The sequence below is a fragment of the Drosophila eugracilis genome, unplaced genomic scaffold (genome assembly GCF_018153835.1).
Source record: "Drosophila eugracilis isolate 14026-0451.02 unplaced genomic scaffold, ASM1815383v1 contig_1765, whole genome shotgun sequence".
Classification (NCBI taxonomy): domain Eukaryota; kingdom Metazoa; phylum Arthropoda; class Insecta; order Diptera; family Drosophilidae; genus Drosophila; species Drosophila eugracilis.
Window position 1 is genome coordinate 305,977 of NW_024572605.1, and position 121,896 is coordinate 427,872.

Sequence of the window (121,896 nt, forward strand, 5' to 3'; positions counted from 1 at the left end):
GCGGACCAGGGGTCAGCCTGCTCAAGGTGGATGAAACGAAGGTGGCTGGCCGAAACACGTGTAAGCTGCATCTTGCTGCCCTCTGAACCTGAAACTAGGAAATGGTACCAGTTAATCGCCGTTACTATCTCCTTTTAATTGCAACCAAAAGATGATTTGTGTTCTTCAGTTTAATGCTGTTTGGGTAATATATTCTGAATATTGCATTTTCCTTCTTTCGGTTAACACTTTGCCCTGACTGCAATAAGGGACTCTCCCCTCCTGTCTGCTTAATTAGTTTTTATTAACTGTCCATAAACAGGAAACTATTGCTAAATTAAGTTATGAAAATATGCATTTACTTTTTCAGATTAATAAGTTACATGTTATTACATCCTGCTACCCCTAATATAAAGATTTCCACTGTACTAATAACCTGTTAAGAATTGCAAGAAAGAATTTTCGACCATCTAAGCCTTTTAATGGGTATCGAGAAATAAAGTCTCAAAAGAACGCCATTTCTTAAGCAATATCGATCAAACTCCGCCTCTCGACTGACTCATCCGTCGTACTATCCAATACACACAAATACAGGCAGACGCATGTGTGTGTGTCATACGTGTGGCAGGGAGAGACGATGTCGACATAAAAATAATGCCCGCACCGAATGCTAAATAAAGAGTTAAACGGGAAACAGCGAATGGCAATGAAAGAGTCGTTCACGTGCGAGTGTGTGTGCGAGAACTCGCCTCCCTAATGTACTGGCGCACGAACCGAGAAATCGATAAAATAAGCAGCTACCCCAAATGTTCTCTTTCACCCTTTTAATGTACCGAATCCTTTCGCTTTCACTTGGGAGTACATAGGCAGCGGCGAGGAGAGAGTGGAAAAAACTCACTCAATCCATCCACACACACATGCGAGCACATGAGCTCAGCCGCGAGCGAAGGGGTAGATAGAACGGCGTTGATATCGCTGCTTCCCCTTTTCGCTGAGCGAAGAGGTGTTGCGGCGAAGAGCGCGGCCTGCGATGACGAGTAAAGAGCGAATCGATATGTTCGCGGCAATGGGGAAGGGGGCTGAAGAGCTGGATGGGGCCAGCCCCGCCGTTAAGGAGAGCGCAAGTCAATGGCCGACAGACGCTGAGCAGACGGAGACGGCATTAAAAGGGTTAAATCGGGCGGCACGTGCGGGCGAAAGAGAGCGAAAGTGTTAAATTGGAGCACATGCGTGTTGTTTTCCGTCTCTGTTTTGGCGGCCATTTTTGTTTGTTATGGGTTGGCGCACAGCAGTGAAGCACGTGAAGTTCTTCCCCCCTTGGCCCACAAGTACAGGCACTTCGGGCGCGCAGACTTAGCAGGAGCTTAATTGCTGTCTCTTCTCCTTTAAAAGGTTCGAAGTGTTACTCAAGTTCATACTACTTTCTGTAATTAAAGTTAAGAAGTTAAGGGAAGATGTTTTTCTTTCTATTAAATATTATTTTTCTGTTTTAACAGTTACTATTTACTTGGACACAACTGTACCTGTGTACTCAGTTCTCACGGTGGCCATAGACCATCTGCACTGTCACCTTCGAGGCCTGTAATGTGTTCCAATATTTCAGAGACTTGCGCAAAGGTTTTAAGTCAGTCACAAAGTTCCTCGACTTTGCGGCTTGTAACCCACACACATGCTCACAAAGGAGCCAAAATGAAAGGATATAAAACTACAATAGGAAAGGGTCCTTTGTGCTGGAGATTTCCAGTCTTCGAAAGTGTTACCTTCAAGGTTGACTGGGACTGGGACTGCGACTGCGACTGAGGCAATCGGTAAGCGAAAGGGGGAAAGAACAAAAGGTTGCAGACACTTGCCGCACGGAGGAGAAGAAAGGGTACAGATTCCCAGGGAGTGGCATGGTTAAAAAAGAAATAAATCCTTACGAGAGGAAGGGGGAGTAAGCTACCAAGAAGTGATATAAAAATACAAATTATTTATTTTCGCATTTAAAAAAACATTTTGAGTTAGATCTTAGATATTCAATATCTATAAAATCTGCTTCGGCAATTCGATAGCAGTGTCCGGTTTATTGTCTTCATTCAAATCTAGGACACTAGGACGAGGACACAATGATCGCATATCCTGTGCACACACACTCGTGTGTTTATGTTCTGGCTGCGGTTTTGATTTTCATTGTGAAAGTGAAAACGCAAGCGGATGCACTTCACGGAGCTGCTCTGCTCGGTTTCCTAGACGTGGCAGCATCCTTGTGGTTTCCTCCATTTGAGTTAAGTGGTCTCAAATTCTGCTTCTTGGTGTTTGCTTTTGGTTTCCAGGGCTCATGCAATTTTTGCGCATCTTCTGCGCTTTGTTGAACGTTCTCACAGGTGTTCTCCGGCTCAGGTGTTTGGGACTGTTTGCTGTCCGGCTTCCAGAAGATTATCTTTCACAGGGCAAAAGACGTTTCAGGTTCGCAGTCTGGACTGGCCGATGGGCCTAGTACAGCCTACTTTAATCATGGAAAAGAAAACAAAATATGGCTGATTTATGACTAATTAAGTGAAAATGAATTCAGTTTTTACCACCAATCCGTTGCATTCCTCCGAAGCATGTTGGTTCAGCGTGCCCCTATTTTAGGCACGCACTGAAGGTCGCACAAAGGTGAAAATATGCGGAGCTGAGCATATGCATATGCCGCATCCGAGAAGAGTTCTTTACGCGCCGTGGCTCCTCCCCTTCGCTCAACCAGGAAAATATTATTCGTGCCCCAAGTGGCGAGCACATGGAGACAATTGTTGCAGGAAATGAGACATTTGCTTGGGGTTTCTCCGGGAAATATTTGAACTTTTTAACATTTGAAATGCAGCAGGCGCTGAGCACGCTTGTCGGATACGAATTTGGATTTTACCCGGAGGGGAGAGTCTAGAAAAAATGAATTGCCGACGAAAATAGCACTTTTGTAGTAAAGAGATAGTTGGGGGGAAGGCGTCCTAAAATGGAGATGAAGTTGACATCGAGTGAGCCATAAATTCTGATCACAAAAAACTCACTTAAATTATACTATCCCTTTCTAAACATGCCGCTAAACGCAAACTAAGAGCCAGATGCGGAAAACCCCGACTTACACCTCTAATCCCAAGACAAACTGAGCTTTCATTCCGAGCAAATCTCACTTGCCCATAATGGTGCGTTTAATGTCGCCGCGATGCGTAAAACATTCAACGACACAAAAAATAGTCACAGCACTGGACTCGGCCGGCAGCTAATTTGTGGCACAAGACTCCAATGTGTCAATGCGCCGCCATAAAAACACTAGAGGCCGAGGGGCAGGGGGAAAGCTGCGTGAGGAAAACTCAACTTATTGCTCGTGTAAGCAAAAAAATATCTGAGGACAGCCCCACTCCCCCCAAGTCTGCAAATGATTGTGTTTCAGATTGAACTTCTCCACTCGGGGTATACCTACATCGGCGGTGCACTCTGCCATCTTTTATGGAATGCAAATTGTGCGAGATTTATAGAAGATTGCCATTAACTTCTCTATTGAACGAGCTATTTATAAGGGTATTTATATTTTCTAATATTTCGAGGTCTTTAGAGTACCCCAAAGGCGTCCTAGCAGCAGGCACCAATCTACGGATTGCTTCCTTTGCTTAAGCGGCCATTTTTACGATTCGAGGACACTTAGGGCCTAATATCCTTTTTAGCACTCAACTGGGTTTTATTCCTCGTATTTTATTTCCGCAACTATTCCAGCTCGTGCATAATGTCGTAGTCTGTTTTCCTATTTTCCCATATCTGAGAGACGCATCCCATGGGTGCTGCAACGACACTTGTCAACCGAAAGTCATTGTCAATCCTTTGCAGGTTGCCACAGGATGTGCGAGTTGAAATGTGAGACGAGTTGGAGGAGCGACGAGGGAAAGTGTTCGTTTCCCACACATGTGAAAAGGATACAACGTTGCATGGATGCCTGTCATGGGAATGTGGATGCAACACATTGCCTGGCCTGGAGATCCCTTTACGCACCTACAGATCTGCTCCGCATTACGCTGCATATTAAATAATATCCTTCTAGACGAGGCTCCTTAATTAATCATCGGTTCACGCTCGACCAAGTGAACTAATTTGGATGGACTCGGACACAAAAACTGCGCAGGTCAGGCGTCGATTATACAAGGCCATGTGGGAGCTAAGCGATATCCTGTGGAGTTCCTTCAAATCCCTCGTGAGACGGTCATTATGGCTTTGTTGCTGCAATGCAGCGACTATAAAGGATCGCTTACCGCCTCTTCATCAATAATGTGAAACATGTTGCGAAAATCTCAGAGTCCGTTCCCAAACCTTTTTCACTGGACAATGTAGTCGGCAGACAAAGGCAATGGAAAACAGACGAGGCGAACTCGAAGACGGAGTCCATAGAAAGTCCAAGACCAAAAATATTACAACGAAATTATCTAAGAGCTCAGTTTGTATCCCTTGCCAGCCCATCCCAGGTCATTTTGTTCGAATTAGGAGTAAAGAATGTTCTTATGAATCCTTTCTGACTTTGAAACTGAGTGATAGCCTGCAGAACAGCCAATTTGAAAGGCATATGGCCTTGCCTGCTCATTTCCTATTCATTTTTGGACATTTCTGTGGTGGAAATAAGGATTAGTTTTTCGATTTTACTAATAATAGTTGCGAAGAATAAACTTAAGAGAAAAGAATGTCTTTGCTGATCATAATGTATAGTTTTAGCTCTATCAACTTTTCATCTGAGTTATTATTTTCTGACTTACATTTTAAAATCCTCAACTAGCCTACAAATTTATAAATGGGCCAAAAAGAGTGGGAAAACAACGTCCTTTCTATTTCCTTACATATCTTACTGATTTTTGAGAAACCTTTACAAAGTGAAAGTAAGACCAGGATGAAGTGACTCACAACCGCCAGATAAGATCGGTAGCAGGATCTCGGTCATTTCTCAATTTGCGATTATTTTTGTGGGAACGGCGTGGGGTTATCCGATATGTTGATGGTTCCCTCTGCGAAACAGGTCCCGGGATAATGAATCCGAAATGTTTTCTGATCGAATTACTATATCTTGATTTAATGCACTAAATCATTACTTCCAAGAAATCAAAAGGTCACCTTACAGTTTGTCTGTAAACTCGTAAGCAGTGTGGGATTTTCCCAACTCAGCATTTGTAGAAATCGATTTTTGTTTAAAGTGGGAATCGTACCCATCATGTCTACTAAACACTGCTGATAAGTAAACACTTTAATCGTATTAATATATATTTTATTTCGATTTTGTATACTTCATTTATGTGTTCTTTGTGACTTTCGAAGGCATCTGCTTTATTACCCATGACCTTATCTATGAAATACTTCGGGTTAACCTCCCGAATAAACGAATAAGTAGGCACTCAGCAAATTAGAATACAGTAAACCCTTGGTTAAACACCATTGATTGGGCATGCAAGAGGGGAATTTGTATCCAAAAATTGGTTAACAATGAGCGGAAGTATTAAGTTAGACTCAATTTAGGAGCCATTCTTTCAGGGATGAACGATGACAAAAACGCAGCTACGGATATGCTAGTTTAATTTAAGCAGCCATTGGAAGTCATGCGGGCCTCTCTCTGAGAGGCCACATCGAAGTTCCCTGCCGGAATGCAGACCGAAAGACCGCAAATTACTTTCCAATAAAATGTACTTTCACCTTTTGCAACTCGATAAGCGATCATTACAGGACCGCACAATGCATCGCCGGAAATTTCGATTTTCGATTTCGCTTTCCAGACCACAAATCTGATCGTTTAATCGGCGGTACCCAGAGACCTGCCTACGCGGAAATGAAATTTGAATGTTTTAGGGGCGTGCCCCGCCCGGCTATTGTGCTCGATTTGACGTGGAAATTATAGAAAATCTCCCTGCCCCAGCCTTCGCTGCACAATCGAAAGCGAAAGTTGCCTGGACTACACGCTGATACCGGAAATGGTTTTTACTTTTATCGAGCGCCTCTCTGATTTATTTGTGTTTTATGTCCTAGTTACCCAAGTGTCGGGTTTCTGCTCGAGGGATAAGGACGAGGACCTTCGCTCCACAAACAAGCCCTGAAAAAACTGAATCCAGCGAGGCATATGTGTTTTCCACCGCATCAACTTGTTTTCCTTGTTAAATCTGGAGAAGACGGTCCTCGCATTTTGCATGCTTGCCTCAGTGCGCCCATTCTTCGCCGTCGTCCTCACCAAGGCACCCCGGTCAGGAGGCCGGCCAACGGCAATCCTGCCGATATCCTGCCGTCCCATGTGCTTAAAATTGTTATCCTTTTGCGCAAGATTGAGCATAGTTTGCGTGGGTTCCTGGGCATCTCTGATTAGGGTCAGTTTGTGGGTTATTTTCATCCTTAGGTATCTGGAAGGTTCTTTTGGCGACTTTCACTGCAAAGGATTTGCCGTGGCTAAGGCCTAATGAGCCAGAGAAGCGTCATCCGTCCGATGGAAGCATTCAAAGTTCGGCTGCCGCGCTGGGTCAAGTTCATTAGTCCCCTTCCGACTGGCGCCACACAGCAAATAGTCACTTGACCTAACCAAATGGAAGCGTCCAGTCACTTTCGGAGTGGCTTCCAGTGATAAGCCACGCACTGTCGTTACCCACACAAAGGGCCAAGTTCAGCAACATTTTAATTTGCCTATTCAATAACAATATTTTAAGACCCGTCCCCACCCCGGACATGCCCTCCAGCCGTGGAAATTTCTCCGGCTTATCAGTCGCCTAGTCGGTGACAGCCGATTGAAATTGCAATTGAGTAAACATTGCCGGAAATGCACTCGCTTTCCCCGACAATCACCGCCCAGACTGCCTTTGGGTTATCTCTCTGTTCCACTCGGACCGCTCCATCGAAAGTCTGCCGGGTTATTTACCACCCATTTTTGTAAAAATACTCCACTGATTACCCTCGCCGTAGATTGCCTTCCCAGTTAGTTAAAATACAAGTTTACCATGATAAGCGTCATGTCATGCGAATTCCCTAATCAGTTCAGGTTGTCTCCTTGATGGACAGTGAATCCTGCTGCGTATACGTGCACCTTCAGCTTACGAAAGGATTGCGGCAGAGATCTGAGGAATTCGACTCCCAGCTACTTGTCACCAAAGGAAGGCCAAATGGGAACATTCGTAACAATAAGCGGGGGATCAAAGGAACTGCGTGAAAGGATAATCTGGCCGGGATCCATGTCCGATAATTTGTTATAACATCACGTAAGAATCGGTAATTTATGTAAATGCTGCAAGGTGACATGTCAATTAGTTGGCTGATCAACCGGGGGAACGTGGTCCCACAAAGTGGCTAGGAACTTAACAGACTGACTCGGAGAAGAAAGAGAGCCTTCTCATTTGTAATTCCCCAAAGAGTTTACCAAGAATCTTCGATAGCGATGCTGGTACGGCTGACCCATCACCAGTGGCTAGGCGCCAGTTTGGCCGGGTTCTTGAATTGGGGGGATATCAAGTCATCTTGATAGCTAGCTCAGGAATGTAAGTTAAATAAGATTCTTATCCCCAGCAGTAAGTAATGACTAATGAAAATGCACATCTGCCTCTTGAACTGCATTGTCTAAGACAACACAGAAGCTGATCTGCGCTGCTTTCCCATTGAGAAAAGTTGGCTAACTAAGACGACACCGCATGACTAGAATTTTTAAAAGAGTGCCGCAATGGCAAGTCGAGAAACTTTTCCAGGCATTGAAAATTCCCCAACTGCAGGGGAGAGGTTGGGCCTTTGTTGGGCAACGTCAAATAACCTAAAATAAAAAGTCCATTGAAGTGGGCCAGGCCGGAATTATGATTAATGAACCCGCCAGAACGAAACTTGGCCAACTGACTGAGAGTCCTTGTTAAATTTTTAATGGTCCGTCCAGGTTCCCGATCTAAACAAAGCTAAAGGCCGGTGACAAGAGGGAAAAAACGAACATCGGCACCTTGAGGAATACACAATCCTTCAGGAGCACGGAGGGAAAGGAGCACTTCCTGCGACATCCATAAATCATGCAGTTTGATTTAATGACACCGAGGGACTTACTTCATTTGTTGTAGGTGGCAATCGGATTGATTAATTGACTTCGGCTGGGAGCTAGAGGCTAGAAAGGATTGGCGTTGAAAATGGCATTTGGCGCGCTTGTTGACAGCCATCGCTTCAAATGCTGGCCTAAACTGGAGGCTGCGTGTGTCCCTGAGTGCAACCCCTCGTCATATCAATTGTCGCCCCGCTGTCAACGGGAAATCAATGCAATTTACAGCTTCATTTTGCAAATTTACTCTAAAAAACGGACGAGAGTTGGAGCGGGCATGCTGACAGGCCACCGCTAATAAACAAAGGACTCGTCCAACCCTCGGGCTTTGACTTGCAAAGCTGGAATGCGATACTTTTTGGTTTTTTGTAGTTTTAATGCCCGTCTTGAGTTTTTTGTTGGCCGGCTTTTCTAGGACTTCGCCTCTGTCTAATTGCTAAACAATCGCCGCCTGATTATCCTGTCACGCCTCACTTTTTGCGGTTTCCACTGCGTGGTTTTGGTTAATTGGATTGACTTGCGGACATGTGAGTGACATCATGTCACCATCTTCGTCGCACCTTTCCGTTCTGGCGCCGTTTTGCCGTTTTGCCGCTTTGGAACCGCGCGTTGCCATGACCGGCCGTGACTGGATTTAGCTCTTATCTTCCCAGATTCAGTTCAAACGGAATAATCTTTCGGGTTGCGATGCGTTTTGCTAACCTAGGTTTGGGACTTCTATTAATAAACATTTAATTCGTTGTTTTGCCTAAGAAGTACAGAGAAACAGAGTCATCAGAAAAACAAAGGAAAAGAAAAAGAAAATTGCATTCGATCGGAAAAGACCGATCGAGTGAGGAAAGAGAGAAAAGGGCGTGCAATATGTCTTTGGATATTAGAAAGAGATTTGACACTTATTTAGTACATTTTAAAGAACTTATTTCCGTATGGAGAATAAGTTTCCCTAATCTGACCATTTAACTAACATAAATCTAGCATAAATTGGAATGTAAATGATCTTGATCTGGGTGTCCAAACCGGTCGATCCACCAATACTAATACAACATCAATCAAAGTGTCTAATAGAATAATGTATATATCTGATAGTCGAAGCACTCAACTATAGTGACTCCTATGCTGTGTTTTAATTCTTAACCTTGATTTCATTGCGCACTTTCCAGTAACAGGTAATTAATATTTCGGGTGTTAATCGATGAAATCACTGCCTACGTGACTTTCTCTGGCGCCTGCTGTTGCCGAGTGTTTCGCGTTTTCATACGGTCTTGCACGTTCCCCCACTCTTTCGAAAGGAAAGGAGGTTCTGGGAGAGTTCTTTGAAAAATAAATAGCTTTGGCGCTGATAACGAACTGGTTGACTAAAATGCGCTCCGGGTGCATTGTCCGACCCGCTGATAAGAGTAGCAAAATCCTTGATCTTGACGCTGCGTTTCAACTCGCAAATTATGCTGCCCCAGCAGCCCAAATGTTTTCGCAGATATTTTCGTCTAATAGAATTAAGCTCGGCTTTATAGTGCAAGAATGGAGCGGGAGCCGAGTTGATAAGAGCCGAGTTATGAGCGAAAAGTTGCGTGTCAGGCCCGGCGGGCAACGCTGCCGCAGTGATAAGGAAAGCCGCGCCAGGGACAAAAACATGAAAATCATTTGGCAATTATACTTCTGGGAGCAGATAAAACAGCGAAAGGACTACGGGGAGGGGCACGCAGAACAGGGATTTAAAGAAGCTGTTACTTGAGTTTTCATAAAGTGTGGCGAGTACGTAAGAATCGAAATGTGTTCCCCATGAAAGGAGCTCTCAAACGAGTCACAGAGAGCCTTTGGCTCGTTGGACCAACACAGGAAGTTGAAATTTCGGACAATAGGGACATCAACACGGCAGTGATGAGAATGCCAGGATTCTACTCTCCTTTGTTATTGCAAATAAAGACAAAAATAGTTCAGGAAGCGGATGAAAACCTTCCAACGGAAGTTACACAACAATTTTCGGCCCACCTAAAAAGTATACAAAATGTGATAGAGAGATATCCCAACTTAAAGTAGAAGCTATTAACAATATTCTAACAGTTTCTCACTCAGAAGGCTTAAATAAAATAAAAACATGGAATTTATTTTAAACATTTCTTCTTGAGGTAGTTTAGCTGTTGAGAATGAGATGGTCTTGCAACCAAAAGGGCCTGTTAAAACCCCTTTTAGAAAGTAATCCCATCGATTACTCAAATCCCTTCCTCTTGCATCTTCATTAAACCAGCTCGGAAACGGGCCCACAGAGATCGAAGAGTTTTAATCCGGAGACTAGTCGTGATCTGCGGAACTGCGGTTTTCCTGTTGCGCCACAGAGCCGCAGTTCCTGGCGCTCCTCGTGGATCAAGTCTAAGCGCGCTCCTTAAGTTAACTATAATCCCAGCTTAATCGCTGGATCAGCGGCTAAGCAACATTTTCCGGGATGCAAATGGGCGAGTGAGCGAGTTACCTGCCCAGGTCAAGTGATCGAGCCAACTGCCCTAGTTTAATCCAGGGATTTAACTTTTTCGCCGTGCGCGGTCGTAAAAAGCAGTTTGCTACAATTTATTTTTTCTTTTCCAGAGTTTTACCTCTTTTGGCAGCTGGGCCCTGGATTAGGATAGAAAAAATGTTGCGTCTTGAAGGTAGAAACGGATTAAATTTTTTCGCACAAATAATCCAGTCTTAAGCATGGTGATTAAGCTTGATCCCCTGCAAAGGGGCGTAATATTGACGGATTTTCCTTAAATCCCTCTCTTAATCTCCGGCTTAGAGCGCGGCGCGACTTTTTTCGCGACTCGGCCTGCTTTGTTTTTTCATTTTCTCGGATTCGCAAGAAGGCAGGCCTCCGGCGAATGCGGACCGAGGATCATAATTATGGAATTCCTAAATACACTGAGCAGGGCAGACGGCGGGGCAAGGAGTCGGCCTACCTGTGTGCGTGGGCTCCGTCCGTGTCCCTTGAACCCGGGCTCGCTGCAGCCACAGGTAGGCCGAGTTCCAGCCTTGGACTCGGCGGCAATTAAGAAGTCAAATTTCACTTAAAAACAACAAAAAATAGGCAAGGAAAAACAATGCAAAAAATATGCGAAACTGAACTAAATCCGGCTTAGGAGTGTCGTCTGCCCAAGGATCTGCCTTGCATCATAAACCGGACAACAGACCGCCTTAGGGTCCCGATCATTTGCATGCCACATCGGCACTCGCGTCGTAAACGAATTCGCCGCATCGCTCCACGCACCCTGCACCCATCAGCCGTCCCGCTCTTTCCCACACCTTTTATAGCCGCCGACTTGACTTTTTTACAAATACTTTTTTACAAGCTACTACTGGTGTACTTCCGTTTTTTAATGTGTCTTTTTATTATTAGTCGCCCTACCTGCTTTTATGGCGGTTTAGAGTTTTTTAACTGGCCACCTCCCCGCTTCCGCTGCCAACCTGTTCCTGAATGAAGCCCGTTTTTAGCGGTCTTAGTTTTATGCAACAAATAGTTGCTGCTTACTGTGTGGCAACGACTTTGTTTACGCTTAGAATTAGCGCAGGAACTGCCCATGGCAACAGGAACGTATGGAAGGGCTCACGGCAGTCCTCGGCGTCCGGACTTGCACCTTCCTGGTCATTTGCAGGAAGACGGATTAGCTAATCCTCCGAGCGCGGGGATTATCTTCCTCGCCCTATTTGGCACTCGGGCATTATGTTCGTTGATAATTAGCGAACATTATTTACGAACCGGCTCTTGCTTTCCCATATATTAGATCTTAAGTTTCGAAATCGAAAATTTCCCTAATCTAAATATTTAAATAAGACCGCAAGGGTTTGTAAAACTTATAATCCGGCCTTCCTCGGCGATGTCCTGCTGTAATCCTTACAGGAACTCCGCCGCGAGCAGATTAGCTAATCCTAAGTTCCTGATTATATCACCAGGATTACCCAACGAACGGCTAACTCATTCAAGAGTGTGTCCTAGTCATCTCCTCCTCGCGGTGATCCTGCATCTGGCGTGCGCTTGGCATGCGATGACTACTCTGGCTTCCTCCTCGTTAAATTGATATAAAAATCATCCGATCCCTCCCGTACGCGTGCCGCGTGCTCGCCGAGTCCCTAAAAAACGAAACATTTTCATTAGGGATGCTGCCGAGAGGAGATACCACGACGGAGACAAGGGTGGAACTTATACACTTTTTATTAAGTGGGCAATCTAGAAGAAGATTCATAGAGTGGAAGATAATTTGGGATGGGTTCAGCAGTTCCCTAATCCAAGTTACTGCAATCGTAATCGCTTCTCCGAGAGCCCGAGTGTTTCCCCCAAGATCTGCTAAAAGGGTTTTCCCGTCGCATTCAGTATTAGATTTAAATAGGTTTTGGCCTTAACCACGCCAGTTTAAGATTGCGCAGCTTCCATCCGCGGATTAGGACCGCCGATTAGCGGGTGGCTAGAGATACTTTCCTTCGGGAAGCACTTCAATCCTGGCTCGGCATGAGCACAAAGGATTACCACAATCAAGAAAAAGCACTGATCTAAGATCAGTAGAGCCTAGAGGAGAGTGATTACGGAAGAAGAAGCCTTGAAACTAGAAACTGACTAGCTTAGAGTATTCAGACTTTCGCTGAGTGCATTAATCACAGCAACCACCTCCTGCGATACTATCGTTACTACCCGATTGACTGTAAATCATGAAACCAAACCCTCTAAAAAGTGCATTTCAGAGCCGATCGAGTGTTACAAATTGTTAAAAAATTGTGGGCACACTTATGGGTTGCCAACAATTAAAAACCCCTATCCCGCACCCCTAGGCATGCTGGATGCCTCAAAGTGCAAGCGTTGCGCACGATATTTGCACTCCATTTTCCCTTTTTTCCCCCTTTTTTACCAAACAATTGCCACTTTGTTGACAGCCCTCGTCTTATTTGCCCAGATTTTGTCTCTTTTTCGGGCAACAAAGCATTAACTCTTGTTTTTTAGGGGCTGATAGAGAGAGTATTTACAGTCTGAAAGGGAATTACCACACGATTTGATTTCCCTGTTATACTAAATAAAGAACCTAGTGTTCGTTGACCCAGGTTAGTTCCCCGTCCGGACCTTATCAACCGACTGGACCATACGCACTTTCTACGCACTACTGCCCCACTTACACATGAGCCGCCCAGCACGTGTGAAAGGCGTTGTCGGAAGATGGGAGTCCGCCCCGCGAATCTAAATCTGGACTAGTTTCCTTCACTCGCTTCCATAACACTCAAGTCACTGATTAGCGACAGTCCTAAGAGATAGGCCCGGCCGGATCTTGGGTTAATCAGTTGGGTTTAAGTCGCTCTCTCAATATCAAGCCGTGCATTGCTTATCAAGCAAACAACCAGAATTTGAATTTCTTCTGACTAATCCCCGAAACCTGGGCATAATCTGAAGATGTGTCCGAACCGGTCCGCTCGGACCGAAACCCCAGAAACTCTTATCAATAGGTCAGTTCTGGGTGCTTGAGTATTGTTTAATGCCTTCTGCGAATTTCATTTTTGTGAAAATCTTTCGCTGAAGTCGGCCGAGCGATGCGATGACAAAAACCATTCGAATTTTACGTAACATTATGCAGAGCAAGGATATGCTCTTATGTGTCCCTTTCGGCCATTGTCTGGTTTCACTTTCGAAAAATCCACGGTAGTTCGCATTAACCGCCCGGCGAGTCCTGCGCGTCCTGCGCGTCCTTGGCCTACCTACAAACCCAAAATACCGCTCTAGACCCATTTCCAGCATAAGTTCGGCACAGCATGTCCTTGCCATAAAAATCTACATAAAACCATTTAAAAGTCAATCCGCAAAGGTCACTGGGAACTGGGAACTGGGAACGACGTTGCAAGCAGAACTTGCCTCAGCTCCTCTGACTTCTTTTTATGATGATGCAGGACTTCTCTACCTGAACCGTTTTTTACTAGTTCCTTATTTACGATTTGTTTTTTAGACGTGTGCCAATAATTAGTTACCCATTAAACTCAACTTCCACTTTTCAGCGACTCCGCTCAACAGGCTGCTCCGAGGCGGAAAAACTCACTCAGACAGCGCTGCTGAACTAGCTCGGTCCCTTTTCCCTCCTTGGGGACTCGCCGAGCCGACGCTTTGTTTACTTCCTGTTCCCTCTTACAGCGCACGCTTGGGTTTCAACCCCGTCCGAGGCATCTCTTTCCCTGACTTTTGGCTCTTTCGCTCGCGCTGCTTCCCTTTCGCCCAGACTCTCCTTTGGCGTTCATCCCCCTTCGGCGCTCGCGAGCGAAAAGGGGAAATGGCCAGGCACCTTTGAGTGAGTTTTTCCGGATCCCCGGCTGGTTACTCGCCTCGACATACCGCAATAGCTCGCAACTAGCATCCGATCCTTGTTCCACTTTAAATGTCCTTCTAGTGCACTTTTTATGAAGGCTCTAAAAAAACACGGGCGAGCGGAAGTGGCCATAAGTTTTTTAATGCCCCTTCCTGGACAGCGCATGCATAGTTTTGATTTTTTACGTTTTATGGCTGACAAAAAACGCACAGGTCATAAAAGCCTGTTCTCGGCCAACTAAGGATGTTCCTCATCGGCATCCTTGCTAAAAAACCGCACGAAAAGGGGACTTAAGTCAGCTACGACTACGAGGCTGAAGCGTATCTATGGCTGTCTCTGTCGCTCCAATTTGCATATGGAAAATCAGCACTTCTAGGCGAAATAAAAAAGAAAAAACGAACCGATGAAAATAACTCAGTAACTCAGCTCTACTCGACTCAACCCGCAGCTCGGCTCAACGGAGTGTCCAGTTTCCACGTTACCTGCTCCGAGTCTAGGGATCGTTTTTCGCCTTCGCCGCGATGGTCTCCTCTCTCTCTCCCTGCCGCGACGGACGCGCACTCGCGTGCGTGTGAGCGGGAGAGCGAATTGAGCGGCAGTGTGCGTGCGGACGAGGGTGAGTGAGACTCTTTCGCCGGGGCAGAGCGTACTTATAGTTAGCTCACGCAGCGAATTTGTATCAGTCGTGATTTGGCTCTGTCAGTGAGAGGAACAACTATTTGTTGTGCCACACACACAAAACACACACAAACGCGAACGCCATATAAAACATAAAACAAACCTAATCAAATTACAACTACCTCATTTTGCAACCGGTGAACTTTTATAACAAGGAAAATCAGTGAAAACCTCTACCTCAAAGTACAAAAGTGCGGGAAAACTACTTCATATCCTCGAAAGTGCACAAGTTGCTCAAATGAAAATTTGCTGCCTCGAAAACCAGAACTGAAACTAAGTTAATCGAACTTCGAAAGTGAATTGCATTGGTGAACGAGAAATTTAAAGGATCAAGCACAGGAACACAAATTGATGGCCATATCAATGCTGCAAGACGCCCAGACACGAAGTAAGTATTGCGGGATTATAGTTTCCATTTCCTGAGTTGCCTGGATGTCCCCTTGTTTTTCGCAACCTCAAATCTCCCTTCGTCTCAACACTCGCTGTTAAGCGCGGCTTGTGCCTTAGTTTCCTCAACGGAAAACGACTTTTCCTCCGAAGACTCGACATCTTCAAGTTATCGGAAAATATCACACATATGTGTATTTAGATCAATTAGGCTTTGTTTACAAGTTTGGCCAGGAACCGGCACTGAACTCGTTACCCACCAAAACAAAAGCCAGCGAGCCCCAAACAGAGAGGAGAAAGAAAAGAGCACCGAGAGCGCTGGACTTTCTCTCACACATGTAACATATGTGCCACTTTCTGCTCTTACAAGCTTCTGCTCTTAGCAGAGGGGGCTCTGCGACCCCCAAGTGCTTCCTCTTGGCCAAGATTTTCTTCACCCTTGCAAGCAGTTAACTAACTTTCGTTTTACCTTTTCTTTTAGATTTGGCAGCTGCATTAGCCGGCATCAAGCGAGAGGACATCGCTGTTGACCGCTCCATGTCGCTATCGCCACCCATGTCGGCCAACACATCAGTCAACAGCGCCGCTGCAATGTACCCAGCTATGGGTCTCCAACAGGCGGCCGCTGCCTCAGCCTTCAGCATGCTCTCGCCCACCCAACTCCTGGCGGCGAACCGCCAGGCTGCCGCTTTCATGGCCCAGCTGCCCATGAGCACACTGGCCAACACTCTGTTTCCACACAACCCGGCGGCCTTGTTCGGGGCTTGGGCTGCCCAGCAGTCGCTGCCGCCCCAGGGCACGCACTTGCATTCGCCGCCAGCCAGTCCGCACTCGCCAGTGTCCACGCCTCTGGGCAGTGGCAAGCACCCGTTGAGCTCCCCCAACAGCACGCCCCAGCACCATGAGCCAGCCAAGAAGGCCCGCAAGTTGTCGGTGAAGAAGGAGTTCCAGACCGAGATCAGCATGAGCGTAAACGATCTCTACCACACACCGGGTGGCCCCATTTCTCCGCCATCCAGCGGCAGTTCTCCCAACTCCACACACGAGGGAGCGGCCGGAAATGCTGGCAGCGCTGGCTCCAAGGATCCATCTCGGGACAAGAGCTTCACATGCAAGATCTGCTCCCGCAGCTTTGGCTACAAGCACGTGCTCCAGAACCACGAGCGCACCCACACCGGCGAGAAGCCCTTCGAGTGCCCGGAGTGCCACAAGCGGTTCACCCGTGACCACCATCTGAAGACCCACATGCGTCTGCATACCGGAGAGAAGCCATACCACTGCTCGCACTGCGATCGTCAGTTCGTCCAGGTGGCCAACCTGAGGCGGCACTTGCGAGTCCACACCGGAGAGCGGCCCTACACTTGCGAGATCTGCGACGGCAAATTCAGTGACTCCAACCAGCTGAAGTCCCACATGCTGGTCCACAATGGCGAAAAGCCGTTCGAGTGCGAGCGCTGCCACATGAAGTTCCGTCGGCGCCACCATCTGATGAACCACAAGTGTGGCATCCAGTCGCCGCCCACTCCCGCTCTGTCCCCAGCCATGAGTGGCGATTACCCCATGGCAGTCACCGCCATGGCTCTCGAGTCGTCCTCCAACAAGTTCGCGGCCATGTGTGCCAGCTATGGAGGCTCGGAGGAGTCAGTCGACATGGACAAGGGAGCAATGGAGGACGATGCCCCACTGGACTTGTCTGAGGACGGAGCCAGCTCTGTTGATGGCCACTGCAGCAGCAGCGCACGGCGCAAGGCCCAGGACATTCGCCGAGTGTTCCGCCTGCCGCCTCCTCAAATCCCTCATGTTCCCAGTGATATGCCCGAGCAAACCGAACCCGAGGATTTGAGCATGCACTCGCCCCGCTCAGTCGGCTCCCACGAGCAGTCCGAGGACATCGACTTGGACGACTTGGACGACGCCGCTGCCCTCTACCTGCGCCACCACCAGCACTAGAGCGGCCCAGCAGCAGCCGAATTGTACATAGCCCGGATCGGATTCCATTAGATGGAAGCGACCGGCGATGATCCACACAAAATTGAAAATTTTGCCCCTTCAAAGTGGAACGTAAGAATTGTTGCAACAGGAATTTAATGATAAGTACAAGTAACAACCACAAACTTAGATCAATAATAGCACATAAATCAAAAACAAAAACAAAAACTAAAAACAAAAACAAAAAAATCACAAAATTGTACAAAACTAGCTAAACTCGCCATAAGCTTATCGCCGCCAAACCCCACCAAATCGAACCGAAAATGTCGTGCCATTCTAGCCCTATTTTAAGTTAACCCCTAGGTTCCCGAACTATCTGAATTGTATATATCCAGCTTATGCAGCTGCCAATTGTAAATCAAAGGGAGGGACAGAAATCGAGATCTATCGAAGGTTTATTTAGTACGTTAGCTTATTTTAATATAATTTAAAGAAATTCTGAAAGAAGTCAAAGCAACGCCAACGCCAACGCCAACGCCAACCAATCAAAACTAACTTTAAGTTATAATAATAAACACCTTTTACGCTAATTGTTTTGTTTGACATTACTCTTTGACCTATTATTTAATCGACTAGCCCTTAGTACCGAATTAAGTTTTATTTGGCCCAACACATTGCATTTTAAGTTTATATTAATGTATTTGGTTAACGAGTTGCTGCATGCAAAGAAATAAACTCACCGAAGAACATGAATCCCTTCATTTTCATTTATTATTTTCATTTGGAATGCCAAAGATATTGAATATTAAGCTAACTGGCGCTGTTACCTCATCCTCTTCCAGTCGCAGCTAGCTCTGTTCGTCGTTGTAAACTGTAAGGAACTCCTCAGACCCGCTGAGGGCGTACCCTAATCGTAATATAGCTCAATGTATGTTAACCTACTTACCCGACACTCGTACATACTAGTTCTAATTGTAAGACTTGAACCAAGTAAACAGGAAGAAATGCTATAACCAAATACCTCCAATACCTCTTGTATCGAAATTGTTGTGAGCCGATCAGTATATACATGCAACAACGCGGCAATCGTACAATTCAACTGAATTTATATACAACATTAGGAAGAACCACAATATGCATTGCCATTTTGGTGCATATTCCGAGGAGTTAGAGTAACCATTTTTGAATACTAGCCAAGTAGTAGGGATAAGTGTACAGACTTAGCTTAGGTTGTACATAGAAATAAACTTACACTGCATAATACTTTTAGTGCAATCTTCGGTTCTACCCACCGGCAGGCCAGCAGCCCGCCGGTGCACTCTTAGTTCGTTCGTTCTAAAGTCATAGTAATGCAACAAAATATTATGTAATTTTCTTTGTTCATTCAAGTGTATGGTATACAAGTTCCTCAAGATTAAATGATTACAAAAATAATAAAATCAGATGGCGACCGCTCCCCAGCGGCGACCTCTCGGAGGGCGGCGCGTCGCACGAAGACCTCACATATGTTTCATATTAATTGTGTACATTAATACTCGACACTAAAGGTAGTCCGTTTAAATCGTTAGATGTAACTAATACTTAGCAATACCAAGTCAATTTCATGTACATAAACTTAACCGCAGCTCAAGTTGTGCAATGTAACCGAAAACGTGCGAGTTTTCCTATTTAACCGTTTAAAGACAAACTAAATATAAACTAGACAATTTATAATAATCGGATGGCGGCGTTAGACACGCCTCCTGGCATATACTAAGTCACCTTTCGTCATACCCTCTCTAGTTTAATGTTGTACTTGCGGCACCTAATCGCCCGTTTTACGCATATGTTTAACTAATACGTATACATACCTTAACTTATTTACGATTAAAACTACACATATATTGCGTTATAATAAACAAATTGTATGTCTGCGAAACCAAATATATATTACAGTATTGTGTTATATAAACGAAGGACTTTTCCTATCAAATCGGCCCAGAACCACCCCCTGCTGCAAAATTAGCCAGCGCTTTCTTCGTTTCTTCGAAGTGAAAGGCGAAAGGCGAAAGGCGAAAACGGGCAGCATTACATAAATTTTTAATTTATGCAAACGAAGCCCTTTCGCATTATTTTACATTTGCCACAAGACGCCCCACTAATGCTGTCGCCACCACCCTCCCCAAAACACCCCTGCCAGCCCTGCCAGCCCTGCCTAACCCAGCCCCGCCAGTCATCCAGTCATCCCTTCACCGGAATTTGAATCGCGTCTCAAGGCAGGAGCAGCTGAGGAAAAAAAGAATATAAAAAACGCGCCGCGCCACGCCGCGCAGCCAGAAAATGTCACAGTGTTTTTCCCCATTTAATCTCCAGCGAGAGAGCAAACAACTACAACGCCATGGAGGAAGGAAAGGCGGACCTCGCACCACCCCCCATTCAGGCTTCCAGCGAAACTGACGCCTCCACTTCTTTGTGCCCCTTTCAACAGCCAAAAAAGGCTTCATACTGGCAGCCCCTGTACATAAGCGGCATGTACGAGCATTACATAAAGGGCGTCTTATGTGCTTACATAGAGCGGTCTAGAAGGGGGGCCGGGGGAGGAATGCTCGCGTACTGCGCTGCTTATTAGCATTTTAGCCTTTCTCCGTTTGGAGCTCGGCGAACGTAGTCAGCGTACACGGGAATAAAAAGTTAAGAGCGAGTCCTTCTCTGGGCCACCGAAAAGTATTTCATTCAGCATTTTCCTCTCCGTCTTCGGCTTCCATGGCTACCGTGGCTACATGGCTACTAAAGAATAACTTTTATTAATTAAAAATATTTCTAAGTGTAGGCATTCATGCCTTTTTCTGACCCCCACCCTCCGCCACTTCATCTTATTTTTTAGCTTTCGAGTAAATGATTTGGATTTGGGGGCAGGGCAATTTTTTCTCAAATGAGTTTACGAGTGTTTGGCTGTTGGGGCTTTTTCTGTTTTTTTCTCTTTTTGGCGCTGAAGAAGAAAGAAAACCTAAGAAAATAAAAGGCATTCAAAATAAATTTAAAGGCTTCGCTGGCAACGAACCGCCGACGCAGCCAACTGTCGTTCATTATTCAAATTGAAAAATTATGATTTTCACCCGCGATTCGCGGCGTCCGAAAATGAGAGCCGGCACGGAGACTCGGACCCGCCAACTCTAAGATTGGCGCCCAACCAAGCAAAGGCATTATAATAAGCTCCCTGAAGGGAGATGGCCGCCGGAATGAAATATGGAAGGGGTGTTGGAGAGGGCATCTGAGTCCTTTCTCTATTTGTTATCCTTGGGCCATTTGCCCCATTTCGGTTAAAAAGAGGCCCCCTTAATGAATTACAGTTGAAGTCCCATACCCCGAACTCCCTCTCAAACTCTCTTAAAAGTCAAACTATGTTAATTGGCAGTGCCTGTGAAATCTATACCTTCTTCTATTCCTTTAATTACGAAACTGTTTATACGAACTAAATGCTCTTAAGAAAGATGTTTTATCCTGTTTTTGGATTCATTGAACTCTAAACCCTAGTTTGTCATGCTATCGGACCACCTCAGGGAGACTGGCAAACAAATTAAAACAATAGTTGCAGGGAATCCAGCACAAAGGCCTTTAAGGGAAGCGGAGAAAGCATGCAAGGATCAGGTTCTGGCTTACCCCGCCGAGCCTGGCAGGTCATGCAGAAAAGGCATGCAAATTTTGGCAAACACAATTGGCAGGGATCGAGATGAAGATCGGTCCTCCGAGACGATATTCGCAACGGAGCTCTCGCAGCATGGCAGCCACGGGGAAAGTAAAGGCTGGCTGGCATTTTCACAGCGTGCTGCCAATGGTAGTTGGCGAAAAGAGGACTAAATATGAGGGAAAACAACGCTCATTATAATTTTGCAGTTCGACTTGTACTAATTTGGGCCGGAATTTACGAGATTGGCTCCTTCTCTATCGAGAAAACACGTAGCAGAGGCGGAGAAAGGGCAAAAAAAAAAGAATTACGGCAGGAAAAAAATGAAAAACAACCCTCTCAAAGAGGACGACAGGGACTGCGACGCCGGCTGCGGCGTCGGCAGCAAGGATAACGAAAAACTCATTTGCATACGAAGTGCTTTTGCTTTTGCGTTTGCTTTCGCTTTCGCCCCCGCCCAACACCCCTTCGAGACACGAAGGTGGCGTATTTTGAAGCATGGCGGCAATAGGCCACCTGCGTCAGTCGGAAAGAGAGGGTGGCCAGCGTGGCGTCCCTGTTGCACCTTCGCCTTCGCATCAAAGAGTTTAATGCTGGAACAACGCAGTCACAGTCGGGGGAGGCGGCGTGCTGGAGTGGGGCAAAGCTCCTTAGTCCTTGGTCCTCTTCCTCGGCTGACTCGCTTCCTTTGCTGCTCATTATCAAGCAGCGAGCGTTAAACTCATTGAGACGTTTTGCATCTCTGCCCTTCACTCCTCACTCCGCACCCTGCTCCCCAGGAGCAAAGCTTTTCCAAGCAGCAGCTCTCGGCGGTTTCTCTGACTCATTTTACATTTATATTTTCCATTCTGGTCTCTCTGAAGTTCACGAAAAGCTACGTAGAAGCAGAAAGACATTTTTGTTTAAAGGAAATTTGAAACAACCCCTTTGGAATTAGAAGCAAGGAGCAGGCAAAGGACAAAAACCGATGAAGCCAAGGAAGTGGGTAAGGAAAGACGTCAGCGTGAAAGCTAAGAAATGAGCGTATATTATTCATTGAATTAATGTCGTAAGTAGGAGGGGAGGGGCGAGTACGGGTAGACACCCGATTCAAGCTGGATCTCGGAGCGTTACTTAAAGCGAATTCGGGTGATTAAATGGGAAATGGGAAATGGGAAAAGGCTTTAAGAGCAAGTCGCTCGTCAGAAATCACAACTATTGTTTGGAAAATCAGTGTAGCTTAGTCTAAACGAAAAGATCTATTACATTTGCATCTCACATATGGCCTTGATAAGTTAGCTACCATTCCACCCCAACATATCCTTCCCAACCTGCCAAGTAACCAAATAACCATAATGCCAATTCTCCGATAAAAGTACCGATGATTACATAAACATTAGACAAGTGCGATTACTTCCACCCCTCACATATGTTTTTTATTTGCCACAATTTTCGGCAATTTTGGACAAATTTACATGCATAAACCGCGACGTCTCTGACGGCGGAAATGGCAATTTTTCAACAACAATAACGGCAAACGCCACTACACACGCGATTCGCAGCTCGCCTCCCTTGGGAAGGCCGTGGACCCTTTCTTCCCCTTTTTTTTTTTGCAAAATTTGCTTAGAGAAAATCAAGTGAAAAACGTTTGAAAATTATATGCACGGCGTGGTTGGCTGTGCCAGTTGGGCCAGCAAGTGCCGGCAAGTGCGGGGAGGAGCGGCTTGTTGACATTCTCTGTCCCATGGAAAGTGAGCTATCAACAAGCTATCATTCACTACACACACTCGAATCTGCTTGTGTGCATGTGTGGGCGAGGGCGTGTTGGCAAACTGTTGATACGACTTAAGCGATTTGTTGTGGGTTTTCCTTCGCCCAGAGCTTGTGCTCGGCGGGTGCTTTGTGCAAATTATGAAAACTGTAGCATACATTTCAGCGCGTGTGTGAGGGAGGATGATGGTGGCCTGTATGGCAGAGGTCAGTTCCACATTAGTGGAGCTTCCAATCTAATTATAACCCATATATGGGCCAAAAAGGATTTTCCAACTACCACTTATTTAATATTGTTGCATTAACCTCCGTTTCGAGTGCCCGACTTTCACGTATGCCGTCCTTGGAGGGTCCTAATGGATCTGTAATTCGCTTACGGAATAAAGGACACATCATAGAGCCTGTGCCAGTTGCGAATTTTCCGTCCTCCGTAACCTTTTAACTTATTTACGTCCAAACCCGAAAGTAGTCTTTGAAGCGGCCTAGAGTCAGAACTGGCCGAATAGTCAGGGGCTGAATAACTTTAAGACTATCTGACCACAAAAGTAACCAACCATCAGAAGGTCCACCGCAAAATATGCAAAACGCAATTAAACAACGCAATGAAAAAATTTTAATTACCTTTTATATCCGGCAAAGTGGCCGGGCATGACGCAGGACTCGAAGCTATATCCTTTTAATAAGGGGACTTCTTTGCATAACAACAAGGAAAACATTAATTAAGATGCAGACAAATCCAGGACCAGAGCCAGAACCAGAACCAGGATGTTGGCAACGAATAAGCGAATTAACAACAGCTAGGACTTTGCATAAATGAAAGGATAATCAGCCTATCAACCGGGCCAAGGACCAAAGGCACAAAATGGCGCGCAATTAACATGGAAATGACTTTGTTTGACACTCGAATGAAAGCGAGCATCCCACTGGAAGACAAAAGGCTTTTCAGCCCGGCATCCTGCCGTCCGGAGGGTTAAATTAGCAAGGACCCAAAATGAAGCCAACAAAAGCACAGTGCAGCGCGGGCATAATTTAATATTTCCCATTAAGCGCGACCATTAATGAACGGAGCGAGGGCGAAGCTCGCCACTGCGCAGGCTCTCTCGAGGAGATGGAAGAGCTCTTCTCGGCCCGTCGTCCTGGACATCCCTCCTCGCCCACCTCGTCCGCTTCGGCCAAGGCGAGTAATTAAGTTTATGCGAAGTACAAAATTTAATTTCGTTTGCCACCCCTTTTAAGCCACCCCCCTTTGCGGCCGTGGGGTATCTTGGCTTTCATTTTGTGTCGGTTTTTTTTGTTTTAAATGCCTTTTGAAGTATTTGTCCCCCCTCCCGCCACCCCCCGCCCGCTATAAGCATCTTAACGGCATCATTTGGCGCCGAGTTGCGCAGGTGGCCACGCAGTTTTTCTTAATGTACAAATTTTTATCAAGGTGGTATTACAGCTATGGCGCGTACTTTAAGGGAGAGCCTTTGACTTAAGGACCCCTGCTTATAATTTTTAATTGGAGTTTGAAGTGGGCCTAATGGCGGCGAGAAAGCAGAAGAACGACCTGAAAAACAGATTCCTTCCTTTCGAGTTGCTTGGAGAAAAGTTGCTTAGGGAAAGTATAGCCATACGCATTCGTTATGTTTTTGAAACAACGCTGCTGAGTGAGCCAAGGAAGTTCTCTACTCAGAGTCTAACCTCGCATCGCTCAGACATAAATCAATAATTTGCAATAAAGCCGAAGCGTGGTAGCCCTGCAATGCGATCCTTAACCCGGGGCATATTTTCCAAATTAAAAACCGAGCCAAGATGGAAAACATTCGTGATGTTCGCAGGCTGCATAATCAGCTTCGGCGTGGCATCCACTGCCGCAATCGACGGAGCTGACACGCTTCCAACTCAGCGATGCGCATAAATTAAGTTAACCCCTCTCAGGAGAAAAAAACGACCCCGCGTCTGCCTCATTTTTTGTTCATCTATTTTTTATAGCCCCGGTAATGTATTTTGTGATTAACTTTCGCTTTGCATGCGAGGCAGCGTGGTTTTCTAACCCCTTTGACGCTCTCAAATGGATTTCTGCTCGCCTTGGCAGGAGCTTGATTTCTGTTTCCAGAACTGAACTCCAAGTAACCTCTTTCACAAGCGTTTTATCTCGTTTTCTCTATCAGAAAAGTCTCTAATTAAAGATTTCTCTACCCTATCAGCGAACGAGTAATTCTATTTGAAATAAGAAAAAACTAACAGGAACATCTTTAAAATATAATAATGCCGAAACTCTCTTTATTAATACGAGATTCTTGCTGCTTACTCCCAGAATACCCTTCAGTGGGTCCTGCTTTTTTCTGTGCCCTCACCACATCAACCCAAATTATTCAGCTTGAGCACATGCTGGAGTACCCACGTTTTTTGTGTAATTTACCTATGGCCCGTTTTTTTTTTTTTTTTTTTGAGTTTTAACCCTTGCACAGCTTACTTGAATATTCACTTGTCAAGTTCAGAGCAAAAAACTGTACCAAAAAAATGAGGCATTTGTGTTTTATGGGGCGATCCTGACGCCGACAGTTTCGGGGGTAAGTTAAAAACTTGATTTTCAAATCCCAACAGCAAGGCAAAGCAACAAAATGCAAATTAAAAGTTGTGGAAACCCCTTTTAGAAAGTGCAAAAAAGGGTTGCCCCGTCCCAGCCGCAGGACTTTCAGTGTTGTCTGGGTAACGAACAGAAAAAATCACTATGAGGGGTGCGTTTGTCGTGTGTCCTGCCAGGCACAGTCTCATTTTTTTGAATATTTAATTTTTTTGGTATGCAAATGCCGGCTGCTAGAAAAAACCCTATGGACAGAGATCTGTCTGTAACTCACGATAGGGATTTTGGAATTTGAAAAGGGTTTCGGTTTCGGTTTTGGGATCTGTTTCTGTTTCCTGCTTTTCCTGCAGCCCATAGTTTTCCAGTCTCTCTTTTTTGTGATTAGCATACGCCGAGTAATCCCGATTTAGGGGCTGCATACGCAGATGAAGATCAGGCAGGGATTTTGCGCAAAGAATGCGCCTGGCACACGTCACTTTCTTTCTGAGTTTGTAAGCAGCGGAAATTGCTTTTCCTTACGGATTCCTTTTGGCGTCCATTGGGCGTCTCATTTACGCCTATTAGCAATTTGGACAGCTGCTCGCCAAGGTGAGCGAAAACTCAAAGGCTTGCGGGCTTAAGTCCTGGCCCTGACAGCTGCCCCTTCCATCTCCCATCTCCCATCGCCCTCTCCCATCTCCCGTCTCCGTTGGCATGTCCTGCGGTGCTGCTGGCTCGCTGACCCTTGCCACTTTCAAACACATCCTGGTCCAAATACCTTTTTCAAATAGAACGGTCAATCCGTAGAGAAAGGACACATGTTCAAACAAGCCGCACATTGTACTCACTCACACACCCCACCGCCACCCACTCGCCTTCCCCACAGTTGGTATAAGAAATCAGCTTGCTTCCGTGACATCATTTGAGGTAAATATTGAAAACTGGCAAACACACGTGCACAGCAGGAAGACAAAAGGTCCTGCCCGAAATCCTGCGAAAGAACATGTGCTGGCCAGGACTAGCAGCTAGGCTATAAGCAAGTACTGACCTAAGCTCGAAAGCCAACTTCCTTCCAAAAGGCTCCTTAGGGTTCCGATCGTACAGCCCACCAAACCAATCTGCCTTATCACATCCTTCACATGCTCAATCACAGGCATGCCTTATCAGTGAGCTCTTGAATAAATCGGAAAAGGAGTTACCCGGCTTTACCTTAACTGCTGTGATTCCGATCGCACCTGCCTGGCAATGCTTCTAACGCGAAATCGTAAAAATTTAATTCCTGGACACGCCTCTCTGCTCTCCAGTGCTGGAACATGGGGCCTAACCTCCTTTTCAAGTGTCTACATCTTAATCAGTTTTTCTTTTCGTTTTTTTTTCATTCTTCCTCAACTCATTTGCGGGATAAATTTGCTTAGACAGGACTTCAATCATGCTCGAAGTTTGCTGACTTATGACGAAGTTTTTGCATTTTTTCTTAGGTTTTGCTTTTCTAAATTCTTTTTTCAGGCGCGTGGCGTGCTTGTAATTGACGGTGGCTTTTCATTAGAGAGCCCGGAAAGGAAAGGATGTGCAGTGGCTGATGAAAAACCGTTGAGAGCTACCCTTAAAACTGCTTAAAAAAAGCTGACGGTGCCGGAGTTTTTTGTCTGGAGTCTGTGGGCTGTAGACACATTTTTTATCCAGCTCTGCCTGTTGCCAGCGGCCTCTTGAGAGCAAGTTGAGGAATGGAAAGCGCAGAAAATCGATGTGGTAATTTCTTATTAAGCCAGTGGAAACAAGAAGATGGGATAAGGACATCTCTGGCCTTAAGGGGAGTCCCAGCTAATTGCGATCTAGCCAAGCCAAAAGGCATTGCATGTGATTTTGGACAGAGACTTAACTCCTTTTGTTCCGGATATAGGACATTGGCAAGTTCCCAGCAACTTGAACGATAAATATTGAGTTACTGATAAATCAAACACTGGTACTCAGGTCTAAGTTTCAGGAAAAAAGGGACTTCCATTAGAGAATCAGCTCAGCCCCAGAAATTTTTAGCCGTTCTTCTAAATATAAAATTACACTATCAACATTAAGTTGAATACCCGCAAGTGCGGATGGGTAGTGGGCGAAGTGAGGCCCAGAGAGGGGGCAGGCCGCCGCCTCAGCGACAACTTCTGCGAGTCCTGGCAGCCGTTTTAAGTGCCAGGCCCACGCAGCCGAAAGTGGCTGGCAGGGTTGTCATTCGGTGGGGGGAGAATTGAAAAAAATGTGCCACCCCCGGCAGAGGCTGGCGCATGAAAAACTCTATACCTATTAAAAAATGTAGAAGCGAAAACAACGAAAATCGCGCGTGTAAAGCAAGAGTAGAGAATTTGAATAGAGCCCACGCCGACGCCGCCGTCGACTGCGCAGCCTTCGTCGGGGAAATTGTGGAAAATTGTGTTTTTCTCCTTGTGGGCGCACCTCCCCTGCCTGGTACTCATTTCACCCAAGCAGCTAGCTCATTTGCAAAGGGTGAATAAACTTAACGGGAATGGCAGGCGGCAAACGCGAGATGTATTGGGAAATGAGAGCCAACTTTTCCAGGACAGACGGAACGGGAAGCTATGACCACGTTCCAATGTTCCAGTTTTCCAGTTTTCCCTTTTGTGTGGTTGTCAGTATTAATTATTCGACTAAAGAGGTAATACCCCGACTTGGGGCATGCCACTCCCCGTGTCCTTCTGCTCACCCTGAAGACATCTCGGGACCCTTTCGCCTGCGTCGCATTCGGTAATCCTGCTCCAAGGAAAGGGGTTGGAGTTCGTTGCCACCGCCGCTGATCGATATTTTAATTTTATTTTTCGCAATTTTCCATTTCTTGTTCTTTTCTGCTCAATGCGTTTCCTTAGCTTTGGCTTTTGCTTGGGTTTTCTTTTTATCTCATTTGTTGCTTTGATTTTCTGCCAAGGATGTTGATGACGGAGCTCGGTTGGCAAGAGAGTGTGGCTGTTCCTGAGGAGAGTGTGTGTGCGCAGCCTTTTGTTCATTTGCATTCGACTCGTTTTCATTACGAGCCCTTTGGATTTTCCATATCTACTTCCATCGCTTCCTTTTGAGTCTGTCCCCCGGCACTTTCTCTTTGGGGCCTTGGTATTAGGTTTGCACTTCGGCAGTTCTTCCCTCACTTCGCCTCCTTCAGCTGAACTGCAAACTGAAAACTACTTCGGTTTCTGAAAGCTACTAATTCGGTGTTAACCGAGTAAGCTGGCTGCCGAACTTTAACACATTTTATTAATATAGGTATGCAGTTAGAATTGCAACTTATTGCTAAAAGATAATGGGATGAAAGACAAGCAGTGGAGAAGATACACACTTAGGTGGAAAATGACGTGTTTAAACATTTCGGCGGCCTGCGGACACTGAAAAGCTTTTAGGCCTGGCCCCCAGCGAAACTACCAAAACAATTACGCCAATTATTACGGGTATAAAAACTTAAAAGGTGGCGCATAAAAGCAGCAGCACGGAGATTTGGCAAATAAAACGAGATGTTCTGTGTCAGCAGAAGCCCGGTTTCGAAGTACATAGGTATGTTGACATCTTGGTGGGCCTCAGAGCCACGCAAATAAAAATGTCATAAAATTTGAAAAGCAGCCGGCTGACGAGCTCAGAGGGTGGCGGGGTCAAAGGGCAGATAGGGCAACATATGCCTAGTGAGCAAGGAACTGCAATCTCCCCAACCAGCCTGGGGTGCCTTCGGACGTTTCCTTCTAATGCAATTAGATGAGTGCCGGGAAAGCTCCGCGAAGTCCTCAGCTTAGACGGCATCCCACTCCTCGCAGCCGAATCTCGTTAATGTGTTTCCTCGGTTCAGGGGAGTCGCATATGAATATTTTATAGTTCATAATACGAAACATGTTTTCGCCATACGCAGTGCCAGGAGGAGTTGTTGTGTCAACGTCAAAACCATATTAACAAATTATTTTCAAATCAGCCAAAAATGAAAAACAAATAATATTGCATAGGCATTACCTTTGATGGTATTTGATTTGCGTACTCTGAGGAAAAGACAACCTCTTAGATAATAATTGAAGGAAACTTAAAGATTCCATGCTTAGTTTAGTGAAGTTCATTGACAAGCAGGCAGTGCTCGATATGTGGGCTACTCTTCCTTGGGACTAGGTGTGGGTCCCGTGAATCCTGAACTTGGACCAGTACCCACTTCATTGCTTTTCTGTTTGTCTTTGCTACATGCGCATAAATAAATCCCATTTGAGAGGATGGGACAGACGAGGGGAAAATAGAGCAAAGGGGCGCCAAAGTTTGACCAATGGAAATTTGTTGATTTTGGTGGCGTTGAGGTTCCTTTGCAGACTGAAGATAAATGGCATTGGAATTAATTAAGTTGTTAATTTCCCATTAAGCAGTATAGGCAGTGCGCGGCACGTAAGGAGCAGAAAGAACACAAACATGTGGGAGCTTCGAATGGAGATAGAGATGGAGGTAGAGATGGAGGTAGAGATGGAGGTGGGGTGAGAGAGCCCTTGACAGCACTTGACAAAATTATGTGCCTAGTGGCAACATTTAACCTTTCAGCGCGGTGGAACAGAAACAGGGAAACACAAACAACTGCCCGAGGCCACAACACAGCCCTCCGCCCACCACTACCTTCTTTTCCAACTCCAACTTCCACTCCCAGCACGAACCCCAGCCCCTTTACCAGTCAACAGTCACATACGCGTATGTGTTGGCCGCAGCAGCAGCACGCGTAAACATTTAGTGCTGGCTTACCCGTCCCGCTCCTGTGGCCACACACATGTGTGCTGTATTTGCATAAGAAATCTCACACCAGGCAGAGCATTACAAATCGTTGCCTTTCACCTACTGCCACCACACACACACGCCTCACCCTCGCGACGCCAAAGGATTCGCATGACCTCACACCAGGACATGCGAGTCCTGCAGCTCCCCTCGCGTGGGTTCTCAGCGCTAATAGAGCGTAATAAATGTCATGTTTTTCCAGGATCAGGCTGAGCTACTCCTTTCACTGCTCTGAATGCGATTGTTGTGAGTGCTGAGAAGGGTCATGCCATATGAGGAACCCTTCGGCCTTATCAATTTGCCTCGAGAAGTGAGCTGTTTATTTGACGATACGAGGCACTTTGAAATGATTCGAGATGCCTGGTAGATAATCGAAATTGTGTTATTTATCGATGAAGCGCTTCCTTTCTCGGTTGTAAGGGGTAAAGCATCTCCAGTATCGAATTGGAGCTACAACCAAGAACTACTCCTTTTATAATCGAAGGCAGTGAACTAAAATATGAAATGTGCTGAGACTTGGATGGGTTTTAGCGAAGCAGAAATAGGTCCCCCTGTGATCCTTACTTGAGTAATAAACTTCAAACCCTTTTTGTTATATAAGAACTCTCGGCATTATCCTATATCTCCGACTCTAAGTAAGGCGTTGTACATATTTGCCACCTTTTGAAGCTTTGCGCGTGATTCCCCGCCACTTTGGTCCAAAGCCGCCATTAAAAGCTTACAAATTGTAACTTATATCTGAGGCAGCGGAATATGAGAAGCTGCTTGAGGGTGGAGAGCTCTCTTAAGGGGTGAGTGGCAGCGGGGAAGGCGAAAACCTTTTGTTTTTATCATTTTCCAATGCCCTTACTGCCCTTGCGAGCTCCAGTCCTTCCCCTTTCTCCCCCTTCACTCCACGCAGCCAGTCACCTCCTTCATCATAGCTGCCGCCTCTCGCCGCTGCTCGTTGTTGGCACCGCTTTCTTGGCCTACGTGCTCTTTGCTTAATTTTAAACACCCCCTCATTTGCATAAATGAATTATTTTCAACCCCAAAGAAGCACCAACAAAAATTAAGATTGGAATACGGCGGCAGGAAAGGCAAGGAAATGAGAATGAAAATGAAAATGAAAATGAGGAACAAAGTGAAAGGCGAGACGAGAAATTGCTGTGCATGCGCGAATTTTTCAAGTGCAGAGCGCTGCGATAGAGAAAGGCCCGGCGCGGACGGGGTGGATTGGGGCTGAATGGCACTTAAAAGTAAGCTTAATGGGCAACTGGCCACGTCAAGAGTTCGGAGCATAAAAAGCCCAGGGAAGGGCGAAATTCCTATAAATTTGGTCTGTATTCGTTGTATCCGGCTGATAACCGTTAAACGCAAACAATTAAAAATGACAGTTAGGAGGAAGCAGGCTGCACAAAGGACATAAAACTTCTTCGGGACCAGGTGTATATGTGTCCCCTGGCCCTCGCCCTGGTCCTTGCCCCACTCCCCTAGCTCGCCTCGGCTCCTGGCATGAAATGACACAATTTCAATTTCAGTTTCAATTTTTTACCAAAGCAAGGACAAGGAGGGGGTTCATATTCCTTTTCTGGAAGAGCAGAAAGGAAAGACAACACCGGTGTGCAACTGCAACTGCACACTAGCCCTAGCCCTAGGCCTAGCCCGAGACCTAGCCCTTGATTGACCTGCTCCTCACCCCCGCGCCGAACCGGTACTTGCCAGGTCGCCCGACCTTCCCCTGCAGCTCTCCGTTTTTTGCAGTATTTGTTTGTTTAGCAGCCAAATGTCAAGCGGGCGTTGGTTTTAGTTTTCCCATCCGTTTCATTGTGATCCCTTGATCCGCAGTTGCAATTCCTTTTGGGCCCGCTCAAGAGTTAAGGCCATTGTTAGGCGGAGGGTGCGTTGCAGACAATCCGATGGCTGGTTCGGTAATGCCCTAAATGAGCGTAAAATATTAGGCAAGATTGGGTTTAGGAGCCTATTGGGTCTCTAAAGGCTACCTGACTGGCCGGCCAGCCTCTAATCAATCATTTCGGGATTGTTTCTCCTCAGACAATTGAAATCTATCCATTATTGCTCTGTTCCTCTGCGAAAACTGAAGGGCAGATCTAATGATTTCTTAAAAGGCTTTAAGGACAAGGCCCGTTGGTAAATGAAGAGGTACATACTCGTACATCCTCTGAACTTCGTTAACTACGTTAACTGAGCTTTCAATGAATGAATTTATGGTAATGGTATGGCAGATTCGAAATACCCCTAACAAAACCCAAAGAAAGGCGACTCAAATAGCAGTTTTGCGATTATCGAATAGATGATCACTGCTCGTACTGCATTTTGCATAACCATCTCGAATTGAGATGGCGTGGCCCTCTCCATTTGGCACCAGCCAAGCGTGAGGCTAGGAAAGTGCGCCGACACTCGGGCCAAGCAATTACAGATTAGAGGAGCAGGTGCGGCCCCGCTTCTTTTGGCTTGCAGCCGCTGCAATTCGAGACCCATTTCAGATTACAGTTGCGAAAGGTGGGACGGGACACGCAACCGACGGGGATGCAATTACAGGCCGACCTCGATTGAGTTCTGTGATTAATGCCAGAGCCATGAATAACGCCTGCCCCTGGCGTCGTGATGGCTTACACTATTTAAACCAGCCGAGATCAACATATTACAACTTTTTACTTTCTGCGCTCTCCAAGAAGTCTTTTGAAAAACAAACTCCCATTAAAGAGGCTCACGAAACAACTCAAAAGCCGAGACAAGTGGGCACAGCGGAATGCAAACTTGTAAGTCCTTTTTCGACAGCTGCTTTGGCTACCAGGCAGTATTTATTCGCTTGGAGCCCGGGACTCCAGAAGAAAGTTCATTAAAATTATGCCCTTTTCTAATTTTTGAATTGGTCTGCAGAAAGGAGGAGGGAGGCACTTCTCTGGCCTCCTCGTCCTTTGCTTTTGACAATAATCACTGGACTGTTAATTTGTTTCCAGCTCAAATTTTGGTCGGCGGTTGTTTTCTGTTTTTCTTTCCAGCCGAACAAACTTTGGCGCATGCAAATCAAAGAAATCAAAGTTTGGCCCAAAACCAAACCAAAAAGAATGAAACGCAAACTTTTTTTTTCGAATTCCAGAATGAGCCTGCGCTGCCTCTCGGGTGGGTGTGGCAGCAGTGGCTCTCACCCCTGGTTTCGGAAAAGGGTTAACCGGCTGGCGGACCCTCATTGGTCGCTTGCCCACTGCCCACTGCGGGCAAGGGTTGGATCTGAATAAGTCTAAAACAAAGGCCCTTCCACCTCCATGGCGGAGAAAGCATCCCTGCATAAACGTTTTTTTAGTCGGACCCCGCTCCCTCACGCCATTTGTCTTATGGCTGGCTATAAATGAGCTTCGCTTGCGCTTCAATGTCGGGCTGAGAAGCAACCCTATCCGAGTAACAGGCGTCGCAGGCGAGATATGCAAATTGTTTCATTACGAAGGCTATTCCCTCCCCGAAGGTATACACGAACTCTGATCCGGCTACAATACTAAGAGTAGCAACTTTTAGAAACTCTTTAAAAGTTTCTAGAGGATTGCTGAAGGGAATACACAGGTCGACTAGCATCGGTCGACTCTTCAGTTTTCAGTTCGATGGCACTGCTCCCGTTTTGTTTTCCAACGTGGCAACATAGGGTTGCCAGCTCGATGTTGCAACAAGAAGCCCGCACCCATCGACGACTCATTTCACATCTCGCGTATAGAGCACCCCCATCACTTAGTTCTTAACAAATGCTGTTGTACGCCATCGCTGCGACGTCTCGGTTTGTGAAAGGAAAAGTTAGCGCTGCTTTCCATGGGTTGTCCCGGGCAAATAATTTATGGCACCCGCGTGTACTGCCTCCTGGCCTTAACCGAGCTCCAAGAGGAGTGTTTCCCCTTTTCCTCCGCCACTCCCCTGCCCCCTGCCCCCCGCGTCCTTGCTAATCTGACATGAGCTTAATGAGAAAAATCTGCAATTTGCGTCTTTCGCGTGCGTGTCGCATTCTGTACGCATTTTCGCTTGTGTGCCCTTTGCAATAATTTAAAATTTATAAGGGTTGGGTTGCCGCGTTCTCGGTGGCGAAGTTGTGGGTCCTAATCGCTTTCGCGATTTTTCACAGGACTATGGAACTGCTTAGAGCGCCACCACGAATGTGACAAATTTGAACAGTGCGGCACATCAAACCATCATTTGCTTTTCTGAGGTGTTCCAATATTCAATTGCTCTGAGTAAACATGCCGCACCTACCAGAAGAGGCAGCAACATCGATGGATACACATCGCGCAAAGCAATTAAAATTTTCCATTTCACTCAACCGAAAACCCAAAAAGTTGTATCTTTTAGAGTTTTGTATTTTTGTTTTCTTCGTTGATTTGTTTATTTGAAGTTTTCCAAAACAAGAGGATGGATGAAAAGGAAGGCAAAAGCGAACGCCTGCCTGGACTCTGATTTTCTCTAAGAGAACGTAAACTCCTCCCTCTGAGTTAAGTTTATCATAAACATGGCAACCCAGTCCCAGCCCCAGTCCCAGCTCCGGCCCAGTCCCAGTCGCAGTGTAAATATAAGCTGTCGAAAAAGAAGAAAAATTAAAGCGCCTGTCACTTGCAATTATTTCGGCCACAGGCAGATATCCGGTTCAGTTACAACCGGAAGTGGAGAAATTAACCGAACTGATCAGCCGTTGACTTGGCTACTAGCAAAGGAGACTCGTTCGCTCATTGATTATTAATAGTCTGCGACTAATTAGTTTGCCAAATGGTCTCACACTGTATGGGGCGGTCGAGTAATGACTAAAATAGGGCCTTAAACTGTATTGGTATAAAATTATTGACACACTTAACTTTCGATTCGATTTCGATTGTTATAATCCATTGCCGACTTCTACGTTTTTGTACCTTAAGGCTCCTAAAAGGTTTGCAATCATCGGAAATTTGAATGACACAAAAAGTGGCACAATGGGTGTCCACAACTTAAGCCTAACCATTTACCTTTCCACTTCCCAAGATGTTTGTGCTTGATTCGCACACAAAACCTAACCCAAAAACTTTTTAAGGGCGACCTCAAATTTCCAGATTGCATTTGATTTCCTTAAGCCTCCAAGTAGGGTAGCCCGTACATTGTACTTATCTAGTTCGGTAGTGTCTGGTGGTGACTTTGGAGCATTTAAAGGGTCTTCGAAGGTCCTGATTATTGTGAAGTACAATACGGAACCGTAGCAAGTTCTCTGCTCACATTTAATCAATTTTCGATTGTCAGCCAAATCCTTACTCACACATTAGCATATCTTCAAACGTCCGGGTCACCTTTTCGATAGAGACATGAGTACCTGTTTGGAACGGTTTTTTTGCCCCAACAAACCTGTCTGCAGCACGGGCAGGAGGGCCACCTTCTACTATCCCGGAGGTGGGTCCTACTCCGGCTACTGGTTATGCAACAAGCACCATGGCTGGGGCGTCAAGAAGACGGCGAAGCGGACTTCCCAGTACTTCTCGGGCAAGAAGCAGCCTGAAGGGCAGCTCGTCTACGAGGGTCACTGGGTGATGAACAAGCGGCAGGGAGTCGGATCGATGCTACGCAAGCGCGGGCCCGACGTTCAGCTGATATACTCGGGAAGATGGTACGACGACATGAAGTGCGGAGAAGGCAAGCAATTCTACACCGACGGCTGCGTCTACTTCGGGAAATGGCTAAGGAACCGGCGCCACGGACTGGGCATTCAGTGGTACGCCGATGGGAGCATCTATGCGGGCGAGTGGGAGACTGATTTCCGACACGGCCTGGGGGTCATGTTCTACGGTTCGTAAGACATGGCAGTTTAACTGATACCTCCCTCATAATTGGTAATTGCCTTTAAAAAACCAGCTAATGGCAATCGCTACGAAGGACACTTCGCGAGGGGGTATAAGAACGGCGAGGGTGTCTTCTACCACATGCACACGGGCCAAATCCAGAAGGGGATGTGGGACAACGACAATGTGAAGACGTCGGTGATGCAGGACGATCCCCAAATTCGGTGTAATGTGTCAGTAACGCCGTATCCGATTCCTCGCAACTACCTGAAGTACCCCAACGAAATAATGCGGGAGCTTTTCCAGAGGTTTAAAGGTAATGGCGACAAGCCGCATCGCAGGTTCAACGACAAGGTCAGCCTGGACTTCATCCACCACCACCGCCAGTACGCCTCCTTCGAGGAGCGCTTCGCTTCGCCCACAATCGTGGATCTCTACCCCGACGCCGAGTTCGCCTGCACCTGCAACTGCGAACAGATTGCCAGGAACGAGACCAACGTCAGCCAGATATAGCTTTGTCCAGTTTGTTTCAAAAATTAGAAGTATTCAGCATTAAAGAAAGGAAAACCATTCTAGGCAGCCAGTAAGCGCTTTATATAAATTGCCTATTAATTATTAAAAATATATTTACTTGGCATATACATTAGCTATGCTGTCCTGGCCAAGTTAACAGAATTCGCTACTTTAGAACTTTAAGCCGACAGAGTGAGGCTTTTCTCTAATGGCAGCAGAAATACCTGCGTATCCCCATCAACCCCATTCCACGCCGCCCAACGAAACGGACTTGCCACGCCCAAGACGAGCCATCTAAGCACCCACCCAACCCAACCCAACCCACACCACCCCATCCCATCCCATCCCCGAAAAAGACACCCACGTTTTGTACTTAATGATAAAAGAAAGGACATTAGCGGGCCTCGGCGCATCTCCACGTTTTGAGCGTCTTTCAAGTGAAAAGCAAAGAATTAAAAAAAATTAACAAAAAAGGTCGGAAAAGAAAAGCAATGGGAAAAAAGGAAGCAACAAAAAATGGGGACGCGCACAATGAAAGGAAAGGAAAGAAAAGGAAAGATTTCGAACCACCTCCCAGTGCACGCTCTACGTAATGCTCCTGCTGCTAGCCCTCCATTTATCAAGCTCCTCTTATTTCGGTGCGCGGGCGTAGTTAAAAATTAATAAATGAAATTAATGCCGGCGACACTTTGCCAGGCACTGGCCAGTGCGGAAGTTGAAGATGTTGCCAAGGTTTTCCTTTGACTTCCCCTGTTTACATCAAAAACATTTTCATTTGAAATATTAAGCGCCTAAAAGTCGATAATGCTTTTTTCTTGCCAGTGACAGCTGCGTCGCATGAATTTAATTAGAGCCAGCTGAATATCGCTAGGGAGGCAACACTTTTTTCGGCTACCCGAGTCCATCGTCCGCCGACCATCCAACGCAATTAACTGCCCACTCCCCCGCACGAAAGTAAAAACTTTCAGGGGAAAAATCTCTGTAAATTCATCTTTGTCGCTGCCGGTGATTAATCACGGCGAGAGGAGGCCAGCAAGGAGTCCGCGGCGCCCCTGACCCATTGAACAGGTGTAATGCTGGCAGAAAGTGTATGTATGCGCCCTTTAAACTGTCCCCGCGGCGCCGTTAGGCGGTGACTACACATTTTAAAAAGTTTAAGCCTAATATGCAAAACCAGGAACAGGCTCGGCATCGGATTAAAAAGTTTTCCCGACTGCTCCGCAGCCTCGAGAGGAATGTGGAGTAAGTCACTAAGCGCTCCACGGAGAAGTTGCGTGTGCTAAAATTGAATGTACCTTCACTGTACTTTTTGATATTTTTCTACAAACTCTGAACATCTAGTACGGAGTAGTAAATGAAATGGAACGAACACTGCTTATATTATCGATCAGCTACAAAATGGGATTTCTTAACAATAAAAATGGCCCTCGAGTTAGTCATGCCTTGACTCATGGGACCTTCTGGGCGATAAACTGTCCAGAATACCCCCGTCGGGATTTCGGGAAGCAAAGGGGGGCTCGAATATAGATGGGCCGAGACCCACTGAAGGTAACCGCGACGGATGTGTGATCGGATTGATGACAGTCCTTCCGGGCGGGAACATCTCATCGAAGGTAGCAGTGGCCAGGATTTCGTTTGCCACATCTAAAAACTTTTTGGAAAGACCTTGCTCTAGGCCTGGCACGATCTCGTTCAGGTACAGTTCCTGGTTATTGTTGATCAGGCTATTTCCCACGTCTCCCAATATCCGGTCGCCGTTGAACAGATTCTCCAAGTTCAACTTGAAGTCCTTGAAATCAATGCGCATGGTCATCTTTGTGAACTTTACATAATCCTTCCCATTTCGCAGGTAGCGAGAGCCACGCATCTTAACGGAAGCTTTCGCGTTTTCTGGTTAACAAAAGAAACGTTTTGGAGCTTGGCTTTCATGTCAGCAGCTTGCACCTACCGCAGTATCCCTGCATGTTTCCCTTTCCCTTTATGTCCAGAAGCAGCAAGTTCAGGTGCAGCGAGTACTTCCCTCTGAAGTCGATGCGGGAAGCGTAATCCAAAGGTCATAAGATATATCTAACGGCTTGGCTCTGCATGAAAAAGATGATTGACTTAGAATCGAAAATCGCTTAGGAGTTTAATCGTAAGTACATCAGACGGTCAATGATAAAGTTGCTGCCTCCGTTGGCCTCGAGATCCGTAAACACAGCTTGGAACTGACTGCTCCGCCCCAGTTCGATATTATCGAGGGCCAAAGGCTCCAACGGAGGTGTTCTGTAGCCATCCCCGAGATTTCCGTGAACCAGCAGTGGCCTTATTTGGTAGACAGCGTTGATGATGCAGCGCTCCAACTGCGGGTCATCGCGGGCACATGGTCTGATTGAAGACGCTGTCAGAAGAGTTATAAGTGGCATTCTCAGGTGACTCCCAAAGCAGGTAATTTTCGGTTAGGGCAAAATTTACTTATTAATTTTTTAGGCCTTCCAGACCTTGACTCATAAATTTGTATGCGAGTCACGCACTATTGCTACAGGTCTTGGCCAAAGTCACCATTCTTAGCAGTTGCACACTTACGCAACTTTGCCCAGGCGAAGGGGCACAGCGCCAGCAATGACGCCAGCAAGAAGACTAAAGCGTTGCAACACCAGTAAGGAAGCATCTTGGCTAGCGAGGGGTTCACGATAAGCTATCTACGGATCTGGGATTGGAATGACCGCAGTTGCTGCGCCCGAGCGATCGACTAACGATCCGCCGGGCAGTAGAATGTGCTTTTGATTGAATTAAGCAAGCTTAACTAAAGTCTCTCCCTCTCGCGGCATTTCGTAGCTTTTAACGAGCAGCTCGCACTTAGTGGGGCACAAGGCAAAGACATAGTCGGATCTATTGGAAATTAAGAAGCGTATACGCTCAGGGGCACGTGAGTTGTCGCCTTGCATGTAAAGTTAAATTTATGCGGTTTTAAGTGAATTAAAACAATGCTGGGTATGCTGTCGGCTGTCGGTTCTCTGCTGTAATGCTGAATAATAAATGCAACTAAATCAGCTGCGGAAATTTAAATAATAAATTTGTCCACCCTCCTCCGGGGCCGAACTTGGCGCTAAAGTTGTTAGCTATGGATGACCAAAACTAGATTGGGAAAAACATCAACACCAATCAGAAAGAACAAAATGTTTATATTTTTGATGCAAATTCTCGATGTGCTAACGAAGCAAACAACCGAAGCCCACAAATAGCCCAAGGCTATGCGTTCGTTTCACCACCGAGTCTGGAACCGCAAAGGAAATTTTTAAATAATGGCAGAGAAAATACAAATGAAAAGTTCAACATAATACACAGTTCGATTTATTGAATTGAATTCGATTATCGTGGTTCGTAATTCGTAAATTAGGCATTGCAACATATGAAACCATCCCTTATTTAGTGTCCTTAAAATAGTGTCATTAACAATGAAGACAACTTGCCTTCAATTATTTAAAAAAACGAATTAATCGCACAAACTATTTTAACAAAGCATTGCCTTCTCTGTGAGTCAACCCCTCAGTTCTTTCAGTGACACACAAAAGAGTACTCTATACTCTCCAACCCTTGGAATAGATTCAGGGTAAATTCATTCGCAAAATAACTATCAAATAGTATTGAAGATTTCAACTTTTATGTAGTAAATCTTTCTGCGTGTGGACGCACTGACCCCTGACACCCAGTGCACGTCAGTAGATTTGTATGACCACGCAGGAGGTATCTGAAATGAATGTTTTCAAGCCTGAAAAGGAAGTTAAGGGAACGACAAGACTCCTAACGCTTCTAATCTGAGCAAATGCAATATAGTGCTTGTACCTCCGCTCAGCCAAAGCCAAAACTTGACCGATCATAAAACCTGCAACGCATTTAAATGATGGCTCAGAAAAGGAGGCCATCAGCACAAGCAGGCTTATTTCAACCCCCAGGACTTAGGAACAACTTTTTTTATTTATGCCATTTTTAAGAAGATAGAAACACATCAAATTTGTAACAAATTACATTTGATGCGTGTAATAAAAATCCCGCACAACTGCCGAAACGAGAATTCTCTGTTCCATCAATAGGCGTTCACACCGCATTTTGGCCTAATTAAGTTTTCAAGTGCAATAAAATGATGGCTGGACCCTGCGACTTCTGCTCCTGCTTCGAAGGTAAGGAAAGGAGAGCCACGGGGAGGCAAACGCCCTATTGCGTGCGGGCATCAAATTTGTGGTCGAGTCCATAAAACACAAGTTAAAAACTTAAATGGATTTACACCGACTTGACGAGAACCGGTGATGGAGATGATGATAAACATACACGAACACGTGTACCCAAGTTGATGAAATGCTTTTTTTCTGAATTATTTGAAAGTATTATCCATTTCTATAGATTTGAATTGGTGAGTTGACATTAGTTACAAGAATATTTTTAGTCCCTCTTTTTAAGGAGAATCAGCATATAGAACAGCATTAAACCGTTTGTTTTTGCAGCAAAGTTAAGTAGTTTAAAAAGTGGTTAGTTATCTTTTTCAGTTATCGCAACGCAGTTTTGGAAGGCTGACTACCTATATAAAAGTCAACAGGACGTATAAGTAATCGAATTTGAGAAAACTAACCAACCCAAAATTTATCTCTTTAAAAAAAAAGTTTAAAGCTTAAAAGACGAAATGTAACATTTAAATGTGTGATACTTAATTATTTTTTTATTTTCCTTTCATATGTTCTTATTTAAGCAACTTGTTGCTTGAAGTGTTAAAGTGCAACAATGGTTAACACACAAAACAATGGCAATCGAATGTTACCACCGACTATTTTGAAACGTTCTTACTTGGTTTGGGTCCCTGGAAAAGTTATATTCAATGGTGTGTGTCTGGGAAAACTTTGTAAGCCTTACAATCCATTTTGTACGATATTTAATTTAATTCGATAGTATCCCATACAATTCTTCACATTTCCAAAATAAATGGAACTATTCCTCTCGGACGATAGGAGGCAGAAGGTACGGATCAGTCACATACAAATGTTAATTAAAACAAATTTTGCAAAAATAATTTTACAAGTCCAAATATTCAATTTATCGATACTATCGTGAAAGATTATGCCACCTCTATTGTCAACAGAATAGCAGAGCAGGGTGTATTTATTTATTGGTCCTAAGACATTTTTACCTTAACTAAGGTATTACAAATCTTAGCGTGGGTGCAATTTTTGATTGGAGCAATGTAAGCCGATTAAACTTTTAAAACTTTCATTATTATATTTATATATTGGTCCTTTTGGACAGGGGTAAGCACAGAACCGCCCAACAGGATGCAATATTTGTCGCTTTCATGGAGCGGCATCCAATCATCTCGAAAAACTACCTTAAAGGCGACAAGCAAGCGGCTGAAGCAGCTTGGAAGAGATTATCGAAGGAGCTGAACAGTGTAGGCCCCCCTGTCAAGGAGGCCTGTGAATGGAAACGGGTAGGTTTTTCGGAAACCATTTCACAAGCTACTCCTTAACTAACGTCTCGACAGGTGTGGAAGGATTGGAAAAGCTGCATTCGAAAGAAGATTACCAATAACCGGCTGGAGGACTCAAAAGCTAGTGGCAAAGGATCGCTGTACCAAGATACCCTCACTCCTTTAGAGGACGCGGTTGCCGTGATTTGTGACTTATACGACATGGCAGACACCATCGCCGAAGCCCGCCCCAAGAACCAAACTGAAACGTCACCAGGCGTGTCTCTGCGAAGCATAAAAACTGACCACGACGATGCAACGCTATCAGATAATGGTACGGAGGACTTACAAATAAATCGTATATTGAACACTTTCTTCCAGAAGAATATGATGACGAAGATTGCGGCAACCCCATTAATACAAGGAGCTTGGGTGTCACGTTAGAACACCGTTTTAACAACTACACGCCACGAACTACTTCTAAAAAACGAAAACTAGTGGAAGAAAATACTTCAGAAACTGAACAAGACAGTTCCGTTCCGGTACTCCTGGATATTGCCAAGGAACTTCGAGATTTAAATAGACAAACCCGCTTAAATGCTCAGAGAACTGAAGCTAATACGGAGGCATTATTAGCTTTGGGTACTCAGATATCAGATTTAATGCAACAGCAGTTAAAGGAGCGTAAGCGCCTTAACGGAATTATGGAGAAATTTGTACTCAAAATGGAATCCGCAGAATAAATCCTAATTCTTTTTTAAATAAATCATCTTGCCCATCCACAATAACACATTCAGCGTTCGATCCCTATCATTTTTAGGTTGATTTCGAAATATTCCTTTTTGTTCATTTTTCTCCTACTTTTGTTAAAATGCAAGTTATATTGCAAATTTAATTACGAACTCAACGAGATATATTCGACATTCCGACCAGTATTCGCTGTGTTATGATCAAAATACTGACTTGGGAAGAGATCAGAACAGACCCAATTTCACATTTTTCGGAAAGTGGTTATCAACAAATTTAGCGAAAAATGAATAAGTTTTGACAATTTTAGGGGGGGGACACAGATTTATTAGAAATTATATTACGATCTCAACGAGTTATACAACTCTACATTCCGACAATTTTTCGCTTTGTTATTTTCACAAACCTGAAAGAATTGTATAACGAGTTAAGATTTACTGCACTCTGTAACTGAACATTTAGACTTTAATACTTGTGGAACGCAATTCGAATATGAAGCATGCAAATAAAAAATTTCAAAAATAAACTGACTACATAAAAAATACAAATATTTTGAAATGTGGCGGTAAGTTTTCAGTCTGCCCATGTTTTAAGCTCGACAGCTACACGTACTGCCGATGTATCGATAGGCAACGCATAAGGCGGCGGCAAGCTGCCGCTGTTAGCTTTCTGTTAACTTTCAATTTTTGTGATTTGCCCGCCACTTTGAAGATCGCTTTCACGGATCGGATTAGTCGTTGGCTGGATATTCACGAAGAAGGTAATGATCGCAGAACGATTAACGTTTGCTGTGTGAAAGGAGACTTGAAAAGAGTTTTAAAAAAAGTGTTTTCGAAAAGCTTAAGAAATATGTTTAAACGAATGAATCATCTCATTGATTATGCAAATCAGTTAGGGACAGTGACAAATCTTAACTAAGATGATGACTCGCGGAGATCTCCCAATGTTTTATTAGTTACTGTGAATGAATCATATGTAATGCAGATATGAAACCGCAGTTGCAAAGTTGATCTTTGCTGCGGCTGCGGCCCACACAACAAAAACAGCAGCAGTGAAAACAAGTTTTAAAACATTTAACGAACGAAGGTTAAAAAACTGCAGAAAACGGCGCCCACGGCGCAATCGCAAAATATAATAAAAAACTGCTTTGTTTTAATGACGTCCAGAACAGCTAATAAATTGATTGAATTGCATTTGACAAATGATTAATTTGGAATGTATTCGCGACCTGTGACATCATCGATGTTTTAAAAAACGATTTTCAAATGCCTGGTGGGCAGTTCACGATCTGGTGTTCTGTGCCCTAAAAGGCAACGACTGCGGTGGCCAGTTTTTGTGAAGTGCTCGAATTGTGAAACTATTTCCAAAGGCAAATAAACGGAAAATGTTCTTGCTGACCAGGCGTGCTCAGAAAATGTCGTGTAAGGCCAGAAAGTTGAGCCCAATGTTTACCCAACTGGGAACTGGGTTGGGGACAGTCCCCTCCAAGCACTAGCATTTGCATGGAATTAAGGCGTCTAGTGTTTCCGTCCCCCGTCCAGAACTGCCAAATTTGCATTTTTTATTGCCAATTACAATTAAGTAATCTATCGATTAGGCGATACGCGGCGTGTTAAGGCCCCCTCCCTGGAGCCCTAGCCTGCTCACGAATGCATATACCGTCCGTCTGGATTCATTCGCTCGCCGATTTGACTCCGCCCATCCAGTTTTGTTTATTCGTTTTCTACTTTTCGTGGCGCACAAAGGCGTAGATCCGGAGGGGTCATATTGTCTAAACCGATTGGCATGTTACCATTTCTTCTATTGAGGATTCCAGCCGGTTCAACATAGCAATTAATTTCCGTTCGTTTTCCCGGGTTGATCTCACACATGTACTATGTACTCTCTGTCCGAGTGTGTTTAATTAAATTATTTGAAATTACTGAATCGTGCGGAGCTCTGACTTTCTGTCTCTACACCCCGGACACGCCGAACACCCCTCCCAAATCTTTTGTTGTGCACATGATGGGGGCCAGTCAATTGTTTATGAAGTGCACAGCGAGTATATAGAGCACACATCTCTATATCCACTTTGGATGGGCATTTGTCCATGTGTCTGTGAGCAGCTCGTTTAAACATTTTTTCCGTATACAACTAAATTCTGGCGCTGTTGTTTTTTCGCGGATGCTTCACAAACCCACTTTACCATGAAGTCAGCCCCGTCCACGTATCTATCCACATCTTCAGTCCCATCTCCGCACGCATCCATCTTAATTATGACTTTTTATGATGACAATTTCGGGCTGAGCTTGGTTAAAGTTGTGTACATAACAAAACTCCAGTTGTTTACTGCTGGCCCCGATCACGATCGCAGTTTTTCTGCCACTCCTAAGCATTTTTAGAATGTGAATTTCTGGCTATTTCCCTTTGTTTTTTCAGCCTCCGCCTCCGTTCGAAGAGTAAACACAGGCGATCGAACGTCTGTTGTTCATTAAGTGCAGAAATCGCACTAAATTAAGTAAACAAAATCTTCATTTTGCCAATAAACAGACTTTATGGACAGCAAATTAGTTTATTATACTCGAAGCTCAGTCATCCTACGAACATCGATGGGCCACGATAGCAATCGCGATGCCCAAAATATTGGCACCCCATTCGTTCTGGTATCACTTGTTCAGCAAGTAATGCGAAGGAAAAGTAATTTCAAGGCTTTTAAGTAAAATTTTATAATTATCGCGACTGCTGCTTATCCAGGGCATGGTGTTGCGAATCCCATCTCCCCTCTGCCGACACATTTCCGGACTATCACGCCAATGTTGCTCATTGGGGCGTTGTCGGGGCAGACATCGGATTTTGTGACAGGGAACAGAGAAAGCGAAAGGAAATCCCCTGCAAACCGAAGTTCACATACCCTTGACAAAGCGTGTTCATTTTATTATTTTGGGTGTCTTCCTCCGTGAACATAAGGGTATACAAATTATAGCCTCAAACTCCGGAACAAACTTGATCTTGCTTAGAACTGCGGTTATTTTTACAAGGGGCTCCCAGATTTATACCATATGTACATCACTTTTTGCAATATTTCTGTTTCTGCAGTACGTCGAAAAACCAGCTAAGAGTTGTGTAAAACTTCCGTTAAGTGCAATTATTTGCAGTCTTTTTGTTTTTCCTGTGCAAACCTGATCAACGGGTTTTCTTTTGGCAGCCTCTTAGTGCATTCCAGACCCCGGACGCTGCGAAGAATTCGGTTCCTCAGTTCGGTGACTGTTGAAAGCGATCTGCTGTTTCCATTACGCCATTCTGTCAACTGTCTTCTAAGACTTTGGGCATGAGTTGGGCAAACAATTAAGTTGTTTGTCAATTGGTTTTACAAATAGCCTGGTGGCCAAATACACAACACAAACGGTGAGACCAAACAGTGGGCCAATTAAGGAAGGTGATTGTGCGGTTCTGTTTATCTTATCAGGCCGAACTTGCCACCTGGGGGGGTCATTTACAATACCCAATTTGTTTGGGAAGCCAAACAATTCCGCCTGAAGAGCCACCTTCAACGGATGAGTAGATGTTTCCTGATTACCAATTTTTTGCTATTGATAAATAATCAGCAGTGGCGTATTCAAATTAGCCAGGTCTCGAGTGTGATTAGCCGATTTCTCACACATTTCAAGTATCAAAGCAGTCGGCGCAGAAGAGAAGAAGCAAGAAACCCCAGAAGAAGCCGCCTTGAAATTTACGCAAGAAGCCGCCTATAAATCTCGCGATTTCAGCGTTCCCATCGCATGAGCCGCCCCCAGCGCTCCACTGAAGTCCCATCCAGAAGGGTTATCAAAGCGTAAAGCGCAACAAATTGATTGCTAATTGATACTGATGTGTCGATTATTTTATGATTATTCTTTATGATCGTTAGACGATGATACCCGCACCAAACCTGATTTAAATTTGTGGATCACTCTGGCCGCTGTGGTAGCAGCCACTCCCCGGGCTCAAGTGCTGCCCCTGCCCGCCTGCGACCTTGTCTTGTCTTCGCTCGGATTGTTATAATTTAATAACTACACGGGGGAGCAAATTAAGACCGAAGTCGGTACCACAGAAACCACTTAAGACGCTTTCTTTAATTGCCCCAAAACGGAGATTTGGCTGCCGAGAAACCTGTAGGGCAGCTTTCGGCCCCGACTTCTTTCCAGCTTCATGTCCATTCCATGTGAAAACCATCGTAGCATGAAGCGATGTCAAATGCCGTTTTCTGTGAGCGTCCAAACCTTACTATTGTTTTTGCCTTTCAAGGTTTCGCGGACTGCCCAACAGTCTGGTGGGTTCAGAAGTCGAGTGAGCAATGCGGGCTATTGCATCACCTGAAAATGACCGTTACTCACACGACGCGTGGGGGTAATCACATAGAGGCAACCCACATAGACATTGCTCATCAGTTCAGTTCCCGCCTGATCTTTGCAGACCACACAAATGGACTTTAACAACTGCGGCTTCATAGATCCGCAGGCCCAGCTGGCAGCAGGTTTGGCTAAGCCAGACATCCGGCAGTTCCTCGCAGCCCTGGACAGCGGTGCCCAGGCTGATCTGCAGGACGACCGCCACACAAGCATCTTCGAAAAGGCCCTGTCCACACCAGGCTGTCGGGAGTTTATAGAGGCATGCATTGACCACGGCAGTCAGGTCAACTACGTGAGTGGTTAGCAAAATGCAAATATTGATCTTCGTCTAACCATTTTTACATTGCACAGATCAACCATAAGCTCAACAAGGCAGCAGTAAACTACGCCGCCGACTCAAGGGATCCCGGGAACCTGGCGGCGCTTCTAAAATACCGCCCGGGAAAGAAGGTGCAGGTTGACAGAAAGTACGGGCAACTCACACCACTCAACTCGCTGGCCAAGAATCTCTCAGAGGAGAATGCATCATCAGTGTTATCCTGCATGCAACTGCTGCTGGACTACGGCGCATCGCCGAACATCGTGGACCAGGGCGAGTTCACACCACTGCATCACGTGCTGAGGAAGAGCAAGGTAAAAGCAGAGAAGCAGGACCTGGTTCAGTTATTTTTGAACCAGCCGGATCTAGACATCGACAGCTACCGAAACGGAGAGGTACGTCGACTGCTGCAGGCACAGTTCCCGGAGCTCAAACTGCCGGATGAGCGCCAGACCGGGCCGGAGGTCGACATCCAGACCCTCCAACGGACCCTGCGTGACGGAGACGAAGGACTGTTTGAGCAGCAGTTCGCAGAGTACCTGCAGAGTCATAAAGGAATGCCAGACAACCAACTGAACGCTCACCAGGAGGAGTACTTTAGTCTGCTGCAGGAGAGCATAAAAAGGGGCAGGCAGAGAGCCTTCGAGGCCATCCTGGACACCGGCATAGACATCAACTCGAAGCCCGGTAGGGCCAACGAAGCGAGTCTCGTCGAGTCTGCCGTGATATACGGCAACTGGCAGGCCCTGAAACGACTGCTAAAGGAACCGAGTTTAAGGCTGACACCCGATTCCAGGTTACTCAACGCGGTGATCGGCCATCTAGAGGAGCCGCCCTACGACGACTTCAACCATCAGCGCTGTTTTGAATTGCTGATAGACTGCGAACGCGTGGACGTTAACGAGGCTGATTCAGGGCGTCTGGTGCCCCTGTCCTACGCTGTGAAATACCGTAATACGCTGGCGATGCAGAAACTTCTAAAGCACGGCGCCTACATTGGCTCCAAGAGCGTATTTGGAACACTGCCCATCAAGGATATGCCACCCGAGGTCCTCGAAGAGCACTTTGATTCATGCATCACTACTAACGGAGAAAAACCCGGCGAACGAAACTTCGAAATCATCATCGACTACAAAAACTTGATGCGTCAGGAGCGGGATTCTGGAATGGGCAAGCCCCCTGCTCCTTGCAATCAGCTGCACGACGAGATGGCCCCAATCTCTTTTATAGCCGAGTCAAAGGAGATGCGTCACCTGCTGCAGCACCCTCTCATTTCGAGCTTTCTCTTCCTCAAGTGGCACCGTCTTTCGGTCATATTCTACCTGAACTTCCTACTGTACTCGCTTTTCACCGCCTCCATCATCACCCACACACTCCTAAAATTTCACGAGAGCGATCAAAGGGCTCTCACCGCCCTTTTTGGAGTCCTCTCCTGGCTAGGAATAGGCTATCTCATAGTCCGGGAGGCCATCCAGTGGGTAATGTCCCCAATTCGTTATTTTTGGTCTATTACTAACATAATGGAGTTGGCTCTGATAATACTATCCATCTGTACCTGCATTGAATCCAATTTCGATAAGGAGACGCAACGAGTTCTTGCAGTCTTTACTATCCTTCTGGTGTCCATGGAGTTCTGCTTGCTGGTGGGCTCTCTGCCAGTGCTCTCGATTTCAACCCACATGCTTATGTTGCGCGAAGTATCGAGTAGTTTCGTAAAGAGCTTTGCTCTCTACTCGATCTTCGTGCTGACCTTCAGTTTGTGCTTTTACATCCTCTTCGGAAAGCCAGAAGTATCGGAGCAATTAAGCACGCCGGATCCGAGTGTCTCAAAGAAGGGAGAGGACGAAGGGGACTTCAACACCTTCACCAAGCCCATCGAGGCTCTGATCAAGACAATCGTGATGTTGACAGGAGAGTTTGATGCCGGAGACATCAAGTTCACGAGTATCTACACTTACTTGATCTTCCTGCTATTTGTGTTCTTTATGACGATTGTGCTGTTCAACCTGCTGAACGGTCTGGCCGTAAGCGACACCCAGGTAAGTCCGTTTTGACCTATAATCTGGGCTCCCAGACTTACCTCTTCTCTTCGGCAAATCAGGTCATCAAAGCCCAGGCGGAACTGAACGGCGCCATCTGCAGGACCAACGTACTGAGTCGCTATGAACAGGTGTTGACTGGACACGGCCGAGCTGGGTTCCTGATGGGGAATCATCTCTTGCGCAGCATCTGCCAACGGTTAATGAACATCTACCCCAACTACCTTAGCCTGCGCCAGATCACCGTGCTGCCGAACGATGGCAACAAGGTGCTTATACCCATGAGCGATCCTTTCGAGATGAGGACTCTGAAGGGCAACAAGCAGGCCAGCTTTACCCAGCTACCCATGAGTGCTTCGGTGCCCCAGAAGAAGCTGCTGGATCCCCCGCTGAAACTTTTGCCCTGCTGCTGCTCCATGCTTACCGGAAAGTGCTCCCAGATGGACGGCCGGACGGTGAAAATGGCCCTGGCGGTAATCGACCAAAAGAACACCACGGAGCAGAGGCGGAAGCAGGAGCAGATCAACGACAGTCGACTGAAGCTGATCGAGCACAAGCTGGAGCAGTTGTTGCAGCTGCTCCAGGATCGGAACTAGTGGAGCCACTCTCGTATTATAGTATAGCTATTAGTATTGATTAGACTAATCCACTTTCGAGATCGATTCGCATTTAACTTGCAGTATAAAGGCCGAGTTAGTCGGAAATTGTTTTTATTAACATACGAGTAATGAAATTGAACAAAACCCTTAATAATTGTCAGTAAGTAAGTAGTATATAATGGTTATATAGACAGTAAATATTGTATAAACGAATATCTTTACTGTACCATTTGTACCCGAGTAAATATTTAATTTCAAATGTTAGATTTACGCTTCTTAGAGTTTTCATTAGTTATTCCGTTTACTTGGTTTTCTTTTGTTTTGATTTGATATGATTCGGTTCAAAATGTGTGTTAGTCACATATTATGGTTAATGGGTTCTTAATCGTTACTTTCTGTTCTGCGTCTTCCTTGTCTATGATAAATGTTTTATTAAGTCAGAGCTGAACTGAGCGTAGCGGACCAAATCGAATTTCACGGACCTAAAGGGCTAACGAGGCAATCAATGGCGATGGAAATCCGAGTGGAAATGTGCGCAAGCTATGCGGCCATAATTTGTTAACAATTTTCAGGCTAGTTTTCGTGTTAAATGATCTCCGACAGCAACGGATAAAAAGCTACGGGCCAGAATTCTGATTTGATCCGTTGGAGCGTGTATGGAGCGAGTGGAGCGCAGGCAATGATTAAGCTTAGCTAAATACGAATTATTAATAAAGTTTAGTTTAGTTACTCGACTTGATTACTCTACGCTGCTGTTATTGTTACAGGGCTAGGACTAGGACTAGGACTAGGACCTTAAAAGCGGCAAATCAAAATAATTGACTTAGTTCTCGGAGCGTGTTGAACAATCCTACGATTTCTGTTTCGGTTACTGCTTAGCACCTGCTTTAAACGGTATTATTCGTCTTCTATTGCTGCTGGTATCGTGTCCGATGAAACGCTAACTCCTATCGCTCGTATATACTTTAATCTCAACAATAAATATGTATATATAAATAAAATCGTGTATTCTGTAAGGCATGCCTAATTAAACCAGCCGTATTGCTAACTATAGGTATATATCTGTGTACTTTATGTGTTCCTGCATCCCGCAGCCACCTGTTGCCCTATCCGGGAGCTCATCCTAATGTCCTGCCTGCGGTGCCGAGAGCTGTAAATGCATAGGATTCGGTTCTGTATTCCTCTGTTTCGGTTTCGCTTGGTTCGTTTTTCTATTGGCTTGACTTGACTGGGAGCAAAGCGTCGTCTACTGGGATTGCGGGTTCGTTTCGGTTATATCTAAGAGCTAAGTTTGTCGTTATTTGCCCAGTTTCTGTGTGAGTGGCCTTCCTGCTGTTAATTCGGATTTTCGTTTCGGCAACGATAGCCCGATTTGCGTCTATATAATTGAATATGCCTCGTTCATTTTATTGTCGTTATACTCTATGACTAAATTAAACATCCCACATCATTGCATCGCTCCGACTGGTCTCGTCTCACTGTGTATTCGTAATATTTTTTTAATGTTTTTTTTTCTTCAAGATAACTAAAATTAAAGCTTTTCTCTTTTTTTTAGTTTTTTGTTTGTTTTTTGTTTTTGAGTTTGGATGAGGATCTATTGCTATTTCGTTACCATTATCATAATCGTTTTTCGTTTATGTACAATCGAATACGAGTACGTACCAATATTAAATATCACTTAATTGACGAGTGTTTGGTTTCTGTCTGTTGTTGGTTTTGTTTCCTTTGTTTGTTAACAACTCTAATTAAAATTATGACCTTAGTTGTTTTATTTTTGTGTAAAAATTGCAGTTAAAATCACAATTAAGTTGTTGTGTGTTCATTTGGTTGTTTGTTCCTGGAGAAAACGATTTAGTTGGTACCATAGAATTTCAATTTACTATCAATCGCTGTCTGATTGTCTGTTGTTAAGTTATGAAAGTAGAGTAAGAGTAGCATAGACCCGACTGCAGTCGAGTGGAGTGCCCTGAATGGCGCAGGTGTGCATAAGTACGAGTATTCGGTATTTGTTCCTATTCTCCAGCTCGGAGTATAAATTATTTACTTCTCAACTCTTTCCTGTTCGATGTTTTAACTTAATGCGATCACAATGGAGACTTAGAGACTTAAAAGAGAGAACAACACTTAAAAAGTAACAAAACAAGGCGAGTTTCTTGGAAACTTGGCCCGACCTAACCATTATCAAAGTCGTACAAAGAAGTAGAGTGTAAATTGTAAATTATTTTTTTTCGCTAAAATAGAGTTTTGTGGAAGCTTGTTGGTTGTTCTTCGTGTAGGAGACCGTACTGGTTGCATCTTGCTTTTGATTCGCATGTTTTATTTCGGCTATACATAATAGGAGATAAACTAAGTTAGCTTCACAATCATAAAAGAGCCTTTCACTGGTACTTAGGTAGGACTGCTGATTGATTTCGGGTTCCATTGGATTGGTATCATAACGATTTCGATTTCGATTTCGATTACAGTGCAGTGTAGTTGCTAGATCCCGACTGGGATTATTTGATTTAAATATGTGAGAGTGTGTTGAGTACAAAATCACTTGACATGGTTTTTGGCTTAGTTCTTACTGTTGTTAGTGGATGTAGAAGAGGAAAGGAGATGGAATGGATCGGGGAGGAGCCGTAAAATATGTACAATACAATATAATCATGATAATAATAATAATAATAATCAAATCTACTAATACTTCGCTTTTGTACTTCGAACAATCGGTAATGGATAATATTCGCTATCGTAATCGTATTGCTAATCGGCAATTTTCTGCGCTATCGTAACGAAAACCTTTATAAATATTTCAATAAATTGTCTCTAACTAATGTCATATGTCTGTAACTATAGTATTAGCTCTTTAGTTTAAAATACTTCCTTTGGCATATGTACAAAATGTATTTATATACTATCCACATACACCTTCGTATATGCAGGTCGATAATCGATAATTGAGAAAACAAACACTACCGTTATGAGCCTAGGACTAACCGCGACAGTTAGTTACACTTGTAATGTATGCATGTAATGCCAATCTCTATGTATTGTATAGTTCAAAAACAACCTTCGAAAATGTTCAAGAAAGTCGGCCCATGGCAGGGGGAATAGGAGTCTCTCTGGCTTGCTTTGCTCGCACTCCTCGCTTCTATTCCATCCTTGGTGGGCCAACCAATCTGACTACGACTAAATCGGGCAGTAAACTACCGACAAATCTCCTCTTCCTCAATTCTGATTGTGACAATAACCATGATGATGGCGATTCCGACTCATTCGGACTTTTGATTTGCTTCGAGTACTACAACGGTTTAATGCACGTTTTGTTAACATAGTTAATATTGATTTCCTCCTTAAGTTGATATTATATGTATAAATTTGGATAGCTCCGTATCTGTATATGTGTATATATGTATATCGTATAAAGCGACTAGTATATAATTATATAGGTAATCGACTATGATAACAAAGGGGCGAGCCCCATGCCTAAGCCTAAGAAACTACGAATTCTGACACAAATGCACACAGGAATCGGCATCGAATACGCACTCAGACTGGAGGTTGTCAGCTTGGACGCCGCGCTGAAGGAGCGGCTGCCGATGCCGCCGACGACGACGAGGACGACGAGCTGCTTCTGGCGCTGCTTGTGCTGCTGCTGCTGCTGCTAGTGCTCTTGCTACCACTGCTGGAGCGTTGCTCCGAATCCTGTTGCGAAATGTTGACCGGAGGTCATCTTTGTCTATTTGCAATTGCTTCATCCTGCGCCGTTTTCTCCTCCTCCCCATCTAGTTCATTGCCAGTGGCTTTGTCCGGATTATAGTCGTAAAACACTTGCGAGGTATCACCCTGGATATTAACATCGATGGGTACATCTACGTCTTCAATAGCCGTCGCAGCGTGAGCCGCAAACTCGGCACTGAAGTCGCCACGGGGCGGATCCTTGGGACTGTCTACCATAATTTGCACCGAGGGCATCGCACAAGTGTCCATCGCGCTCTCCACCGATCCCGTGCTAATGCGTATCTGAGGCGGAGCCTGCTTGGCCAGCCTCTCCAGGCCACTGCCTATACCATTGCCCATTCCGGGCGAGGACGGGCTGCTCTCATCCTCCTCCTTGTACTCTTCGCTCTCGCGGTGGACCAGGACATGGACCAGAGTGGCGTTATCCGGACGCAGGCTGAGCGATTGTGGATGTGTCTGCTGGTCAGGTGACGGCCTGGTGACGATCACCTCAGGGGCTGGCGCCTCGGCTGAAAGGCGGCGAAAAAGAGGGACTTTAGTGGGCTGCTCGGCTTGGAATATCAAGTACAATTCACACATACAGACAAAAGCGTTCTTGTTTACTCTTAAAGCGCTTTGTGCTGACAAACCTCTTTCTAGGGGCGGTTTCTTGCGAATGAAACTAGAGGCGCGCTTACGTGAGGGAGCCGACCCACCCCCCACCGCCTGGTGTCGGTCGCTGTCGGAGGCGGAGGTGGCTGCTGGGCCACACCCAGTGGCTGGGGCGGAGGCGGTGGAGGAGGTCGTGCCAGAGGTGGAGGTTGAGGTGGTGTTGGTCGTGTTGTTCATAGCAGCTGTTGTGGGTGAAAGGCACACATTAGTGTCGGGCAATCGTGAGGGCACAACGCACAAGTACGAAGGTTGTGTGGACAGACAGGTAGGTCAGATAGACAGATAGAGATATAGAGATAGAGAGATCGCAGCGAGTAATAGTTGATGAGTCAAGAACATAAGCTTATAACTAGGAATGCAAGATATTGGATTCGATGGAATGCATCTTGATGAAGGTAACGCCACAAACATGTGCGGTTGATACTGACTGAGACTCAGATAGTGGTGCATATGTGGCTGGAGGTGCTGGAGCTTTGGCGGTGGCTATGTACAGAGATTATTTACAAAAGCACAAAAGTCGTGAATGGGTGGTGGGCGAGGGTGATGGTGGTGGTAGGTAATTGGTAGAGTGGAAAGGAGGTGAGTGAGTAGGCACTTGTCAATAATTACTTTTTCTATGTACTGAAGGTGAGGTTAAGCTGTCATCGACAGCATCCTGATGACGCAAAAAGAAATTATAAAAGCTTCGGCGACGACTTGCTCTAGGCGCTTCCACAAATATGCTACCGCTAATAATAGTAATAGTTTAGTAGTTGGAATAACAGTAACAATCATAAGCATAATTTCATTTATCTGGATGTAGAATGTTGGACTTAGGTAGGTAGGTCGGTTCACATATAAAAGACGAGGATTGTTTCGTTTCAACGATAGCTGCAATTTTTTGACGAAATAACAAAGGAAAAATAGGTAAAGCTTTCGACTCTAAAGAAGCTGTACATTATTATGAATGGCGATGATAATCGATACTGGATGAGATTTAGCCTTAGAGATCCAATTACCTGGTGACATGTTCGGTAAGCTACGTTTAAACTAAATGAGAGTACTTATTGATAGCCAAACTAGTTAACGATCTAGATAAGGGCAAGCAACCAATCAAAATGAACTCAAACTGCGCATTCACGTGTCCATCGCAAATTGGTTTCGGCTGGTCTGGTGAAGTCGGAGTCGGAATGGATGGATCTACTGGATCTACTTTCAAAGGAATGGGTCGCTACTTACTAAATGATGTTAAGATACGAATTTATTCGAAAGTTTTAGAACTGCAAATAACAGTGGTTCTTGTTCAGATAACTGTTGGGTAGTAGTTGAATATAAGGTGGCTGTAGAGAGCTTCTGACGGCATATGATATTTTGATATTTTGACAGACTTAGCTTGCGTTCGCTTAAATGAGCTGAGTTGAAAGTTGAGAGTTGAGTTTGGATGGATATATTTAAGAGAATACGTATAAGAGTCGACTGTTGCGAGTACTGGATAGCTGATTCAATAAATACATATACTTAATCTATTTGAATATACAACGATTATGGATGAGTTATAGTCGAGAACTAAAAACGAAGTTGGTAAGATTGCTTGTTGCACTTGTTTTGATACTGGTTATTGATATTGATATTGATATTGGTTTCTGATAGTTGTCTGTTGTAAGATTTAAGATTGTACGTAAGTAGTAGGTTATAGTTTGCCAGCTAAGCTAAGCAGCTGATGGATGGGAGATTGCCTTTACCTAGGTAATTCAAGCCACTAGGCTGCGAGCCACTTCTGAGAACGGCAGTGACCATGTCTGCGAGCAGGGACTCATAGTTTAGGGAGATACAAGAGGATTTGCTAGAAATAGGGCTTAAGTTCATATACACTGTGGACACACAAAACGTTAATTTATCGATGCAGATCGACGGTTATGTTTTTGTTGCATGTTATGGTGGCATGAGCATGGAAGCCTTTCGTTTTCGTCTAAAAATTGCATTTCAAATTCATCGCAGCCATGAAACACAAACATACATGGAATGGCCAAGTGTGAGTGTGTTGGTTTGTTGTGTGTGTGTTTGGTGTAAGTGTGGGTTGGTGGTGCGGGTGGACACAGGATAACTACCGTTTGCCCAGCTCGTCGCTCTGCTGCTTGATGTCCTTGACTACGTCGTCGGCCCCCGAGACGAGCATCAGGGGCAGGTTTAGCCAAGGTCCGGCTAGTTCGCTAAGATCAGATGCGTCCGAGGCACGTGAGGACTTTCGAGACGACGCCCGACTGGAGCATGCTGTGCCACGTCGACTCACCTACCCAGAAACATATACGGTCAGATTGAGTAGGCCTAACCAAGATTTCGGCACTCACCTGAAGGTGGAAAAAGTTCAAGGCAGAGAGCTTCGATTGCCATCCGCCTGGGCTGGAGGTTTGAGTAGCACTGTCCCCGGAGTTTGAGCGTTCCTTTTCGCGCTTGCGCCTGTGAAGAGACACCAGAAGGTTAGGATATCGCAATGATCAGAAAAGGGACTCGATTGGTAATGCTAGGGTGAGGTAATTGGCTGGTTTGGTAATTGTAGTACCGCAAATACTCCTTCCAGCCCGTCTGAATGGTCTTCGCCGCCTTTTCCTGGCGCTTCCAGATCCGCGTCGACGAAACAATTTCCAATTCTTTTCGCGTTGGAAACTGTTTCTTGAACTTGACATCCATTTGTTCCTGCAACTGTTTGAAGTTATCGGTCTCCTCGACATGACCTAGCACGTGCTTCACGAGCGCGTGCAAAATGTCGAGACAGTGTATTTTATTGCCCTTTGAAATGGGCAGATTAAATGACACTAAAGCGACATTATTGGGCTTCGAGATGCCCAATGGTGGATCGAGAGAGGCAATAAAATCGGACAGTTGCGAGAAGTGTATAAATTGGGTGGCATGTGGATCGTATCTGCAAATAAATCAGTTTGAATAGTCAGCAGATGTCTTTACATAGTTTGCCAGGCAGTTATTGGAGAGATCCTACGGCTAGGCCTACTGCGAGGGAGACTACACCTACTTGGACCAGCGAATGTAAAACATTTCCAGATCGTCTTCTACAATGCCGATCTCCTCCTCCTGGTGTGCCTGGTTGAAGTTCTCCAGGATAATGGCAATGTACATGTTTATCACAATCATATAGCTAATGATAATGAAGCTCGTAAAGTAGGTGATAGCTAGCAGCGGGTGACCGCAGTTGCCGTTTGTCTGCCCGTGAATGAAGGGGTCGCAGTCGGGCGGCTGGATCATCAGGGACTCGAGGACGTCGTTCCATCCGGCCGAGGTCATCAACCGGAACAGCAACTGCATGCTGCGCCCGAAAGTCTGGAAGTTCACCATGTCGTCGAGGGCGCCTTGGAGTTTCACGTGTCCGAATAGCGACATTCCCAGGATAGCGTAGATAAAGGTAATCAGTCCCAGTAGGGCTCCAATATTGAAGAGGGCAGGCAGCGATACAACGAGTGCGAACAGCAGCTTCCTGATGCCCTTGGCGGCCTTAATAAGCCTCAGGATACGCCCGATGCGAAAGACTCTGACCACGCGCAGCAATGTTGGACTAATGGGCAGGTCTATCATGATATCCTCCATCAGGATACCGAAGATGGAGGCGAGCACCAACAGGAAGTCGAATACATTCCACGGCACCGTAAAGTAGTGGTAGCGTAGGCCGACGATTTTTACAATGGCTTCTGCAGGTAGAGGAAAATATGAATCTGTGCGATAGCCAGGAATGGGACCAGTTCCAACCACCTACCCAGACCAAACACGGTGGTGAAGAAGGCATTGCTCACTTCCAAAATGAAGAAAACAGCATGCGGTTGATCGTAGTGCTCGATGCCCATGGTAAGCATATTGAGAAAAATCAGTACAAAGATCGCGATCTCGAACCTGCACATCACGAAAGGAGATTTGATTAGAGATCTGCATATATTAGTAAACTTCGGTATGACCGAAGGTGAGGTGCTCCTAGGAAATTCTGAAAGTAGGGCAGTATGTACAGGCATTGGGAGGAGCACTATTTATATATAGATTTATAAAGTAAACTAAGTCTAATCTAACTATTTATATACATGCTGGTGGTACACACAGGGGGTGAGTTCTTTAGGGGATGGCTCGATCGGCCAAAGGATAGGTACAAATCCCATAGATAGAACATGCCCAGAGTGCGGAAGGTCCGATATTCCGGATAATAGCTAATTCATATCAGTAGTCAAGTATCATGGCAAAATGTGCTCTACAAAACTTCAAGAAGAATGCATTTGGATATAGAACAGAATACAGAATACAGAGTACAGAAGATAGAGGCATTTTTGGCGGTGTTTGCTTGTGACAAGCACCGGATCTGGCCAAAAATGCCGGGAATTACAAGTGTTCAAATGAATTTTATCACCAAATCAGAAACATTCTTTAGTTGTGTAGTGGACCTAGCCGAGACAACTACGCGTAGCATACGAGGTAGTAAAGAGAGTTAGTTAGATTCAGAGGAGACAGGGTAGGACTAATAGTAAGTACAAACTATAAGTAGATATACGTAATTTTCAGGTCTTAGATTGCTTGATTGAGGGGTTGATTGACGGGTTTGTTTACCTTCTCGAATTGGATAAATCATAAAACATAGCTAAAAAATGATTTATAGGTCGCTTAATAACTTTCTGTGGTTTCTTTCGTCCCAATTTTTTCATAGCCGTGTAATAGTGTTTTTGAGATTCGGTGAGAAACATTTCCAACACTCCTCCTTCATACTATAAAAGTGATGAGAATAGAATGAACATTTAATTATATATATACAATTCACGGTTATGTAACACACTAAGCGATATGCTAAACGTTTTCTATGGAGAACTCTTCACAAGATTACAACACAATAACACGGTTAGAGGTACACATAATGACGACGGTTGGAACGAAATGCGGCAATACAAATCAGATGGATCGATGGAGGTGGTTAGCGTATGTACAGGTGATTCACGTGTGGATGCAGAGAGGCTGACCAGGGCAGGAGCATAGGCCAATGGACTTACCTTTTTCTTGAGCATGTTGAAGTTATCAATGATAACTCCAATGAACAGATTGAGTGTGAAGAACGATCCGCACACAATAAATATAACAAAATAAATATACGCATAAAGGTTGGCTTCTCGTTGCGGTTGCAGGTCCACTCCGCGTGCGTCGACAGCATCGGCCATTACCTCCATCCAGCCCTCGAAGGTGGCAACTTGCAGCAGGGCCAGGTAGCCCATGCCCACATGGTCGAAGGTGATCTTGGAGTTGATCCATGTGTAGTTCTGCTCGATGCAGTCCCACTTGTCGTTCACCTCCTGCAATACATACAGATTGGTAAAGTTCCAGGAGTGGAAGAGAAGCTGCATCCGCATCTCCTCCTAAAGTACTTACAGTAATCGGCAGCAACTCGCCCATCTCATTGACGCATTTGAAAAATTTACCACCAAAGAACTGAACACCCATTATTGAGAAGATCAACCAAAAAACCAAACAAACCAAAAGTACATTGAAAATTGATGGTATTGCATACATGAGAGCGTTTACTACAATCCGCATTCCTTGCCACCTGGAATAGAAATGGACGAATGAAATGCTATCATTACGGGATGGACGCAGGTCGTCTCAACTGTGCCGGGGAAGTGCTAAGAGGTCGTTGTCAGGTAGGTACGGATACAAGTGGATGAATGGACTGCGGAGTGGATTTCGTCGGCTTAGTCAACTATTTAGCTAGCTTACGATATATATATATATATACATATGGAGTATCTACTATATACAGATATTACAAGAGCACAGACTTCAGCTACAGGCTACACAGATTTAAGATCGAGGATAAGGACGGAGGCGAGGACGATGCAATGCGTGTTCTACGAGTACGTATTTCTATTCGAAATTCATAAAGAAGACGAGATTGTATTAAACACTGCACACGGCTTGGATCGCATCGCTCGGTCTGACATAATCCTCCCCGGAAAAAGACGTATAAGATCAGTAGTGATAGCGGAAGAATTAGAAGTAGAGGCGGAAGTTCCTACGCAGAGAGCTTTCTCCACCGGATGCTCGGATGTTTCAGAAGGTTGTAGTGCAGCCTATCGAGAGACCAGTGACTGGTCGACTTACCGAGAGATGGCTCTCAGGGGGCGCAAGGCTCGTAGAGTGCGCAGTGAGCGCAGGACCTTCAGGTTCTCATTTTCCTCGATGAGCAGCGAGAAAACCGATACCTTGAGAAAAACAACTCGGTTTCAAAGTCTCCCCACGATATCTATTGGAGAATATCACTTACAAACACTATGATGAAGTCGAGTATGGTCCAAAAGCTGGTAAAATACTTGGAGAAGCCCAGGGCCAGCCACTTGAGAATCATCTCCACGACGAATATTAAGCAGAAGGAGAAGTTGATCCAGTACAGTACGCGCTTCAGCGTCTTGTTCTTGTCCAGGTTGATGTCCTCGAAGCAGAGCGTGATACTTGACGCAAAGATCAGCACCAACACAAACCACTCAAAGGCCGGAGTATCGACAACCGTCAAGACAGCCGTCCTCACGCGCGTCCAGTGCTTGGCGCTCTGCGTGTCCATACAGCTCATGAACCAGGGGCAGCGGAAGTAGAAGCTGAAAGGGAGTCACAATTATGAAGTTCAAGAGGGTTCCAGGGCCATACTTACTGATCGTAGCACTTCTGGGGGAAACAGTCGTCGGGCACCTTAGGCGCCTTCGTGGCTCCGTAGCTCGGAAAAGTCATGGGATCATTGTAAGCTCCCTGCGAGTTACGTCTCCCACCGACAGTGAGATCGTCTACGTAGGAAACCAAACAATGCCATGGTTTTTCGGTCAGTCGCGTGAATGCCGACGGCTTTTGAGTAGCTTCTGGCGCCGCCGACTTCGACTGCTCAGTCTTATGGGCCATGGCCAGGGCAAGGGCCGAGCTCGTGTCGGCCGCTCCCGAGCTGTGCGACTCGGTGCGAGCGGACTGGAAGGATGCGGCTTTGTCTAGCGTCGATTGTGGATGCTCCGGGCGCCGCCGCGGCCCAGCATGGGCATGGGCATGGGCGTGGGCGTGGCCGTGAGTGGGTGCTGCTTGGATGCTCGTAGCATGAAAGTGCTGCTGGTGCTCGGTTAGAGCAGCCAGCGGCGGGGTGGTCTTTAGCGATGAAATTTGCGCCAGTGTCGGTGGCTCGATGCTCGATTTCAAAGAGGTGGGCGGAGTGGCGGGAACGGCGGGAGGAGTGGCCATTCCAAGCTTCTGCTTCTGGATCAGGAGGTTTTCGTACGAGTTTGTGCTCTTTAGCGAGAGGCTATCCAGTTGCAATTGGTCATGGAGAAACTTGCGAGGCATTTTCTCCGATTCGATGCGCAGTGTCGATATGGGCTTTTCGTCCTCCGGTAGCTCCTCCACGCGTTCGATCAAGGAGAGGCGCTTGAAGCGGTCGAACTGAACGGTGAAGGGATCAATCTTGCGCCTGAGGAAAGGTGATTGATTGGGCTGGGTCGCCTGGCTGGCGTTGGTGGCTGCCACCGCCATAGCTTCCATGGCGACGAAGGGGGCGTGGATTTGATCACATATTTTGCGTATCTCATTCGAGATGCTGAAGTCCTCGTCGATCTTGCGTTGCTTTTCCAGGCTGCGCCGTTTCAGTTTTACGGACTGGCGTTGAGCGGCTGAGCTAACGGAATGGGAACGTCGTGGCACGCTTGACAAGTCGTAACTGTCATAGGGATTCAATGGGTGCACCACCTCGTCGGCGGCTGAGCGCTCCGAGGCACCAGTGATGATAGCTATGTGCTCCATAATGGCTTTTGTAGCTTCATCGGCGGCCGGCGAGGGTTCTGATAGGTTGGAAAGCTTGCGCTCCAACGATGTCGTTGAGCGCTTGATCTCCTCCAATTCCTTCTCGAAGCTCTGGATAATATTGTCAAACTCAGAGTGTTCTACGAGTGCCTCGCACTCCGCCTGTCCCATCTGACTGGAAGGACGACGCGATCTCATTGCATTTGAGATGCGGTTCAGGTTGGTCCCCTTCTGCATCTCGTCATCCTCCTGCAAGAACTGAAAGAGTTCCTTTTGATCGCAGTTGAGCAGTTCTTCGCGAAGGTTTCCCTGCTGAGACAGCAGTTCATCCTGTTCAATTGAGATGGAGTTCAGGGACTGGCCGCTTGAGTGTCGTCGCATCTCGGCCTCCTCCGATTTGAGCAATGATCGCTGCGATTGACCACTAGATTGGGACAGGCGATCTAGTGACTTTCGGTAGCTTGGTGACCGAGTCAGCAAGGACTTCTGATACTTGAGGTAGGCCTCGTCGTGCTCTTCGCTCCCGTAACGCCGCGAGGAATTATCCTGCAGCGAGTCACCGCGGTTGAAGGAGCCACACCCACTCCGCTGATCGTTAGCATACGGATCCGTGTCCGTGGAGTTGTATTGACCTAGCAGGCGCAGCTCGATAGACTCCGTGTAGGTGGCCTCGTCTCGTGAGTCATTCTGCTGGGTACTCACTCCCGAAGAGATTTGGTGCTGCAGCCGGCGCTCTGTTTGGGCAAACGGCGTCAAATTTTGACCGTTCCCGTTCCCGTTGCCATTTCCATTGACGGACGGAAAGGCGGCGGCTGCGGCGGCCATCATAGCGCTCTCGTAGGTAGGTGGCAGCGAGTCTGAAGTAGGTGGCAGTGGATGCGCTTGCAGTTGGATTTGTTCTGGCAAGTCTCTCGTTTCATCATATTCGAGACCATCGACTATCGTATGTAAGCCGTCGTGTAGGGGGATCTGGAAGCCGAAATCGGAGCCTGAGACGGGCCGATTCATAGACTCCTGATGGAGAAAGATAGATTAATAGAATTGTGTGGTCAAAATCCTAATGTAAAACCTACCTGATAGCTCAGTCTGTGGAATTTGGTTTCGGCCAACGCATTCGTTTTGTCGCCCCTTTCCAGACCCACTGCAGCCTGCTGGGACTGAGTCTGAGCGTGCGCCTGCTGAGCATCCAGTACGATCTGCTGAAACTTCTCTGCGAACTTACGCTCTTTACGATCCTTCCGCTCCTGCCGTTTCTTGCGAATCAGGTCACGCACCCGTTCGATGCTCCTCGCTAACTTTGACTCCTCGCCCACTTCCTATTTGGGACAGAAATTGCACAGGATTAGAAAACTGCGAAGACGAGGGGAAACTCAACTGAAGAGTTCGCTACAAGTTTCTTTTTGAATAGACATCGATATTGACATTATACGATTAGGGATCCAATGCATACAGAACTGAACACGATTTACGCTAAGGGCAGGCAACATAAAAGGTTAAAACGTACATTTAAAGCCTGATCAACATTTGACTACTCTATATATAAGTATTTACACATACAGTATGTCTGGATTTAGATATGGATTGGTTAACGCAAACGAGGCAAGCAAGTTTAAAGCAAGTAAGAACGGTTTATCTGGAAAAATTACCTTCTTCTTGAAAATCTGTTTAACGTTTTCAGTGTATTTAAATTGTAAGTTTTTTGTTTGGGTTATCAGTTTAAGATTGTGTTTAATGTTCGTGTTTAGTGTTTTGTGTGGCAAGTTAAGATTTAAAACGCATTGTGCAGAGTTGACGACAGAAATTTGGTTAATTGGAATACGCTTAAGTGCATTTTAGAGATTGTTTTTACATGTAGACCTACATAAGACTTAAACAATAAACAACAATCTTCATAAGGTCTGTTCTGGGTTCGAATTGGATGCGGTTTAAATGGATATTATTGTCCTCAGAACAAACCCCATAGAAACAGATTTCGGAGCGATCCGATCTGAAGAACCCAGGAAAAGGTGGCCGAAAAGGCTCTTGAGCTCGTGTCCTGGGTGAGGTTATTATAGTTTTAGTTAAGTATAAACATTTAGCACAGTTAGTAGTAACACAATGCATAGAGCGATGGAATTTAGAGGGGCTTTAGAAACATGAAAATGATAATCGATTTTGCTTGTGGAAAAAGAAGAGTGCCACAGATCGTATGGTGTATAATTCAACTGGTACTTCAATTGGGAAGGGTGTCATTGCGCGATCAGGATGAAGCTAAGATCTCACACTCAGAGACACACAAATACCGTAAACCACATCAAGGTGCAAGACAAATTCATACCAAACACTTAGAAATCGATCTAACCGATCGTCTTAACCATTTTAGGGGATCGTTTTAGGACACGGAGAGAGAAGTATCTCCCGGTCGATTTTGGAGCTATTCGGATTTAGTTGTTCGGTTGTTTAAGTGCCGTGTTGGCACACACATAGACATAAAGACATATACATTCACGAACGTTATGAAACTGAAATTGCAATATGACCAATCAGAGCATCTGACTTGCCTCTTTTTTTGACTTCAGCTCCTCAGAGTTAAAGCTGTTGAGCAACAAGGCCAAGAACAAGTTGAGCACCATAAAGTTTCCCATCACGAGAGTCGGCAGAAAAATGGCAAAGCAGGTTGAGGCTCCTTGCTGCAAAATATGTGGAAAATCAGTAAATAAATCAGATTTATCACCTCCTGGAAACCAAACCTCTTCTTCAGCACGCATGCAATCCCAAAGTGGCTCGATCCATTCGCCGCACAGAATGCGAAAGATCATCATAAACGAGTGAAAGAAGTCGTTGAAATTCCATCTGTTCCAGGAAAATACCAAATTACATTTTAAACTTGGATAAACTTTGAACTTGTCTTGCCTTGGCACTGGGTCCGGATCAAACTTCTCGGGCGTATAGTCTTTGGAGAACAACTGCATGCCGATGACAGCGAAAATGTAGATGACTATGACCAAGATCAGCGTTAGGTTGCCGAGGGCGCCTATCGTTGAGATTATAATGCTTAGCAGAACCTTCATTGTAGTCCACGATTGAGCTAGTTTCAATACCCTCAGCTGAAATATACAATAATGGAACTAGGTATCTTCGAAATAGATTACTGCTTGTTACCAATCGCAGGCCTCGTAATACACTCAAGCCATCGACCAGCTCAAATATGATGTCCAGCAAGCTCGCAGTGACGATGAGCAGGTCGAAGATGTTCCACCCACACAGAAAAAAGTCCTTGGACAACGCCATTAGTTTCACGATGCACTCAAAGGTGAAAATGGACGTAAAGACCTGTGAGGTAAATGGTAATATGAAGTCAATACAGTGGGAGAAAGCATTAATCTTACCTTGTTTCCCACATCCAGGGCATTGCGAAAACTCTCACTCATCCCATGGTGCTCCATGGCCAAGAAGGCGGTGTTTAGCACGATGCAAAGGGTGATGGCAAGCTCGAATAGAGGATCTCGTACAACTTTATAAAGGCAATTTTGGAACTGTAACCAGCTCTCGTAGTCGGAGCACCAGTGAACACAACGATCGCAGTTCCGGTCAGGCAGGTCATCTGGAAGTGGTCATACCGTCACATAAAATGTTTATCCAAGTAAAGTCTTCTTCACTCACCGATCACGACCACCTCTGAAGAGAATTCCTGGTGCAAGGCATACACATTGTGATTCTTTATGCGAGCTATATTCCCATTGCATTTGATGAGGCGCACTTCGCGTGGGGAGAGAGCCAGCTCCACGGTGGAAACGTGGCCCAACTCGTTGGTTGTTTCCTGATCCTCGTGATCGTCTACCACACCGGAGTCGTCCTGTGAGGACTCGCGATTTACGCCGCTGGAGTTTGAGCTCGCCTGCCTGCTGCTGGCGATGAGCTGCCCCTTGTAGTCCGAGGGATATAGCATGTTTGGGTTTTTTACTCCCACGCTAGTCTCCTGGAAGCTAATGCGCCCCTTTGGCGCAGGAGCAGTGGCAGTGGTGCTGTCGCCAATGTTGGCTTTGGCCAGCTGGTGCTGTTGTTCCATTTGCTGGTACTGTTTCTGAGCGTGCAGAGTAAGCGCCGATGGGCGTTCCGTGGCGCTGTGCCGTGGGCTTGGCCCCGGACTAGGCGTGGCCGAGTGAGATTTGAGATCGTTGCCGTTGCTTCCATTTCCGTTGCCATTGGTGTCGCCTTCTTTGCCGCCCTTCGCCTTTTTTCGACGTGTTTTCTTCTTGCTATACGAAGCCAGCAGCACACCTTTCCGTGAGTCGATCTTCTTCTTATTATTTTTGTTCAGTTTCTTCACGTTCAGCACTGACGGATCGAAGCTAAACGTGGAGTCGTCCCGATGGTCCAGAAGATCCTTTTTGCGTTCCTATTTGGCATCGAAAGGTTGGTGATGTACATACAAGAAGGAACTTAGCAATTTACCTCATTCGTAATTTCTGCCTCCTCTTCGTAACTCAACGCCACTACGGCCAACATCAAGTTGATCAGGTAGAACGAGCCAAAGAAGACCACCACCGTGAAGAATGATACACTCATAGGGCCACAGGTGGCCAGTACCTAGGAGAAACACTTCATTAGACTCTCTTTTGAGCAAGCACTTTTGAACACCCACCATGTTGTACACGTTCTCCCAATAGTCCAGTGTAATTAGCTGGAATGTTGTCAGCATAGACCACATAAAGTTGTCAAAGTTGGTATAGCCATGATTGGGATTCTCACCCACGCAGAGGCAGACGTACTCAAAGGGGCAGTGGCGGGCTCCAGTCAGGTTGCCACACAGCACGGGCAGTTCATCCTCATCATACAGCCAGTTGTCGGTGTCGTTAACCCAGCTGAAAATAAAACCCGATTAGCTAACCCCTCTGAAACTTAAGAATCTGCTACCATCACTTACATCTGCCAGTCGACGTGCGAGACGTTCGTCCAGTCGGTGGGAACCTGACGCACGCACTTGTTTCGCAACTCGCCCATGTAGACCTGGAGGGCAAAGAGCGCAAAGACCATCAGACAGAAGATGGTCAGGGTCATGACCTCCGCCAACTGGCGGAAGGAGTGCAGCAACGCGTTGATGATCGTCTTCAATCCGGGCATAATGGACACCGTCTTGAGGGCGCGCAGCACGCGGAATGTGCGCAGCCCCGCCAGGTTGCCAACCTCCATGCCAATGGTGGCGTAGCCGCTGGTAATGACCACGAAATCCAGCCAGTTCCATGGGTTGCGTAGATACGTATACTTGTTGAGCAGAAAGCCCTTGGCGATGATCTTGATGACCATTTCGATGGAGTAGATGGCTAGGAAAATGTACTCCGCCTCCTCCACGGTCTCCGTCATGGCCAGGAAGATGCAGTTGAACAAGATGGTTGCCATGACGCAGTAGTCGAAGAACTGGTTGGTGGCGATGTAGACGCATACTCGACGCGCCGGACTCCATGGATAAAAGAGGAACAGGCTTTTGGTGCCCGTGAAGCGGTGGATGTAGTTCTTCCGGAATCGCTTGGACACCACGCAGAAGGTCTGCAATTCAAAAAGAGCGGGCTCAGTACAGGGTGCTGTTGCGAGGAGAGTCGGCCAAACAGTCAAGCGAAAAGGCAGTCCGCCTGATGAGGGCTCTTTTCAAATCTGATTAATTCTGTGCCTTGGCTTATTGCCATTTAATGAAAATGTATAATTTAAACGTATTATCCGGATGAACACGATATTATATTAGATTAATCTTGAACAAAATGGCAGGGCTAACAGCTGGCACAAGTGACCAAGTGGCATCGCAACTATCGATAGGCAGACTATCGCAAGTAAGCAACCCTGCGGCGAGCTGTCATCTGCCATGCGAGGCTAGCACGCCGACTTCCGTTTTATATTCGTTCTTTCGTTCTCAAACCGTCGTCCAGACCAGAAGGAAAATGAGAGCTAAGGTAAAAGTAGTTCTGAAAAGTGAAGTGACCCCCGAAATATAGTGAATCGATCCGTCTCCGTCTTGGTGAATCGCAATAACAGTGTTTTTCTTTCGATTGCAGTGGCGTAAGAAGCGTATGCGTAGGTTGAAGCGTAAACGCAGGAAGATGCGTGCAAGGTCCAAGTAATCGCAGCGCCATCGCCCACTAAATGGTGAGTTCATCTGCCGACCGCTGCCCCCGGGAGCACCCTTTCCCAACCATCCGCCACACGCAAGGTTCTAATTCGTATTTTCTTTTCTTTTCCAGGAACCATTGATTGATGCCAACACTCTGACACGAAAAACGCCGATTGGGTCACCCTAAAAAGGGCCCAGAAGTAATTTTGAAAAACCAGTTTTCACACAAACGTACATGTGCATTTAAAATTCACGTTTCCATTTCTCGTAAAAATTGATTCTAATAAATTACTGGATTTTCGCCAAGGTTCCACGAGAAAAAGCATGTGTTGTTAATGAGAGTGAAAGAGAGCAAAGAGAAAATGGCAAGCGTGCTCTTTCGACATAACCACATTCGCGAATCGTGTGTCTATATGTGCGTGAGCGTGAGAGCACGTTTTGCCGAAAGTATTTCTGCTATTCAGATTCTAGATTTGAAACCACTTGCAGGGTGTTGTGGAGATGGATGCTTATCTATCGGGCAGCCGGCAGATTGGATATGCTGATTTGCAAGTCCCCATTAAACATTAAACACCTCGAGGTAGGGCAATAAATTCCCGGCAAATCGGCTAATACGATTATTCAAGGCGCAGTCGGACAAGGGGACTGCTGCTGTGGTGCTCCACTGCCTCCAGCACCCAGGGAGCGCGTGTCCTGCGCTCGTCATGCCGTTCCGCTCCTGCTCCCTGGCCATATTCGGAATATCGATTTGTTTGCCACCGGAGGGGAGCAACCAGCGCAACCAACACTGTAACTAAACGTAAGGCAGCTGCCCGGGCCGAACTAAGTTGTTCATTAGCGCCCTGATTTCTTCAATTATATATGCAGATGTGCCTGCCAAGGATGGTGTTTCGGCTGAACCAGTCTTAGTCAGCCCCCCGTTCTGCCCACTTGTCTGAAGGTCGTTTGTCACTGTAATACACACATAAACGTCGCTCAGCCGAGTAAGCAGAAATTTTAATGTAACAAGCAAAAATTACGATTGGGTGGCAGTTTGCCATTTACCACTTTGTGGGCTTTGCTTGGCTGTAAATTTGCATGTCTTCCCAATCCCATTCCCGAAATGTGGTTGGAGATTGTGGCAAGGCAAGTGGAAAGCAGAGCGCTTAAGGATAAGCGTGTGTACTTTTAAGTGCCCGAAATGAAAAGTTGTGTAGGACCTTGTCGGGATTCCGGACAAACATGCGGCGTCTGTGTCTTATCACGTCGTTGGCGGGGAGCACACGGGCCCTGTTTGCCAATATAGGACCATTAAATGCAATTAAGCACTTTGATTTCCCACCTGCAACGGCTGTTTGAGAGCTTGGCAGACCAATTTTCATCGGAGCTGAGCAGTAAGTGATTCGAAAGGGAGTCGCCGACTTGGTCTGCCAAATTGAAATCTTACTCTGAAGAAAATAGCTTTTTTGCCAAAGCTCCTCAGGCTCTAGTCAAGAAAAGTTATTACCAGTAGTTGGATTTCTGTTCGGGAGACTAACAAAGAAGAGCAGCTAAAGGGACCAACTTGTAACTTCTTAACCTTCTCGTATATCCCATACTATACAATAATAAGCTTGGTAGACACAGAACTGAAGTTGATTTCGTGTTTTGCGTATCGCAGTTTACACAAGGATTTTGTTGTGGTACTTTGTTGATTTCTGGATTGGCTGGACTCGGTTTAGTAGATTTAATCAGAGTTGTGTGGTCTCTGCTAAAAAGACTAGCCATGTGAGATGAGCGAGACGGGCCATTACCCGGAAAAGGGTCATTTGTTTCCCCACTGCCTTACCATTCTCAGGATTTAATTATAGAATGTGGGACAACATTGCAGCACCCTTGGCAGGAGTCACAGTGACCCAGAAACTGCCACGATACTCGCATCAGGATTTTTCCTGACTGCAAGCCTCTGGCCAATAAGATTTAATTATAGATTGCCGGACTGTGTTTGTCTTGGACTTAGTGGGATATTCAGTCGATCGATAAACACATCATTCGGCGTCACAGGTACGTTCATCTCATCTCTCCCCGTAACTCCCATTATATTGCAGGCCCTGTGTCGGCCGGTCACTTGCATGTTTATTCAGCCCAATCCAGTCCGGCCCGGGCCGCTATCCGGAATTATTTGCCACGACACGTGGCTCGAAAGCCGCCAAGTCTTGAGTACACTTGCATGTTCGCCTATAATTTGTCCTCTGCGGCTGCTGCGGCAGCGACTCCGGCCAGTTTGTTTGAGTCACGTAAATACGGTTGTCAACTTTGCTGCCCGGAGCCCTGAGCATGACATGACCCATATTTCCAGCACCGAGCGGGCACAAACACACTCGGTACTCGGCGGCCAACGTGTGCGCAATTGTGTGTCCTTTGTTTGATGTAGTTCCAAAATTTATTCCCGCCTTTGAAATTTAACGAGCGCGCGGCATTTACGCTGATTTCCTTTTCGGATTTCGAGGGCCCACGAGGGCCGTTCTAGGCGTTTCCATTAACCTCGGTTTCCCTGCCGCCAAAGTGCACTTCCACTTGTGCCCACAATGGTGCAAGTGCAGCGAAACGGAGCTATCAAAACAAAAGCAGCAACAGCCCGGGCCGCGTTCCATTTCCGCCTCTCGCATTCACCGTGTCCCTCCCGCCTGCCACAGGAATCCGGAATCGGGGGACTGGGTCGCGTCCGTGTGACTTTTTAATTAGAGCCAATGGGCGGCCAACTGGGGTGAGGACGCGGATAATGAACGAGCGGGGCAGTACTCACCTCCTCGTAGATGAAGGTGTCAATCTCCTCCAACGGCTTGCCGTACATGTGCTCCGGAAAGGGCTCGAACTTGCGGGGCAGCACGTCGCCGTCCTCCACGGAGGCCTTGGTGCGCGGATGGAAGCCATACTCCCGCACCAGTTGGATGTGCCGGTTCTCGTGCTTGACCTGCGACCTCTGCGTATACGCAACGACCTGGTGTTTGGCGACAGCTGAAATCGACCGGACTGATTAGGGGTGGTATCCATATCAAAATTATCAGACTTAAATGAAAATAAGTAACTAATTAAAGTAGTGTATAAACTACAACAATATCGAAAATTTCTCATATAACATTCAACTTAATTAACGATAATTTCCTAAGCTAGAGTAATTTAATTTCTTCCACTGTGATATCTTTTATATTAACGTCAGAACATTTTGTAACTTTTGGCCCATAAAATTGAACAGAATCTTAGTGATGGATACACACTTAATCGAAGCCTAGTTGGTTTTTTAAAGTAGCAGAAAATTTAGCTCGCGAAATGACAACACACCACCTTGCCGTTAACCGTGCCCTGAATAGCTCCTACTGCGCTAAGGAGCCCGTCTCCGGAGCGAAGCCCATCCCACCTACGCCTAGATCCTACATCCGATGCCCGAAAACTCTTTTCAAATCCAACTAATGCAGGCCATTGGTGGCGGAATCGCCGGAGCTGTTTCGCGCACCATCACCCAGCCGTTGGACGTTCTGAAGATCCGTTTCCAGATGCAGGTTGAACCGCTCACTAACCACATAGACTCAAAGTACAGAGGCATCATCCACGCCTTCAAGTCGGTGTACGCAGAGGAGGGCATGCGAGGCATGTTTCGCGGCCACAATTCCGGACAGGTTCTGAGTATCTCGTACGCCCTGGTGCAGTTCTGGTCCTACGAACAGCTCCGCTCCATGGCCCACCAGCGGGATTTCTGGAACGAGCGTCCTCTCCTTATGTTCTTTATGTGCGGCGGTGTAGCCGGATGTATGGGAGCGGTAGCGGCCCAGCCTTTCGACGTAGTGCGGACTCAGATGGTAGCGGCCGACCCCTCCTCCCACAGAAGCCGGATGAGCACCATGAGTCTACTGCGAGGGGTCTACAAGAAGGAGGGCTTGGCGGGCCTCTCACGGGGATTACCCTTCACTCTAGTGCAGGTCTTCCCGCTGGTGGGGTCCAACTTTCTCTTCTACAAGTACCTGAACGCCCTGGTGCTTATGGCCAAGCCGCCTGAGCAGCGCCAGGAGATACATGCCGGCTTCCTTTTCCTTAATGGGGCGTTGTCGGGGGTTATCGCCAAAATGATTGTTTACCCGGCGGACCTGCTCAAGAAACGCATCCAGCTTATGGACTTTAAGCAGGAGCGCAAGTCCTTTGGCCGAAACCCTGAGTGTCCAACGGTTCTAGGCTGCATATTGACCACCTTTCGGGTGGAAGGATTGAGTGGCTTTTACAAGGGTATGGCGCCGACCCTGTTCAAGGCGGGGCTGATGAGCTCCGTTTACTTCTCCATCTACGACATGTTCAAGCGCCACTTCATAGGCCCCATGAAGGAGGCCGAAGAGCCGAAGCCAAAAAGTCGGCAAAAGCATCTGAAATCGTAGTTCTCATTTCGTTTTGGAGCTCTAAAGGTGAATCCCAGGTAAATCCCGCCAATTTCAGGAGCCTTGTTTAAATTATTACACTAACATGGTTTATTTTGTACATCAGCATCGTGTGAGGATGTGTGGAATATGGATGAGCGAACGAGTCGTATATAAGTTAAAAGTTCCGTGGATGGAGTGAGCTGTGGGGCGTGAGCAGTAGACTAGACGACCAGATGGCCTAGGTCGGACATTGCCGCCTATTTCCAGTTGGAGCTGGATCCTGCCCAGCCGCCAGAAGCTGGCGCCGAGTAGCTGTATCCGTCACCGCCTCCACCGGAAGATCCGCCGTAGGAACCACCGCTGCCAGATGCAGCTGCGGCAGCTACCACCTGAGTGTCGTAGCTGGATCCTCCGCCGCTGCTGTAGCCACCGCCATGTCCACCGCTGTATCCTCCGGAGCTGTAGGAGGAGCCTCCTGAGTAGGAGGAGCCGCCGCTGTACGAGGAGCCACCGGAATAGCCACCACTGTATCCGCCAGAGGAGCCCCCGCTGTATCCGCCCGAAGAACCACCGCTGTATCCACCGGAAGAGCCGTGGGAATCACCTGCAGCGGCAGCTGCGACAATTACTTGGGTGTCATGTCCTCCGCCGCTGTGTCCGCCACCACTGTAACCTCCGTATCCGCCGCTACCACCGTGGGCAGAGGAGTCCGAGCTAGCTGCGATAGCTGCAATGTTGGCGATGGCATGGCCACCGTAATCTCCTCCGTTGCCACCGTGGCCATGTCCGTGATCGGAGGACGAACCAGCAGCAGCTGCGATGGCTGCAATCTTGGCATCATCGTGACCGGAACTGTAGCCTCCGGAGCTGTAACCGCCGGAGCTATAACCGCCGGAGCCGTGGCCTCCTCCACCGCCACCGCTGTATCCATGGTTCTCGGTAATGACGGCGTAGGTATTCACATGACCACCGCCTCCTCCTCCGCCACTGTAGCCCCCATCATGGGAGTGAATTTCGTAGCCACCGCCTCCATGGCCTCCAAAATCACCGCCTCCGTGGCCGCCATGATCGCCATGATCACCACCGCTTTCAGGTAGGTGGATACGGATGTGGACATGCTCGCGTCCAAAAGTGGGCTTGCCCCAAACAGCCGGAGTGGCCAGCAAAAGTGCACTGATCTGGGATTGGGAGGAGGGAATATAAGTTAAGATCCAACGGAACTGAAGCGCTGCGACTAGAAACTCACTATAAAACGGGCTGCCATTTCTCTGGATTCGTTGCCAAGGACACTCTGATGATATCTCGTCTCTGGACCGACTGGAAATGATTCGGCAACCGTGGCCGCACGCCGTTTTATAGCCCTCTTCTCCACTCGGGAGCTATGTGGTTACATAAGCGATCGCGACGCCGTCGAGCAAGTGCAGAGATAATCTCTTTCGACGGCGACGAACTGAATGAAGTGGAGCTCCACGACCACTGGAGCTCCACGACCGCGACCCAATGAAGGCCACATGGCCGCGTCTTCGTTTTGCTTTTTCTCTCCGGCGTCTGGTCCCCACTCTCCCTTTCTGCAGATCGCAAGAGTGTTGACCTTTCACATCATCCCCAGCATGTGCCCTTTGCAAACTCTACTCTCTCCCTCACTCATACACTGGGAGAAGTGCTGAGGAGATTTATTTTTTATGTGAGCGAAAACATTTTCGGCGTGTCTTTATTTAGTCTTGGTGGAAGCAACATGGTGTATTAGGCCCATTTCGTCTTCGAAGTACAATATTTTGCACGAATAGGAAAACGGGTTTATTAGACCAAGTTAAAATCGCTTTCATCCGGCCAAGCAAATTTAGTGAAATTCTTACGAATTTTCAAATTTGTTTTACTATGTATTTTAGATTATCCTGATTAAAATAGAAATTTTTTATAGCTTTAACTTGTACATGGTGAAATCTATTAGTTTCTGGTTAAAAACGAGTTTTACTTTGGAAACACTTATTCTCTCAGTGCACCCACTCACTCTCTCCCGAGGAGCTGCCTTCTGTGCTCCACTTTCGTTTGAGAGAAAATCTGAGTGGCCCTAAGCTTTGTGGGCTAGCTGCCGAAAATGGTTAAAATCGAAATCCAAACTGTGGTAATATGCAACTTGACCAGTTCCAGTTTTGGCCCAGAGCTCGTTGTTATTGCCACTTTATCACATCGCCGATGCTGGTTGTAACCGTTAGGTATTTTGTTGACGTTCATGTTTATGGATGTTTATGCAGATACGTCGAACTTCCTATTGGCAATTCCTTATTGTTGGTCCGGACTTGCATAACGATTGGCCAAGGGTTGGCTGGATTGGCTGCTGGTCGGGTCGTTAGTCATTAACCCATTGAAGCCCGTTCCCGTGCCGGAAATTAGTCAGATAATGTTGTTTGGCAGCGCAGAAGAGTGCGGCAGACGGGCAGGCGAGCGGAACAGGTTCTGTTCTTCAGATTGGGCCAGGTCAGTGGGCTGTGGCCCCATGGAACTTCTCCTTTTTGAGAGCCAGCTCGGAAAGTGGCTCTCGAGCGTTATTGGGTTAAGCCTCGCCTGCAGCAGCATCAAAAATATCTTGTCATGCTCCGGCGCTGCAAGATTGGCAAAAAGCACCGTGCCGTGGGTTTTGTTGCGCTCTTACATCAGCAAGACGTCCGTCTGACGGACTAATGGACTGCCAGCGGAGAGAGGTCATGGCCATTGGCCACCTAACACCACCATCTCGCCCACCGCCCAGCACGCCTTGCGCCCCTTCCGTTATGCATTCGTCGTTGATTAGCTACAGTTTTCATTAGCATTGAGTGACTGAGCCAGCAAGTGGGCCGCAGTTTTCATCGGAATCGGGGCCATCCGGCCATTTCGATTACGTCGCTGATTATCATTTCTCATCTGGGCAGCTGGGCAGCTGACTGGTTGGTAGCTCGGCAGATTCCATCGTTGCCGAATAATTAATACACATTTAAACTGTTTTGGATTGTAAACAAAAGCGGGCTTACATAAGGAACTAGCTGGCAGCGAGCGGGACACCAACGCAACAATCTGTTGCCAATCAAACCATAATGACGATCATAATCACGATGCTGAGGCGAATGAAGTTCGAACTGTGAGCTGGAGAGCTGGGGCATTCGCGCTGCATTTCAATACCATCAGAGCATCTCTCGATGGGGATTACATGTGGTATTTTGGCCAGTGAGGGCCATGCTCACGATGATGAAGCTGCTTCAGCTCCGACGATGATGACGGCGATGACGATGGGCAACCGGTTGGCGGTCGCACATTAACATGAGATGCAACAAAGACGCACATCTTCCCCGTATTGCATAATCGTCCCGGGCTCGCGACTCAAATCCCCAGACTTACCGCCGCATCTTCACGCGGAAGCAAAGTCATTCTCAAAGCGCCCAAAAACAAAAAGGAAATTGCATACAGACACAGAAAACTTAAAAGCAACTAGCAACTAGCAACGTGCAATGTCGTGGTTTTCCCAAAAAACCAGTTGCATTCACACACGGCGAGAAACGTGGTCATTCAAATGATGCAGCTATTTTAATAAAAAGTTATTTAAAGTAACCGCCACTCTCTAGTTGGCTCACCATAACAGCCCCCTGCCTTGCATTTTATCACTAAACTAGGAGTAAATTAAAGCGGCCTAACTAAGTGATTTGTGGAACTGCAATTTAACATTGTCCAATGAAGTAATAATGTGGCTTTTCTTCAAGCTATAATTCAATATTAACTTCTAATTCTGAAAAAACTGAGCATGAAAGTCATAATTAATTCAAAAACAGTTCTCTAAAGAGCGAAAGTAAAGTAAAGTTGAGGGAAAACTTTTAAGTGCTGTTATAGCGATCCACTGTTTATAAACTTCTGACTATATTGTTTGCCTTTTTATGGCTTAATTTTCATAATTTTCTTTTAGTGCAGCCATTGTTGCAGTTACAATTGGCGTTGCTGCTTCGGTTGCAGCTGCGCAGACCTTTACACAAGTTCAATGGTGACGGGAATGGGAATGGAAATTGAAATGGGATTGGGACAGGGTCTGGGACCAAGAGCGTGGCGCAGGGGGTGGCCAATTACGCCCCTCGCAGACGAGGCACTTTCTATTCAGCGCTCTCCACTCGCTTCCTGACCCTGCCCCAAAACCAAATCCAATTCGAGGCTGGCGAGGAGATGAGGAAGGCATCCCCGGCCAGAGCCGGAGCCACAGCCGAAGGAGAAACCGAAACACAAGCGGCAGTGATGCGGGACAAACAAAAGTGAAAAAGTGAATCGGGAGGATAAAGCGAGATGCAGCAGCAATTGCTCTACATATTTAATTAGTTTCCGTTTCCGTTCATATTCGTAATCCGCAGCTGGCAGCGCCGGCTGGCCTTTGTGCATTGTTCACCTCCCCAATGAATATCCTCCGCTGACAATGGCGCGCACCGCCCACAGCCACTCCCCCCTTCGGCGACCGAAAGGACAAATTGCGCTCTCTATCGGCGCCTGCAAAACGGTTGCGTAACTTATGGCCAGTCATCAGCCGAAACTTTACGTCCCGCTAGAGCGCTTCCCATTTTCGATTTGTTTATCATTTATTTAAACGGCCTTAGGGCCGGCCTGCCCTGCCATTAAGCTGCTTCGATTCCATTCTCGTTTTATTGGCCAAGACCCAAGCCGAGACCCAGAACAGCCAAGCAGCAGAACCGACCCAGACCCAAGAACTGGCCAAGCAATCGCCGGGCACACAATGAGCAATGCTATTTAATTATGTTGATGAGCAGGACTGGACAGGAGCCCGGGAAGTGGCAGGAAAACGCACAACACGCACAAAAAGCAAATGCCTTCGCCACTCCTCTGCCGGCATTCCGTTATCTCGCACTGTGGGTGGCTCCAGGAAAAAGTGGGCTAGCAGAGTGTGGCAATAACCTCCTGATGGATGTTCATTTTTGAGCTCATAAATTTGAAAGCCTTTATAATTATTTTCCAATAATGCAAATTTTTGTTTTAACGAGTTTAAGAAACCAAACAATTTTAAAAAAAGATAAATCAAGCTAGACAACTGCTAAATAAAAACCAATTCCAAATTTCGAAATGCTGACAAAAAGTGGTTAAAGTTCTAGTTTGATTGCCAGCCCTTTGCAGTCCCATCATAATCTCAATAATAGCTTCAATATAAGTCATGCCAACCACACTTGTTCCACTGTGCCAGACTTTCGGATGGGTGGCGTGCAGGTGTCGCTGTCAGGATGTCGGAGGAGCAGTAGGGAGGAGGGAGGGCAGGGCTCCTTACCCGTGACACCTGCCCTCCTGGCCTTTCAATGCATATGCCCCCGAATACAGATTTGATGGCCTCCCCATTGTCTAACCCCCAACTCCCCCTGGACACCTCAAGAATAATATTTATGAGGCCGGGTGGCTTGGAAAACTATCAATAGCAGTATCAGCAGGGCTTAGCGGTTAGGGGACTCACCTTTCTCATCGTTGGACGCAGTTTGATCATCACTCATCTTGACTGATTGTCGTCGTTTGGTTGGTTGCCGCTGCTGTTGCTGCTGCCTCTGGTTGGTGTTGGTCCTTCGTCCTTGTCGAGGTCTTTAGGGCAGCTGCATGTCTCGGTCTTGCTCTCTCTTAGCTGGCTTCTCACTCGATTTTCGAACACTAGTCATAAGTCTGTCTCACTTTTCAGGCGAGCGGATCGCCAGTTTACCGTTAATATTGTCACCGTTCCCTTTGTTAACCATTTTGTGCGCAGTATTATCTACTATTGCTGTTGCTGTTGCTGTTGCTGTTGACGTAGTGCTTATCACGCTGGGGGCTTTCATTGTGCCTATTGCTATTGCTACTGCTATTGCTATGCTATGCAAATCTTATGACTACGACAGTTTCCAATAATGGCATTTGGCATCGCCTCAGATCGTATCCCCAGCTCCGTTCCTCAGCTTCGTCTACTTCTATTGTGAGCTTTGGCTTTGTTGTGTTGATTATTGCTTTACATTTTGCGATGCGTCTGTTGTGTAGATGGAAAAGATGGAAAGAAATTAATGCGAGTAGAGAGAGATTTAAGCTTATGTAAGTGGGGGATGCGAGTAAATTAAATCGCCTCTGCCAGCAATTGCTCTGCGTCGTGTCGTGTAACGGTAATTGGCAGCGCTCTAATCCTCGGCAGCTCAAGGCGCCCACACCAAGATACATGGGGCACACTCGGAGAAAAAGTTTAAATGATATGTTTTCCCTTAAAACTTTATTTACTTAAGAAGTTTGCTTTACTTCGAATATAAGGCTTCCTCAAAATAAGAAAACTTAAATGTTTGAATGGCTGCCAGAAATTCATAAACACATTTTTCCTAGTGCAGTTCCTATATGTAACGTAACGACTCACTCGTCTTACGTGTGTGTAATGTGCGTAACGGAAGAAATAAACACCTGCGAGAGGGAGGCCGATTGAGACGAGAGCCGGGAAATGAGCGACGCTTTAAGTCTTAAAGCTTGAGCGAGATAAAGTTAATTAACATTATGGGCACACACACAATCTAGCATCTCCCTGCACAGAAACACAAACAACACAAAGTAAGATACAAGAATTGATAAATGGCGCCCAACAAAAAGCAATGAGGTTGCGTGGGCAGTGGGTTGGAGGTGAAGGAAAGGGGAGTGGCAGGAGAATGAGGATGCTGCTCATTGCTCAGCGCTTTGTTGTTGCTGCTCCCAGCATTGTTGTTCATATAGTATGTGTATGGGTGCAAGTTTGTGTAGGCCTGTGCTTCCTGTTGTGTTTCTCGCAAACTTCTTGACACGTCTGCAAGCAACTGGCAACTGGCAGCGAAAATGGAAAAGCGTTAGATGAAGGCGCCCATAAAATATTCAATATCAAGTTTCCACCTTCCTGTTATGGCAGTTGATGTTTGCTGGCGGAAATTCGCTGGCAGTCAGGTGGCTGGTAGGGGTGTGCCATTAGGCCTGGAGGCTGGGCTGCCATAGGAGATTTGCCTGCATCTGCTGGTCTGGACCAAGCACACACAAATCGGCAAAAACACTTTTATTACAACAATAAGAGCGGCGCTGGAGGCATTAAACAATGTGTTGTTGGCTTACAATTTTACGGCGGGGCCTTCCCCTTGGGGCGGGGAACTCTGTTTCTGTTTCTGTTTCTGTTTCTGGTACTGTTTCTGGTTTCAGGGCGTGACCAGCGGTTGGTTTTAAAGTTGGCCCATAAAAGTGCGGCTGGCAGAGCTTTGCCAGTTGGCCCCTAAAGTTGTGCTACAAATTTGGCTCTTCGGTCCCCTTCCCCAATTTTTTGCTCTTATTCGTGCGAAAGGACGGCGAACGAAGCTAAGCGATACGAAGCGAAGCGAAAGTGTGGCCGCCTAGTTAAGTGCACATCAAGAGCTAATTTATGGCCACGACATTGTGGTTGTGTAGTTTCCACACACTCACACTCACACAGACGCATTTGAATGTTCGATTTTACCTTTAAACATTGGCCATCAGTTGTTTATTTTCCTATAGCTGCAGTTGCTGGATGTTCGGGATGATAGCTGGGCTTTATGTAATCGCTTGTGTGCTTGCACTACGGATATTTCTATTTCTATTTCTATTTTCGTATTTCACTTTCTTCGGCCTGCAACATACGCGCACACAAACCACTGAAGTTGCCCCACACTCTGACACTTACACTTCCACTTCCCAACACTGGCCCACTCACTATTCCCGATTCAGCTGTTGTTGCTCCTGCTGCTGTGTTTTATTTGATTTTATTTTACATTAATTACATTTTTATTTAGTCGCAACTGTGCAACAATGTGAGTGGAGGGGGAATGGGGATGTTGAAACGGAACCAGCAACAAAAACAGAAACAGCACAAAGCAAAAAACTTCGGGCACGCACATTGTTTGACACACACACACACATACACACATCAGCGGGCTGAGAAGTGTTATTACAATTTACTGTTGATTTCTTTCGCGGCCCAGAGAGGGAGTGCGAGCGAGATAGCATGGTGGCCTCCCTGCCACCGTGTTAGTGTGTGTGTGTCAGTGAAAGCGTGCGAAAGAGCGCGAAAATGTAGGTTAGTTTCCTCCGTGGCCCCTCCCCCTTTCCCGCCCACTCAGCACCAGCAGCAGCAGCAACAACATGCAGCACACATTTCACTCTATTTTTGGGCGCTGAAGAATTTTCTTCGCACTGAATGCACTTGTGATAGTAACGCGTACGACCGAGTGAATGTGAGTGGGTCCTTTCTGCGTTATTTTTCAGGCCTTTTCAGGCTGTTCACTGCTTTTCACCATATTCCTTGGGCTTTCACACTGGGACACTAAAACACTGGGCCACTGTACGTACTTGCGCTCGCATGGCGACTGCTCGGTTCTAAGGTTCGTCGGCGACTGAGCTCGGCTAACGGGTTTTTCCTTTCCGTTTGACGTAATCTGCAGGGCGACAGCGATGCAGAGCTATGAAAAAACACACACGCAAATTTCCCCCGTATTCTGCCGAAAATGGACTCGTCGGGGAAATGCTCTCCCGCTCTCGTTCCAACTCACCTTCCCCGCTCCCGTATGTTTGCTTGCAGGTCAGCCGGCATAAACAAATGCCGTGCCACATGCTACATGAACGACGACACGCTCTGGCGAACTTCCCCGTATTTCTCCGATTCAACGACTTAAATTCCGATTGCCATTCCGAATCCTTCGCTACTGCACCGCGGGCGAAAGACCTCCGCCTTCGCCTCTTTTCCCTGCAAACAAAATGTCAAAATGATTAAGCTTGAATATGGGCCACTGGCTAACAAAGCCAGCAGCATGCGGACGCTGTTCATCAGTCGAAAATGGTGTAAGGATTGCCTTGCCCGCCTTTCCCCACTTCGATTTCCGCCTCTGGCTGGCACACGCCGCGTATACGTAATGTCAGAACCAACACGTAACGTATGCGCAGCGTTGGCTCGGGGAGATCGCCAGTTGGCGCTCTTTCGCAATTGCAGATAAGCTCAGTGCCCCAGCCTCCAAGTGATAAGCTCGCAACTCGACTAGCAGCTCAGTTCTTCTCGAGAATCGGCCAGAGTAGGAAGCAAAGCCCAAGACGGATTAACAAGCACCCAGATAACCTTATCGAAACGAAACGGAAGCTAGCCCAGGCCGAAATGCGGCTGTCACTATTAGGAATACCATTTTTGATCCTTTTGGTGACCCTCAATTTTAGGGTCTGCTACTCCAGGTCCAACCACTCCGCCGGCTATGAGCAGGCCACCAAGCAAATCCTGGATAGGGCAACTAGCCGCATGCGCAATGTTTGGGGCTTGAACCGTAAAATCTTCTTGCAGCTTACGGCCAAGGGAAAGTCGCCGCTAGGAGGACAGGTCCTCAACGCCAAGCAGGAGGTGGAGGCTGAGACATATCGACTGTTTTACGAACTGGCGGGTAACTTGAGCGTGGTGCCAGTGGCTGAACTAAACGATCCACTTTTGGGACGGCGCGTCCAGCGAATGGCCAAGCTGCAGCTGCAGGGTCTGCGGCCAAAGGACTACGAGCAGGCCAAAGACCTTCTGCGGCAGATACATAACTTTGTCAGCGGCCCTCTGGTCTGCCCCCATGAGGATTGCTCCGCCCATGGTCCGCTGTCAATGTACCCGAAGATCGTGAACAAGAATATGCACACCAAGCTATACGAGGAGCTTCTTATAAACTGGAAGTCCTGGCGCAGGGCCATAAATGAAAAAGACGTGGCCAAGAGCACGTTCATCGACTATGTGCGCTTGCTAAGAATCGCTGCCACATACAACGGGCATGTAACTCCTTCGCGGACTTGGTACCTCAACTACGACACGGAGAACTTTCAGGCCGAACTAGAGGCAGTTGTGTGGGAGATCATGCCGCTGTACCGAGAGCTACACGCCTATCTGCGGCACGAAGTGCAGGCCGCCTATCCAAAGGCAGATACCAAGAGCGATGGCGCCATATCCGCACCCATCATGGACCAGATTTTGTCGCAAGACTGGTACCCACACCAGTTCTTCCGCACTCCGCACCAAGGTAGGGAACACCAACTGCCCTCGGTTCACCGGCGCCTGGAAGAGGTCTTAGTGACGCCTGTCAAGATTAACCGGAAGGCCGCCGAGTTCTTTGAGTCACTGGGCCTTATTGTTATGTCAGAGTGAGTAAATACTAACCCTCTTCCACGCTTCAAGCACCTTTGTAACATTTCTTTACCTTCTGCAGTAATTTTTATGACCGATTTTCCCGTCGAATGAATGACGAGGAAGGAGGATCTGAGTGCAAGTCGCAAGTTTATTACTTTCCTCCAGATGTGGCGCTGCGCTACTGTCCGAAATTGGACTACAAGAAGATGATGCAGATCCACGGAACGATGGCGGACATACAGTACAACATGTACAAAATGCGACTGCCATTCGGTCTCGACACAGAGCCGTGTCCTGGTTTCGGAGCGGCGATTGCGGAAACAGTTATTCTGGCGTCAGGCACGCCACGCCACTTGCAACGGCTCCACATCCTACTGAACGACAGCCTCACAGAGGAGCAATCCCTCAACCGACTTTTCCGCATGGGTGTGCACACCTTGATTGCCGTCCCGCAATACTTTATCAACGACAAATTCCTGGTTACCTAACTTCTTTACCTGCCCCTAAAGCAATTCGGTTCATTTCTTAATATACTTCAGGTTGACGTAATGGACGGGCGGATAGGAGTTAAAGATTACAACTGCGCTTACTGGGGTCTCCAGGATAAATTTGCTGGAGTCCAGCCTCCAACGCAACGCCACAACAGAGATTTCGATCTGGACTTTAAGTTCTATCGTGGCTTGAATCCGGAAACATCAAACACAAAGTCAGTTTTCAGTTTTTGTAATCGATAATTGAACACAATCTACTCTTTAACAGGAAGTTCCTCGCCGAGATTCTGGGCTTTCAGTTCTACCGCTCCTTCTGCCTGGCAAGTGGCCAGTACAAGCCCGGAGATCCTAATTTTCCGTTGCACAACTGCGATTTCTACGAGAGCAAGGAAGCGGGCAAGAAGATGCGCGAAATGATGCAGCTGGGAGCTAGTCGCCACTGGCGAGATGTCATGGAAATCGCCACTGGAGAGCGGAAGTTGAGCGGTCGCGGCATCCTAGAGTACTTTGCCCCTCTCTTCACATGGCTGAAGGAGCGCAATAAGCAGCTAGACATTGAACCAGGCTGGGATGCGGATGAATGTGAGTTTGTTGAAGAAAAACTCGGATTTCGATTACTAAAAGTTTCCGTATTCGCTTGCAGTGTGTCGCAGGGACTAAAGCCCCATGTCCAGTTTGTATTTGAAACTTTACTAAGCGTATCAGCGTGCCTTAACATAGTCAATTTACCTGACAATAAAATATGAACATCAATTTCTTTGCGGATATTTAAATAATCGATCCAATATATTAAATGTTTATTTACAAAGGCACTTTGGTAAAACGACAGAAACTTACGTATACATTAAGCACTACACATATCATTATACTACGGATAAAGTGAAACCTATCCATGTGGTTAAAGCGCGAAGTGAGCTCCCCTGCGGGGCTACGGGCGTGGCTTGTTGCACCGAAATAAATATGTTTGGGCAGGTGGGGATGGCCGTGATGATAGTTTTGTAAAATTCCGAGATCCAAGCGGGTGACGATGGTGAGGACGATGTACTGGGCGAATACAATGATTAAACCATTCACATGGTTGTCTCCGAGTCTGGCGGCGTGTGGTAGTTTAGATTGTAGGCGGGCGGACCGTTGTTGAGGAAGGCCATCGAGCGGATGCTTTCTCGCGAGGCAGTCCGTTTGGAGAAGGACATGGCGCTGACGTAAGCAGGCGCCGGATCCATCGGCGGCGGCGGAAGATAATGCTGCTGCTGATGCTGCTGTTGCAGGTGCATGGGATGCTGCTGGTAGAGGGGCGGCGTACATGGCGCTTGCGGTGGACTGGCACTGGCCCCGTTCAGTCCGGCGAACACGTTTTCGCCGGCGGCATTCACATATGCGGATGAGAGTGGCCGCGAGCCGTGGAAATTAGAGTAGCTGGAGCGCACCGATGGCGGCCGATTGTTGTACAGTTCATCGGGTGGGTGACTTACATCGTTCAACTGAGTGGTGGAGTGCTGGTAGCTGGGATTATAGTGCCCTCCTCCGCTCGCCTGCAGGGTGCATGAGGCAGTAGCAGATGGCAGAGGTGGAGGTGGTGGTAGTGTCGGTGAACCCGGATCCTCAAGCACTCCCAACCCATTGGTGTTGTAGTAAATCGGGTCCAGCGGAATGTTCTTGCGGAAGCTGTGGTAAAAGTGTCTGTTGCTCTTACCCAGACTGTCCAGCTGGCTGCTGGACGCGTTGGTGTTGGTCACGATGTCATTGTTGAGTGAGTGCAGATTGGAGGCGGTCAGTGAGAGCTTGTCCTGGCGGTGGAAAGAGCCCAGATGAGGATGCTGTTGTTGTTGCTGCAGCTGCTGGTCGATAATCTTGGTCACCGGGTTCTGATGATACTTTCTGCGTGAGTTACGAGTGCTGCTCCGAACATAGCTTCCACTGCTGCTGTCCGCTCCGCCGCCATGACCGCCGTGACCATGCTTAGACCTTAAGGTTCCGCTGGAACTATGATGAGAGCGTCTGGTGCTGCTTCCGCCGCCACTAGACTGCCTTCCTTGCGTTCCGCGCGCCATAACCGATCGACGCTTGACGCGTCGCGGTGTCATTGGCTTGGGACTCAGTTCGCCGCCATCCTGGTCTCCTCGAGGATCACCCATCCCCAGTCCCATGGAGTGGCCGCCATGCCGAATGGTGTCTGTGCTACTCCCAAATTCGATGGAGTATAGCGACTGGCGGTGCTTGGACTGCTTGCTAATATGCTTCACTGCACCGGGAAGAACAAGATTGGATCAGTAGGGGATCGAGAAGATCGTTAAGCCGCAATACATACGGATACAATGTTCAAAGTTACCTCGGGTTAGCTTTGAGTGCTTTGTGATTGGAGCTGTTAAACAAGTTGGATTAGCTACGTTCGGAGAGAGTCGAGAGTTAGCGGTTGGTTAGAGCCACAAATGCTACAGAAAGCCAGCTACCAGTGAGAGAACAGCTTAGAAGGAAATATGGATCGGCTACGAAGAAGACTTCCGAGGCAGAGAGGCAGAGAGAGAACCCTTAGTTTGGTGTAAATGAACATTTTATTGGAAACGCTTCGAATCTCGTCGAGAATTGGCACCAGTCAGCGCAATTCGCATGGCTAAAGATCGAGGATCTAATCTAAACAGTAAATAGTGTCTATTCTACATGTTTTTGGATCTGCTCTGCTAATGCATTTGTGTGGCCTCAAGCTTAATACTAGACTTAACAGTTCTATAAATTTGTTACTTTATGTTTGTTTGCGTTTGTATAACGAATCTCGCACTTAACTCAATAGGCAACTTCTTCTTTGTGTTCGACAACTAGCGTTTGCATCGTAGTACATTTCATAATTTATGGTAAATATGTATATATCGTATATTAGTTTAACAACAAAAGGCATCTCTCGGGAGGCTGAGCTCTCCCGCGCATAACATCAGTATATATATCTTGTATACTCTAATCTCTATTCCGTTATTCGTCCAAGGCATCTAGTTGCAATTGCCGCTAAATTTTATTTATCTCGCTTGCATTCTCAACAAATTGTCATATCCTTTCTTGATAATGATTTTTGTGACATTTTTCGTTTTTTAAATAATCGTTTGTCGTTCATGGTTGTTTTCAGTTATCACAGATCAACATAAAATTGTTAGGCTGGCATTCTGTCGCGACTTTTCACGCCTTCTATCACAATTCGGGAAAAGTCTCAACGTTTCGCACGTATGTGAATGATTACTTAGTTTTACGTAATTAAAGTCAGCTCTGCAAGGCATCATCCGAATCGTTAAACGCACGCATGGGAAGCTACGGTTAAGCCCTGTTCTTAGCCAGGTTAGCCGGCTGGTTAGGCACAACAAAGAAACAGCAACATCTATGTGTATGTATGTATGAAGGGTTGTGTGAGTGGATTGAGTAATCCTGGTAGAGTTAGTGACAGGCATTCCGCCTAGGCAGAAAGCTTGAGTAAAAGAGAAGAAGAGAGTAGGAGCAAGTGCAGCAGAACGTACTTAACTCTAGGCCTGCACTCCCACTATTGAGTTGCAGAAAGAGCGGGGACGGGACTTTTGGCCGTTAGCACTACGACCACTCCGACGATTCACGTGCGGAGCAGCTTCAACTTCCGCCTGCTCAACCAGGCGATCATCGCTCTTGGCACGCACCACGTATCCAGGTGGAGGGGCACGAATCTGGTCGCAAAAGTTAACCGGAATCGGAGGCCGAGGTCGACGATTACTGCGACGTACCATGGGCGAGCCATGCGGGACGGGAAGAGGGCCTTGAGCGGAATGCCCGGATCCTAGCTTACTGGGTATGGCATAACGCTCTGCCACCTCCGGCGAGAGATCGAGATATGGCGCTTGGCCGAATCGCTGATGGATGTGGGGTCGCACTACTGCCTGAGGCGTCAGCATCTGATCGTGATCTACCTCAGACTCGCCATCTGCATCCTCGTCATCGACCATCTCCAGGCAGCTGTGCATGGGCACTGTTGGCAGGGGAATATGCGTGGGACGTCGGGTATTGGAATTTGACCCCAGACGAAGGGGAGAGGGTAGCCCGTTCTGGTCATAGGGATATGCGTTGTTATTGGGACTAGAGCGAGAGTTGGAGTGGAAGACAAGGTGGGGCTGTGCGTTATTGTTTTCGCCCAGGAAGAGGCTGTTAGGAGTAGGGCTCTGGAAGGGTACATAGGTTACACCATGTTCCCCGGGAGCAAACTGTTGCAACGAGAAGTTGTCCTCATCCTCCTCAAGATTTCGGGACAGGCGTTCAAGCGGACGGACAGGCGAGGACATTCCCATGCCAGGACTCACATCTAATCCGCCCGAGACAGGAAGACCAGACCTAGGTGGCTTTGGCTTGTGGTGAATGCGGGCGAAGTGGGAGCTGCCCTGAAGCGAGTCGGGGCTCTGAAAGATGCTGTAGTTGCTGTTGCTCAGCGAGTTGCCGGCCAAATAGGGGTTTGAGTTTTGCAGCGAGGCGTACGAGAGGGATGGCGTTGTCTGGGGTGACATGGGACTGGGGCTGACGGGGGCCTTGGAATGGTGTTGCCGGTGGCGGCGCAGGCTGCTGCAGTTGCTCCCCTCCCCACCCGTGCGATGGGTTAAATGGTTGGTCGAAGGGTGACTGTGGGGTTGGAATGATGCGCTGTGGTTATTTGTTGTGTCTGGCGGCAGCAGCGAAGGCGCGCGCTGGTGGAGATTATTGTTGAGTGTATTATTGTTGCTGCCGCTCAACTGGTAGTTCTTGTTGAAGTGGTGTAGTTTGGGTTGCTGTTGTTGCTGATGATGATAGAGTTTCAGTGAGTTCTGCTGCTGCTGCTGCTGCAGTTGCAGATGCTTGTTTGATTGCATGGTGGCGCTTGCGGATGTTGTGGGTATACTTGTATAGCTCACGTACATTGGGTGCACCACGGTGTGCTGTGGACTCTTCGCGTCGCCGTTCATGAAATCGACTGCAAACCAGAAATTGATTAAGATGCTTTAACAATAACCAGAAGAATACATTGAATATCGCAGGACACTGTGCAGCAGCCTCTTATTTGCATAAGTTAATATTTAAAGTTCACTTGTTTGACTTACACGAACTTTCCTATTACTCATTTCATTTAGTTTTACTAATTTTATTCAAATTCAATGCCTTTCAGAGCACCCATCTCAATGTGGTTGAACTTTGTTTTGCGCTGCACAGTGTCGCTGACGACTAGCAAATACAATGTTGTTGTTGTCTTGATTATGAGTGAATGACTTAGACATAACATGGAATACAATAAGAGTTTATGGCATGTATGTAAGTATAATGTTTTCAAAGGCATATGTTGAGTTGCTCACAGTTCACATGGACACGTCACAATGGTTAATATGGGTACATTTGATGTATGTTTAAATCAAAAGAGTCAGTTTTTTGGGTATAGTCGCATTCCAGGGTGCGGGTTTTTGGGTGGGGATACTAGAACTTACATATACACAACCTGATATATTTCACAATAACAATAAACAATCGGCAGACTTATCGGTAGCATAGAACGTCATTACACATAGGGGAAATAATGCAGGTTCAGTGAGGAGGGGAAACATTCACCAAAGACAGTGCACAGTGAGACCCGAAAGTGAAAGATTATGGGGAATGAGAAGGGATTAGCAATGACCGTTCCCGGTTAGTGAGGTTTATGACAAATGACAATGCTTCGTATTCAGAGAGCGCCACTTACATCTGTCGTCCTCATCGAGAAATATGCAACTGATCAGAATCGCACCGAGTATGCCGAGCAGCTGTGGAAGTGGGTGAGACAATTTACACAATTTAGGTTACTTAAGCCAGTTGGGCACTCACCGCCAATGCACACTGCACTCCCGAATGGGTAATCTCCACCAGCGGGTAGTCCAGCAAGCATCCCTCCACGCGCTCCGGCCGCTGCGGTCGGAACGGATCGTCGGCGGTCATGTTGTAGGTGGGCTTGCAGCCGTATCCGTTCGCCTCGAACCAGGAGACGCTGCCAGTGCCCAGGTTGAGCAGGTCACTGTCCTGTGGGAAGAGAATAGCATTGTCAAGGTGATATATACAAAAATATATTTCGAGATAGAGTAATTTACCCTGTTCAACTGCCCCACATTCAAGTAGAAGCAAATGAGGAAGGCGTTCCAGCCAATCCACAGGAAGTTCCATATTAGATACTGCAAGCGGGCACACAAAATAAATTGGGGTTATCGCAGAGATATGGTAATCAGGGCACTTACGGTGATGATGTATTTAACGCGAAAGTGGTAGGCGCCGTAGAACCCGAATATGATGAACAGAATATGAAAAAAGTTCACCAGGATGGGCGCCCACATGTATCCGAGGAAATCGAATACCTGGCGCTCGATAATCGTTATCTGTGATTCCATGGGGAGGGGGAATGGAGAGTCGTTATAGATTGGGAATGGAAATCAGTCGAATCGTAAAGTACTCACCACTTGCAGGAAGCATATTGACAGCAAAAAGTGTCGCCGCGTACACGAGCACGAGCCCATCACATCGTCATTCCATTCAGAATTTTAATAATAAACAATTCCGCTCCCCCCGTTATCTCTCCTTCCAGTTAGCTGTGTATTCTGGTTTATCGTCGCCTTATCGGGACTGGAACTGTTGGCTATCGGCGACTATAGCTACGGCTCCTTGTGGCATTTCCGCGTCGCCTGCAGACCTGCTGCAAGTCAAGCGTGGCAAGTGCCGCTCTGGCCTCGCCTGTGTGCCTCTTGCTCGCACTTCAAGAACGCACAGGTGCAGGGGTTTCCAGGGGCTTCCAGGACAGGGGTGGGAACGAGAAAGAATGCAGCTGCACCGACGAGGAGCGAACAAAACCTGATCTGTGTGAACCGAGAGTAAATAAAGAGAAATTAAGCCAAATGAACTGAGCTATAGAGAGAAACTCTGTTTTAACAGTGCTGGGGAAGATACTGTTTTCTGTACCTACGTTTAGTTTTTAATATATATAATTAAAGAGCTCGGGGTCACACTGCTAATCAATAAATTATTGAATGTGGCTAAAGATTAACACTTAACTACATAATCGACGATATACAACATACATATTTGAACGATTTTTTCTTCACCTAAGTAAATTCAGAGTACCAAACTATTTCGCTAAGGTACAACTAGGTACTTCCAACACTGCTCACACACACTTGCCCACAGGGAGCATTCCCAACCAACACACTCAAGACGACGGGCTCACGTAACGTAAACCAAACACGCACTATTTTCGCCCATTTCATCTGGGCGAGCACATATTGTCGATTTCAACAGCGTCTGCTTAGTGTCCAGGTCAAGTATGAGCAATTAATTAATTAGCACACAGTCAGAGAAGCCCGCATCTCCATTACGCCATGTCTAAATTTGTGGCCTCACACAGATGCGATTGGATGGTGATTGGCTCGACGGTACCCGGTAATCAAATTAAACAGTAATTCAATGGTGACGCGCTTTGTTTGTCACTGGAATATGACTCAAATGGAGAACTCAAATCAATTTGTTTTCCGCTTGCGACACGGAAGCCCCACTCACACACTCACACTGAGGCACTGACCACCGCACATTCCCACACTCACACATTCGCAAACCTGGACAGGAGCAGAGATATGCAACTTATAGATTCCATATGCTTGGCAAGATTCTAACGAATCGATAACAGCCTGGCCCTTTGCACTTTATATAATATAGCAACGGCGATTTATTATCTCGGAAACGAACGCTTTCGGACTTACATTAAAAATCGGTGCGCGAACAAACGAACGGGACAAAAAATGATTTGTGATATAGGAGCCCTCGACAGTAAGACCAGACCTTAGAACATCGGAAAATCCCGAATAGCGACCATCTGTGGCAAGTTATTGTTTCGTCCGCACTGGCGCTTTAATTGTTTGACCAGAAATGCTGAAAATTTTGGGAATATAACTGTTTAACTTTTGAACGCGCCATAGATTAGCCAAGCATTAATGTAATGTAATATATTATATTATTAATGCAATATATTAACAATACATAAGAGCGGGGTTGGGTGCTATCGATAGTCGGGCACGAACTGGTTCGGAGACGAACTAGAGTGAACCGTTCTAAATTTGAATTTGAAATAGATTCAAAGGACAAAGTTGAGATTATTAATTTGTTTACTGTTAGAAGAAACGAAATATAAGAATCCGCGAACATTCACAAAGAAAACGCAAGATATTCCGGTTAGTTTAGTTTATTCTGTATGCATATTGTATAATTTGTGTTGTTACGGTTATCATACATGAATAAATTAAATTATGCTTTTTATTCACAATACATGTGGGTTCTCTGCTCCTCGCTCGTTTTGTAGCCTTTCGAGTACTTGTTTTGAGTTCGGACTATTTCGCGTGTCTGAGGCCAAACACCATAAAATATATATTTCAAACTCAACATTACGCTCAACGTTCATATGCTAAGCGCATTTTATTGTGGCTAAGTCAGTTTCGATTTGGAATTCAAATTCAATTTTTAATGCTCCGAGATGCTTTGCATTTTCGACTAGTCAATAGAAATATAATTCGTGTTCTGTTTGGTTTAGCTAGTTTTTGAACTCGCGAGTTCTTCAATTCTGTTGTATTCAGTGTATTGTTTCGGCCGCAATGGTTCCTAACTCTCATCCTCTTCCCAATGTTTCATGTTTATTTACAGCAATTGAGAATATAATATAGTAAAATGTTTGCTACAGTTTCCTATAGTTGTCTTGGGGCTGGGAGTCGTTTCCGCTGATAGTTTCCTTTGCTAATCTTACTAATCAGTAAATAAATTGTTTCTTTCTTTTCGTTTCGTTTTACTTTTTTTTGTACAATAGACGCGTGTTATCTTTGTGTGTTATCAGTCGTTTTTCATTTACTTTACATGAATGTGCAGGGAAATTATTGTTAAGTTTTACTTGTAAATAATCCTCTCCTTCTAATCTCCTCTCCTCGCTCCTCTAAATATGTTTGCATGCATTACAGGTTGGTTACCAGAATTGTATTTCTAAATTGACACAGATAATTTAGGATCGATCACAAAGCGTAGTAAAAATGAGAAAAGATAGTACACCACACAGACGGGTAAGTAAAAAGGTGTCCGCCTCCGTGTATATATTACAATAATTACATGAATATATATCTATAATATAAATATGCATGTGTGTGTATACATATATTTATAATAATATAATATGTTAGTTTGCTTTGGTTGGTTGTCCCTCTTCCTCAGCTCTTTGCTCCAGACCTTAAAGTATTCCAACGAATCGCAGACCAAAAAAGTTTGATATACATATACAATAACTTGAGGCTGCCACACAAATAGAATTACACATGCCGGATCGTAATAGAATCAGCAGCGTTGTGCAACTGACAGCGGGTGGAAAGTGGGTGGATGGGGATGGGTGCGCGGGCTCACGGGGGATTCGCGGTTCAGTGACTCAGGCGTGCTGGAAGCTATTCTTACTGCATAGCGATGCGATAACATTACATTACAGGACTTATGCATATAGGGAAGAATAGAGTCAGTGGACTGAGTGTCGTGTGTGATTTGCTCGGCTCGTGGAATTTAATTCCCCGGACTATCTGTAAGGAGTTTATATACGTGCCTCTGCACCTAGTCTGATCTGTTTCTGAATCTGTGTGAGAGGATGTGTCTGTTGGCTGACAATGGATCAGTCAAACTTTACCAATTGCCCCAAGAGGGAAAACAAGGTCCAATCGTCTTACTTCTTGCTCTTGCGCTTCTGCTTGGGTTCCTCGCCCCCGGGCGTTCCGGATGCCGATGCGGCTGCGGCTGCTGCTGCGGTTGCGGCGGCGTTCAGGAGATTCATATTCGGCTTAACCGTTCCCTTCTTCTGAGTGGCCGGCTGCTGGGGAGTGGCCTGTGTGATGTTATTGTTGTTTCCGGCTGATGCATTGGTTGCTCCACCGGATTGGGACGATAGATTGTTTGCGGGCGTCGCCGGCGTTTCGTCCAGGAAGAGCGGATTCTTTACCTCCATCTCGCCAGTGGGCGCCAGGCCGGGACACTCATAAACAGTGTAGTCGCCCTCCTCGTTGTCGTCGTCACTCTCCACGTCCGACATGCCGCAGCTGCCATCCGTGGCCTGGTTTTCCATAGCGATGATTTGTTGCTTCTGATGCTGGTAGTGGTACATTTGGGCGCTCTGGGCTAACTTCCTGTCGCCGGACGGTGAAACATCTTTGTTGGGTCCGGTAACTCCGTACGCAGGGTATTCTACATCCGCAGCCGCCTTGTGGCGATTGTGGAACCTAATGAAGTGGGATTGGATATCTTCAATAAAAGCTATTTTATGGTTTTCTGGATTACTCACCAAGTCACTCCTAGCGCCAACAGCCCAACAGTCACTGCTGCACTAATTCCCGCTATCAGGGCCACTATGTACACCCCCATCTCGCTGTTCATACCCATGTGCTGGCGCAGTACAATCTGTTCCTGACTGGGATCGGCGCCATTAACTAGATTAAGATGAGTTGGCGCCTTGCTCTGCTTTTGCAGTTTGTTTATCAGTGCGTTGAGTTCGAGTGGCGTTTGCTCTTTAGCCTGGGGTAGATTCACTCCCGCTACGGCTGCGGCGGCAACGGACTGTGGATTGATGCGGTGGAAGTTAGCGTTGGCGGCGTCCAGTAGCTTGGGCGGCTCAACAGGCACGGGAGCCGGAACTGGCGTAGCAATTTTGGTCTTGCTAGCGGTGGTGGCTACCTCAGGCGTGGGCTCAATAGGGGCATATTCCTCGTAGTCATCCAGAGCCCGGGAATCCAGCTCCCCCGAAGGGTCGTTTGGGTTGTCGAAGAAGCGGGCATCATTGGGACCAACGGCGAAGGGAATCCGCTCGCGAAGCACACTGTTTCGGTTTGGAGAGTTGCCCAAATTAGGCCGATTGGGCAGACTGTGCATTGGCGGTAGATTTGGCAGGCGGGGCAGGTACAGAGGGGGGCTCTGGACATCGGATACCGCCTCCATCGGACTTCCGTAGCTGGGCTCCGCCTCCGCGTTGTCGTACTGATCGTATTGTTGGTTGAGATTGTTTCCGTTGGCCTCATAGTCTTCCTCCGCTTCGCGTTGCACTTCGAACTGCTCTTGCCGCTGACGGTACCGCTCCTGTTCTAGCAGCTGCCGCTGTCGGTCCATCTTCATGTTGATGTCGTGCAACTGTTGGTCAAATTGTTGCTGGAGGCGGCGACGGGCGTACTGTTCCATCATTTGAGACAGAAAAGCGTACTCTTGTTCGCTCTGTATGTCCATCACAGGCGCCTGAATGGGTCGGCGGCGCAGTCCTGCAAGGATTCGGATCGGATCAAGTGATTAGTGGGCGCGGGTTAGGTGATTACGTTAATGTTAATGAGCCTGGCCTGCGTGTCAGCGGTCGGAAAATAGAAAGTGAAGTCGAAATAGAAATAGAAAGAACGGTCGAATAGTGGCTAGCCCCCAAAAGCGTGAAAGGATTCGAAATAGACAAACAAAAGTCCGTTTTATTGCCAGAGGTTAAAAATAGACCAATTACACACGCGCCCAGGTCAAGCCGAACAATAGCGGTAGAGTGAGAGAGACCAACATACAGACAGAGGACTGGGAACGGAGAACGGAGAACCGAGAACGAGGCCTGTGACGTGCTTGGAAACTTTATCGCACTTTGTTGTTTTTCTGGCAGCAGGGGCTACTGTTGCGCTCGAATCAAGGAAGTTATTTGTTACAGCTGCGTAGGTAGGCTTTAAAGGCTTTAACCTCCCAAATGTATGCTATGATAAACAAAACGTCCTATAATATACATATTTACTTAACGTTATGACGCTGCAGTTATCTTGACTTTTCAGTTTTCACCAAAGCAAAGAGCGTGGGTGTTTTGCTTCGATTCGGGAACATTTCGCAGGACATACACATGCATGTATCTAGTGCAGGGGATACACAAAACGAGGAGGCCGCCCCTTTCGCTCCTCCTTTGCCGTTGCCATCGCCATTCAAACTTAAAACTACGGCTGTGTGGGTGTAGTGTGCTATTTTTAGGCTTACCTGGGTAAACGGACATTTCGCAATGACCCAATATGCTGCAGAGTACCGTTGCAGCGAGTGCGAAGCTAACGGTGATTTCCAGGCGAGGCGCCATCTTGCACTTGGCACAAATTGCACTTGCGAAATTTGTCTGCACTCTGCACTACGGCCTTTGTCTTCGTTTGGAGATCGCAAAAGCGAATGCGAATGGAAATAATCTAGCACTGCACGCCCACGACTGCCATATGGCCGGTTAATGGGGCTTTGGCCAAAACCACGACGTCGGCAGGGTTTATTGATTTTCAACTCCCACACTCGCACACTCGCGCGAATATATCCAAGTGGCAGCTGCTGGTGGTTGCTCTCCGGACTTTTTGCTTTTGCTTTGCACTTTTCGCGTAGGCGTGCAATATTTCTCGTTAATAGCCTAAGTTAAGGGAACAGTTCCAGTCCTTTTGGTTGCTTAACTCGAAAATAAAGCACTATGCACTTAAACCGGCTGTTAGAAATGTCAAATGGTGCACTTTTCTCACAGATTGCAGGTAAAGACCCTCAGATGGACATATGGATGTGTGGATATATGTGGTTAGGGACTCCTGGACCTGCGTTGCTCCGTCGTCGACGTATACCGTTATACTGAAGAAACTGAATGAGCCTGGCGGCGGCAAAAAGCAAAAAGCAGCAACACGAAGCACGAAGCCTAAAAAGAAGAAGCAGAAGCTGTGACGCAAATGTTATGTCCGCCCCCTCGCTGTTAAATTTTGCGGGTAGCTTTTGAGGGCAGGCCCCGCAGTAGCAACTACAACACACAGTGGACTCGAGAGGCGCCTGCGCACAGAGGAGTTGGAAAGCTCGGCACGTCCGTTCCGCAGTTCTTTGAGAAAACCACGGGCATTCATAAAGAGCCGAGCCGAGGCGAGCCCGACTCTCGGGTAGCTAGCAGGTGGCTGCCACTCACAAATCTACAAGCTCCCCGGCCCCACTCCCACCAATTTTAAGGAGGCTTCCCTTTCCTGCAGCTTTTTTGCTTGGGATAGGGCACGCTTTATTTTTATCAATGAATTGGCAGCAGAGGAGCTTTCCTTCCCAGCTTATGAAAAAGGTTGCAATGGAGGGCACTTGACGGCGGAAGGGATCTTTTGAGCGAATCAATTGAGATGAAAAAAACATTATTTGGGATCGGTTGGAAAACTAAATAGAAAATAGGTTGACGATCTTTAAGGTACAAGCTATGTAGTTCACCACGGATATTGACATATGGTGGTTTCTGCCCTTATCCTCTTTAATTAGCCATTAATGAAAGAATGCATTACTGCAAAAGCTGATTAGCATTTTGATTTATGGAAGAGGCTGAAAGCTTAGCTACATCATAAAACAACATAATAGTAGGACAAGTTCGCATGTTTACTGCTAGTCCGAAGTCTTATGAATTGTATATGAAAATAATGTAAAAATCAAATATTGAATTAAATTATAACTATTTTTATCTGTATATTCGAAGATGTGGTTGTCAGTATATTTGGCAGAGACAGATAGCATTTTTCTGCGGTCCAAGTGGGGCCGCACTGATGAACTAGTTCACCCGAAACTACACATCTGAGTCATTTTTAGAAACGAAATTCTAACTGGAATTATAAACAAATACAATGGCCACCTTTAAGGGTAATTATGCTAGTTCCTACTAAATCACATCTAATGACTAACGTCCCCCTTTTACCCAAACTCACCTGGAACACGATTCACCTGTCTGGAAAATGTATCAAAGCGTAAGTCTACACCCACCCCCGAGGGTGAACGTCTGATAATGGTTATCCTCATATTGCAGCCTCATCATTTGCGCATTCCTTACATGCATGGGACTGACCTTCCTGATCCTGGCCTGTGCTGTGCCCACACCAAAGATATTTTACCCTTTCTTTGTTCTGCTGTTTTACGCACTGTCGGTTCTGCCAGTATTTATTGCCAAGCGGACGACTCCGGGCACCGAGACCAATCCGAAGTCTGAGTTCGCGCTCTTCCTCGCCGCGGGCATGGTGCTTAGTGCCTTCGCCCTGCCCATCGTTCTCGCCCATGCGTCTGTGGTGAGTGGACAAACTTAAAGGCATTGCGGGGGAGTATGCATTTCACACTGTATTTTTATTCAGATCACCTGGACAGCAAGCATATTGACAATAATAAGCAACATAATCAACTACGGCACTATATTCGGTTACGCCATGCGAGATGAGGAGCCTTATGGATCTATGTTTTAGAGAACATTTATGGTCTAGTTGCACTTTACGTCCAGTAACCGGCGCAGAAGAATTACACCCGAATATCATATGGGTCTTGACGATACTGACTTTTATCCATAGGCACGCAAACTGTTCGATTGCCCGCAGTCATCAGCCAATCTCATTTAATCAAGTGTATTCAGATAACATAAACGAAATAAACAGACGTAGTAAATAAAGTAAATAATACTTTTACAGTGTAGATGGGTTGTATTGGTTCCAGTTCCAATGCTGGTTCGATATTCAAACCGCTCCTCGATAGGCGGTGGTTCATCAACGGATGTAGCTGGCAGTTTTCACTCAGAGAAATATTTTTTATTAACATTATTAGATTAATAATTTGCTAGCTAAAGGATTATTTGTTTCCACAATTATTTGATGAGAAGAATCTTACATCTAGTTTCGCAACACAAGTTTTTAAAAGTATCCTTGGTCCGTAAAATGCAATGATTGCACCAAGTGATACCTTATTCGTCGCCGGGATTACAAGTGTTTGACAAATAAAAAATAATTAATAGTTTTAGCTCGTAAAATGGATAGGATTATAAAATCAGAAATAAAGGAGGAGATTACAGGCATTCCTTCTGTTACCCTGCACGGCATTGGAAAATCGCAGCTGGACGATCCCCATGGAGAAGAGGACCTGGACGATGATTTGACGGAGGAAGACCTGGAGCAGTCTACTTACGATGATGTGGATACTGAGGACTCGGATATAACCTTGACGCAGGCTGAGACTGCGCGCAGTATGCCTTTAAGCGATGCTCCAATGCGCAAGTTTCCTTTCAAACTAAAGCAAAACGAATGCGGGTAAGTACGTGGTTTTGGGAAATCCCAGAGTAGTAATCAGAACTCATATATTTTCAGAAACATCCTGACCGTGCACCATACGATCAAAGAAGCAGGTCACCGACTGCGCATTCAAATTGCCGCCTGCTGTTTCAATGAGCTAAGCAACAAACTGGTCGTCATCGACAAGCGGTAAGGATCTCGGAAACTAATGGAGCAATCTACTTTTAACCTGTCTTCTTTCAATAATCAGTGGCAACGTTTTCATCTTTGACTTCGTGCACAAACGCTACTGGCGTCTGGGGTTCCGGCTGCCCAAGGCGAAGCTTATTCGTCCATCTCCCCTGCACAATAGTGACTATATTGTTGGCAATAAAACGGGCGGAATTACCATCATAGATGTGGACAGCTCGATAATGGGCGCTCGCGGAGAGGTGGGCAATGCAACTCTTGATGAGTTAAGCTGGAGCAATCGCCTGCAAAATCCGCGCTTCTCAAATGCCTTGATGCGCTTCGGCAGCGAGGCCTTCCTGGTGAATCTGCACACGCTGGCAGTCTCCCATCAGCTGGATTTTGATGAGTCGCGGTACACGCTGAAGTTCGCTGCCTTCCTGCCCAACTCCGACCAGTTTTTCATAGGATTCTCTAACGACTCGCTGCATGTATGGTCCTCACACTCATTGTGCACTTTACGGATGGCTCAACCAATTAAAGCCAGAAATCGCAAACTAAGACTACTTCCAGTGGAAGAATCTGTTCCGGAAATCGTCCTGCGTGGCACGGATGACAGCGACTTGGAAGACGACTTGACTTTCGACTGTCAGGACCACGACTTCGCTGATGGGTTGCTGCTCTGCTACTGCTTCACACCCGATGGCAACAAAATGTGTCTGAGCACTTTGGATGGATATCTCCTAGTGCTGTGTGTTGCCTCATTTGATCTGGAAAAACTTTATCGTTTGGCTGATTTTACTCTCCGCCAAATGGCTCTTCTGGCGCAGCCAAAGGAACGCATAGTGTTTGGGATCACCACAAGAAACCAAGCCGTCATGCTGGATTTGACAAACACGGATCACAAGTTGATTGTGCAGCGATCCAATGCGATTAGTTTGACTCTCAGTCGAGATGGAAAACTGCTCAGTGTAACATCCCGTTGCGGAGAGGTGAATGTGTGGTCAACCTGCCGGCTATTCAACGCATTGCAAGTTCAGACCCGCTGCCTTAACCAGATAAAGTCCACGTTTAAGCAACCAAAACCTCTGCCGCACTGCAGTGTCGGTGGAGGAGTAAGCCAGGAACTACGACATCTATTGAAACCAGAGCGCCTGAAAGCCATGCTCAAGGAATACGGCTGTTACCCTGAGAAGTATAGGTTCCTCATTTGGACATCTCTGTTGGACCTGCCCTGCAATGGGCCTCAGTTCCAGGCGCTTATCAAACTGGGGGCACCTCTCATGGTCAAAAATCAGGCCAAGAAGCTTAAAATACGCAACGATGCCCAGAGGCGGGCCGTGATCAAGATTTGGAGCTGTCTTTCCCAATGGTGCAAGGTTTTGGCCCACGCGGATTTTATGCCGCTTCTTATTTATCCGTTTGTGAAGCAGTTACCCAAGAACAGTTTGGTTTCCTTTGAGGTGGTAGCGACTCTAATCCTGAACCACTTTCAGTTGTGGTTTGAGTTTCATCCGCTGCCGCCGTCTAATTACCTTGCAATGTGCGATAATATCCTGCAGCACTGCGACGAAGAACTTTGCCAGTTTTACAACTCGCAGGATATAGCTCCTAAGGACTTCGCCTGGTCTCTATTGAGCACTGCCTTCTCCGAGGTTCTTGAAGAGCAGCATTGGCTGTCATTGTGGGACAACATTGTGTCCGAACCGCCTTGGTTCCCGGTCTTTCTAGTCGTCGCCTATAATGTGATTCATCGAGAAATCGTCATACGGCTTCCAGACAAACGATCAGTGCTTATGTATTTCCGCGATCAGAATCCTGTTGACATTAGCAAACTTCTTTTTAAAGCGCGGAAGCTGATGGCCAAGTGTGAGCTAGCTCTTCATCCACAGCGATTTATGGAACACTTTAGGCCCATTCCAAAGGGTGTGTATCCTAAGTTTCTTAAGTATCCTAGCGAGTGGATCGAGAAGCAGGAGGAACAGGCAGTATCGCTCTTAAAGCACAACCAGGAGATTGATGCTCGAATTCGCCACCTGGAGTTAGAGGAGGTCCAAATCAAGGAACGCCTTGAAAACGGTCTTAAGCAGGAGGAGCACGCCCGCCGTCTCAGGGAAATGGAGAAACTTTACCAGGACACTATCCATCGCGAGGAGGAGCGCATAACCATCCAGCGCAAAATGCTTCTCACGTACCAAATGGAGGTGCGGCGCCGCAAGAGCGAAGTGATCACGAAATTGCACGAGTCCGAGCAGCGACGTAAGGTCCTGGAGATGGAGAAAGACATAGACCTGCTCATGCATAGCATCGAGCGAGAGCGTCGACGGCACAACCAACAAATGCAGCTGGCCGAAGATGAAATACGCAACCAGGAGATGGAGCTTCTCGCCCAGCGCTACTACTCGGAAACGGCAGGTGCTCCGCTGGCCCAGAAATACTATGACAACATTCAGAAACTTTGTAGTCAGCGGGACCAGTTGCAGCAGAAGTTGCGTGATGTATGCAACTAAAGTTAGTCAATTAGAATTTGTAATCATCAATTTTCCATTTCTTTCTTCCAGATGACCATGGAGCAGTTGCGCTCTCCTGCGACTTCATCCGTACAATGTAACCCCCAGCTGGTGGACATCGAGAACTCAATTTTAGAAATACAGCGGGAGTTTACGGAAATCATAACTACAGAAACGACAGCTAGGGGATACAGGAGCACTTACTCTTAATTATTTAAATAACAAATTCACGCATTTTGTACAAATAAATGTCTAAGCTAGGATTATTTACATGGCACCGGAAAATAAATGAATAAACAGACCGGTTGGTTACTTTTTATCCGCACTTGCACTGCTGGCGGATGAAGGCACTAAAATGTTAGGTACATTGATGAGCAAGTGTATGCTGGACGGCGGTATCTGTAGCTGGTTGGCCACCACTAAAAAAAGAGGATAGATTAACTTAGGTGTTACGGAAGAGATGATGCGGGCTTACCGCCAGCTAAACGGCTATGACTCTTGTGCTGCTGCAACTCCTTTTCCAGCCTGGCAATCCTCTCGTGCAACTCTTGGTTCTCCTGCTGTAGTTGGGCGTTCTGTTTGCGCAGATCTTTATGCTCGTTACGCATCTTGTTGCGGTATCTAAAGGCTGCTGCCCTTCGTCGCTCCATGCAGTCTTCGTCCCTACTTGCGTCTTTCGTTTTCGCAACCTTGGGCGGTGTGGAGAAGTTGCTTCTGTTGTTGTTGCTGTGCAGAATGGCCTTTAATCTCTCCTTGATTGGCAGTTGGGAAGTGGGCGTCAGGCTGGCGCTGCTGCGCTCATGACCAGGAGGGTTGCAGGTGACGAGAATAGGCTCAGGCCTTTTGCTGGTTACTTGTGATCCTTGAGCACTGGGTTTGGGGAGTATGTAGGGGCGAATGGCGCTTGTGGGCTTACCCTTGTGCGAATCTACGGCGTCAAGGGGAACGGAAACCGTCTGGGCTGGCAGAACCCACGTGATGACCTGGGGCTGAATCAATTGCAGCGGTGGTGGACCATCTTGACAAACCTCTGGAGGGTTGTTTCCTGTGGTGGCCAGAAGCTGCTCCACATCCACATTGCTGCAACTGTCACTACGATTGACTGGGTTACGAGGCGGAACAGACGCCGTGGAGGAGTCTTCTAATGGATACACCTGCGGTGTATGCAGGGACTCGCCGTCGAGGGGCGGAGCCTCTGGACGGCTGGGAGTTCCGCTGACATTTTGCTCCGCAGCCCGCTGAAAGCCAATGTCAAAGGGATTCACGTGCTGCAGGTCCTCAAAGAGGCCAACCTCGTCGCAATTCTTGATAAGACGTGTCGGTGTAGGCGTCTGGTCGACGGCGAAGATATTCTCCGACTTCTGGCCGAGCGAGAGGTCCAAGGAGATGTCATGATTCGCCTGTGTCCGGAAGTTTTGGTAGCAAGGTACGTCCACTTCGGCGGATTTTGTCTCAAAGTCGCCGAAGGACACGCTGGCCAGGTCTTCCATACCTCCGGGGGTGTCCATGCCAGGGAGTTACATCAAATATAATAGTCTTATATTCCTGGCAACTAATTTACATCATAAGTAATTACAATGCCGGGCTAGACTGTGATAGAGCCTTGTTTGAGCAGGTTTAGTTTAGCCATAGAGTGCGACACACATTTTAAATCCTTTATTTAGTAATCGAATCACACACTTTCACTCCCAAAAAAACATAACACTAAATGAACATATCCGCGTAACATAACAGGTATTTGTAAACAATACAACACAATCCTCGTTTCTCCAAACTTACAAATATCTACATATATTTTTATCTGAATCTAAACACCTGATCGACAGGTATTTTAATAGTATTTTTTTTTATGTTTGGTATTTTGTATCGCATGTTAATATAAGCGTTCGTATATCAGAAATGTTAGTTTACATTGTTTTAATAGTAGCCAAGCAGTGAAAGAGGAACGCTTATCGAATGTTTGGTATTTCTTTTATCGAAGTATGTCTTACAGAACGCAACAATAACGTAATTGAGATATCTAGTATGCTGGTTTAGCCTACCCACTTCTAAATATACCAAAATGTTCTAAATATACCACATACGTGGTATATCCAGTTACACCAGCTGGCTAATCGATATTAAGCTGCCGGAATGCAGCCCTGCGCAAAAGCCCGCAAAGCTTTCAAATTTGAATTTGATTTGCGAAGAACGCTTAGACTTTGAAGTACCCTTTGTTGCGTGAGAACCCTTTGTCCCTTAGCCTTAATTGCTTTGATTGCTGTTATGCAACCACTCTCTATGGCAGCCACTCTTGACATCCAGCATTTCCGCCACGAAATTGCGTATCTGCCTTCCCATCCCGAAATGCCGTCGAGTCTTTCGCAGCACGTAGAAGCAATCATTTGTGAAGAAGGAGAAAAGACGAAAAAAACAACGAAAACATTTTTGGCAGCCAAGAAAACCCCATAATTTAAAATTTGTATCTTTTAAATTAGATTTCTCATTGAAGGAAGCAGCATAACACAGAAAACAGACAACAGACAACAGACAACAACACAAAACACGCAAAATGTTTTCAAGTCGCTCACATTTTGGGAAACATGCACGCAACGAAACGAGCAATTTTCTAAAACTCAGCCCCACAAAAAGCCGCAAACTCGTCTTGTGGGTCAAGTTCAGTGCTCAAATCGTTCCCAAGCGACAAGATGGAGGACCCCTCCTCGTCCATCCTCCATTCCCATTCCGAGGAGGAAGGGCCGCAAGATGCACAGCATGAAAATTAAGAAAAAGTGATGCGTAATTACAGTCATTCTCTTTCACTGCAGCCAAGCGGGCTATTCCACATAGGCATACAGATGCCCATGGTCCCGATCTCGATCTCATCCCAGCCACGTTGCATGCAACGGACGCGCGTTTTTCGGACAGCGTGGTCCATGGAGTTGAGTTCCAGCCAGGGATTCTCGTCTCTGTGCTCTGGCTTCTCCGATCTTGGTTCTCGCTTCTCAGTTTCTTGGTTCTGGGACTGCCCTGCTGTCGGTAGAAACAATCAGTTTGAAGTTCGTTCGCATAATTATGGGCAATTTTCAAAGAACATGCGTTCCGATGAACATCTCTCTCCTGCTCGCATTCAAAGTATCATCCCCATCCACCAGCTCCGCCACCCTGCCGCCATCTCCTTTCCATCATCGCACAGCAGCATCGCCATTTTTCTTTCTCAGTCGGCCTTTTGCGGTTAGGATCGGGTGGTTCGAGTGTCCAAAAGGGGATCCAGGCTTTAAGATTTATTTCGCCAATGCTTACATTCAGAGTTCTGAATTGCTACATATGCTAATGTTACTTTAAACTATCTTAATAGACCTTTCACCATCTTTGGGCTTCCTAAAATGTGACCAATTCCGGTATTCACTTTTTTGTTATTGCACCATAGCTAATAGACCTTACAATTATATCCGACATACTTACTAGAAGTAAGCCCTAGGTTTGGCCTTTGGTTTCAATTGATAAACATTTAAATTTTCCCAAAATGGGTTTAGTTCCCAAAGATAACGGGAGTCAAGAAACGCAGTCCCTCATAACAGCACGTGCAGGACAAGATCCTGTTAGTCGTCAGCTCAGAGGATCCCCCAGCCTTTTATAAATATTCAAGAACTGAGAGGTCCGCCTCCTGAGTTCCTAGACCGCCCAACATTTGTTTTCTTCCGACAACTTAACACAAGTTAACTTTTCCCGCCGCATTTTGGACACTTTGTTTGTTTGCCATTTCCCCAGCGGCGGTTTTGCATATAATTTATAAAAAGTTTGGGTGCCTCGTTATGGGCTCTCTGAGGGAGGACCTAAGCCGGCCAAATGGTTTTTATTTATTTTCCGCTGGTATCGCAATATCTTCATCGAGTGCAGAAAAGTGGAAAGGTGGACATCGAGCGCTGTTGAAGCTTGTACAAGTTTTGGCAGTTTCTGCAGTTTCGGCAGCTTGTGCATATATTTTGGAACAACTTCCACTGCCGGGGGCCCGAATAAAACTTCCTGTGCCGCCGCGGCTCGAAATGATTTCTGCTTTTCCGACGGCACACACAATGAATCGTCTTGGCCCAGAGATACAGATACATTTCGCTGCCGTCGCTGCTTGGCGCTCCAATAATAATTTCATAATTATGGGTTATCTGGCAAGTGGCATTCGTAAATAATAAAAACTAAGAGGGAAAAAACTACGATTCGCGGCAAAATATAAACCGAAAAGCCGGGGACCGCGGACTCGAGCTTGGAGTTTTGAGCTTGGAGTTTGGCTGCGCTGCAGCGTGGCCGAGATTGATTGTCGCTAATGGGCGTGCTGTTCCAGCGAAAAGCCCTTTCCGCCGAGTTCCTGGGCAGCTCAGACAGACTCGGACTCGGGCCCAGAGTCCCTGTAATTGTTTTAATTGCCCTCTTGCAGGTCGCGCTGGAGCTGCGAAAGTAGACCAGGCGGCATTAGAAAGAATCGGTGGCTGTGTCTTGAACTGGGTCCAATTAAATGTGACCTTGGAGCCGCTCTCCACTCATAGGCAACCATCCAACCATCAAACCGCTCCATCGATTATCTAACGGTGGAGCTGGAGCCTTTTAGCTCGTGCTGCGAACGCGCCATTCTCTTGGCCACCGTCATCATCATAAGCCACAAGGATGGGGATCTGGAGTGGGGGCCTTGTCGGCGCTGCTCTCATCACGCCGTGATTCGCCAGATGATGGATTGCGTTCACTTTTGATGGATCTGCCACTTTCAGTTGGAAATTTAATGCTCACGTCCGAGAGGCGCTGCCTAATTGCCCAGCCCGTCCCGTGGCCCCACGATCCCAAGATCCCAAGATCCCAAGATCCAAAGATCCCGGGATCCCGATACCCCCAACGCCCCGCGATCATTTCCATTTCCGTTAAGGCCTCTGGCCAAAAGTCTTGGCCCAACTTTCGCTTTTGCTGCAGCCTCCTCTAGACTTTTCCTCGGATTTCGGCTGCCGACGGCTTCTAACATCCTGCTGGGTTTGTGGCCAGGAGGCGCATCCTTTGACTGGATTGCAATAATTGGCGTCTGGAGGCGGGTCCGCGGGTCCAGGGCTTGTGTCCAACATGTGCCAAGCACAATCTGGCTCAAGGAAAGAAAGCTTAGAGCTCGGAGGCGTGTTTGCCTTAAAAAGCCGCAAAGAGCGATACGAGACCTTTGAAGAGGGACCAAGAGTATGGCCCTGGGCACTTAGAACCCTTTGGAGACCACGACTAACGGTATCCGTTCTTAGGCATTTGTTTAATTGCATGTTGCTGGACAACTTCAGAGGAATTTCGGAACTCCTAAGCCACATGCAACGTGCCACGCAAGCCATGAATCATAGTGGAGGCAAATAAAACTAGCCCACTCCGTCGCTCCATTAGGGGAAAGGTGTAAAGATCTGTAAAACGGCCGAAACAATTTTCACCCTCATTCACTAATTGATGCCCACAACCATAATGACTCCAAACTGAGGCATAACCATTATCATAAACCGAGCTGAAATTCATCAATGAATTTCAAACTGCTCTCGCTTATCTCACCTCTGGGCGTACAGGGTATGCTCTATTCATTGTCACGCTTGCAAGATACTTCATCTGCGATCAATGAACCTGTAAGCAATATTCAAGCTGTCTGATTGGAAAATATGGATATCAAAGTAGGCTTCTCTTAGCTGCTTTATAATACCCTTCATTCAAGTTATAAGGAAGTTTCTTTGACTGAACTAAGGCAGGTTAGTTGGTACTGGGATGACTATAGAATTGATTCCCAATGAAGTGCGGCTTAGGTTGACCTTTTCTATAGCCCTCTTCTGCCTTTGGACTCCATCACATTCACCCCATTCACGTTTCACTCAGCGGATTTTACGCACTCAAAGACCACGAAATCCGCGGTCTCAATCCACGACCTGCGGCCATTTTCGCGTTCTCGACTCTCCGTCGGGCTTTGTCTTTTGAGCCACCACGAAGACCATTGACAAATGATTGGCAACGAGCGGGGGGAAAGCGGCCTGGCACGGCAGCAAAAACTCATCAATTAAAAGTGCTAATGGCTATCATAATGATATGTTAATATCACTCGCAGCTATGGCCATTCTGCTTTTGTTTTTGCGCTCTGGCTAACTGCGTTTTAGTTCAGTTAGCCGGGCCGAAAGAACCGCAGGAAAAGGTAACACACAGCGGAACTCTAAGCCACGAAGAATGTTGTTGCATGATTAATTATGGCTTGGCGACTTTTTGGCGGTCTCTCAACAGACGCAGTCACAACATCAAAACATCAAAACATATTTCCCAGCTTGCTTCATTAGCGCATTTCTTCCTTGGTGGCAAAAAGTTTAGACCCTCTACAGCTCTTGATATATGTCAAATTAATTAAGTTTTCTGGCACAACCGTTCGAGGGGTCAACGGAGCAGGTGAGCTCGGTTCGCGTAGGTTCGGGGCATCTGCCAGATAGTCAGCTCCTCGGTTAGCCAGATACATTCTTCCCAAGCTCCGTTGTGCGGGCATTCGCCCTGATTTATAAGTTCAATCAAACTCATGAATATGCACATCCAGAGCATCCCGCCCGCGGCCCTAGGATAGCTGATTTATTGCCTGGATCGGAACTGGGTTCGGGATTGGGATCAGGATCGGGCCAAAGGGCCAGCTCATCCAGATCCAGATACAGATACAGGCACTCGTACAAGAGTATGCAAAGGTTGCAGATCGGCAGATCGGCAGATCGCTGGGCACATTTTTCACCATTTCCAGATTGATACGTGCTGGAATTCTCGGTGCCCGGTCATAATTCTCCTCTGCGCCCGTCACATGTGATATATGCGTCTGCCCGGATCAGGGGTCGTCTTCGTGCGTAGGCCTAATGACTGGTTAGCCGCGCTCGGTGCGATCGGGGGTTAAGAGTTATGGTTGAACTCCGCGGCGGATGTAGTGCATCATCCGTAAGCCGGCCATAATGATAGGTCAGCTGGGCACTGGAAAGCGTCAGCTTAGATTCACCATTTTAATTGTTGAGCTTATTTTGGGAGTCGAAATTTATGCATCCGACGGATGGATCCGTTCCCAGCAAATAGCGAGCCGAAAACAGCAGACAGAACCCCCTGGTCAGGGCGGACTTTCCACCAGGACGTCCCACTGCTTGGCGTTGCGTGCCAGGAGCCCATCACTGAAATTGCCAGCCAATTGTAATGCAAAGTTCTTTCTCCATGCCGACTTGCAACGCCAACGCAGCTCGCCCTGGGCCAATTTCTAATTTAACTTCTTTTTGCGGCTTGATATTTGGCCAAAAGTTGGCTTGTTTTTGTGTTGTGGGCCGCCTGACGCCTGCCGCCTGCCGCCATGGCGGAGCTGGGTAACAAGTTTGGAAAATTTGCGTTTCCGGCATTTGCAAATTTACAATTCGCGCCTTGCTTTTTGACAGAGATGCATGCCCCGTGCGATCGAGGCGTCGAGGTTAAAGTTGGGGCTGCCAGTGATGAGCAGTGATAGGCGGCTAACTGGGAAATAGTTTGGATCTTAGATCTTTGGAGCTATAAGATATTATTGGAAGCCAAAGCATTCGATTCTCTCTTATTGTTTTTCCTTGCTAAGTTCCCTAAGTGCCTGTGGAACGTGTAACTTCAATATTAGACATTAACATAAAGTGAATCTAAACGGAAACTCATATCTTCATCACAAGCTAAAGAGAGCTGTGACTGCTTGTCTTTCGCTTAAAAGATAAAACTATTTAGTTTTTTAAGTTTACTGTGCATCGAGTCTTTGTTGCAAGTACATGTGGCTCATCTCTGGTGGGTCGTAGGCGGTGTCTGGTGTTTTCGGGACCTGTCTGCGGTTGACTGACTGTGCGCCCCGTCGGCTGGCTGGACGACTGCTGTTCGGAAGGGGCTTTTTGGGGGGTTGCTGTTCGCTGTTAGTGAGGTGCCCAGCTAACCCGTTATGTAAACGTCTTTGCGCGCCTTCATTTTGTGGTTTCAGCAGCGTGGATTTTAGTTTTTGTTTTGCCCGAGCAAATGTTTATGGGCTGTGGGCTAACTTCCTTTTAACATGCAACAATTTATGCCGCTGTGGCTCAAATTGCATGCGTCTATGACCCCAAACCAGGCGCAACTTGCCCCTTCGTACAGCCAAGTCCCAAGCCCCGAGACCCAAAAACCCAAAAGCTACATGGCGGGCGCCATTCCGCCCCGAATTTTGGTTTTCGCACTCCAACGACGAGCGGAAATGCTGACAGCTCTTGGCATTGCCGCTGCCCCACTGAATCGCATCGGGGTAGGAAAGATACAAAATATAAAATACAAAGTGCTCGTAAAACAGAGTTTCTCGTTAGACGACCTGCTCAGATATAGATATCGGCGATCAACGATCAACGGACAACGATCGGCTGCAGCATAACCCCGCGACAAGATCAACCGCTTTTTGCCCCAGTCCCGCTCCCATATAAATCATAAGCCCGGCCGAGCCAAACAAAACGAAACGTCAAATTAAAATGCAAATTTAATTGATGTATCGGCCAACTAGTTTCCAGACTGTGTGCATTAGAGACACCGCTGCGAGAGACCGATCATTAGATGCAAAAAGCTGAAACTTAAGCTAAAGTGCACCACACACTAGACCCGGCGCAGCGGAAATTATACGAGCGAATGCAATCTGGTTGCCGCCGAAGTTGCCGCGTTGCGGTTTGCAATTTGAAATGCTTCGGCTAATTACACGCATTTCGCATGTGGCCGAAAGGAGCGGCCCATGGCCAAAGCCTGCCCACAGCCCACTGCCCAGTGCCCATGCCCATCCCTCAGTCCAGGATACGTGCTCCTCGCCCATTAAGTAATAGTTACGGACCCCTGCTAATAGTTCCAGTTGCAGTTGCAGTTGCAGTTGCAGTTCCCCAAGGCAGCTCGGGCATCAAAGGGTTCCAAGCAGCAACTGTAAACTCCTCGGATGACATAACCATTAGGCAGCTTGTCATTTGCCATTTGCCAGTTCTCAACTCGCATCTTCGAGATACTTTGGCTAACTGCCAGTGCTCCCGATTGCAGTGATTGAGGGTCGCAGATTGAATTCTAGCACGTGTGCCTTGGCCAATATTAATGGCACTCATTCTTATAGGAATGGTTCGCTTTACTAACTTATAACTATGTCCCAGTGCGAGACCTGAAGTTCTGAAGCAAGTTTGGATATTTTGACAAGCTGATGTTTACCCTTGTAAGCCGGATATTGTGAGCAACCCATCCGACATGCCCCTTCCCGCAACTGACATTCGGCCAGTCAAAGTTCAAGCAGAAAAGTCGAAAGGTGTCGGTGTCTCTCAATGTCAAGCGAGGAGTGTGAGTAGGAGGAGGAGGAGGAGGAGGGCAGGGAGGCCAGAGAGGCCAGAGACAAAGGCCGCAGCGATTTCAAGACAAACATTGATCGATGCGAGCCAAGGAGTCGGATAGAAGAGAATGCAGAATGCAGAATGCAGAATGCAACATGCAGATGCGGCACATCCATCTGACTTACTCGAACACTACAGATACTCCGAGCTCTGAAGCAGCGTCGGATCTGTCTGTCTATCTATCCGTCTGTGTGTTCTTGAAAAGCTCCAAATTGGCCGGGCTGCTGTTGTTGCTTTGCATGCGAGTGGCTTTAAGTCGCTGCAGCTGCAGAAAGCCAGAAAGTCAGAAAGCCAGCAAGCCAGAGATGCAGAGACTCAGAGACTCGGTTGAGGGCCACAGACGGAAAAAATGAAAAAAAAAAAAACTGATAAAATGGCTGCCAAAGCCATGGACCCATACCCATACCCATACCCATACCCATACCCAGACCGAAATCCAAACTCCAGCAAAGGCAGCCATGGATGCGATCTGGTCCTGTCCCGCTTATTTTTCATCTTATTTTCTTATTTTGTGGCAGTGCCTGCCTCTCGTTGTGCTTTATCGTCTGCTGGAAATCTGCGCACGTTTTGGCCGGGTTATTATGCGCGCCTTGGTTGGCTTGTTGCGGGGGGCAGCCCTTGAAGACCGAAAAAGATGCGGCGATACGGCGCGGTCGAAGAAGCAGTGGGGCTTCTCCTCCATCTTGGCTCGCCTCCACTGCAGTTGGTGAGTTTCACAAGAAATCTTCTGCTCCCCCGCCCGCATCTGGTATCTCGTATCCCCACCTCCGGCAAGCTGTCAGCCACTTGGCAGCGTGTTTGTTAACATATAGTATTTTGAAGGCGTGGGAGCCGCAATGCAGTCGGGGTTCAGGCCAAGACCCAGACTGTTTAGGCCAAGAGGAAAGAGAAGCCGAAGGGAGGGGGAGGGAGGCCCGAAGAGGAAAACGTTTTAAAGTTTTTGCCTTTGTCTGCGGCAAACGCCATTTTTCCCCTTGACTTCGTTTGGTCTCGGCCAGAGAACCTCCGACTCTGACTCCGACTCCGACTCTAGTTTTCTAAGCCTGGCCGACTGGCTGGCTGGCCATGTTATTTGTCAATGCATGACAATTTTATTGGCTTATTTCTGTGGCCCTGTTGCTGCTCTGGCCGCTCTTGCCACTCCTCGGCCCTTCCTGCGGCTGTGATGGACGTTTTGCGGTCTGCAGACACTTTAATTTGGGCATGGCCCGGCCAATCCGCCATCCTGCGTGCACAGTCCTAGGGTCTCGGCTTGGGTCTTGGATTTGGGTTCAGGCACGAAGTAAATCACATCACGACAAAGCCCAAGCGATCCAATCGCATCCAATGCGATCCGATCTGCCGCAGTTCCATTTCCATCCGAGCAATCGAACCCGCTTTGCATCGGCTAATTACGAACTTTGATTTGTGTTGCCGATATTTTCTATTTTCTATTTTCGGCGATTTGGCGTTAAGCGGCGAATCATGATCCGATGGGTGTTGGAAAACTCAACTCAACGGATATCGCCAAAGAGAAACCTTAACCCGCTGAATGGTTTCTTTGGGGCACTTCGATTGCTTATACTTCTACTGATCAACGCACCCATTCTTATGTCATTGCAAGTGGCTAAATGCCTTTCTTTTCCCCTTCAAAGCAATAAAGTTCTAAGGAAAGGTTGCTAGCGTTGGGATGGTTACTTAGTCCTCTCATTGTTTAAGGTCAAAGAGAACTGTACTATTAGGAAAGATACTTCTGTTGCTTGCCTGGTTTAGAGGGTTAAGCTCTGCAGAGCTTCGACAGCCGCAATCGCTAAAGGAAAGAAATCACACGGAATCGTGCCAGGTTTTCCGCCGCCCCCCAGTCCACCCGCTTTTCCGAGGAACTCCCCCTACTTTATTTTTCACTTTCGGTTAGCTAACTAAGGCCAGAATTCTTCGGCCCGGTTGGTTGCTTGGCGGTCTCGTTTCCTTCTATCCCCCATAGTGGCCACATCCACATCGACATTCACAGCCACTGCCCTGAGGTTGCAATTCAATTTGCCTTTGTGGAAGTTGCCGTCGCCTTCGCCGTCGCCGTTGCCGTTGCCGTCGCCATTTGCCGTTGATTCTCGTGGCATGTATTTTGCATATTGACGCGCGGCATTTTGTAAGGCAACATTTCACATTGCAATTGGCATTCGACAGGCCAGAGTCGCAGCCACGTTCGTGCCAAGATAACCAACTGCCACATAGCACACCACATGGGGCTCCTTTGGCAATGCAGAGGCAACAACAAAAACAAAAGCAAAAAATAGCTCACGACATCTCGACAAGCCGCAGCTCATGAGTCATGTGAATGCAAAGTCCCGCCACGAACACGACCAAGTCAGTCCGCAAATCAACGCCGACACTCGCCCGATAAAAGCCATCGTACACTACGTGTATCTGGATATATATATACAGATATATAGATGTATATGGTCTTAGTGCACTCGAAAGGCATCGAACAATAGCAATAACAATAACAATAACCGCTTCTGACATTTTTATTGAGTGTCTGTTTGATGAGTTGCTCGCCACGACAGGTTTCGGTTTCAGACTCGGTTTCGATTCTAGACTTAATTCCTAGATGACTGAGCCCCCAGCAGAGCGTGTTGGAGCAATCAAAAGCCACATCGACATCCAAGGAATGACAGATCCCGGGGCGTCTTTGGTTCATTACACATGTCATAATCAGGGATAGTCACTTGTTACTCAAATGCTAAGTTATTGCAAAGCCCCTACTTGCCACGTCACTACATTTAATGTTAGGCCTAAGACATGCTGTGCTGCCTTTGCACTAACTTAGCCATGCACTTAGAACCTACTAATTACAGTTTATGCCATTGATATGTGGAGGAGTTTAAGGGGTAATTAGTTTCTAAATCGAATGAACTTCTTTAGCTTGACAAGTCTTGTTGGAAATCAGCATGGGATGCATGCCATACTGGAACGAGGCCCACCTACAACTGCCGTGCTTTGGGCCAACTGACGATCTACTTACCCTGATGGGAGTATTTTATCAGCGCACGGAGAGGGGGGGCAGTCCGCGATTCCTTCGAATCAATAACCATTCATCATGTGGGCCGCGCCGGGATCCGGAGCCGCAAGATCGGGATGCAGAACGCTGCAAATTTCTTCATCGGTCTGGAGCGGACCTCCTCCTCGGCCCAACCCTTTTGGGTGCCTCGATCGCCTCGTGGTATTCCGCGGATACGTTTTTGATAGGACTTTTGATTTATTACAAATTGAAGTTGATTTTAATCGAGTGTTTGCCAAAGTCCGCACGCTCCACGTCCTCCGATCCGATCCGAGTGGACGCGGTGCCTGGACTGGGGCTGATTGATGAGTCGAGCAGCTGTCGAGCGCGTTTGAAATTTATGACAAAATATATGAGCCGCACTTTATCAGCTCGCGGTGATGGTGATCGCGGCACGCTGCGAATATTAATTGGAGCGGAATGGTCCGTAGGAAAGTGTTTTCCATTTAAATTGAATCTGGAATCTGGAGCTGGAGCTGAGCTGGATGGGATGCCTTCCTTCGAGGGCATTGCATTATTTTATTATAATGTGATTATTTATGCTCCGGCCGAGACTGATGTTTGACACCCCGACGATCGCTGTGGTCGCATGCAACGAATTGATTTCAAAATTACAGTAATTTTCACAATTTTCTAATTATTTAATCGATTATTGATTTTTGATGTGCGCTAAGTGGCTCACTTAGTGCGTGAGAAATTGATGCGCGGAATCATTTGGTTGCGCCTCGCCCGATCTCCACGAGGTGTTGATTTGCGAAGCTCCAGGTGGGCATCGGGAATGAATGGACCACTCTCAGAGTGGATGGTGCTGATGGTGTAGGTGTAGCAAATGGAATGCGAAGAGGTCACCGCAAGGTAATGACTCAATTAGGCCTGATGGAAAGAAGCAGGGAAAGAAAGAGTATCCAAGCCCACGCAAGAGCCGAGAGAGAGTCTCTGCTCCGGAGATTCCCCTGATTCATCCATCAGATATTCCCCTCTCCGGCTAGGCCTACGAAAATTGATGGCAATTGCGAGGAAAGTGAAATCCGAATCAAATTTGGCGCCAAGTGCCAATTGAGGTGGTCCGGCGACCAGGCCAAAAGCAATTTGAATGTCTCTCCCCTTCGCCGCCGCGCTCTATTGGTGTTACAAATTTTCGGCTGAGGCCGAAACGGAGGACTCGTTCCTGTCGTGCGTCCAGTTGGAGCTCCTCCATTCTCCTCCTCCGAACCGCTTAAGATCGAATAAGATATAATGATAATGCTCTGAGGACGATGACGATCGTAATGAGCTGCAATTGTTGCGCTTGGAGTGTGCCATTCTCCTCCTTGCCGCAGCTCCTCCCTGGAACTTCCACTTCCACTTCGCGTTCGAGTTCGAGTTCGACCTGCGACTCTGATTACACTTAAGTGGAGTGGCCAATGTGATTTGGATTCTGGCCGGGTTTCTTGCTCTGGTCCGCAAAGTGGACTGCGGGGTGCGGGTTGTGGGCTGTGGGCTGCGGTCGTGGTTTGGGGCCCGCCGCAGTGGCTGATCTTGAAGATCACTTTACGGTGTTCAGGTTTCTGGTTGGCGTCGATTTGAGGCAATCATTTCATGGTTAGCTCTGCCATACGCATCCCGGGCCCACAAGACCAAAGCCAGAGCCGAGCCATGAAATTGCTGAAATTATTGCGGTACAAACTGTCACAGCGGAGCCATCAGCGAATCGAATCCAATCGGTTCTTCGACTCATTAGAATGTCAACGAAATTTCGCTGACGACGATTTGGTAAATTGCCTTGACTTGGTTCGGATTGCCGGCTTTATGCATATGCATATGGATTCGAGTCGGACGTTGGACATCGGTGGCTATAATTACTCTGGCCATACTTGGATTCGGACGACTGCTGGACAGGTGTCCCCGCTCTGCGGGATGTGAATAATTCAGGCCGCTTGACATCGAATTGGCAGGGATCTGCGGCCTGGTGCTGCATTTCCCGGGGCGCCGCAGTGCGTAGTCCATTCGGATTCGAATTCAATTTGCTTAAATTATTAAAACAATTGTGTGTGCCCACCCTCTCCCCTCCTTGCACTCATCCCATACTCCCAACTCCCTCGGCCTATGGCAGCCCCTTGAAGGATTTCATAATACGGCGAAGTCATAAACTTGTTCAAATATTGACGCCCAATTATGGCAATTTGCATTGTCCAGTCCCGCATTGCTTATGGATAATTTTCATAATAAAAGTCATGTGCACCGTGCCTTGCTTCCCCACCGCTTCTGGGAAATACCAGGTATTGCCTTCTGTTCTGTTCTAGGAAGTGCCTTCGTCTGATATTCAATTCCGTTTCAAAGTCTCGCCGATATTATTAGCTTGAAAGGTTTTGGCCGTAAAATATAATGGCCAAAATTGGTGAAAAAGCGGAGGAAGCCATGAGTCATGACTTTGAAAATGACACAAATTTCAGATGGAAAATTACCGTCGTGAATTTCCATTAAAAAGAAGTGTTTCATCCTATTAAAAACTCACACTGTTCCTGAAATGCTTAGAAGAAATACAAGTTTTATGATTCTAATAAGGAATAATATAATTATTGTAGTCCTTATCTTTAGATTTCTATATTCTTTGAACTGGGTTTTCAGGCTGCCTTACAATTCAAAGTTGGCGCCAATGCTTGCACCGCTTGCACAATGTCCTGCGGTAAGCAGTAAATAAGCAGTTTACAAGCAGTATAAGCAGTGTAACGGTTGGAAACGGGTATCACGCACTTTCAAGCAGTAATTCAAATTAGATAATTCCTTTTTTTTATATATTTATAAAATATATGTAAAATTATAAATATTCGTAAGGTATAGGCAAACACTTCCCTATAGTGCCTGTATTATTCGTAGGAATGAGAGCACTTCCATCACCCGTCGACTGGCCAACTTGCGACACTTTCCGTGGCTAATACATTAATTATGCGCTTTAATGGGTTTCGGCGTGCGAACAAATTAGCTGCCCAGTCAGTCGGCCACCTGGAGGAGCGGAGAAGACAGTCGGGTTTGGTCAGGTGTTGGTAAAAACAGAGTCATTAGCCGCCGCTCTGGGCGGGATGGGGCTGCTGCGCCGGCATGCAATCCCAGTTCTTTCAGCCGCCGAACTATGTGACATTTTTCAAATGCTGTCGCCGGAGGAACAAAGAAGGAGTACGGTTACAGCTGGCCTAGTGCGTTCCTCCGCTTCCTCGCTGCAAGAAACGTGCCTCAATGCCGACGCATCAGCGTTGGAGTCAATTGCATCGCCAGTCGAAGTTGCCACTACACTCATGAAAACACGTAATAACTAGTTAGTTATAAACTCTGCCTAAAATATCTAATTTTGAACATATTAAGTTTACTTTAAATATAGAACTGCGTGCTGAAAACAAGTACCTACTGAAAATACTAAACTAGATTAATCATAGAAGATTACATGATAAGTTTTTATGAGTGATGGCAGATAGCAACTAGCAGCAGCGATTCGGCACTGGGCCGTCAATGGTGTCACAATGCCGGCTGAAAGCCAATCCGCGTCCCAGCGATGGGATGATCGGCCGTGTTCTGGCGGCTCCACCGCATGTACTCACGCCTGTCGAAAGCTATTTAGCCAGCATTCATTCAAAGCTCTGGCCTCCAGCTGGATCCTCCAGTCATTCACGGGACTGGTCTGCAACCAGTTCGCATCTTCTCCAGCTGCCGCTCAACTTCAAATCCCAATCAAACGTCGCTGCCGAGGGGAATGGTGAGAATTTCCTTTGTGGCCGGCGGACGGCGTTTTGTTAACAACAAACAAGTGGAATGCAAACTTTCAGTTGCAGCGACGGAAAACAGAAACCAGAAAAAAGAAAACAGAAAACAACAGGAGGGAAAAAATAAAATAATTTCGGGCCAGTCGGGCTAGCCAGTAACCACGTTGACATCTCATCTCTGGACCTGGCGGCGTCACTTCAAAGCCGCGAATGCGAATGCGAACGCGGACGATTCTCGCTGGCGTTTCTCAGTGCCGCGGCACGATAAGAATTTCTCGTGCCTCCGAGGTTTGTTAGCGGTTCCTCAGTTGCCCAGTTGCCAAGTTCCCAGTTCCCAGTTCCCGGTTCCTGGCCAGTTATTCGGCCTGACGAACTGCTGACCAAGCGGCCAAGAGATTTTCCTCGCAGTTTATTAACCTTTTCGGAGACAAGTATCGATAGGGCCATCACATTGAGGGCTCGCTCTAGGGTCCACTGCCTATCGGCCAACTGCATCTGGGCTCGGGGCTCTGACCGAGTTCCACTCGCCTCGTTCCGTTTTATCTTTTTCGGCCTCCGCAATTAGACACAATGGCTGCGCTTAGCCAGTAAGCCCGCTCTCCTATCGCGGCGGATATATTTAGGAGCTATTTGAATATTATTAGCGGCGGATAATTATAGACACGCACTCCCACACACACACACTCGCAGTGGGTCAGGCGATGCGAAACGCCAAGTGCACGCAGGCAGCAGGCGGCAGATGAGAGGAAGAGGAAAGAGGAAGGAGGAGGATCAGGAGGCACAGGAGGAGAGACAATGACATAGAAATGGGTCGATCCTTCGCACTGGACCTTTGTTTGCTTGCCGCCAGGCACAGTGGTCAAAAGTTAGATAAAATCTACTCAGAACTGGAAGATTTTCGGTCGAGGCGAGATGCCTACTTTAGATTGCATGGGATTGCACTTTGCAAATTGTCCCAGTGAAGGATCGCTTGATTGGACAAGAAGGAGGAGGCTCCTTAATCAAACATTTAAGCCTGTTTTGCTGTTAAGAAGACTGTTTAACTACGCAAAGTCTTAATCCTAGAAATAATTCTTAAATTCTTTAAGGTTAGCAACAACTTGTGTTGCAAGTTAATAAAGTTGATTTCCTCAGGTTCCTTACGATTGCTGCAAAGGTGTTCGGTAGAAGAAACCCCTCGATTTCCACGACCCGGTGCCACTGTGTCCTGCTGCTGCGGAGTTCTCTGCCTCCGAATATTTTGTTTTCCGTTTTTAGGTCTATGGAAACCTACACTCACGCAGGTAATTATAATAATTATCTGGACGGATGCATGAATGAGCAGGGAAGGGAAGGGGCGGGGGCAGTCCTGCGGCCTCTGTCCTTGCGGTACAGGTCGTCCATCTTGGGCCTAGGCGTCCAGCCGGCCTTTGAGGGCGTGGCCGAGTGCAGCAACTACAACTACAACTACAAAGGGGCAGCCAAATGTGACTTCGCAACTGACACTAATTACACGGAGGCGGCGGCGACGTCGGTGGCAGCCGAATTCCTGCTCATCGGCTCATCCTGGCGCGCATCCTCGTCCTTGTCCGCTCATCCGGTAGGAGGCAACCTGTGCCGCCAACTAATTGCACCTCCGCCCCCAGGACACTGCGAGAGAGCTGTGCGGGCAGCCTTTAAAGTCGCGCCGTTGGACCAAAGGACTAGCGGACTAACTTCAAAATCAGCCAGGACTCATCCTGCCTCGCTGCGCACGTGCTGCAGATTACACGTTTCAATGACTTTCGGCGGCAGCGGAATAAAAGGAATTACAAATGTCTTGCCAAGGCACCACACCCACCCCTCGGGCCGCCTAGGAACTCAACTCAACTTCAAATGCCCGACTGCTGTTTCAATTTGTTGCCCATTGTTGGTAGTTGGTCGCTTAATTAAGTTGACGCCGCAATCAAATCAAATAAAAATCAAAATCGCACGCATATGGCATTCGCCGCGGGAGCGAGGAGAGCGGCGATAGGCCACCCCAGGAGCAGGACCGCGGCCACTCGAGCGAGCGGGATGGCAGGAGTCGCCCAAGGACCTTCAGCATATGCTCCTGCTGATTCCCCTTTCGACCGACGATGCTGCTCTTGTGTCCCTGCAATCAACAATTGCTCGTCAGTGGAAACGAGGCGATGGCTGGAGAGTGGGTTAGGGTGGGGTGGGCGGACGCGTGTGGTCCGCTAATTCGCTTTAAAGCTTTTCAGGGTCGCTGGCTGGCTGTCGCCGCGATAAAGCGTCTTTGTTGGCACACACAGCGTCCTCAATGACATCGTTAAGTAATCCATTCAACTGATCGCTCACTCGCTCTTCGTGCGAGCTGTGTTTTCGCCATAACGACAACATTGTTCGTGGCAGAAGGACTCCAGATAGATGTATCATTTCCATCTGTGGGGAAGTATTATCATTGTTATCAGAGACATAATCTGTAATCACATGGTAGAGGGTGAACTTAGCTCGTTTTCCAATCAATATTTGTATGTTTTTTCAGCAGGAACATTAATTAAGAACAATTCTGCGTGTGTTGAGATGTCGCATTTCTGACTGGGTGGTATTTTTAGATTTACTTTAATATTTACAAGGAGAATGCAGCTCGAGAATAGCAATTAGTTTGTAATAATACAGTTCATCGAAGCCCTAGTTAGGGGTTATTATAATTAATAATTTAATGTTTATCATAAGAAAGTTGAGTAACAAACAGCCGTAATTTAATATTAAATATTCCCATAAAATCTGTTTTTATATTTTAGAACATCGCACAAAGCACTTGCTATTGGTCCGATTCCTCCCAACCCCTAATCCTTATTAAAGGCTATGTTCCCCAGTACCTGCCATCCAGTCCAGCCATCTGCAGACACCTTCCGAAATACGATCCCTAATCATCGCATTTGGTCCGGCGTAATAACCAAGTTTACAAATTAGAGAGTCCAGTGGGCTGTCCACTTCAAATCAAACATGGAAATGGTAAAAATATTGGACATGCCGTTCGGGCCAGGACCCACACACACGCATACACAGGCACAAGATACCGGCTCCACCTACAAGCCAAATGCTAATTTGAGTGCTCCACATTTTCCGAGGGGGGCCGCGGCGGGGGAGCCGAAATTTGGATTTGTAATTGGAATCAACGGACGGGTGATTGGATGATGGACAGGAACAGGACCAGCTCCGAAAGGGTTCGCCTGGTTTCGGGTGGCAGAGGACCGGGCCTATAAGTAGGCTAGCATTGCCATTGATTTTAAAGGATCTCCGAATCACCCGAATCCATGCAAATTGGGTGGGTGGCTGGATGGGCTGAGGACTGCTGAAAGGGAGGAGCTGATGGAATCGGACAAACGGATGCGTAATGTCGCCACTGTAAATGAATGAGTCGAACTCGAGGGCATGTGTGTGTGTGGTGCGTGCATTGAATGTGGCTTGTTTTACACTCGAACGCATTTGAATACGTTGCTAATGGGATTTTGATGATGACAATGTTGCCGGTCTACTGTCCCTCCCCGCCTCCGAGGAGGTCTGACTTCTGTGCTCTGCTCTCTGTCGAAATGTCGCTTCGAAAAAGGATTCCCATCCGTTGGGCTCCGTGGAGAAACTTTAACCGCACTGGAGCTGGAGTGCCTCAACTTGTTCTTAAACAGTTTGAATGGCCGGCCAGAGGAGAGCAGCATTATGTCGCTCTAATGCGTACAAGTACATAATGGCAAGTACACACACAGTACACAGTGTACAGTACACAGCCGGAGGAAGGTCCTCCCGGACCTGCCCATCCAATTACCACCCCGCAACATGGCTTTCGAGCCCGGGCCGGATGACGACAGCAGTCCAACAACACGGCCACGTCAAGCAGCGGCAACATAATGTGCCATTCACTTCCGTTCCGGCGGAGGTCCCCAAAGAACGGCAAAAGATTCAGCACTCCCTCCCCCCTGCGAAAGGTCCTTTTTGTCAGGACACCTACACAAGCGCAGAGACAGCCGGACTACATGAGCAAACGCCTGTTCCTGTCACCGCTCCCTCTCCTGCTCCCGGAAAACCGCTCCTGCTCCTGCACTCCTACTGCTTCCACCGCTGACACATTTGCGGTTACGTTTTCAAGCCATTGCGCGCCATTGCCACACGGATACACACGCACACCGGCGCAGGAATTACAACAGCCACCCTCTTACCCTCTTACCCTCGTGACCCCTGACCCACCACTCTCACTCCCACTCCGCTGTTTACTTTTTACAGGTTGCGGCTGCGGTCGCTCGCTGCGCGGTGGTTGGTTTCCCTTCAAGGGTTAGCCTGTACTGTGAACACCCTCCCGCACCGCGTTTTCGGCTTTCCATGTTTTAGTTTGCCTTTTGCCAATGTAAGTTGGACAATTTGGGCGTGTCGTTCAAATACCGCAGGCCGTGGGTGGCCCAACTCCGGTCCCACTGCCATTCCGAATCCCGGTTCCAGACCGACTTCTCACGCAAGCCCAAAAGATCCCAAAACTCAGGGGATACGACAGCAGTGCTGGCCGAGTTAGGGGTCGATAGCTGGGACGAGCAACTTAACGGGGCTGAAAGTGCTTACAAATCAGAAATTGGGAAATCTTACTTGGTATGGAAAAACAATATTTTATTCAATTTCAGTTTAAATGACGTTAATACTGATATACTGACTTTCTTAAAAGTGTTCGCAAAATGTCACTCTGTGTTTCCATTCTTTAAAACCAATTTGTATCTTTAAATCAACTAAGTTAGAATGTTTTCAATAAGGTTTTGATAAGTTTATCGTATCAGTTAGGAAACTGAAGCATAGTGAGGAAACGGAAGTCATTCCTGTAAAGATTTCTCCAAAACGGCTTTATTACAGCCAAGCTGCCACCTCCGACAGAACTCCAGACGTTTGCATAGTCCTTTGCTGAGTTGCACGAGTGTCCTTTGGCCGGGACAACTTTATTGGGCCGCCAACGCCGCCCCA

At 46.8% G+C, this 121,896-nt stretch overlaps 14 protein-coding genes and 2 long non-coding RNA genes across 24 annotated transcripts; 9 read left to right on the top strand and 7 right to left on the bottom strand.

The window, feature by feature from the left end:
- The first annotated feature begins 14,970 nt into the window (after positions 1-14,970).
- LOC108107487 (protein krueppel) lies at positions 14,971-18,057 on the top strand. Its single transcript, XM_017215033.2, has 2 exons — positions 14,971-15,376; positions 15,857-18,057. Exons 1-2 carry the CDS (start codon positions 15,340-15,342, stop codon positions 17,323-17,325), a joined length of 1,506 nt encoding a protein of 501 aa, XP_017070522.2. The 5' UTR covers positions 14,971-15,339; the 3' UTR covers positions 17,326-18,057.
- Positions 18,058-35,330: 17,273 nt separating this feature from the next.
- LOC108107226 (MORN repeat-containing protein 3) lies at positions 35,331-36,644 on the top strand. 2 transcript variants are annotated; one of them, XR_001772430.2, is made up of 3 exons: positions 35,331-35,828; positions 35,895-36,404; positions 36,469-36,644. XR_001772430.2 is itself a non-coding variant. In XM_017214644.2 (2 exons), exons 1-2 carry the CDS (start codon positions 35,351-35,353, stop codon positions 36,332-36,334), a joined length of 918 nt encoding a protein of 305 aa, XP_017070133.1. In that variant the 5' UTR covers positions 35,331-35,350; the 3' UTR covers positions 36,335-36,460. The 2 variants fall into 2 exon arrangements, 1 of the variants encoding a protein (XP_017070133.1); XM_017214644.2 differs by lacking the exon at positions 36,469-36,644 and having other exon boundaries at positions 35,895-36,460.
- Positions 36,645-37,640: 996 nt separating this feature from the next.
- LOC108107219 lies at positions 37,641-39,070 on the bottom strand. Of its 2 annotated transcripts, none has more exons than XM_041819860.1 (4): positions 38,900-39,070; positions 38,502-38,714; positions 38,283-38,363; positions 37,641-38,224 (listed from the first exon to the last, which is right to left on the bottom strand). In XM_041819860.1, exons 1-4 carry the CDS (start codon positions 38,982-38,984, stop codon positions 37,767-37,769), a joined length of 837 nt encoding a protein of 278 aa, XP_041675794.1. In that variant the 5' UTR covers positions 38,985-39,070; the 3' UTR covers positions 37,641-37,766. The 2 variants fall into 2 exon arrangements, 1 of the variants encoding a protein (XP_041675794.1); XR_005993992.1 differs by having other exon boundaries at positions 38,133-38,224; positions 38,283-38,415; positions 38,477-38,714.
- A 2,379-nt stretch (positions 39,071-41,449) lies between these two features.
- LOC108107209 lies at positions 41,450-42,560 on the top strand. 2 transcript variants are annotated; one of them, XM_017214625.2, is made up of 4 exons: positions 41,450-41,546; positions 41,609-41,789; positions 41,844-42,102; positions 42,150-42,560. In XM_017214625.2, coding segments are annotated over exons 1-4 (804 nt in total). In that variant the 5' UTR covers positions 41,450-41,544; the 3' UTR covers positions 42,512-42,560. The 2 variants fall into 2 exon arrangements, with proteins under 2 accessions (XP_017070114.1, XP_017070115.1); XM_017214626.2 differs by having other exon boundaries at positions 42,153-42,560.
- Positions 42,561-43,215: 655 nt separating this feature from the next.
- LOC108107275 (transient receptor potential cation channel protein painless) lies at positions 43,216-50,103 on the top strand. The gene is made up of 4 exons (XM_017214716.2): positions 43,216-43,275; positions 46,947-47,174; positions 47,234-49,240; positions 49,303-50,103. The coding sequence occupies exons 2-4, from the start codon at positions 46,956-46,958 to the stop codon at positions 49,834-49,836; spliced, it is 2,760 nt and encodes a 919-aa protein (XP_017070205.2). The 5' UTR covers positions 43,216-43,275; positions 46,947-46,955; the 3' UTR covers positions 49,837-50,103.
- LOC108107273 (sodium channel protein 60E) lies at positions 49,934-78,205 on the bottom strand. The gene is made up of 26 exons (XM_017214714.2): positions 77,903-78,205; positions 70,839-71,050; positions 66,899-67,518; positions 66,617-66,836; positions 66,427-66,561; positions 65,635-66,370; positions 65,361-65,575; positions 65,134-65,304; positions 64,885-65,078; positions 64,722-64,824; positions 64,533-64,661; positions 63,066-63,308; positions 60,869-63,006; positions 60,488-60,815; positions 60,325-60,425; positions 59,596-59,770; positions 59,223-59,519; positions 58,789-58,943; positions 57,956-58,089; positions 57,221-57,890; positions 56,753-57,112; positions 56,541-56,649; positions 56,301-56,482; positions 55,935-56,035; positions 54,144-54,395; positions 49,934-54,071 (listed from the first exon to the last, which is right to left on the bottom strand). Exons 1-26 carry the CDS (start codon positions 77,937-77,939, stop codon positions 53,551-53,553), a joined length of 8,538 nt encoding a protein of 2,845 aa, XP_017070203.2. The 5' UTR covers positions 77,940-78,205; the 3' UTR covers positions 49,934-53,550.
- Positions 67,797-68,396, top strand: LOC108107278. The gene is made up of 3 exons (XR_001772432.1): positions 67,797-67,916; positions 68,019-68,109; positions 68,205-68,396. It is a non-coding gene; the product is annotated as an uncharacterized LOC108107278 (long non-coding RNA).
- LOC108107276 (mitochondrial thiamine pyrophosphate carrier) lies at positions 70,994-72,473 on the top strand. The gene has a single exon (XM_017214717.2). The coding sequence runs from the start codon at positions 71,473-71,475 to the stop codon at positions 72,454-72,456; it is 984 nt and encodes a 327-aa protein (XP_017070206.1). The 5' UTR covers positions 70,994-71,472; the 3' UTR covers positions 72,457-72,473.
- LOC108107277 (keratin, type I cytoskeletal 9) lies at positions 72,529-73,737 on the bottom strand. The gene is made up of 2 exons (XM_017214718.2): positions 73,685-73,737; positions 72,529-73,616 (listed from the first exon to the last, which is right to left on the bottom strand). The coding sequence occupies exons 1-2, from the start codon at positions 73,700-73,702 to the stop codon at positions 72,696-72,698; spliced, it is 939 nt and encodes a 312-aa protein (XP_017070207.2). The 5' UTR covers positions 73,703-73,737; the 3' UTR covers positions 72,529-72,695.
- Positions 78,206-78,211: 6 nt separating the features above from the next.
- Positions 78,212-80,811, bottom strand: LOC121530569. 3 transcript variants are annotated; one of them, XR_005993993.1, is made up of 3 exons: positions 80,770-80,811; positions 79,901-80,050; positions 78,212-78,439 (listed from the first exon to the last, which is right to left on the bottom strand). It is a non-coding gene; the product is annotated as an uncharacterized LOC121530569 (long non-coding RNA). The 3 variants fall into 3 exon arrangements; XR_005993995.1 differs by having other exon boundaries at positions 80,715-80,805; XR_005993994.1 differs by having other exon boundaries at positions 79,901-80,166; positions 80,770-80,794.
- A 665-nt stretch (positions 80,812-81,476) lies between these two features.
- LOC108107318 (angiotensin-converting enzyme) lies at positions 81,477-83,805 on the top strand. The gene is made up of 5 exons (XM_017214794.2): positions 81,477-82,575; positions 82,641-83,040; positions 83,101-83,267; positions 83,321-83,634; positions 83,696-83,805. The coding sequence occupies exons 1-5, from the start codon at positions 81,566-81,568 to the stop codon at positions 83,710-83,712; spliced, it is 1,908 nt and encodes a 635-aa protein (XP_017070283.2). The 5' UTR covers positions 81,477-81,565; the 3' UTR covers positions 83,713-83,805.
- On the bottom strand, positions 83,806-90,867 carry LOC108107317 (sodium/potassium-transporting ATPase subunit beta-1-interacting protein). Of its 3 annotated transcripts, XM_017214793.2 has the most exons (8): positions 90,789-90,867; positions 89,496-89,891; positions 89,280-89,417; positions 89,136-89,216; positions 88,876-89,067; positions 88,754-88,814; positions 87,943-87,997; positions 85,183-85,294 (listed from the first exon to the last, which is right to left on the bottom strand). In XM_017214793.2, exons 2-8 carry the CDS (start codon positions 89,553-89,555, stop codon positions 85,282-85,284), a joined length of 600 nt encoding a protein of 199 aa, XP_017070282.1. In that variant the 5' UTR covers positions 89,556-89,891; positions 90,789-90,867; the 3' UTR covers positions 85,183-85,281. The 3 variants fall into 3 exon arrangements, with proteins under 3 accessions (XP_017070281.1, XP_017070282.1, XP_017070279.2); XM_017214792.2 differs by lacking the exon at positions 87,943-87,997 and having other exon boundaries at positions 83,806-85,294; XM_017214790.2 differs by lacking the exon at positions 85,183-85,294 and having other exon boundaries at positions 85,586-87,997.
- Positions 90,868-91,251: 384 nt separating this feature from the next.
- Positions 91,252-95,692, bottom strand: LOC108107332. The gene is made up of 3 exons (XM_017214817.2): positions 95,080-95,692; positions 93,383-94,346; positions 91,252-93,320 (listed from the first exon to the last, which is right to left on the bottom strand). Exons 1-3 carry the CDS (start codon positions 95,171-95,173, stop codon positions 92,771-92,773), a joined length of 1,608 nt encoding a protein of 535 aa, XP_017070306.1. The 5' UTR covers positions 95,174-95,692; the 3' UTR covers positions 91,252-92,770.
- Positions 95,693-96,618: 926 nt separating this feature from the next.
- On the top strand, positions 96,619-97,515 carry LOC108107334 (vacuolar protein sorting-associated protein 55 homolog). Of its 2 annotated transcripts, none has more exons than XM_017214821.2 (3): positions 96,619-96,720; positions 96,884-97,139; positions 97,203-97,515. In XM_017214821.2, exons 2-3 carry the CDS (start codon positions 96,912-96,914, stop codon positions 97,308-97,310), a joined length of 336 nt encoding a protein of 111 aa, XP_017070310.1. In that variant the 5' UTR covers positions 96,619-96,720; positions 96,884-96,911; the 3' UTR covers positions 97,311-97,515. The 2 variants fall into 2 exon arrangements, with proteins under 2 accessions (XP_017070310.1, XP_017070309.1); XM_017214820.2 differs by having other exon boundaries at positions 96,714-96,824.
- Positions 97,516-97,579: 64 nt separating this feature from the next.
- On the top strand, positions 97,580-101,102 carry LOC108107331 (TBC1 domain family member 31). The gene is made up of 4 exons (XM_017214816.2): positions 97,580-98,141; positions 98,199-98,312; positions 98,374-100,789; positions 100,853-101,102. Exons 1-4 carry the CDS (start codon positions 97,864-97,866, stop codon positions 101,009-101,011), a joined length of 2,967 nt encoding a protein of 988 aa, XP_017070305.1. The 5' UTR covers positions 97,580-97,863; the 3' UTR covers positions 101,012-101,102.
- On the bottom strand, positions 100,991-102,326 carry LOC108107333 (cyclic AMP-dependent transcription factor ATF-2). The gene is made up of 2 exons (XM_017214819.2): positions 101,277-102,326; positions 100,991-101,220 (listed from the first exon to the last, which is right to left on the bottom strand). Exons 1-2 carry the CDS (start codon positions 102,307-102,309, stop codon positions 101,111-101,113), a joined length of 1,143 nt encoding a protein of 380 aa, XP_017070308.1. The 5' UTR covers positions 102,310-102,326; the 3' UTR covers positions 100,991-101,110.
- Positions 102,327-121,896: the final 19,570 nt, after the last annotated feature.

Bases quoted from the DNA above. Each gene is read 5' to 3' on its own strand.
- LOC108107332 (XM_017214817.2), bottom strand. From the start codon at position 95,173: ATGGCGCCTCGCCTGGAAATCACCGTTAGCTTCGCACTCGCTGCAACG. The intron at 94,347-95,079 runs GTAAGCCTAAAA...GAATCCTTGCAG, and splicing joins CGAAATGTCCGTTTACCCAG to GACTGCGCCGCCGACCCATT. The intron at 93,321-93,382 runs GTGAGTAATCCA...CCACTTCATTAG, and splicing joins TTGGCGCTAGGAGTGACTTG to GTTCCACAATCGCCACAAGG.
- LOC108107331 (XM_017214816.2), top strand. From the start codon at position 97,864: ATGGATAGGATTATAAAATCAGAAATAAAGGAGGAGATTACAGGCATT. The intron at 98,142-98,198 runs GTAAGTACGTGG...ATATATTTTCAG, and splicing joins CTAAAGCAAAACGAATGCGG to AAACATCCTGACCGTGCACC. The intron at 100,790-100,852 runs GTATGCAACTAA...TCTTTCTTCCAG, and splicing joins TGCAGCAGAAGTTGCGTGAT to ATGACCATGGAGCAGTTGCG.
- LOC108107209 (XM_017214625.2), top strand. The intron at 41,790-41,843 runs GTAGGTTTTTCG...ACGTCTCGACAG, and splicing joins AGGCCTGTGAATGGAAACGG to GTGTGGAAGGATTGGAAAAG. The intron at 42,103-42,149 runs GTACGGAGGACT...ACTTTCTTCCAG, and splicing joins TGCAACGCTATCAGATAATG to AAGAATATGATGACGAAGAT.
- LOC108107275 (XM_017214716.2), top strand. From the start codon at position 46,956: ATGGACTTTAACAACTGCGGCTTCATAGATCCGCAGGCCCAGCTGGCA. The intron at 47,175-47,233 runs GTGAGTGGTTAG...TACATTGCACAG, and splicing joins ACGGCAGTCAGGTCAACTAC to ATCAACCATAAGCTCAACAA. The intron at 49,241-49,302 runs GTAAGTCCGTTT...TCGGCAAATCAG, and splicing joins TGGCCGTAAGCGACACCCAG to GTCATCAAAGCCCAGGCGGA.
- LOC108107276 (XM_017214717.2), top strand. From the start codon at position 71,473: ATGCCCGAAAACTCTTTTCAAATCCAACTAATGCAGGCCATTGGTGGC.
- LOC108107317 (XM_017214790.2), bottom strand. From the start codon at position 89,555: ATGGGCTCGTGCTCGTGTACGCGGCGACACTTTTTGCTGTCAATATGC. The intron at 89,418-89,495 runs GTGAGTACTTTA...ATGGAATCACAG, and splicing joins CAATATGCTTCCTGCAAGTG to ATAACGATTATCGAGCGCCA. The intron at 89,217-89,279 runs GTAAGTGCCCTG...GCCCGCTTGCAG, and splicing joins GCGTTAAATACATCATCACC to TATCTAATATGGAACTTCCT.
- LOC108107318 (XM_017214794.2), top strand. From the start codon at position 81,566: ATGCGGCTGTCACTATTAGGAATACCATTTTTGATCCTTTTGGTGACC. The intron at 83,041-83,100 runs GTTACCTAACTT...AATATACTTCAG, and splicing joins TTATCAACGACAAATTCCTG to GTTGACGTAATGGACGGGCG. The intron at 83,268-83,320 runs GTCAGTTTTCAG...ACTCTTTAACAG, and splicing joins CCGGAAACATCAAACACAAA to GAAGTTCCTCGCCGAGATTC.
- LOC108107226 (XM_017214644.2), top strand. From the start codon at position 35,351: ATGAGTACCTGTTTGGAACGGTTTTTTTGCCCCAACAAACCTGTCTGC. The intron at 35,829-35,894 runs GTTCGTAAGACA...TTAAAAAACCAG, and splicing joins CCTGGGGGTCATGTTCTACG to CTAATGGCAATCGCTACGAA.
- LOC108107333 (XM_017214819.2), bottom strand. From the start codon at position 102,309: ATGGACACCCCCGGAGGTATGGAAGACCTGGCCAGCGTGTCCTTCGGC. The intron at 101,221-101,276 runs GTAAGCCCGCAT...CTCTTTTTTTAG, and splicing joins TCATAGCCGTTTAGCTGGCG to TGGTGGCCAACCAGCTACAG.
- LOC108107487 (XM_017215033.2), top strand. From the start codon at position 15,340: ATGGCCATATCAATGCTGCAAGACGCCCAGACACGAA. The intron at 15,377-15,856 runs GTAAGTATTGCG...CTTTTCTTTTAG, and splicing joins GCAAGACGCCCAGACACGAA to ATTTGGCAGCTGCATTAGCC.
- LOC108107334 (XM_017214820.2), top strand. From the start codon at position 96,727: ATGCTAGTTCCTACTAAATCACATCTAATGACTAACGTCCCCCTTTTA. The intron at 96,825-96,883 runs GTAAGTCTACAC...CTCATATTGCAG, and splicing joins TCTGGAAAATGTATCAAAGC to CCTCATCATTTGCGCATTCC. The intron at 97,140-97,202 runs GTGAGTGGACAA...ATTTTTATTCAG, and splicing joins TTCTCGCCCATGCGTCTGTG to ATCACCTGGACAGCAAGCAT.
- LOC108107219 (XM_041819860.1), bottom strand. From the start codon at position 38,984: ATGCTTCCTTACTGGTGTTGCAACGCTTTAGTCTTCTTGCTGGCGTCA. The intron at 38,715-38,899 runs GTAAGTGTGCAA...CTCTTCTGACAG, and splicing joins CTTCGCCTGGGCAAAGTTGC to CGTCTTCAATCAGACCATGT. The intron at 38,364-38,501 runs GCAACTTTATCA...CTTCCCGCATCG, and splicing joins TCTCGAGGCCAACGGAGGCA to ACTTCAGAGGGAAGTACTCG.
- LOC108107273 (XM_017214714.2), bottom strand. From the start codon at position 77,939: ATGAGTGATGATCAAACTGCGTCCAACGATGAGAAAG. The intron at 67,519-70,838 runs GTGAGTACTGCC...TTTGAATTGCAG, and splicing joins ACACCTTCATCTACGAGGAG to ACCTTCTGCGTGGTGTCCAA. The intron at 58,090-58,788 runs GTAAACAAACCC...CGTGATGTGCAG, and splicing joins GATTTATCCAATTCGAGAAG to GTTCGAGATCGCGATCTTTG.